This window comes from Dermacentor silvarum, chromosome 7, assembly GCF_013339745.2.
Source record: "Dermacentor silvarum isolate Dsil-2018 chromosome 7, BIME_Dsil_1.4, whole genome shotgun sequence".
Lineage (NCBI taxonomy): Eukaryota > Metazoa > Arthropoda > Arachnida > Ixodida > Ixodidae > Dermacentor > Dermacentor silvarum.
In genome coordinates, this window is record NC_051160.1 from 172,254,873 (window position 1) to 172,399,051 (window position 144,179).

Sequence of the window (144,179 nt, forward strand, 5' to 3'; positions counted from 1 at the left end):
CCCAGAAACATGAACCCTGCCTTTCATGACGGCAGACGTAAAGACAGGGCAGAGGCATTACAAACTAGGTATACTGGTCGACAGGACGTCCTATATACGGACGCTGCAGAATATGACAGCAAAGCGGCATATGCGGCCGTGGCGGTTAGAGAAGATGGAACACCAGTGGCGTGCTGCACAGTCAGTGGCGTCGAGACGGTTGAAGCTGAGGAAGTGGCTATAGCCTTGGCCGTCAGCCAAAGGGGGGCAAAGGTGGTCATCAGCGACTCCAAAAACGCCGTGATAAATTACGAATCGGGGAGGGTGACGGAGACTGCCATCAGTATATTAAACAGGGACGGGGGACCCAGACAGCTTGTTCTGCTCGTTTGGGCACCAGCTCACCAGGGACTTAGAGGGAACGAGGAGGCTCATTCGGTCGCCCGAGGTCTCACTTACCGGTCGACCCCCGGAACCTCCCAAGTCACCGAAACTATAAACAGAAGAGAGGATACCAGGAAATCACAGTATACTACAGACTAAATCGACAAATTTACCCGGCAGCGGACAGAACACTCAGTAAGAAAGATGAGGTTATGTGGAGGAAATTACAGGACGGGGGTTTTTCCAAACCCCGTACTCTACAGCAAGTGGCATCCAAGAGTATTCGATTCAAAGTGCAAATTCTGTGATGAGGCAGCAAATCTGGTTCACATGGTGTGGACATGTACGTCTAAGCATGATAGCTCGCGCACTCTAGAATCCTGGGAGGCTTTGCTCCGCAGCCCAGACCCCAACGTCCAGCAGGACATCATTGGTCAAGCCCTTGCTGCTGCTGTGTCTCAAGGTATTCCGGCCGACGGCTAGGGGCGACAGGTGGAGAAGGATTTCTCTCCCGACGTTGACTGGTGTTTTTTAATAAAGTTGTTCCTCCTCCTCCTATGCTGCTTTGGGCGAATATCAGCAATCGGCAATGCGTAAACGAAGCATCGCCGAACCGTGATCTGATAATGGCATAGTAGCTACCGATCCTTTGCAACATTGCGTGGCGGCAGCGCGCCGACTCCGGCAGCATGAATCTCGAGAGCAAGGACAGGAACACTTAGCACGGCTATTGTTCCCACGGTGGAAGGACATAGATGTTGGTTCCAAATCATTGAAATAGACGTAATGTACGTGGTGCCGCACAGACAATTGCGCAAAAACGAGAGTGCCGCCATCAAGGAATTCGATATCGCACCGGTACATGCGCCAGTGCATGCCACGTGCCATGCTGTTTATGATGTATGCTGCCTCCTCCTCCCTGGAAGCGTGGCTTTTCTTTGTGGCTTTGGAAACCTGCCCACGGCAGTCACTCGCTAATCTCGAATGCGATATCATCGTCGCGCTTTTACTGGAGCAGGCACATGCTGCCGTACGCCCAGTTTGGTCGCGCTTCCGTGCTTCGTGTACGCCCCCCTTTTTTTTTTACTGTGACCGAGTTTGAAGCATTCGTTGCAAAAGTATGGCGATCAAAAAAATTTTTCATATCTGGAAAGCAGTTTCAATAGGCAGGGTCGGGAAATCATAAATGCACTCAAATGTGGTTGCTATAATCGATAGATTGTAGATCTGGGATCGTTACAAGTGTGTTCGACTGTATTCATTCAATGCTAACGCATTACCGTTGACAGTCATTGTGAGATGGGTTCTGCCACAACGGACAGCTGGTTACTCCCGCTGATTTGCATGGGCCAGAGAGGAAGCAGTTTGTGCAAGTGATGTCTCTGGCATCTTTATTATCCTCGAGCACTGTTTCAGTATGCGCGCTGCACTTTCTGCTGTGGCTCAGGGAGAGCCTCCGGCTGTGGATGGTCGATGCTCCACGCGGCCGTATTCTTCCACGCACAGGTGGCAGCTCCACAGGCCTGCAGCCACACACACACAACAGTCAGCTCTGGCACAAGGGGCAACCTTCAGAGATGGGCATGCTGTATGAGCAAAAATGAGAGGCTCTATATTTAGCAACAGCCATATGAAGTGAAACAGAACTTCACTATCTTTTATCCTCGAACTGTAGGATTAATTATAGAGGAAGCATTAAACCTGCAACATACCTCATATTCTTTATACAGGAAAAGCAATGTGGAAGGCATCCTGCTGCCAGGGCCCACAACCTCCGCATAGGACATGCTGGGCTGTAGCCAAGGTGCCAGCTTCATCCACTTACTTCAATATTTGGATACACATACTATTTATAGTTAGTAGTAGATTTTTTGGGGGGAAAGGGCAACTGTAGCCAAAGAGCAACAAACACAGGGTTGGTGGTCGACTCAGGTTAATAAGCAGTACTCAAGGTGAAGGATAAGAAACAACAGTAATGTATAGGGCCTAAAATTAAGAATAATGATTATATGTAATGATTATGGGCAATGTGTGTGGCCTTTGCAATGAAACGCAGCCTCAGCAACAGTCCTTGTGAGGGCAAAGAGTGCGGAGCACCAGCCATGCGGGATAAAAACGCTCAGCCAATTAAATAATTGCTGGTAAAAAAAATTGATGAATCGGATTTACCTAAAAAACTCAGAATTTTGGGGCCTTCAGATGTGATCATGTGACCATGCCGTGATTCAAAGAAAAAATGGCAAGAAACTGAGTGAAGCTTCTGTGACAACACACTTCTTGCACAAGCTTATAGTTGCATTGACATTCCTAAAGAAAAATTTCAACAAACTGCTCCCAATAATTAAACAGCTAGATGCGTAGTCCACCCTTTTCCATGGCGAGTACAGTCTGTTTGCCAGTGCCTGCAGGTGCTACTGAGTCAATGGAATGACGCATTTGCAACGAACTTTGGCGCAAAGGTCAACTGCATGCTTGACACTGTACACGAGGAGAAGCACTGTGAATTGATTACCAGCTTCTGAGAGTACTATACCGTTGTTGCAAAAAAGTAGAGACATTCTGTGCAGGCAAACATTCTTCACAGCTTCGTCCGAGTTTAATTGTGTGCTGGAACGATGTTTCATAATGCTTACAGCTTGGAGTACACCAGCGAGTCATTCTGGTATAGTATACTTGTGTTAATTCAACTCCAGTTAATTCCAAGCTTTCGGCCAGTTAATTCCAAGCTTTCGGCTGCGCGAGGTTTATGGCATACATATTTAGGCCATGAACTTTCATTATTCTGATCTGGTAATTAGCCGTCACCGGATAATTCAAACTTGACCAGTAATCACGTGAGCCAAGCCCAACCCTAATGGTGATCACAGTGGAGACTCCAAAGCAGCATCCTCCGTCATGGCAGTGCTTAGGGAAGAGTGAATGTGTCGAGCACACGTCATCTTCCGTCGAAAACATCTTTGGCCTGCCCCAGGAAGATATTACAAAGGTAGCTCACTATGAATTATTACTGTATTTACACGATCCTAATGTGGCCATATTTTTTTTTTTATTTTCTTATTTTTCAGGAAATTTCATCCAATAATTGCTTGGGGGGTGCAATCCGTTACTTAACCAAAAGCAAAATATGTTTGCAACAGCCTACCATCAGAACCAGCCTAGAGAGCGTCATCACCATTGCCATCCCAAGAGGGTGACCATGGATGGTGACAAAAGCAACAAAACGAGTTCTCGCATAGCATGAAGACGATACAATGACGACATACCGCTTTAAGTCCGAATACAAAACTTCACTCGGCATGTTACCTAGCGGCAGAGTTGCCAACCTCCGAAGCTAATTTCCCTCTAACTCGGATAGAAAAATTCCCTAGATTTCCCTAGATTTAGGAAAAATGCAGTTATTTAATATGTTCTCTGTAAGATCAACTGCGCATGTGCTATGAAAATACATCGCAGATTTTAGTTTTAGGACTTATTTATGTATTAGTTCGAAAGGATTTATTGAAGTCACTGTGCTTAAGCGGAAATGATGTCACAGTACAAGTTGCAATGCTTGCAACAGCATTTATTCGCACACAGCTTCAACAATGTAAAATGTAGGAGCAAAATTGTTCCTATCGAGGCGTTTTGGTTACCATCAGACACGCGGTAATAATAACAATAATAATGAAGTGTTAGTTTTCGAGCATACTTGCAGCAACTAAGGAAAGCAGAAAAAGTGCCAAGTTCTACTGCTATGCAGGAAAATGCACATTAGCCTAAAGTAGAGAAGCTGCACGTGCACGACGACGTGACCGTGGAGCTTCTGTGCTGCGGAAAAAAAACAACACAAGAAGCACGTGTGTTCTGTAGAAGAAAGCAGATATAAGTTGCTGACATTTACCGTCCACAACAGCTCCGCTCATTCACGTCAGCTAACTTGTACTTTGTAATACATTTCTTAAAGGATGACTTTGGTTTTGCGCTCATCATACTGACAGCGCCTTTGGCCAGCTTCAGATATTTCATTAAAGGTATGCAGAAATTGACAGCACAGCTAGGTACGAACGGCAATAGTTCAGTAAGAGTGATCTGGTAACTGCCAGAGGGCATCCATACCTTATCGTTTACTTGACAATATGCGTTCACTGAGGTGCTGTACGATTATAATCAAGTTATACTTAGCATGCCAATGCGAAGGTAATTTGTGGGGACTAAAATCAAAACACGCCTTCACATCTGTAGTCCCATCACAACAGTGGTTTCTGTCGTTCATGAGTAAGCGGAAAATTTCCTTAGATTTTGACAAATTCCCTTGTTCCCCGAAGACGTAAATTCTCTAGATCTAGGGAAATTTCCCGAGAGTTGGCAACACTGCCTAGCGGCAACAAGTCGCAGCTGGTGTTCGTAGTGTTCCGACATGCGCCCCTGAATGAATTAGCAAAGTGGTTATTCTCAGCAAGGGCAAATATCCCGTTTGCGATTATTGCATAATCGTTCGCTAAATGCAGAATATAGTACATGCTATGGACTATACTGAGGATTACATGTTGTGGTTCTTCATAGAGAACGACAAAGTGCTGTCTGAGAGTGATGACAGCAGTCATTGTGAGAATCGCTCCTACGGGTGCCACGGAAGCGAGATCAGACACCTTCTTCCTCTGTTCCCGTGCGGGAAGCAAGACAGCTTTTCTCGCGGTGGTGCAACCCTCCTATAAGCCAGTCACAAACGCATTGCCACGGAGCTCCGCACCCATTAGACTGAGCAAAGAATAAGGCAGGGTTGTTGAAATCAGCGTGGCCGGGGAATGCAGGAGAGGAGAAGACTACGAGCCACAACGAAGGAAGGACTCCAGGTAAACGTTCCTATTGCGCCACACAACTCCAGCGAACGTCTCAGGTCGTAACTAGCCTGCTTCCAAGCAAATGCTCTGGTAGCTGTTGTTGTGCCCATTATTCAACAGTGTGTTGTGTTTCTGCTGTCCTGGTACCACCAAAGCCCGGCCTTCAAGCCTTATGCACGAAAGCAGCTTGAGAAAACCCCTGTCTACAACATTAAGCAAATCTATTTCCCTTCTGTGAAGGCAAACTTCACTGGTTTTAGCTCTCACTGTCAGAATTGAAGGCATACTATACATTTCTTTTGCTAAATAATCAGGTGTGCATTCAATTTCTACTTTGTTCATTAGCTCTAGTGCCATTTCTAGGTTGGTTTTCTACTTTAAACCCATAAAATGTGGGTGTGCATTTGATTCATAGACGTGTTGAAATAGCAGCAAATACTGCCAAATGAATCCGCAGTGTGTTCTGGCATTTTGTCTGCCTCTCGTTTATTTTAATCCGCTGGATAATTTCGACCAATTTCATTGTTCTCTTCATGGTTGGAATAACAGAAGTCGACTGTACCCCTCTCAGATCATGTACACAAATGCGAAAGCTCGGCACATATGGGAAGTTTTTTTTATTTGCCGTTTTACCATGGGGCATGACGCTACGTTGCTGGAAAGGGTTCTCAGCATATCAGGCTATGCTGTTGAACATATCGTTGAGCTCCTAGTTCTCTAGAGAATGCACGTGTGGGACAGGCTCGTCCTGTCACATCGTGCACTGGATATTCTTGTATCCAGTAAGCGCATTTATTTTTCATTCTGTAATTCGGAAAGAGTGCGCTGCGATGACCAATCCCAACATTGGTAAATAATGTATATATTACAGTAGATCATTGCTGTTGAACACTTCTGCTATTGTAAATGTTGTGTAAATAAAGAAAGTGCCTGTGCATAAAATGCCCTTTTTTGGGGGAGCATGAAAGAAACTAAAAGCTAAATCACATTAAAAAGAAAAAAGGAACTCGTCAGTTTTATTGTTTTTAGTAGAATCCTAGCTATGAGGGACGCTGCAGTTGAGAGCTTCAGAGTAATTGTGGCTACCTTATAATGTGCAGCCACAGGCGCATTTTGCGCCCACTGCAGTGGCACTTGCGAGATCTCGTGGTGTCAGGTGAACAACTTCAAGAGTAAATCAAGCACACCATGCATTTATGCACGAGTGACCTCAATCGTGGCATAATTACCCACTTCATCTCACACTGGCGACACGACTACCCATACATTTCCAAGACCAGAGCAATCAGCTCCTCATACGCATTGTGCTACGGATGCCTGCAATGCAATCTTTTTGAGGCCCTGGCATGCTGTGAGGGAAGCACGCGTGTGCCCAACTTTCCTTGAACTGACTTGCTGTACACGCTCAAACTTCTCTTTGGCAACAAGAGAACACCAGGCCTCCATTATTGCAGGGTTCAGAAAAGAAATTTTGAACGCGACAACATTACAGATGATGCCGGTGAATGCCTGTATGTATGAGACTGACCAACGAGGGAACACCCTCAAGAATGAGATGCCTGACATTGTCAAAATACACATGGAGGAGACTCATACACGTTTCCAAGAAAGAAAGTTTGGCAAGAATAAAATTAATTGCTCCACCTTTCCAGAGAACTCCTGGGTGACCCAAGTTTATCTTCTGGGAATGAGCTTTTCTGGAAAAAAACTTCTTCATTTAACTATTCTTTCTTTGTATTTTTTGCAGGAATACAATCTTTTGCAGGTATGTTGCAAGGGCGACATTATCTATTTCACACTCTTTTCAAATTTCTGTGAGAAATAGAAAATGTGCAAAGGCACATCAAAGTTACAAAACTCACCTCACTTGGGCCATTTTCAAAATTTTTAAATATATTTCTATTGTGGACAGCATAAAAAACCCATGGAAATTACTTATATTTAAGCATACTAAAATGAGGAGAAAAGGTTTCCGACACAACTTTTTTATTTTGCATCGAATTCGGTTGTCAAGTCAGAAAATATTGCAGTAAGCAGTAACAGGATGCCCGCAGCAACACCTTCAAATATTTTCTTTTTGCTGTGCTTGGATCACTAGATAAAAAATGTTAAATTCATCTCGTAGTTTTTGAACCTAGTTCAAGAACTATGAGATAGTGAGCATCAAACGTCAATAAGCAACAGTGTACAATTACTCTTCCAACATGCATCACTGGAGATTCAGAATAATTAAGTTGTTTTTGCTTTTTAATTACAACTCTTATGACCAATTCTGCCTACCTAATAGCATAGTTAGCTACTGCACAGTAACCACTGCAAAGTATTAGAACAACAAAAAGTGTTGACAATGCAGTACTATGCTAGATAAAACACACTATAAAAGCTACAAAAATCTAAAGCCTTTGAAATCAAAGAAGTTTTACTCTTAATGAAGGCAGTTCTCCTACAACTAATCAGTCCCTTACAGCAAGTTTTGTGGTGGAGGATTAGCTCCAAGGGAAAGAATATCACCAGAGGGTGACTGACCTTCGGGTGGCTCAGACAAGGGTGGCTGCAGGCAGTACATGTGGTAGCCCCGGTCGCAGTCGTCACAGAACAGCAGCTGATCCTGCAGCACAAGGCACAAAATGGCCACACACACACATCGTTCCAGACATGTGCACTGAGCACAAATTCTTTCCAAGAGTGCAATGAAATGCTGACACACACCTCGTGCGAAAGGCCTGAACCACATGTTCCCTTGCTTTTACACAACCACACAGTGACAATGGGTTGAACCCATGTTCAGCCCAGTCACGGACAACCATGCAATCTGTGCTTAAACTGCACCTGCTGGCGATGAAGCAAGCTCTGATGACAAGGCGTCATTTGGAGCCAGCAAATTGCACATATAGCATATTGACCACACCTGGGCATGACTGCTACTGCAGGTGAGCTGGCCTGCATGAGCCGATTTTGCTTCTCCACTTTTTACAGGCAGTGTTCATCATTCATTCAATATATATGTTCATCAATATATATTGTGAAAGGGGCCAAGGAGAAAAGTTGCTACTTGGCAGCTTGTTCATTACGTTATCTGAACATCTGGCTGCCCCTGTTTGCTGAGGGGCACCAGGGCAGGCACATTATCCTCGACAGATCAGGCGTAATTTGCAAGAAAAGTCTCGAGGAATGTTCCAGACGTACCGCTTGTCAACACTGAGCATATACAGGGGCTGCTGCACAAATACCTGAAAATCTGCATCCCTATGTGAAGTGTACACTCAAAGAGAAAATGTTAGCAATGTGTCCTGCAGAATTGGGTGATGTTACCTCTAGCATCCCCTGCCATACGAGTGAGCACTTGTTTTTTGCATTCTCCATTCTTTCGTGCTTTTCCATTTGCTGATCCTTTCCCTTCATAGCCTAGGACAAGCATGTATTCGATGTTCTGTGCCCAATGCACTCCATGTCTAGTTGCATCACCAGCCAAACCTCATCCAATGAAATCCGTTAAAACAAATTATTCAATATAATGAAGTAACTGTAACTTGGCTTGAAGTTCCCATAGAAGCTCGCGCATTTAAAACTCTATTTTAATGAAGCGAAACTTTGCTTTAAATGTAAGCATAGCCAGCCTTTTTTGGTTGACCATTTTGAACTAATCAGGCCTTAATGCAGTGGCACCAAGGCACAGCTAAAAACTTTCCCGATGCAAGATTCCTGCAAGCTACCTGGCAACCCACCAAAACCGGCTACAAATCAGCGGCTGTGCCCACACTCTATTTCTGCCATCTATTAGTGCACTATTACACCAGAAAGAAATGCAAATCTAGTGTACGTTGCACTGACCAACTGTCACCAAGATAAACAATTTCAAACTCCCAGATATTTCCAGGTTTTCCCCGACTTCGTATGAAAATTCCCTGGCAGTCTATGACAATGCAGGTTCGAGGAACAAAATGGTCGTTTATAGCTAGCCAAGTTACTATGCCACTAAGCTGTAAATCAGGCAGGGTGCACTATCCATCAGATTTCACTGAATCGAGTGTTTCCCGGTATGGCCGAGCTCACACTAACAAAATCAGCATAAGACACCATTATTTTACAGATAGTGTAGGTTAACCAGAAAACGTACCTTCCTGCTGGCCACTGTAGGTACTAACATACTAACATGGTCGCTGGATGTAAAAGAAAAAAAGTGCGGCCTGCCGCATGCATTGAAAACTGTGTCATCTGCCGCGACGCCACCAGTCGGGGACTTGTTGTCTGGGATCGTCATAGAAAATGCGTCAGGAATGCGATTGGAACGCTGTTGCCCGTGGACGTCGACGCATCCCACCCCCGTTAACTAGTGCCGTTCGGCCCCGCCAGGCAGCCGAGAATGCAACTATGGTTGTGGCATTCGCTCCCATTGCAGCCCGCGCGACGTGGCAGGCTGCGCTTTTTTTTTTTATCCAGTGGCCGTGGTACTAATATTCCCGATTCAAAGCAGAGAGTGAAAGCTGCCTGCCTTTTCCCTGAATTTTAAGAACAGACAACTTCAATGAAAATTCCAGGTTTTCCCTGATGGTAAACACCCTGAAACTGCTATGCATGTACAATGAAGGGTTCTTTTACTTGCTGTATTTTATAACGATACACCTCATTATCCATTCACTCTTCACCTTGCTGGATGAGGTGTTGACATGAGGGAAGTAGCAGTACCTTTCGCCCTCTCACTTTATGCACTGCTATCCCTTATGTCATCGGACCAGAGAGGGCGTTATTGAAGGGTCGCTCACTCGGCACGGTGAATGATACAAAAAAGGGAGGCTGAAACCAATCATCATAACATACGACCTCTGCTCTCACGTTCTCAGAGTTTGATCAGCTTATCAGTGTTTTGTGAACATTCCAGCAGAGCGCTGCAAGCCTCCAATTTTGTGAATTAATAAGATATGTTGCAACGGTATTTCTGCACACCCAATCGCAGCAAAGATGGACCTGTGTTGACAGATACATTGCAGAATGCACTCATCTCAACTGATGAAGACGTGGCAGAAAAACAACCTTCTTCAGGCAGGTGCTCGGCAGTGCATTGCAGGCTCTTGCATTGGCTTCAGAATACCCAGTGATAACTGACCCAGCGGGCAATGTTGGCCTTAAGGGTGAACAATGGTTATAACAAAGTAATGAATGTAACATAGGCTCACTCTTGAATTGTCTTCATACAGAGGCTTTACTGCATGTTATTATTATTTCCAATTTATGGTACCTCAAATACCCCAATGAGATGTATTACGCGAGTGGGAAGTGGGCAAACAAAATTTATTGGACGAGATGGGTGTCTTTCAATTTGCGGGGGTCAGTAGTAGTCAGGAGTGTGCCACCAAATTCCAGCATGTAGCCCAAGCACAAGACAGTTGCCGACAGCACCCTTTAAAAGCCAAGCTTTTAAGACGCACAGCTCTTGGCTTGCCGTGTCAGGCCAACTCGAAGACCAGCACGAATGTAGTGGTCACCTAGGGGAAAGGTGGCATGCCATATTTGGGCAACACTGGCCCCCACATACGCATAATCAGTTCATTTGCAGAGTGTCTGACAGCAGCACTGCTGCAACTCGCAAATAGAAGGCAGCTCCAGTTTTTTTTTAAATTCAGCAATCTTCCTTTAAAAAATTAAAAGAAAGACAGCTGCGCTAAAGATAGCACACCGCAAATTGAGACTGGTGCTCTTAAATGTGGTCTAAACATCTCCTAATGACATAGTGCTTGTAAATTAATAAGAAGTTAGTTATCACTACTAATTAAGGGAAACAAAATACTGGAGACCTTCTTCAGGCAGATGCTAACAACACACAGTTGGTTTCGTCCATCTATAAGGCGTTGCTTTTTATTTAGAAACTGGTGTGTGTTAGCTGGGACATATTTTTAGAGTTAAGCTTTCACTAACTTTACAGCTTCACAAACGTGGCATCCACAGATGCCTTATGGTTCTTGGTGTGTACACACTGTGCACTAGAAATCATGTTCAGAAAGTGTATACCGTATTTACTCGTGCAAAGACCACCCTCATATACTAATGCCTACAGTTTGGAAGGTGAAGAATTTGAAAAAGTTTTCACTTATAGCTTCATGCTCGTTAATTTCCACAAGCCAGTGCTAGATGGCACCAGTTCAGCTGACGATGGCACCATCACTTAACCCGGCACTAGCGAATTGGTGCTGGTTAGGCTTAGACAGCCGATGCAGCAAACAGCAAGCATACCAAGTTCATGTGTGTGCTTACTGAACTGAACGGCGTAAGCTCACGTGTGCGCATAGAGCCAATGAAGATCCAAACTGATGTTGCGCAGCACCGCCTAATCTAAAAGTGCTGCAGAGACAATGTCAAGTGTGCATTTTCTACGCTCAATGACTACCCGGAACATAAGGCTACGTGATGTGTGCACACGAAATGCCCTCGTGGACTCAGTCATCACGGACTTTCCCGTGACTCTTACTTTATTATTGCGATAGCAATTATATGGACACTCCAGGTGCATTTTTGCCGTCGGCGTTGCCTGTGAATACGTACTACGTACTAGGCCGCGTACTACGCCGCGCACTCCCGCCCGAGCGGTTGTATCTTGAAAGCCATCTGCAGTGGGGGTAGAGTCCTTCTCTGCGCTGTGTTTTCCAGGCTTAGTTCGCGTAAATGCAAGCGGTGGGACGAGGGTCGATTCGCTCGCTGCTGCTGCTGCGCTTACTCACTACAGCATTTTGACAGCGAGTTTCTGCGGCAATCGAGTGAGACGTGTTGATGTTTGCTTGTGCGCGCGTGACACCATGCTTGTTAATTTAGTTAGTATGCCTACGGTTAGATGTTTATACGGCCGATAAAATTACTATCCTTACTTCGTATAGCTGACCATTAGTTTGGTATCACATGTCGCAATCGATGGATTGCTATTGCCTTTCGGGCAAAACTGTGACTTTTTGGTGCACAGCACAGAGCAAAGGTCTGTAAACAAGTTTTCCACTACTGTGCTGGCACTCAAAAGAACAAAATTCACTTTACTGTAGCAATTAGTTTTTCAAACTGCCCGTTATCGGATATCTTTGCAGCACTGTCCGTGTCCGTAACAACAAGCTGTGGTTTTATAGAAGGCATACAGCAAATCTGACATTTGTTAGCCTAATAATACACATGTTTACAACTTTATTACTCAAAAAAAAAAACTTGAAAAAGAAAAAAAAAAAAGCTTGAGTGAGTGAAGTGATGTCAAAACACTCAGGTAGGTGTGGGCACATTGAAGAGCGGGAGCGAGCAAATGAAAACGCAACGATTCCAACCAGGGAATAGAAGACGTCAAAAGCGAGTTGCGCCAGTCAGAGCACTGTCACTGGTTGTGAGGCCAGTGGGACAAGCATTTACGTAAGGACCATGCTCTGGCACGCGGTGTACAGCACCATCATCGAGAATTGTGGAGGTGATCACGAAACGCTGGCCTTGCTTGAAGAGCACACTCCGGAGTGATAACAAAGTTATAACTCGGTGTTTTTAAACTCCACCTGACTCAGACCCATGCACCGTAACAAGTTGATGTCATCACAAAGTCATAAGTCATCACACAGGCAGTGAGCAGGAATGCTGGCGCGCATGCACGCAATGCAGCCCTCGCTTGGTTGCCAAGCCGTCTGAACAAAAAGGTGCCACGTATGGCATGCATCTGATCACCAATAGAAAATCAATGCATATCTCTGCGATACCCGAGCACACGAAGGAAGTGGATGCTCCCTTCCCTGTCTGCAATGTAGCAGATCTGACAGCTGGACACATACTGTACGTTGCGTAAAATGCACCCGATGTTTCTTTTCATCACCAGGTGGCACTTGTCAAGAGATGTTTTCTTCCTTCTTGTCCGTGTGCTACTTGCGCAACCCACAGTTTGTCTGTCAAGTGTAGACATAGAGGCTTGCCTGCTGCTGCACCAACGTGAACAGGTATATGCGTGCACTCTAATGCAGGCCAGATTCACAAGCACCGAGCCATGCAAATCGGTGTTAGCATTAATTCAGCAGTGACAAACAGCAATGCACGACGTGCGAAACATTACACGCCATGTCCAGTCTGAGACATGCCGCAGCATTAGACTATGTTTGGACAAACACATTGGCCCAATTTCACACCTTCGAAAATTAAACGCTACTGGACTATGCAACAAAATTTTGGATGCCGTATGGCACGTTGCATGATTTAGCGGGAAAGATCGGTACACACAATGTAGTGAGCATCACAGCTGTGAACATAGTCCACCATTCATGTTACGGGTCATGCCAGTGTGAATGCATGAATTTGGATTAACAAGCTTTCTGAAAACAAGCTTGAATACTGTGTTATAGTTTCTTCGAAAGTAGCAGAAAATAGGCAATATTCGTTCAAAGGATGTAATTAGTTCATTGCACTTCACTAAAACATGCACTGAATGCGGTATGATTACACACACTTCTAAACATGCAACTGAAATATCTTAGAATGTTACACTAAAACACTAAATTACAAATTTGCAGCCCTCATTACGATGTTATCTTCCACTAAGCAATTGGGGTGATGACTTTTTGGATATCACTTCATTTATTTTATTCATTTATTCAGTATCTGCATTGCCAATAAGGCATTACAGCTGGGGGGATGACATACAAAAGTTTATAGAAGGTATTTATACACTCAAAGCAAGGCAAAATGCATCAACAGATGTAGTTTGTGCGACATCAGGTGGGAGACGATTACAGGCGTGCGCTGCCGCTTCCAACAAGTGATACAATGAGCACTCCAGTCAAGGCCACAAGGAAATTTGGCCATGCGAATTGTTTATTACTGTAAAATTATGCACTAGGTTCACTACTTTATGGACTAAATTATCTCAAATGCCAACAAGGCATAAAGAAGTGCTAGTCTGGCCTACCATGTCGCTTTACTTGAAAGTAAATGCTTCTGCTAACAGTGAAAAAGAGGTCTCGGCATGAGTGGCTGACTTGCCATGTAAGGTAGTGAAGTTCCTGACAAAACAACTTCGCTAAAATGGAAGAGCAAAAAAACAGACCACTGCACAGCGTAACGTTAACGCTTTACTGATGATGATTTAACTAGGAGGCAACCATTCGGGCTATTTGGGTATGTCAGGCCGGCAGGTATCACTGCTAAGAAAAATGCAATGAAAGCAAGGGATGACTCACAAGTGAGAGTTTATTTGGATGCCATGCATAACTGCAGTGCAAAGAAGTTTGAGCACAAGCGGAAGAATGGGATGTTGACACACATGTTTTAAACTCCACCTGACTCAGACCCATGCACCGTAACAAGTTGATGTCATCACAAAGTCATAAGTCATCACACAGGCAGTGAGCAGGAATGCTGGCGCGCATGCACGCAATGCAGCCCTCGCTTGGTTGCCAAGCCGTCTGAACAAAAAGGTGCCACGTATGGCATGCATCTGATCACCAATAGAAAATCAACGCATATCTCTGCGATACCCGAGCACACGAAGGAAGTGGATGCTCCCTTCCCTGTCTGCAATGTAGCAGATCTGACAGCTGGTCACATACTGTACGTTGCGTAAAATGCACCCGATGTTTCTTTTCATCACCAGGTGGCACTTGTCAAGAGATGTTTTCTTCCTTCTTGTCCGTGTGCTACTTGCGCAACCCACAGTTTGTCTGTCAAGTGTAGACATAGAGGCTTGCCTGCTGCTGCACCAACGTGAACAAGTATATGCGTGCACTCTAATGCAGGCCAGATTCACAAGCACCGAGCCATGCAAATCGGTGTTAGCATTAATTCAGCAGTGACAAACAGCAATGCACGACGTGCGAAACATTACACGCCATGTCCAGTCTGAGACATGCCGCAGCATTAGACTATGTTTGGACAAACACATTGGCCCAATTTCACACCTTCGAAAATTAAACGCTACTGGACTATGCAACAAAATTTTGGATGCCGTATGGCACGTTGCATGATTTAGCGGGAAAGATCGGTACACACAATGTAGTGAGCATCACAGCTGTGAACATAGTCCACCATTCATGTTACGGGTCATGCCAGTGTGAATGCATGAATTTGGATTAACAAGCTTTCTGAACAAGCCTAAAGCTTGAATACTGTGTTATAGTTTCTTCGAAAGTAGCAGAAAATAGGCAATATTCGTTCAAAGGATGTAATTAGTTCATTGCACTTCACTAAAACATGCACTGAATGCGGTATGATTACACACACTTCTAAACATGCAACTGAAATATCTTAGAATGTTACACTAAAACACTAAATTACAAATTTGCAGCCCTCATTACGATGTTATCTTCCACTAAGCAATTGGGGTGATGACTTTTTGGATATCACTTCATTTATTTTATTCATTTATTCAGTATCTGCATTGCCAATAAGGCATTACAGCTGGGGGGATGACATACAAAAGTTTATAGAAGGTATTTATACACTCAAAGCAAGGCAAAATGCATCAACAGATGTAGTTTGTGCGACATCAGGTGGGAGACGATTACAGCTTCCAACAAGTGATACAATGAGCACTCCAGTCAAGGCCACAAGGAAATTTGGCCATGCGAATTGTTTATTACTGTAAAATTATGCACTAGGTTCACTACTTTATGGACTAAATTATCTCAAATGCCAACAAGGCATAAAAGAAGTGCTAGTCTGGCCTACCATGTCGCTTTTACTTGAAAGTAAATGCTTCTGCTAACAGTGAAAAAGAGGTCTCGGCATGAGTGGCTGACTTGCCATGTAAGGTAGTGAAGTTCCTGACAAAACAACTTCGCTAAAATGGAAGAGCAAAAAAACAGAGCACTGCACAGCGTAACGTTAACGCTTTACTGATGATGATTTAACTAGGAGGCAACCATTCGGGCTATTTGGGTATGTCAGGCCGGTAGGTATCACTGCTAAGAAAAATGCAATGAAAGCAAGGGATGACTCACAAGTGAGAGTTTATTTGGATGCCATGCATAACTGCAGTGCAAAGAAGTTTGAGCACAAGCGGAAGAATGGAGACACACATGTTAGACTTAACAACGCATTTTTATTAGGAAAGACACGAACTTAATTTATACACAAATCATGAGACACGTGTGCAAGTTAGCCTTTGACGAACCTAAACACAGCTGAGACTACAAATGTTGACAACAAGTGACACTGTCCTTGCATTTTTCTTACATTTCATTTCTTGTGACTTGTCCTGCCTTTGTTGTGGCTTTTTGCAGTGCTTGATTCAGTCAACTAAGAACATGCGTGCACTTTTCACTTTAGCACCTGTCTTCGTCTCCTGTGTGTGTGTGCATCTTTTCTTGTGCTAGGATAACTCCCCACGACAGCTATTTCTTGGCGTCTTTCCTAATAAAACGTAAGCTGCAAGTCGCTCTTGTGCTCATTCTCCATCTTTTTTGTTTACTGCATTAAGATAGCCTTAACCAGCTTGCTAATTTTCAATGCTGCTTGTTTATAGAAGACTAAACTCTGGTATCACTTTGGTGAAACAACAGATAGATACAAGCTCGCCCTTGATATGTTCGTACACATACATTGGAGCCTGGTTGAATGGGGCATGAGATGGCACGCAAGGGCTGGGTTTGCAGTGTAGTTTGGGTTTGTGGGTGATCAGCTGGTGTAGCTGGTTTGCATAGGTCCGCACAGGACGAAACAATGTAAGCTCGTGTGTGGACAGTGAGGTTCGAAGATGAACTTGTGAAGCAGCCTAAACTGACAGTGTTGCACCTGGCACATGCACTATACACACTTTTTGACGACGCACTTTGGGCTACGTGATGGGCGAAAGAAAAATGCACCCAAAGCCCCAACCATCACAAAACTTGCAGTAGATACTACTACTTCATTGACGCACAACATAAAGCAAAATTATGTAAACAAGCTTGCCGTGGTGCTGTGTTATAAAAATAACAAAAGCAATTTTACCAATGAAATTCATTTTTTTTTTTGACTGCCCGATTATTTTTAAATTTTTTGCAGCAGTCTGTGTCAAAAACGTGGGGTGGCAACTGTACAGTGGCTTTGAGGCTGCTTCAGCTGCTGAACTGCATATTTAGCTAACAGGAACATTTTCAGTGAAATTTAAACAGTCCTCCTTTTAATAAACTTTTGGAGGGCTCACAAACATATGCGATGCATTAAAAAAAATTTGTATGCTGTCTATGGAAATCAAGGCAATGCCTATTTGTACTGCCTCTCTTCAATAATATAGACATTACAATGAAACGCCTGCTCAGACACACAACTAGAACATTTTATTTTTAAAGCACGGCGAGTTTTCAAAATGCAGAGTTTTCGAATGGGGACCCCAACCATTTTGGGCACCAAAGATAGATTGTCTCCAGTGTGCGTGCAAGATGGCAAGTGGCGTTTGCATTGGATGCACACCATTCTTAGAATTTAGCCGGCCACCGCACCAGAAGCTTTGTGTCAGCATACATGGCAGCACCAAATGAAACAACAGCTCTCACCTGACACCAAATGAGAGATTTCTGAGCAACTTACAACACCCGTATGCAAATAAAGATAATGCAGGCTATAGCTATCCCTCATCTTGCGTAAATCACAAAATGTGAAGTATAATTTACGCTCGTTTTCATGATTCGCTGCCAATTGTGAGACTCCTAAAATCTGGAAGCTTTCCTTCTAGCTAGCCGAGTGGAGGGAAAATCTTCGATCAGAATGTAAACATTGCAAAACCAGCCGACACATCTCATTAATTTACATGGGGTACTCGCAACTTACATAAGCGATGATATGCATTTAAGCTCAGCATACAGCTTTTCTTTAATTCCACATTTTGGTGTAACTTCCCTTTCCAGCCACAGTCGAGCTGCAATGGCAAGACAAGAAGCCATGCGTAAAGCCTGGTGAGTTTCACAAACTCTCCGATCACTCTTGCTGCCTGTGTAAAGACACCTGACGTCATGGAAAGTGGCATGCTTCAGGGAGGAGCCCTTCGCGTGCTCGACTCGGGTGGGTTGCCCGGTCCAGAGTTTGGCCTACTGACCCCCCCCCCCTGTGGTTGCACCCTTCCCCATGTGTCGCAGAAACGGACAGGAGGGCAGACCGAAGTGGTGGAATGACTCCCATGTGTCTTCGCTGTGCATATATTATTTCACAAAGCCACGTTACGGTACCTTTAGCAGTAAACCACGGCCCACAAACTTCAGTAGCCGCAGCAGCAGTGACCGACTTTTACTCGTGCCTTACACATCCTTCCCTAGTACCTTAACCACAATTTGCCTTATACTAACCCTGTTACTTTTTAGTAGACTTTCTTTCTTTTTTTAAATTTTTGCGGAGCCTCAAGAATATTTAGCGTATCCCGAAGGATGTTGAATGTTGTTTTAGTCGGAAGGAAAAAAGGCAGCATTTTCGGGAGGAGCAGTTCCAGTCCTGAGTGTTACTTTCCCGAGACTGGACTTGGCATGCATGTTTCATATTATGCTTAATGAAAAATGCTCATTCAGCCACTGTAATAATGATGGATAATGCACATATTCCGCTACAATTTGGCACGGACTAGAATGCGGTCGGGCCTCTTTTCTTGTGGTTCTGCTGCGTTGAGTGCCAGCTGTGCAATGTTTATTTAGTGCAGCGAAGTGTTTTACAACTAACTTCTAGTGCACAAGTCTCAATGCTATTGCAGTGCTTGTGTTTCTGTATCCAGATGGGCAGTAACATTCATAGTGGGTGATTACTTTTCATATTTTAAACTTTTCTGTTAGTAATGTTTTCAACACAGTACAGTGGTGAATAAAATTTAGAGCCTGAGTGAGGCTAATCATTCTCATAAAATTAATTTTTGGTGACAGTGCAAGTTAGAACAGGAACCCAAGGAGTCAAGTTTAGACAAACCCCTGCACTGCCCATCAGTTCACAAGGCTGCATGGAACGCCAGTGATGGCACGCAAAGATGGCAGTGGCCCGATTTTCCTCGGAGGTTTGTAGCGGCACGTATTACGCAAGTCTCTGCCACTGCGCTACTTTTGGGACGAAAATAATATTTCCCTCTAATGAAGATTTCCTGTGAATTCTCCATCCTGCACCCAAAACTTTAATGAAATTATGGGGTTTTATGTGCCAAAACCATGATTTCATTATGAGGCACAGCGTAGTGGTGGACTCCGGAATAATTTTGACCACCTGAGGTTCTTTAACGTGCACCTAAATATAAGTACAAGGGTGTTTTCGCATTTCGCCCCCACCGAAATGCTGTCGCCATGGCCGGGATTTGATCCCCTGACCTTGTCCTTAGTAAGCCCAACACCACAGCCATTAAGCAACCATGGCAGGTAACCCTGCACATCAGTGGTGATGGGCCACCGCTGCACATGTTCAGCAGTGACAGCAAGAATGCACCTTTCTGGAACAAAAAGCGTCAACTCCAAAGGTGAATGCTGCCTCCGAGTTGTGAAAAAAAAAATCGCCGGCCCTTCCACTTCGTGAAGATGGTTAACGAGCGAACCTGAAACGCGTGGCCCCGGTGTTTATCACTGAGTTAATCCCGAGGATTCATTAAAGTAGTGCTCAATTATGAGGTTACACACACATTCGGCTGCGAGGAGAAAACGACGTCACTGACGGTATGCCTGCAGTCTGCCGTTGCCACTTGAGTTCGATGTCACGAGTTTGCTCGGCGGCGCGGTTAGCAGCATTCGCCCGCCATTGCTGCTTGCAATTCTTCGAAATTAAATTGCTTAAAAATTAAATGTGTCCGTCACGTAAGACTATGAATGACTCATACCCCCTTAAGCAATGGCTCATACCCCCATAAACGCGGTCTCTCCTTTATGAAGACAGAAGAGAAGTGAAATTCTACGCTGGAATGATTACCGGCAATACAGCCAGGTGCGGAAGCACACGATGACGACGAACGTGGGAGCAGTGGCATGGGCGCGTGCCGCACAATCACGAGCACGAGCCAACTGCGGAAGACGACGACGATGCTCGAGCCAATGCTGATGATGATAGTTTTCTGTGGACAGGTGATTTCGCCTAGCCATATAAAGCTTCTTTCAAAACTTTTTTTTTTTTTTTACCAAGCCAAGCTTGCCAGTGGGTATCCCATAATGGTTGAAGACTCTCGGCAGAAGAGGTTTCGCACTACCAGTACAAGGCTGTGAAATACTCACAGTATTCCCACTTTGCCTTGTTTACTGCCGTGTGCTCAAGGTCACAGGTTGCACACTTTACATTTGGTATCGTCGTGTGCACTGTTCAGGGCTATGGGCATCGTGAAAGCCAATTTCTATGTCACTCCTAGTCTCTCAAAGCATTAGTACGAGATGCTCCCCCACATGCCTCTTTCTTAGGCACAAAATTACTTTGTTGTTTGAGGCAGGAACAGAGAACACAAATACGTATGCGTTTCTTGCGAGATGCACAAAAACTGAATGCATCTCATTCAGCGATCTGAAAAGCAATTACTATAATTAAGGGTTCGACAAAAGCTCGGCGAGGAAACAACATGGTTAAAGAAAACGTGCACTCGCCAACCAAAAAACAAAAAGAAAGAATGCAGCAGGTTCATCATGTCGGAATCTATATACAGCAGAGCTTTATGTGAGTGCGTAAAGAGTCAACACACGAGTGCACTCACCACGCACGCACATACAAACAAACAAACAAGCGCAGGTGCACACAAATTATACCGAGCCTGTTGTTAAGCGGAGTTGCTGGCTACTAGCGAGTACGACGGGCGCCTTGAATGCATCATGGTTTCAGAGGCAGCATGCGCATACGTACGCAGTGCAATTCGAATCCATTCTATCCACAAGAAGTGTTTACTGCCTCATTACCGTGCAGCCGTGGAAACGCGAAGGCGAGCTTTCTGCCTCTTTTTTTTTTCATTCCCCGCTTTGGCCGGCGGCGGCACTACCGCAGACGCGAGCGATATCTGGTGGTGGTACAAGGAACCCAGCGGCGTGTGTGGCATGCATATTCCACTGTGATTGGTTGGCCTATTCAGCAAGAGAGCGCCAGGGCATTTTTTTTTTTCGTACTCCAGTACTGCATTCATTGTGAACATGGCACCTGTATTGTGTGCCGAAACGTCAAAAACGTTTCTAAAAGCGAAGCTCTTGTTTGCGAATCGCACCGGGTTTCGTGACCATGGACGCGATTCGCAAAGAAGAGCTTCGCTTTTAGAAACAAATCATTCTTTTGACGTTTCGGCACCCAATACAGGTGCCGTGTTCACAATGAATGCAGTACTGGAGTACGAAAAAGAAAAATGCCCTGGTGTCGTCTACAAAATTTTGTGCCAAGCCTGCGAGGCTTGCTATATAGGCGAAACTAAGAACTTAAAAAGAAGGCTACAGCAACACCGAAATGATGTAGTGTCAAACACATTAGGCAGAGCATCACACAAGAACAGGTCACAGTATTTATTAGCAATTGGATTCCGTCCTGGAAAAGGTGAAGAAATTATCAACCCACTATCTCCTTGAATCATTTTGCATACAATCTACGGTACACACGATAAGCCGGACACAGGGGGAGCCTTCCCTGAGCTATATGCAAACACATTACGTCATTTGGCACGTACATAAGAAATACCACCATGCACCTCATTGATTGTGAACAAGGCACCCAGAATGGGTGCGGAAAAGTCAGAGATTTTCTTTTTTCTTTTTAGTTGGCGAGCGCACGTTTTCTTCGACCACAAGTAATTACTGCACTGTGTCTGACTTGCTCAGTTTTTGTGATAGGCACGCAACCATACAGTTCGCTTGCAGCAACTCACATTGCATGCCCCACTTTCACTATTGCCATGTGTAGTGGTTAGTATTTCAAAGCTGTTTCAAAGATAAAGATTAGTAGTGTGAGTTTTACTACACAAGTAAATGAATATTCATTGCCCTATATTGATATGCTGATGAACAAAACATGCATACTTCACACGACTGCAGACACTAGTTTTTCTTGAAGTACGTCATTCTGAATATTTTTAAATCTGCAATAAAATGATCAAACTTTACAGAGGCTGCATTTTGTTAAAGAAATTGACCCTTTAAGGATTAAGTAAGCTAATGTGTGACATTTAGGTCTATCAAAGAGCTTCACCATGATGGTGGTGTTGGTAACACCAATGCAAGCTTTTTCCTTCAATTCTTTTCATTGACTGCCCAATTATTCAGACATTATTGTCCACTGCACTCTCTCTACAAAACTGGTCTGCAATTGTGCGAGATCATTTTAGTTAGGCAAATACTTGCGAAGATCTGCAGCCTCAGCCCAAGTTTCAGTTATGCATAGCACAAATTTTGAATGTTCCAAATATTGTTCCAAATAATTGTGTAGCAATTCAGTTCTGCAGAAGCCTGCAAGGTGCAAGAAAGTACATGAAAGGGAAAAAAAATTGTAAATGAGAGTTGCCTTATGCCGCATTTTACATGGAAAAACAAAAACACAGGCACAAAAGCACAATTTCCCAGCATCATCTATGCTTACCACCATAAATAAACATATTCTTGCCACGAATAGAGCAGTTTTTAGTTTGCACTTCCATACCTGCATTTGTGTCATCCCTTACTTTTCTATTTCTGTGTCAAACACAATAATGCAAGACAACTATGAACTCTGTCACGTTTCTGAATTGTACCCAACCTCATGAGATTAATATCTCCAAGATTCAAGCGCAAATATCTTAACACCATTTGCGCCTCATGAAGGGCACTGGGAAATGTGCTTTCTACAAAACTTTATCAGCCAATCCAAAAAATGTTTCAGTCTGGACAGACTACAGTGCAATCTCGTTGACACGATTTTGCGTAATTCGTTTTTCGAGATAATACATTTTTTGTTCTTTTACCGGCCAATGCCTTATAGGAGCAATGTAATTCGGATAATACGATTTTTGGATGATATGTTTCATTTCCTGGTTCCCATGACGATCGTATCAACAAGATTCCACTGTTGCACCACTTTCTAAACAAAAATCATCCTGCCTGGCTTCCATGATGGTGATGAAAAAAAATTTCCAACCCAGTACAATTGACAGTCCCAAAAGAGGACTGCCATCACAGAGGAACACAAGAGGGGTGCAGCTGATTGCTTTTCAATGAGCAGGAACAACCCGTAACAACTTCACTCGCTTCAATGCGATACCAAGTCAGTGCAGGGGGCCATGCTTCAGACAAAAGGGGGAGGGGGGGGGGGGGCATGCACTATGATGCAGCTCCCCATAAAATGCCATTATAACATAGGGAATATGCAAAATTCTGCAAGTAGGTTTCTCCACACATCTTGTTCGAGCCACACAAGATGGCACACGTCTCCCTAGAGGTAGAAATAAAGCAGGAGCCACTATGCTTGCCATCATCTCTTGCATCCTTGCTCTCTGCCCTCAGAGAGCAGATGGTCGGCCATCTTGTGTATCTCAAATTGGTACGTATAGTGGAAAAGCCTATTGCCTACATATCCCCTATTGACATCAAGGGCAAGAAATGGCGCTTCTTCAGACATCTTAAAGGGGGCTCTGCAACACCTTTACTTCAAAATTGGCAACACAATGCAGTGTGCATAATGCCTTTCAGTAAATATATTCCCGTACAATTTTCTAAAAGCACCCAATAATAATGGAGGTGTTCACTTTCGCCATGCCTCCTGTCTTCTCAGAGCCGACAGCAATTTCCTGCTATCTCCCCATGGTGAGGTGCCACCAGCCTGGAGCAACCACTTTTCCCCTTTGCCAGAACACTGTGAGGGCTGCCGTGCGTGCCTCCCCATGCTAGGGAGTAACTCGTGATGGTGAACCTAATGGCAGGCAGCTGCAGACTGTCGTGCTGGCTCCTTGACAGCGGCCAAACTAGAGGGGGCCTCGAAAACTGCACGTCATACTTGACAAACAGCGCCACTAACACAGACGAGGACAAAGAAATGAGACACCAGCACTCACTCTCAACTCAATGCTTATTCTGTTGTAAGTGTTGCTGTGGGCTACCTGGCGGAGAAGCGTCTTAGCGTGGGTGTTTCAGATAAGCACGGAATGTCTGTGTAGAAGCCGGAAGGAAGTTGCACAGAAAAATAAAGAATTTTCAACCAGATTGAAGTAAAGCACATCAAAAGTTAAACAGCAGGCCCTTGCAATACTACAAGACAAGAATCTTGTGCATCTGATGTCTGAAGTTAAGTTGGGAGGTTTAAACTTACAAGCATTTTTTTCAGTTACCGTATTTATTGAAATCTAGGCCGATAGTTTTTTTTTTCTTTTAAATAATCACATACCAAACTCTAGGGTCAGCTTAGGTCCGAGGACTTTAAAAAGCGCACCAGTTTTTAACTGAAATCGATAAATATGATGCAGCTAGCGCCATCTAGAACAGTCAGTATCGCAGTCACTACTAGCTGCACCAGTAGCCAACTGAAGCACACGAGCAATGTCGCCATTTTGACCTGTGTTGTATCAGTAGTATCGGTATGGTGTAGTATCGGCGTGCAGCGTGGCGTTCATCGTAATGGCACCAAACAGGCGATGTCACTATAACTTTCAAATGGACAGTTGTGCTAGCCGCAGAGCCATTGTGGAACGTTCAAGCAGGGCGGGACCTCGGCATCGATGAGAAAAACGTGGGGGTGGGGGCGACGGGAGATGATTTTTGTGTATGCCGCAACGAGGACGGCATTTACCCAGGCACTTTGATCGTGCGCTCATTAAAAAAGTGCAGCATCTCTAATGTGCTTGATGATGGTACTCGATATAGTGCACTGCTTGAAGATGGCAGCGATAAGGAAGATAGCGACGAGGCTAGCAGCGATGACAAGGTAGAACGAGCTCGGCATGTTCATATTCAATAAATGCTGTTTTCATTTGGTGAACGCTGTCCTCGCTATTTTGTTCGGCTTACATTCGAGATAAGTTTTCTTTTCTTTTTTTGTACTTCGGACTTTCGGAGGTTGGCTTAGGATCATGTTCAGCCTAGATTCGAGTAAATATGGTAAAACTAGATGTGTGTGAATACGAAATAGTAGATTTCGAATCGAATACAGTAAAAGCTGATTAATTCGACCCTCGTTAATTCGAAAAATTGGTTAATTCGGACACGTCCTTTGGTCCCGGCAGGCGTTTGCATTATTTAATGCAATGAAACTCTCGTTAATTCGGACATATTTGGCCGCACATCGGTTAATTCGGACAACTCTCGGTGCTCGACGAGTGCGGAACGCCGCAAATGTGCAACGCAAACAAGCCATAACTAGAGTGTACTCTACCATAAAGTATAAACCGCATTCACGCGATCTTGCGCGCGACAGCGACAAGCGACGCGATGAAGATGGCTGTCGCGGTCGCTCGTCGCCTACAAGTCGCACCGCATGCGAGCGACGACTTTGAGCGACGTCTCCCCGGTGTTGCCGGTATGAGGGCAGCAAATACTCGCCGAAACTGGCGTGACGTTTGCTTTATTAATTTAAGTTGATGTGTTTTAGAGTAAAGAGCAGCATAAATATTTCTAAAGGTCTTGCACTACGTTATTATCTTTGCACGTATCAAAATCTAGTCGTTTGCTCATTCTGTGCGACAATCGGTAGTACTTGACTGATGTATATCCAGTTCCGGCTTCGCGCTATTGACTAGTCGCTTATAGCACTTCCGGGCGACGAGCGACGAATTCTAGATTTCTAGAACCGAGCGATTGAGTGAAAAGACCAAGCGATCTGTTAGCGCGACGGCCCGTTTCGTCGCTTGAAGCCGTCGCTCGTCGCCGTCGCGCACAAAATCGCGTGAATGCGGTTTGGGCTTAACAGCATTAGCGTCCACCGAAACGAAGCGACGGAGTTCGCATCGCCATAGCCATCAGTGGAAATCATACGGGAATGACAGCTACGCCAGAACGCTTCGTGCCTATTTGAGCCTTTAAAGCTTTTATTCTTGCGTTTACCGGCGCGCATAGCACTGCGTTGGCCGTATGCCTTCAAGACTGCGTAGTCGCCATCCGTGATCGCGTTGATAGCGGCCGCGGTTTCATCCGCAGCGGTTGCGGCAAAAAGTAGTTTCGTTTTCACTCAGTGTCCGTGCCGTCAGGGAATCGAATACGAACTCCTTGAAAAGAAAAAAAAAAAAAGAAAATAAATTTGAGCCATTCCACGCCGCCTCGTGTTGTTTTCCATCCTTATCCGCATCGCCAGCCTCGCGCGCCTCTGTCCCGTTGCCCTTCCGCCCCTCCGAACACGAATGGTCCGCGCCCATAGCTCTGTAAGCCACGCCACCCTCCGAAACATGAATGGACCGCGCCAAAACAACGTTAGCATCCTACTGAAACGAAGCGACGGAGTTCGGATCGCTGTAGTCGTACTGGAATGACAACAACGCCGGAAGGCTTCGTGCCTATTTGTGCCTTTAAAGCTTGCGTTTACCGTCACACATAGCACCGCGTTGGCCGCGTGCCTTCATGACTGCGTAGTCACCATCCATGATCGTCTCGACAGCGGCCGCGATTCCGGCCGCCGCGGTTGCGCCAAACAGTAGTTTCGTTTTGACTCGGTATGCACGTCGGCCACGTGCCTTCTTAACTCGGTAGTCGCCATGCATGATCGCGTCGATATCGACAGCGGTTTCGTCCGCAGTTGCAGCAAACGGTAGTTTCGGTTTGACTCTGCGTGCGTCGGCCGCGCGTCTTCAGAACCGCAAGGTCGCCGGGCATCATCGCGTTGAAAGCGGCCGCGGTTGCGGCAAGCAATAGTTTCAGTTTTTATTCAGTGCAAAGCTGTCGAGGATGAAGAGAGAGAGCGATTGCTGTTGCGAAGAGGAAGAGGCGCACCGTCTACATCGCGATGGGCGGCGACCCGGCGACATGGGCGAAAAAATAAACGGGATGTGCGCGTGCTAGTGAAAAGCGCGTCTCAGATGAAGACGCGCGCCGCGGCCTGCGATGTGAAGGAAGTCGCGAGACCTTCGCCGCTGCGAGCTCTAATCATTCACGAGATGACGAGAATTGCAGCTTCCGCATTGTGTTTATGCAAAATCGACACAGAATTTGCGGATAAATACTGCAAATAAGAGCGTGTTGACGTAGTAAGCATTTGTTTATTGTTTTCTTGATAGCCCTCGATAATTCGACATCCGGTTAATTCGGACATTTTTTTCGGTCCCGTGAAATCCGAATTAATGAGCTTTTACTGTATCAGAAAGTTTTTCACAAAATTTAATGCTTACAAAATTTGGGCAAGAAATCACGATGCGGCACATGCTCAGGAGTCTCCTAGCATTTCATAACAACAATGTAGCATGCTATCATTACCTTGATTTCAATGCATATACAATCAAAATCAAGATACACAGTAGAGTCGACTCTTATTAAACGGAACACCAAATTAGTATGCCAGCCCTGATTACTGCTGCAATTTTTTTTCATCAATAAATTTATGTTGAATAGAATCAATTGCTTTTTCCCTCTGAAAATAATGAATTAGTGACGTTGTTGTACTGAATACCAATGAGGTTCTCTGTTTGACACCAGTGTTTTGCAGTAACCTTTTATTTATGGCACAGAAAGTATTGCTTTCCAGTGTTCTTTCTCCAAATGACAGAAGGGCTATCCCAACTTTACGACAGGTGGGTTATCATTAGATCTACCTGCGTGCAATAGATGAAGCGACTGCGCATCACGTGACTCGATTATCGTTGTGAGTGTAGCCGGCACTGACGGTAAAGAACAGGCACCGTCGGCTCTGTTTCATTGCTACGTTCGCCGTGATTTGCCACCTGCCAAAGATTAAAAATCTGGAGGGTCACAGCAAGTTTGCCAAATGCGCCCCCCCCCCCCCCCCCTCGGTTTATCCACCGTCCACACAAATGCACGCAAACGGGTCGTGACACTTTCGCGCTCGCCGTGTAAATCCAAAGCCAGCCTCGTGACAGGTTGCTTGAAGCTACAAAAAGAGACCGATGTGCATCTACGAATAGCATCAGTAATGAGAGGCTGCCATAGGGTGTGTCACAAAGATTGCGGCAGTGAATAACTTCGTTGCCATCCCGTGCACTCGTTTTGCTTGTGATGCGGTTTGTCAGCTTTCCGAGTGTCGCGCGGCTGCTGCGAACAGATCTACATCGATTCGGCACCGAACCGCCCACCCCTGATGAAGCAATGCTTTAGGCCGATGTGGCAACGGGCCGCAAGCCGTCGTGCAGTGCTTGCCGCTAATAGAGAGTTCTAGCGCGTCCGACATTCTGGAAAACGCAGGCGGACTGGGCGTTTTACCTGATGAGCGGAGGCACAAACGTGAACCGCCTGCATGGTGCAGCCACCTGGCAGCGCGGAGCTCAACGAGACAAACCCAGCTAAAATTGCAGTAACGAACTGTATTTTACTTTGCTGCTGGCATAACTTTTCGGCAGCAACACGATTACACCACCGCCTAAAATTTGCACCAGCAACCAAGTAAAATGCACTTGGTTACTGCAATATTAGCTGTGTTTGTCTAGTTGAGCTCTGCGCCACCAGTATTTACAGAGGTGTGCGACTACAGAATAGTAGATTTCAAATCAAATATCAAATAAAGAAAAAAGAAAGCCGAATATCGAATTGAATATCGAATTTCAGAAAAATTTTCAGATTTTACCAAATTAGTATGCCAGCTCCGATTATAGGTCAGTTCTAATATATGAAGGTCTGGAGAATATCTTTAAATCACTAAAATGTCGCTTGAATAGAATCAAGCACTCTTCTTTCTCTGAATCTAATGAGTTAGTGATATTCTGTTGTACTGAACACTGATGAGGTTCTCAGTTTAGTAATGGACCTGTGTTTTTCTGCACTTTTATTTATTGCAGTTAAACCTCGTTACTACAAACACCAGATTAACAAACTTTTCCGAGATCCCCCGCTGATTTCTTATAGTTTCAATGTAAAAATGTTTCAGAACTACGGACTGAACTTTTCAGAATAGCTATTGTTATTCAATTTCCCTGTTATGTTAACAACGCCACACTACTACGAGCTAATATTACAAAATGTGGGGATTCTTAGCTTTTCCGTGTATACACGGCAGCCGAAACAGTAGGCTAGCAGACGAGGTGCAGAAAGCGGACCCCACGGCGAAACGGTGCGGAAAAACTGAGACAGCGGCTGAAAAAAGAAATATGGTGAACTCTATAGAAAATACAACAGCGCAGGCCGAGAGCCAACAGCGACGTTTTAATGGATAGCTCATACGGTGACAACTTACGAACTGATGAGTTGATGGGCGGAATGGCTAATTTTGGGGCTTTCTTTGTAACGACCTTTCAGAATAACGAACAATTTACCGCAGCCGCCTGAAGTTCGTTATATCGAGATTTCACTGTGCACATAAAGTTGTTCTTTCCAGTTTTTAAAATACAGAAAGGCTAACCCAACTTTACGGCAGTTGGGTTATCCTATGGCCAATCTGCGCGACAGACAAAAGGATCGCGCATGACGTGACTCAATCACCGCTCCGCACGTAACCGGTGCTGACGGTAAGGAGCAGGTGCCGTCCATCAGGCTGGTGATCTGAATAAACGTTTAGTTAAGAATCAGCGCTCGTGTTGTGAAGATCCTTGTATGGGTTGGAGCTGCTATTTGTCAAATATGACTTCCACCAACAGGCCCCAACTTCCTGCAGGACGCAGTGCGCAATGTTTCAAGACTGCCAGAGAGAGCGTGGGCTCCCTTCTACGCACGGCAGAACAATATTTGGCTTGCATGTTAATGCCAGCACTGTCTACAGGTCGCAAACGTTTTCTTACCATGTTCAAAAAAGTGTTGCAGTTTCCCTTCAAGATGTGCAACTTGCACAGACTTTTCACTGCGTGGACAGAACATGCCATGCATTTGTGTCCCGACTGTGTGCATTCAGAGGACAAACAATGACCCGCAGTGCATGCCTTCTCCCAGAAATGTCATCAATAAAAAAATGACCAATTGTTTGGCATTGGGAAAGACACAGGACGTACATCATTGTCCGAGGTTCCGCACAGGCCGCAGGACTTGCATTCGATGCACTGCCAGCGGTACTTCTTCACCGACACAGTCATGTTGGGCGTGAACTGGAGGCACGACGGGTGCGCTGCACACAACAACACGGGGCCTTTTATTTCCCACTCCACAACTATGAGCCACCACACCTCTGGAAACGGGAGAAGTGCGCATGCAGCACAAACAAGGTCAGTGAGCAAGTCACTTCCGAAAGCAAGTGTACGGCGCACGTAAGCATACAAGTAAGGCTAAATAAATCAGTTGCCAAGACAGAAGTCGTGCAGAGCAGAAGCTTAAGCTTGCACAGTGGGTGCATTCAGTCCGACTGAGCCACACTTCTCACGCAACACTTCCCTATGTGCTCATCTGAATGATTAATTTTATATTTATGCAAATCTCCTTCCCAACTGATATCGAGTATCGCGGTCAATCTTTATGAAGCGCACAATACAGCTCTTGATGAACTAGCATTTTTAAACACATAAAGCTTTATTTCAGTTGCTATTCGGAATCAAAGTTCTATTTCATCTTTTTTTTCCTTTATTCAGTATTTTGTGAATGTGGCATTCCAATATTTGTGAGTCCAGCCATCAGACAGACATGCTTTGAGGGAAATCAAACATCTTTATGTCCTGTGGAATGAGCAGATGTTCTGTGGCATAACCACCGTTAGCAATGTGTGGCCCGAGCGTGTTGGTGCAATTTGACACACAGCTGGTGCCGTGATGATGACCACCGCTACTGTCGCACTAGGAGTCACTGCTCTGCATCAAAATAACTAGATTCTTTAACAATTTTCCTCAGATGTCAAAGCTCCCATGCGACATTATATTCATGCACAACTATATGCATCAAAGGATACATTAGGTATTCCTATGTTTCTTGGAACAATGGCATTTTGCTTATGAATTAACGATCCAGGAAACAAGCTTTTTATTGCATACTATTTCACCTTTTATTTCCCACACACATAAGGCAACATTGTGCCTTACGCCTCTTTATGCATTATTATTATCATTATTTATTATTCAAAGCATACCAAAAGGCCCTCTTCTGATAGTATTACATTGGGCCAATCATACTTAAATACAAACATGTCCATAGGCAAAGCAATATATCAGAAATACAAACAAAATATGAATAAGAGAGGACAAGTTAAGCGAAATTATGATGAAAGCATATTACGAGCGGCAGACAAAAATACAAATTTATGCAAAGATCTTGCTGAATATACTCAAAGGGCACGTCAGTTGGCCTCAGAACAGCGTCATGACAAACCCATTGCTAGTTTTCATACAGGTATTCCTACATGTATTGACTACAACAGCCAGGGACAATTCCTTCTGTATCAAAAGTGGAGCCCTGGCCACTGCCTGCATGCACTTCATTTTATGCACAGCATCTTGTTGTGTCTTTGTTGATGATGTGGGGGACATCAAGTCCAATCCAGAGCAAGTACCAAAGAACTATTTAGAAGAGCAATGAGCTAGTTGGTGGGTGTTCATTTTTCTTGCTCTAAGTACTGTAGGACGCAACAGTACTGTATTTTCCGGGATACAAGACGCACCCCCCTCAAAACAAGTTTTTACAGAAAAAAACAAACATATATAAGTCACACCGGTGTATAAGACGCACCTGTTTGTTCGACATAATAGTTCCGCAGAAACCCGCTAGGTGGAGAGAAGTAATTAAAGGGAAAAATGAGACATCCACCCAATTGTAGCAATTGCTACAAAGGAAACCCATACAGGTTCCTCGAAAGAAAAGCCTCGCAGTTGAAGAAAAATTTGCCCTGGTTTGCAATTGCTACAATTGGGCAAATGTCTCATTTCTCCCTTTAACCTGTTTGTTCCGTAAGCGATTAATGGTATCGTTAATTCCGTGAACACAAGCATATGGGTGCGATTCCTATATAATTGCGATAGCATTTCCGCCGTCATGGTTGCTGCGATATTCCGTATAAAGTCCAACGGCGATAACATCGTCCCCGCGCACCGTGTGCTGTATGTGAAAGCGTGCGACGGTGAGCCAAGTCACGCACAAGGGAGGAAAGCGGGAAGGAGCGGGGTCTGCACAGCGCCGTATCTTGAGAGCGAATGCGACGACTTTGGGGTCGGTCGACTCTCGGTCGGCCTGTCGCCGCTTGCAATGCTATTCAGTCCTTCTTGCACACTGCTTGGGAACTCGATCACGAGAAGAACCCAGTACCTCAATAGCGCTATCGAGAGGTATCGAGAGCACAGAGCCCGTAGCAATAAAGTCAACCAGCGCGCTTCGCGTGGCCATAACAGCGAATACGATTTTGATGGCAGTTTTTCCGGAAAAAAAAAAAAAAAACGTACATACGTCGCATCGTTCTATAAGACGCACCGACGAAAAATTCAGAAAGAAACGCCACACCGGAAAATACAGCACTTGTTTGTTTCGTCCAGTGTTTTTTTTGTCCCTGTTGTGTCCTACATTACTTAGCGAAAAAAAAAATTAACCAGAGAACTACTCAAGCAGTTCCTTGATGGTCAAAATGGCATACAAGAAAGGCTAGACGCTATCACTCTAAACTGAAAAATGTTGACAGCATAGAAAAAAGCGTACAGTGCCTCGAAAGAAAGCTTGCACATTAAGAAGATAGAAACAGATGCAACAACCTCATTGTTTTCAGCATTCCAGAAAGCGAAAAACGATTCAATGGATGGTCTCAATGATAAAGTTATCACTGACCTTTTCCAAACTATGTTGGGTGTAGATGTGTGGTTGGTAGAAAGACTGAACAGAATGGGGTGTCGTCAATGAAGCTAATTTTGCCCCGTGATACTGAGATTGTTTGACCATCACGAAAAAATAAGCATACTCAAAAAACTGTTTCAACCGAAACAGAATGCGTATGTTGTGCCTGAACACTTTTCCGCTACCACTAGACAAATGAGAAAGCACCTTTGGGATAGTACAGCTAAGCTACGCAAATAAGGAAGGAAAGTCAAGCTTGTGTACAATAAAATCAGGGTTGATAAATTCTTTATATGGGATGATGAACAAGAGTACCAGTTGCAAGAAACCATGGTAGGGCAAAGCGGATGGAATGACCATACACACAAAAAGTTTCACTTGCCTAAATGTAAATGCTCGCAGCATTGTTAATAAGAGCACTGATTTAGAGAGTCATCGCACATAGCCCAGAAATTAGAGTACTAACTGAAACATGGTTAAACAGCGACATTTGTAATTTTGAAATTGTAGCCCCGGATTACTGCATCCACAGAAATGACAGAGATCCACGTGGCAGTGGAGTTGCGATATGTTCATTGAGTCGTTACTGGTATTGAGACTGCCTGACATTGAAGGAATTCAATATGTCGTCAAAGTCATCATGGACGAATGTGTTTTGATAATTGGAGGTTTCTATCGGCTCCCGAGTTCCAATCAACCCCTTTATGAAGGTTTTAATAACTTTATACTGACTTATAGAAATCACCCCTGTAATTTTATGCTCATCGGTGACTTTAACGTTCCAATGTGGACTGGGACAATTATTTTTCCTATGTGCTCTCAAGTGTTGCCGAACCTCTTTTTGATATTTTATTGTTTCACAATTTAACGGAACTGGTGAAGGTACCCCCATGCGTTCAAAGTGCCAAACAATCTGTCCTAGATCTCTTCTTAGTCAATCACAAGATGCTACAGTGAAATCCTAGTATCCATGTCTTCGAGGGCATATCGGACCATAAGACTGCATATCTTAGAACAGGGGTGGAACTGATACAGTGTGGCTTGGAGCACTCCTGGGAGCAGGTAAATTGCAGTTTTGGAGCAGGCTGGGAGCAACTGAAATACCGTTTCAGAAGAGATAGAAGGGGCATATCAGACTTTATTTTGCAATAGAGGTGCATGTATCATATCTTAAAATGTTGAACCTGATAACATTGTTACAAAAAGAGGCTTGATCGCCTAGGATCATTTTATTACATAAGGAACACTGGTGTGCTAGGCACTGGACCGATTTTAATGAAATTTGTTGCATTTGTGAAACAAAGTTAAATTCTAGTCACTGTTTGAAGCAGAATCTTCATTTTAAGCCAATTGGCAAGTTAAAAAAAAACTAGATGCACGACGTTTACAAACTTGAAGCTCTGCACCAAAAACAGATATCGCACTTCTGTAAACTGCATCCGTTAGAGCATCCAAAGCAGACAAATTTTATACATCAATTTATACCTTAAGTGAATTTGTTACATTGTTTAAGAGGGTTACACAAAAGTCACACTCACATACTATAACGGTATATTGCAGAGCAGTGTATTATACATCATTTTTGTCCGCTTTAGATGTACAATTAGATGCAATTTACAGAATTCAAGGTTTTGTTTTCTGAAAAGTTGCTATGTTCAACAACCTTTATAAAGAAAATCTATTCCTAAATCAGAAATATGCTTCCACCAGTCTCTAGATTTTAACTTTATCTTTTAAATGCAGCATATCACATCAAATTTGGTGCAGTGGTTGACGAGAAAAACTATTTCTCCTTTCTCATGTATTTAGATAGAATTCCCGGAGCTAAAGCTTCCTCTTAAACCCTAGAATGCCGAAACTCTTACGCGCACACTCTACAAGCAGAGCCACTACACCTGCTCATCCTACTAATCGATCGCGACAAAGGCAAGTAACCTAAATGTGCGAGCGCGGAGAAAAGGCCTACCGGCCTACCGCTCACTTCCGACGCTGCATAGCTGGCTACACGCTGGCTGGTGCGCTTTACACTTTTGCAACTTCACGCTTAGTCACGGTTACACAATATCTTGTGTAACTGGGACTAAGCGTGCATGAATAGTATGAGAATATTATTTACTTTTGGCTATTTTTCAGTCCTGGAACTTCCCGACTACCGGCACACAATGATAGCCGCCGCTAACTTCATCAGCCACCGCGTGTGAAGACGAAAGAAGGAGAGAGAGAGAAAAAAAAAACCCAGCTACAGCCACATCGTAGCAAGACTAAATTGAGCTAGCCAGACAGAAGGTGCGCTTGCCTGTAACTGAAACCGACACTACGCCAAGTGCGCTTATTAACAGCGGAGCTGTTAGTCGACCCTTCGCCGTCCGCGTAGTCCGTCACATGACAGTAGAGGATGAGAGCCACGCCGGAGGGAAGGCACGCCCCCCTCCCCACTCTCCCTACGGAGCTTTCTGGTCCGCCGGGAGCGTGCGGCCGCAGTAAAGCGCGGCCCCTCCGCCTCCCTACCCTCCCTCCGTAGCGTTGTCCCCGACTGGTAGACTGCACACTTCCTGCCCGCTCCCTGCCCTTGCATGCACGTGCCGCGATTGCCGGCTTGCCCCTCGCACGCTTTCACTCGCACATACAGTGCAGCCCACTTATAACGATATCAAGAAGAACGAAAAATCCGATCACTATAACCGATCATCGCTATATCTGGACTGCCGAAAAAAAATCCTAATATATCGTTGCAGTCCCAAAACAAATTTGCCAGTTGTGACAAAAATATTGACGTTGTAGAAAGTAGGCTGTGAAAAATAAAGCCTTTATTTATATCTCTAAATAGCGTATCAATCGTTAGGCACACTGAAATAGTCAGAAATCTGCATTTGCTTTCGCAGAAGTTTCGGATTCACAACCGCCGTGTGCATAATCGCATCCATCTGCTGTGCGAACAATGGCGGCTATAATTTAGTCTGCATGAAATCAATGAGCGAGCCGATCGACGACATTGCACTTTGGTTGAACACCTGGGTCGGTGTCAAAGACGGGCCATTGTCAAACTCGTCGTCACTGCCGCTGCTGTCGTCACCTCCGTCACACAACGCCGCCATCTGTCGCGACAACGATCGCCCCGTCTGAGTTCTCTTCGCAGAACGAGGCAGCACTATCTGCACTCAGAAACTCCTGCATCGAAGCACCCTCTATTTCATCATCAGTAGCGATGTGCTCCTAGAGTTCGGTAATGTCAGCGGCTTCCACCGTTTTAGTTTTACCTATGAGGGTTTCGTCCTGGCGCACAAAGCCCGCTTTTTCCATTGATTGCCATGGCCACTACTTCTAGCCTTCACGATCGTGGTGCTCCCAGTTTTCATAATCGACGATATTATCGACTGCTCGAGCTCATGCTTCTTCGAGTCTTGCAAAATTTGCAGCTTCGTCTCGAGTGGCACAGCTTTGCGCTTCGTCAGTGCACCTCCTGCTGCTTCCCTGGTGCATGTCCGCGCTCGCTTATTGCTTTCTTCCCCCTCCTCTCTGGACATTCGCATGACCGCTGGCGAATCGGACGCGAAGCAGCTGGCGCCATCTTGTGCGCGCTGCGCCAACTTGCGATGCTCTCTGTGGCTTTCGTTCGCAATCGGCGCACGGGCGGGATGCGCTGCACGGTAATGGCGGCAGATACGAACTCGCGTAGGCAAACTTTTGTACCATCTCGATTAAAGGCAATTTAGGAACGCAAAGTTCACGATTATTCTACATGAAAAAGCTGTCCAGAAGCAAAATTTCGATCGTTGAATAACGTATCGTTATATATGTTTTTTTTTCTCATAGCCCTATGCATAAGTTCATACTCTTAAGTCGACTCATCGTTATAACCGTTATATCGTTATATGTGGTACCGTTATAAGTGGACTGGACTGTACCATACGGCGCGCGGCGATTTTATCGCCCGTGGACTTCATACGGAACCTCGTGGCAAAACACCAAAAAACAGTCTCCCAAAATGAAGACAACCACAGCTCCGCTGTTTCGACAGATTTCACTTCGTGGAACTGGCTTTAGTTGTTTTTTTAAAGTAAAATTTCCTGCATGGCGCAGTGCGGCACATGGTTTTATTTTCGGCTCAATTGGCGGGCGATGAAGCAGGACGGCGCAGGAAAACTCAAATGGAGCAGGCATTCCACCCCTGTAGAATACAATTAAACTATGCCTGTAAAGTCAAGAAACACGACTCAAATGTGCCTGTATTTTTTTGTGACGCAATGCTGATATTCTGGATGTGCTAGACAGCTCATTTTCATACTTTGCCTCTCTCTCTGAATTAGATGAGCATTCAGTCTAATACCTGTGGAATTTTTTCAAGAACCTTGTCATTAAATGTACATGTGTCTTTGTACCACCCAAGCGGAAAATAACTCTGAGCACAGATCCCTGGATAACCAAAGAGATATTACGCTTGGGACAAAACTGCAAATAAGCAAAACAAAAATGTAAACGATGAAACGTAGCATCGGCCACGTAGCGCCAGATTTCTGTGCCGACATCACAGCTGAAAGACAGCATCACCGGCGCTAAAAATTGCTACCAGAATGTGCACTTCAAAAAGATTTTCTTTGTCTCCGACCAAACATTGGAGGTGTCTTTCGACTTAGAAAAAGCCAGTGCCTAAACTTGTTGTCAACAATACAGTCACCGACGGATTTTTCGGTCTCCAAAAATTCGGCCTTGATGAATATTTCGGACTTCATGCAAAAATGTTTCAAAATCTGGGTGAATTCATGATTGAAAAAAGTTTTACTCCAACTTAACATAACAAATTAACAACAAAAGGGTATACTAGACGTTTCGCCACCTATGCAAGTGGCATATGCACTGACACAAATGAGGGGAGGTCCCAATCTACTTATCACAGACGTCCTTGTAAACGCCCGGCAGGGGGCCACGGTTGGCATTGCACGCCCAGGGATGGGACTGCCCAAAGTCATTTTGGAGCAATTTTTGAAGCAGTTTGGAGCACACAAAATTGCATTTTGCAGCAGCTTGAACCAGAATAAATTTCATTTTGGAGCAGTTTGGACCAATCTGAAGTTTGGTGGAATAATGGAATATGGCAGCGCACTTCGAAACCACGATGAAACAGAGAATAAACCAACACAAAGCGCGTGGTAGAAGCACTCTTTTCAGCTATAGTGCCGCGAACCATGCCTTCTGGTTGGTTTTCTTATGTGTTTTCTTGCCAGCATCTGGCCGTGCCTGGTTGTCTTATCTATGTTCGAAGCGAAGTACGTGTTTCCCTCTCTTTTATTTTTTTTGGATGCCGCACAGGCTATCCGATTTCTTAGCAAGAATGTTTCACCCTGTCCTCACTAGCATACTGCGAGGCGAGACGCTGGCTTGTTCCTCGGCGAAGACTAATGGCGTCTCAGACGCCTGAACACAACGGAGAGTAAGAGAAGGACACGTCCGCTGGTGACGGCGGTGTGGTGAAAGACGACGACGATGGCAGCTACATATGCGACACGACGCGGCAAATAAGAGAGCACGAGGGTTGTTGGCAGAGAAAAAGGAAGAAGAAGACACGAGCGAACGGGCAGCTGCGGCCACAAGGGCCGATCGAACGAGGGCCGAGGAAGCTTCGTGGAAGCAGTCCCGAGAGGGCTACCCGGGTGTATCGCTGGGCCACCTCGTGACGGGTCGCAAGCCACCCAACCGAGGTCCTGCCCGTGTCCCGTGCCTGGCCGGTTCCTGAGATCTGGCAGTTCCAGTGCTCTCAGGAGTCTGCTGCGTTCACAGTTCCGGCGTCAGAATCCTGAGCCACCAACCAAGCGGCTGTCGCCGCGTCACCGCCACTGCCTACCCAAGCTACCTCCGACGCATTCGGCATGTCAAGGCCATCACGACCACACGTGAGCGACCACTGGGGGGCCGTATACCGCGACGCTCGGACTTTGCGCATTAGTGGGCTAGGGACTGGAACTTTGTAGTCTGCCGCGTAGGGCTTCATACGCTAGCAAATAATAGGTGTTAGAGAATCGTACTTGTGTCTGTGTAAAAGAATAGTGTGAATTATATGTGTGTCTGTGCAACCCGTCCCAATATCGCCTCGAGTCTTTCCTCACCGCACCACACGTCAACAAACGTGACGGTCCACGTTATTCCTTTACATTATCTGGCGTCCGCGAACAGGACTAAACTCTCGTAACACCTTTGAGAGTCTCACTTTGTTCGCGTGCGGTGGTTGAGGATGGATGCCGAAAAACTGATAGGTCTCGGTAAAGAGTTGAGACTCACAGGCAAGGCACTGCAGCAGTGGATGGATGAGGAGCGTAGCAGAGAAAGAGAACGCCGTTCACAGGAGCGTGAGGCTGCCAAAGAGGACCATGCACGAGAGTTGGAGCGGCAAGCTGGAGAACGCCAGTTGTTGGAACTACGGCTGCGCGTGCAAGAATCGCAACAGCCAAGTCAAGCGGTCACAGCCGACTCAAGGGATCGGGAAGCGAGTAATCAAGGTTTCCGAAGCCCGCACAAGTTGCTTCCAGCGCTCAATGAAGCTCGGGATGAGCTTGACGCATACATTCAGAGGTTTGAGCGAGTGGCCAGAGACCGAGGGTGGCCTAGCGACAAGTGGGCCCTATCTTTGAGTTTGTGTTTAACGGGGGAGGCACTCACTGTCGTCGGGCGCATGTCCGCTGAAAACGTGACTGACTTTGCTAAGCTTAAGGCAACATTGCTCCAGAGGTTTCGATTCACGGAAGAGGGCTATCGAATCAAGTTTCGAGAGGCCAAGCCGAACAATGGCGAAACAGGTCGCCAATTTGCAGGCAGGTTGCTTGGGTATTTTGATCACTGGCAAGAGTTGGCCAAAACTGAAAAGACGTATGACGCCTTGAGAAACAAGGTTGTCTCCGAACAATTCTTGCAACGATGTGATCAGAAGCTTGCCATCTTTTTGAAGGAGCGAGGTTGCAAAGGTCTGGATAGTTTAGCAGAAACAGCGGATCACTATCTCGAAGCGGCAAGGCCTGACAAATCTGGCTAAAGGACGAGAAGAAAAGGTGTATGTGAAGAGTGGAACGCAAGCTAATGAGCCATCAAGCGGTCAAGCGAAGCCCCATTGCTTCATATGCAACAAGCGAGGACACAAGCCGTCGGACTGCTGGTCTAGGACTAGCGGATCTAAAGCTGCGACGGGTTGGAAAGGGAAGAAGCCTGGCCTTGGTTCGGAAGGTAAAAACCCCAAGGACCGCAGCGAGGCTTCGTGTTCTCTTTCTGAACGCCACCAACCAACCGAAGAAGATGGGCGGCAAGAACAGAGCACACATGCTGCAAACACTGAAGACCGCAGTTCTGAAAAGATTGGTTCAGGTGCGCAAAGCACAGTTGGGCCGAAACTACGAACAGAAGGAATGCCGACAGCAAAAGGGCGTCTAGAAGGCCAACTCGTAACTGTTTTGAGAGATACCGGTTGCGACACTGTCGTAGTAAAGCGCTCTCTTGTGCCAGCAAACAAGTTTACTGGGGAAACGCGCACTGTCTATTTATTAGATAGTTCGGCACGATACCTTCCCGAAGCTGAAGTCCAAGTTGACTGTCCGTTCTTTAGAGGCACTGTGCGTGCCATATGCATGGAGCGTCCATTGTATGATGTTGTTCTGGGCAATGTTAACGGTGCTTGCCCCTCTCTCGAGTTACCTGGAGGCACAGATGCGAAGATGGAGCCTACCGCACTGCATTGCCAAGAAAGTACTGAGGGTGGGCCGCACGGAGAAAACCTACCCAGTTCAAGATACTACTATGGTTGCTGCGTCAAGGCTGCCAGTAGCCCTTGTAAACCCGCTAAACGTCACTCCCGATGCTTTGGCAAAGTTACAGAAGGAAGATCGAAGTCTCAGTGGTTGCTTCGCGGACGTAGGCAAGACCAAAACCCCGCGATCGGCCACTGTTACATTTACACTACTGAATGACATTCTCTTCCGTCGTTATAAACCTGCGACAAAAAGAGAAATCGAACAGCTTGTTGTTCCGAGAGATCTTCGGGGTTCCGTCCTGAAGATAGCGCATGAAGGGATCCTCTCTGGTCATCAAGGGACAAAGAGAACGGCCGACAGGGTCTCAGAAGAATTCTACTGGCCTGGCGTCCAAGCAGATGTCACCCGGTTCGTGAAATCATGCGACATTTGTCAGAGGACCGTCCCAAAACACCTGGTAGGACGTGTACCTCTTGGGAACATGCCGATAATCAATATTCCTTTCCAGCGAGTCGCTATTGATATTATCGGACCCCTTTCCCCTACTTCCGCTAATGGTAACCGATTTGTTCTTACCATGGTGGACTTCGCAACGCGTTACCCAGACGCAGTTGCTTTACTGAGCATTGACACGGAAAGAATTGCCGAGGCATTGCTTGCGATGTTTTCCCGCGTTGGAATCCCACGGGAAATAGTTACCGACCGAGGTGCACAATTCACCTCACAACTCATGAAAGAGCTAAGCTGCCTGCTTTCCTTTAAACGGCTACCCACTACTCCATATCATCCAATAGCAAACGGCTTAGTGGAACGTTTTAACGGTACGTTGAAGCAGATGATTCGGCGAATGTGTCAAGAAAGCCCCAAAAATTGGGATCGATACTTGGCACCACTGCTTCGCGTACAGACAAGTCCCACATACAAGCTTATGTTTCTCACCGTTTGATCTCCTTTATGGCCGTTACGTACGAGGACCGATGACTATCCTGAAGGAGCTTTGGTCAAGGAAACATTTGGACGAAGAGACCAAGACGACTTACGGCTACGTAGTAGAACTGCAGGAACGACTGCAGCAGACATGTCAACTAGCCCACGAGGAGCTTCGAAAAGCGAAAATTACACAAAAACAATATTATGATCGCAAGGCAAAGGCGCGACACATTGCCGTGGGAGACAAAGTATTATTGTTGCTACCATCTGAGAACAACAAATTGATCCTAACGTGGAAGGGACCATTCACCGTCATTGAAAAGAGGAGCGACCTTGATTACGTCATTGACTTGGGCACGCGAAGAAGTGCATTTCATATAAACTTACTTAAAAAGTATGAGGAAAGATGTTCCTTACCATCGGCTGAACACCAAGCTGCTGTAGCGATCAACACCCGAGAAGATGAAGGGAACGACCCGCCATTTATTGTATTGAAGAAGAAAGAAACTTACCGAGACGTCAAGATTGCCACTGAATTACTTGATGAGCAAGCCGGTGAAGCAAAGGAAACGTTGTCTACGTTCCAGGACATATTCTCGGACGTACCTGGAAAAACCCATCTCGTAGAGTGCCAGTTAAAAACGACAACGGACACGCCGGTGCACGTCCGGCAATACCCGGTACCTTTTGCAATTGGAAAAGCTGTAGAAGATGAAGTCCAGGAAATGCTAAAGCAAGGAATTATAGAACCGTCGAACTCGGCATACCAATCCCCGGTGGTGGTCGTGAAGAAGAAAGACGGCAGCATGCGCTTGTGCATTGATTTTAGACAGCTAAATCGTGTGGTCATCATGGATAACGAACCAATACCACGAGTAGACATGATGTTCGCCAAGCTGGGCAAGAGTCGGTACTTTTCCAAGTTCGACTTTACGAAAGGATATTGGCAAGTCCCCATGCATCCCGAGTGCAAGCACATGACAGCCTTCCAATCTTCGTCGGGTCTCTATCAGTTCCGTTTTATGCCTTTTGGTATTAAGACAGCTCCAGCTGTTTTCACAAGGCTTATGAGAAAAGTAGTGGACGGTATCCCCAACATCTACCACTACTTCGACGACGTCTTAATTGCCACCGAAACATGGGAACAACATGTTCACACCCTTCGGCGTTTCTTCCAGCACGTCCAAAACGCCTGTCTAACTATCAAGCCTTCCAAAAGTGAAGTTGGCTTCACCTCCGTGAAATTTTTAGGGCATATTGTAGGTCACGGTGCCCTACGCCCGCAGATCGAGACCCTTGAGAAAATTGAAACGGCTAAGAAGCCAACCACTAAAAAAGAAGTCCGGTCATTTTTGGGCCTTACCGGATACTATCGCGACTTCGTGCCAAATTATTCCAAGGTATCAGCACCCCTCACAGAACTGACCCGCAAGCGTGCGCCCAATAAACTTGTCTGGGAGCAGCGTCACCAGGAAGCTTTCGACGAACTACGACGATTACTTTCTGAGCAGCCCATTCTACGATCTCCAGATTTAGAACAGCCGTTTGTCCTACGTACAGATGCATCATCGACAAGCCTCGGAGCTGTCCTCCTGCAACGCCACGGTGGCGTTCTGCACCCAGTTGCATACGCAAGTAGGAAACTGCTGCCTAGAGAAGCACACTACTCTACCATAGAAAGGGAACGCCTCGCCCTTGTCTGGGCAATCCAAAAGTTTCATGTTTATCTTTATGGCAAGCACTTCTTGCTACAAATGGACCATGAACCACTTTCATACATTAACTCCTCCAAGCATGTGAACAACCGAGTATTGCGCTGGAGTTTCCTGATTATGGAATATGACTTCACTGTCGAATACATCAAAGGCAGTGACAATATTGGAGCAGACTACCTAAGCAGAGTGTCTTAGTTATCCCAGTTTATATGTGTGTACATAGCCTCTGTTACTGTTTACAGTAAAAGCTCGATGATACGAATCTCACGGGGTCACGAAAAATATTCGCATTAGCCGAAATTCGTATCATCGAAACACAATTAAAACTACTGTCGAATCTCGATAATTCGAACTCGAAGGGGCCCGGAAATTTTTTCGAATTAAAAGGACGTATTTTTGAAGTATTCGTGCACCATAGCACGATGCATGAACGGTGCGAGTCGTGAAATATCGCGGCGCGCAAGCGCATAGCAAGCGCAGGCCCCAAAACTGCCCACGCCGGCTAAGGTCGCTTCCCGATAACGACAGAAAACGAAGCTTCAGGGAGCGAGCGGGCGGCGCCGGCACACGGGTGCGCGCGGAGACCGTCGAAGGTGAGGGAGGAGGGCGGCAGGGAAGCGGATTTGGCCGCGTCAACTCCGCCGCTTCGGTGGCTCCCCTCGCCCTCCCTCTCAACTCCCTCGTAGCTCTCTCACCTTTGACTCTGCGCGCACATCTCCGTGCACGCCCGCCGCCGTGCTGGCGCCAGCTTATTTTAGCCGCCCCCTGAAGTTTCGTTTTCTGCCGTTATCGGGAAGCGAGCGTTTGCGGGCGTGGCAGTTTGGTTGGCCCGACTGTGCCTCCGCCGCTGCTTCCCTCTGCGCTGCTGCCGCAGCGTGCAAGGTCAACATGTGACTAGAAAATAGAGGAGAAGGGTTCACTGCCATTTTATCCGCGTGGCTGAGACGTGTGTGCTAGAATACGGTTGTCTAGAACACTCTAGTCGGCACGTACACGCTTGTTCCGGCGCGATGCAGAAACGGCGACCTTGCAATTTGAGAGAGGGGGGAAATTTCCGCCACGGATTCTTTTTTTCCCCCCCCGTTCCTTCGCGCATGGCATTGAGGGGTCTCTCCTGAGCTTTTGCTCTATGGCGGTGTCGGAGCAATGCCGGTCGGAGGCGCCGCCGCGTTATTTGGCGCGCTGCTAAGAGCATTGTCGGTACGCGGTATGTTCGAAATAAGCGTGTTCGAATTAATGAGATTCGACTGTAGCTAAATTAAAGAGTCAGAGGTGAACTCACTCAGGCACATGTACGTAACAAGCATTTATTTCTTGAAGCGCCACCGCTTCAAACTCTTCGCGCCCAGTCGCGGAGTCTGCGCTGTCGGGCGCCGCGCTCCGCACCAAAAGAGAAGGAGAGAAAGCGCGTGACTGCGCGCTGTTCTCTGTCGCGGCCGTCGGTGGGGCGGCGTTTATTCGTATCAACCGACGCAGGCTGAAAATCAATTCGTAACAACCGTTCTCTAGCACGTTGCAAAGTATTGGGGCTCGGCCGGGACCACAGAAAAATTCGTATCATCCGGAAATTCGTATTAGCCGTGATCGTATCATCGAGCTTTTACTGTATATACAAGTGCGTGTTTTCCTTTTTTAATACTGTGTGAACTGTGTGCACCCTGTGAACTGTACTGTGTGCGCTATGTGTCAGTGCACCAAGTCCTCCTGCTGCAAGCCCACTCTGCATGGCAAAGTTGTTTAAAGTGAAACAACTTTCTTGTGTGGGGGGTAGTGTGGTGAAAGACGACGACGATGGCAGCTACATATGCGACACGACGCGGCAAATAAGAGAGCACGAGGGTTGGTGGCAGAGAAAAAGGAAGAAGAAGACACAAGCGAACGGGCAGCTGCGGCCACAAGGGCCGATCGAACGAGGGCCGAGGAAGCTTCGTGGAAGCAGTCCCGAGAGGGCTACCCGGGTGTATCGCTGGGCCACCTCGTGACGGGTCGCAAGCCACCCAACCGAGGTCCTGCCCGTGTCCCGTGCCTGGCCGGTTCCTGAGATCTGGCAGTTCCAGTGCTCTCAGGAGTCTGCTGCGTTCACAGTTCCGGCGTCAGAATCCTGAGCCACCAACCAAGCGGCTGTCGCCGCGTCACCGCCACTGCCTACCCAAGCCACCTCCGACGCATTCGGCATGTCAAGGCCATCACGACCACACGTGAGCGACCACTGGGGGGCCGTATACCGCGACGCTCGGACTTTGCGCATTAGTGGGCTAGGGACTGGAACTTTGTAGTCTGCCGCGTAGGGCTTCATACGCTAGCAAATAATAGGTGTTAGAGAATCGTACTTGTGTCTGTGTAAAAGAATAGTGTGAATTATATGTGTGTCTGTGCAACCCGTCCCAATATCGCCTCGAGTCTTTCCTCACCGCACCGCACGTCAACAAACATGACGGTCCACGTTATTCCTTTACAGGCGGTCAGAAGAAGGAACCCACCGATTGCCTGTGCACGTCCCTCTGTTGGCTGCTTCTTCGCCACTTACATTTTCTATTAGTTTATTTTGAGTTTAAGTTTCCTGTAACGCCGAAAACATCTGTGGAACTACATTCGAACTATACATTCCCGCGCCGACGCTCATGATGATAGCTGAAAATGTCCTGAAATTATGCGGTCCAATTGACGTGCTAGCATAATTTCTGGGTCACCATATGTCACCGCAGACCCAGAGAGCCGCAATCAACCATGGGCTGGTATAACATAAAACTATTCCTAACTGTCTTTAGTTCGATAGTAATTATATGGACATTCCAGGCGCATTTCTGTCGTCGTTGTCGTCGTGATGTTCTGTATAAAGTCCAGGGGCGATAACATCGTCGCCGAGCGCCATATGCCGTACGTGCGAGTGAAAGCGTGCAAGGGTGAGCCGACGATAGCGGCTGAATCTCACGCACGCAAGGGAAGAAAGCTGGGAGGAAGCGCGCAGTCTTCTGTCTTCGGTCGCGCGCAAGGTACCGTGGAGGGAGCGGGGTGTTCGCCGGCGGCTTCTGCGTATGTTGCGGCAGCGCGGGCCCTACTTTGAAAGCCAGCTGCAATGGGGACAAAGTGCTAGTGCTCATAGCTTCGTATGCGCTGTGTTTTCGCCGCTTAGTTCGGGTTGAAGCAAGAGGCAGCAGGAAGGTCGATTCGCTCGCTGCTGTTCTACTTCACTTCAGCATTTTAACAGCGAGTTTCCGCGGTTGTCGAGTGCGTGTTCATGCTCCGTCTCTCATTCTTCCCCCGCGTAACCATAGTGATTGGCTCAGAAAATGTGCAGGAACGAAGGCGCTGATGGCCTCCTCCTTTTGGCTTTTTTTTTCTTCGATTGTATCACTGATGGCGCAGTAAATAACATTTGGCACACTTTGGCGCAGGAGTGGAATCACTGGGTTTGTGTTTGAGTTTCCGCGTAAACAGAATGATGTTTTCTCGCATATTCAAATTACAATCCGACGCTACCATACCTGAAAGTTGTGGTTAAGTCGTCCTTTAGGATTTTTCTGACACATTTTACTATGAGAAATTCAATTAGTTCACCAGCATCACGCAGAGGGCCAGCGTGGTCGGTGTGGTTTAGGATGATTGTCTTGGCCCCGGATGCCGACGCCAGATTTTCTGCGACACGGAGCCTTTAACGCTGTCACGTTAATATTAGGGTCAATATCTAGTCGTGCAAGTTTGTGCAGAAGCCTGCTGGGAGGACCAGGGCCTTCGGACTGTCAAGGTAGAGTGCCTCGACTTGCCTACCAACGCCTGGTGATGATCTTGTAACTATGGGTGTGCGAATACCGAATAGTAAGTCTCGAATCGAATATCGAATCGAATCAACAAAAAAAGTCGAATATCGAATCGAATATCGAATAGCAAAATTATTTAATAGAAGCTCGAATATTTACAAATTCTCATGCAAGAAAAGCAGCTGTTGTACGTGATCTGGGGTCAACTTCTCTCTCCGGGCCGTAACAATGTTGCCAGCCGTCGAAAACAACTTTTCACTTGGTACACTCGTTACTGGAATGCCCATGTACTTCATGGCTATCTTGCACAGTCCTGGGAAGTGTTGCTTGCCTGTCGCTTTCCAGAATGCTAGAGGGTCTTGGTCCTCACTGCAAGTAGGCTCTCGAAGGTACCGCTGAAACTCCTCGATGTTGGCTGTTTTGGAGGAGTGTCTTCTTTCTGATGATGCTGCCAGCTTCTCAATGCTGTCCCAGATACTGCTGACGCGCTCCTTGTGAGCTGTAGATGTTGACGCTTCAGTATATTCACTCGATGCTTCTCCTGGAGAGCTCTGCAACTCAGTTCTTGCAAGCTCCACGAGCCTTGTTTCCTGGAATGTTTGAGCACGAAAGAGGTTCTTAAACCTTGGGTCACAGGCGGTTGCCAACACATGCTCCTTTTGCTCGTCCTGCCCTGGAAACCTTGTCCTCAAGCTTTTCAGCAAGTTTCTTGCAAACTCTGAGGTGTCATCATCGGCTGCAATGCAGTTTTTCAGGACCATTTGTGTTCCATAGAGAAATGGTACTACTGACGACAAAGTTGCATATTTCTGGCCACTAAGATCTTTGGTTGCCGATGCGATTGGTTCAAGAGCTTTGACGAGCCCAGCCACTGCTTTCCACTCCTGTGGTGTCAGGTTGGGCACAGTTGTCTCAGAGATGGCAAGCTCTAAATAGACGGCTTCTTTCAGCTGCACAAGACGTGAGAGCATGTCATGCTCACTGTTCCATCTTGTTTCCACGTCTTGAATAAGTTAAAAAAGTGAGAGCTCCATCCGTCGCTGGCAATCCTGCAGTCTTGCCGCAGTTTGGGCACTGTGTTTGTAATGACAACAATTGCGCGACACTTCTTGAGAATGGCAGGAAATCCTGCTGTTTCTTCCTTGGATGTGCTTCTTTTAAAGCTAGTTGCAGTGTATGGCCCATACACTGCATTGGGACGCAAGAAATGCCCCTGAGGGCCGCACGGAAGTTTCGTACATTGTCCGTCACCACATAGACTCCCACTTTCTGCAGTGGCAGCTCCCAGTTATCCATCATTGCTTGCAGTTGCTCCAGGATGTTGCAAGCAGTGAGACTCTCGGTCACACTCCTGTTGTCCAATGCAAAGCTTCTGTTGGAGGTTAAGTATTGGCAGGCAAGACTGATGTAACTTTGGTTAGACCTCGACGCCCACGTCACATGTAAACAAGATCGACTCAATGCCTTCCTGCAAGTCCGCATGCATTCTCTCCTTGACAGCCGTGACTGTGTCTCTGTACAACGCCGGGATGATTTCCCTCGAAAACGTCGTGCGGCTGGGTATTTTGTACAACGGCTCCATGTGGTTCATCAGCTCTTTGAAACCTCGATTTTCGACAAAGATGTAAGGCTGAAGGTCGAGCGCCAGCATTCGGGCAATCCTGGTGGTTATCGCCGTTCTCTCCCGCTGCGATAGGTCCTTGCCCAACTTCAGCGCACTTTTGATGAGCGGCTGTGCGCCTTCTGGTCTTCCTTGCTTCCCGCTGTCTCTCAAAAACACACTGTGCAAAGAAAAATGCTTGTTTTTGAGACGGTTCGCAAGTGGCGTCGTCGTACTCGATGGCGTTCGAAGTTTCGTATCACAGATTTTGCACGTAGCCTCTTGGGCCGAGTTCTTTACGAATTGTTTCCAAATGGCACTTTTCATTCGTTCAGTCATGTCGCCCCTGACGTCGGACTACATTTTCTGACAGATAACGCAGATGAAATTCAGGAGCAGAACACGTCAGCTTGGTTTCCGATAGTGAGGGACTTGGTGGTTTCGGATTGCCCGGCGAAACGACGCCAACAAAGCGGAGCGCGTGCAGTGATGGGGGAAGAGACACTGGCGCCACCTCTATTCGGCTTGCAAAAGTAGGAGAGAAATTGGTTGGCTCTGCGGCCGAGAGGTGGCACGAGTGCCGCCCGGGTTGGCCACGCAGCGACGGGATGCAGCCAACGCAACACAGATTGCATCTCTGCGTTCGCTGTGTGCTGACGTGCGTCCCGCCGCTCGTATACAAGCGGCGTTCTATAGGCGTCGTATATCGCGACCACTATAAGGTCGAAGAAACGAGTCCCATAATTTCGCACATGGCCGATCAGCTCCGGCCGTCCCATTCGGCGCGTAGCCCAGCGGAGAAGTGTACCCTTGCCAACTCCCCAACGAATCATCAATGGCGCGCTATCGTAGCTGATCGCAGAGGCTGCGCGCATTTGCTGAGCCCTTAGGAAGTTAGCAAGATGACACTTCTCCTCTGTGCTACGCACCGGAAGGGACGGCAGGAGCTGATCACGGAGACCATGCTTTGCACCACTTGGCTCTCACGAAGGCACAGAATGTGGCTCCGATCACGCAAATGCCAAACCCCACACGTCTCCGAGGCGCACACACCCCGTGCAAAATATCAAACAAACTTTGAAAAAAAAAAAAAGCAATAAAAACAGATTTCGCAAAGTGATTATGACTACAGTGGTGACCGAAAAAAAGAAAAAAAAGTGTCGTCCCCTAGAGCGTTAGATCAGCTAAGGAAGAATGGACATGGTCTCCGAGACGAGAAAATGGTGTACGCGTGCGTGTCCCTATTTTGTAGGCCATAGAGGGGGCCACTGGAAGAAAGCCTGGTCAAGTCGGCGAAATTCCAACATGGCGTCCTCCAAGAACGGGTAGCGTGGCTCAGAACGAGCGATTTAGTTCGGAAAATCGAACTTTGGTGCCTAAATTCGTCCGAAAAATCCGTCGCGAAACTGCATTAGCTCTACAGGAACCCGGACGGTGCATTTATGAAGTCCGGAATATCCAACAAGTCCGAATTTTTGGAGTCCGAAAAATCCGTCGGCGACTGTATACAACTTATGCTTGTGAAGGTGTAGGAAGAACATGACGGCGGCGAACGAGCCGTGCCGTCGTTCCTACTGAGAAGGCGGCCAGCCGAGCGGAGGCGGCCACGACCAGCGTCTCAAGCTCCTGGAACAACATTGCGCGTGCCGAGCTTGCGCTTCGAGCACGCGCTGCATTTCTTTTTATTGTTTACTTCCTTGACAGTCGGCGCGAAGGCACCGGTTGGGAGCGCCGACCAAAGCGCCCCGCGTTGCAGCGTCGGTGGGCGCTACAAAGGAAATGAAATATGGTGCAGCCTGTGTGAGCGGCGCAACCAAAAGGCTGTTTTAGTTCAGTTTCACGGTTTGGCTGTGTCACGACCCCAATTAAATCTGCATGCTATCAGGTTCGTGGCATTCAAACTTTGTGTATTTAGAGTGTGTTTCGCATATTACCCACCAACTAGTCTCGCCGAATATCACGAATATTTGAGTAACCGAATACTTAAGATTCGATTCGCGAGTCGAACTATTCGAGAAGTTACAATTTGATTCGTATATTCGAGTATTCGCACACCCCTACTCGTAACTCCAGACTAGATCCAACAGGGCAGGTGGTGGCCGGACTCACTCACCAGAGCGGCCGCAGTCAGAGCAGGAGACCAGCTCCTCCGGCTGCCGTGTCTTTTTGTTCTCGCCATTGTCACCCAGGCAGAAGTCACAGTAGGGGCTCGGGTTGGCCAGGGGCTTGCCGCTGGCACTGCGGCCCTGCGGCTGCGGCTGGGGTGGCGGGGGCTGCTGGGAAGGGGCAGGCGGGACCCCGCCCGCGTCCTCTGCAGGGGGGGCAGCACCCCCCTGGGGCGTCTTCAGGAAAGAGAGGAACGAGTCCTGGAACTTGCGCAGCCCAGCCAGGGGGCTGTCGCCCGAGGCGGGGCCGCCGCGGCCACTGCCAAACTCCCCACCAGAAGGAGCACTGCTCGAGCCACCACTGTCCTCCTGCAAGGCACGGCACTTCAGAGGTCTACAAATTGCACAGGTTAAGGGTTTCAATTCACTGCAGCAGGCAAAGCTGCTCAAAGGGACACCAAAGGCAAATATTAAGTCAAGCTAAAGTGATAAATTAATGCTCGAGAACGTCTAAGACTTCAATATTATTGAGAACAGTGCTTTAGTAATCGAGAAATTGAGGTAAATGCAGGCCACGATTTGAGAATCCACCAGGACATTCAATGTCTGATGACGTATCAGACGTAGCGACTCCTAATTATAATTCTGCGACTAGTACTCAACTAGTCATAGGCTAGTAATAAAAAGATCATTGCATTGCATTATAAGACGGAATAAAATGGTACTTGTCCACTTCTATTCCATTCTTAGAAAAAAGAACTTTTTGACGTTGCTCTTGACAATGACGTGGGCGGTCGAAAGGTTTCATTTTCGCTTTTCTCTGTGCTGCCTGCACTTTTGTGTTTCAGTAGTTTCCTTATCGTGTAGTGCTGCACTGATTTTGCTGGCTCATGAAATTCACACAAACTGCACGTAGCGCAAAATGAGGCCCACTGCGACGAGCATCGAAGATCGTGTTTATGATCCCTTTTTCCCTTCCTCTTTCGCACTGTCGACTCTGTCCTGGCTCGATTTTTCGCCACGCTTTTGCATTTTGCTCAATAATCCATAAGGCTAGTTTGGTCTTGTCATAGTTGAGAGAGTCCTCCAGAGACAACCGACCAAACACTCTCAATGCTTCACCGTTGCAACATAGGCTGACAGCTGTAGCCCCTTTCTCTTTTGGCCAACCCTGTCCCGTGGCTATTCGTTTAAACCGCTTCAGATAGTCATCACAGGTTTTGTTTAACAGAGGGATCATGTTGTGCAGGTTTACAGAAACAGGGGATTCTGCCTGGTTGCTTGCGAGCGACATACTGATGTACGTGTCTGCTCCAGCCATCTCCGCTAGCCTTATGTGCAACTGTAGAATGTTTTCCTCGCGCTCTAGACGATCCTTTGTAGCCTCACGTTGCGCTACACATTCTTCGCGTGCCCTTCTCTATTCCTCATTGATCCACTCTTTCAGTTCATGACCGAGAAGACCATGTAGGAAGGAAAAACTAAGGAAAGGCCCTGACATCACTCTTTGTGAAGCTCAGTGACGCCAAAAGTTGTCGTTTATTCACCATCTTGTCATGGCAGATTCTCCTCTCCTTTAGATTTCTCACCTTCAGTGCACAGCCACGCTAGGCTGCGCAAACGATAGCTTAGCTGCCTTCTGTTCGGAAATGAATGTGCGGAAATGAATTTAGTTTGTTATATCCATTGGTAAAACAATTTCACTTCATTAAAACGAGGTTTTAAATACATAGATCTCTATGGGAATTTCAAGGGTAATTTAATTTACTTCATTATATCCCGTTTCATTGTAACGAGGTTCGAGTGTACTTAATTAATGTGAACAGGTAAAAATTAGGCTTGTGCAAATAATCGAGCGCTTTGAATATTCTAACAAATATTACAGTATTCAAATTCGCTATGACCAGAATTTAAAATTTCCAATATTTCGAAGTACTCGGGGTGAACGAATATCAAAACTGTGTGCAAGTACTACCAGGGGTTTTGCTTTCAGTAGGTAAGCCGCAGTGCCATTGACATCACGCCTGCATCTTGACAATATGTGGAGCCAAGACAAGCTAAGCCGCATTCAGAGCATTGTGGTAGCCATCTTACACACGCACGTTCGTCGAGGTAGTCAAGGCTCCCGTTTCATTGTTTGGTTACCGCGAGGCACGCGTGCAGTCAGCAGGTGTTGGTGCAATACGCTGATCGCACTGCGCGCTTGAACTTCAGTGTGCATCAGTTGCTTCAATCAATCAAGTGACATAATCCACGGGTGCAAACCCGATCCGTGCTCGCGCTCGGCACACGCTCGTGCCACTGCTCCCGCATGCGTTGCCGCTCATCATTCCAGCGTAGAATTTCACTTCTGTCGTTGCAATGGGGAGGCCATGTTTACGGGATTATGAGCCATTGCTAAAGGCAGTATGAGCCCATTACCGGAGCATCACTGCATGCTTCGCACCGCCCCAGGTTTCACGTTAGTGGAGCTGCATTTTTAAATGCCACAGGTCGTATATGTGTAGCTCACGTCTGATTTTTCTTGTACATTGCTATGGGTCCTGTTATGCAGATATGTGTATACAGTGCAGTCCACATATAACAATACATCGGTTTTAAGGATGAGTCAACTAAAGAGTATCAACTTATGCATTAAGGCTATGAGAAAAAAAAAACATTTATAACGTTATGTTATTCACTGCATATCGGTTATAATAATTGAAATTTTGCTTCTGGGCAGCGTTTTTCATGCAGAATAATCGTGAAATTTGCGTTCCTACGTTGCCCTTAACCGAGACGGGGCGAATGTTTGCCTACGCGATTTCGTATCTTTCACCATTACCGCGCAGCGCATCTCGCCCGCGCGCCGCTTGCGAAAGCCACGGAGAGCATCGTAAGTTGGTGCAGCGTGCACAAGATGGCGCCAGCTGCTTCGCGCCCGCGTTGCCGGCGGCCGTGCGAGCGTCCATAGAAGAGGAGGGGGTGAGGTGGGGGAGGCGCAAAAAAAGCGATAAGCGAAGGGCGCCTGCGCTCCCTCCCGCTCTCTCTCTCAACGAGCGCGCCGCTTGAGACGAAACTGCAAATTTTGCAAGACTCGAAGAAGTACGAGCTCGCGCAGTCGTTGATATCGACGATTATGAAAACCGGGAGCGCCAGAATCATGAAGGCCAGAAGCCGTGACCATGCCAATCAAAGGAAACGCCGGGCTTTGTGCGCCAGGACAAAACCCCCATGGGTGAAACTAACATGGTGGAAGCCGCTGACAGAGTTTTAGATTAGGGGGCCCAAACGCTTGCGTCCCCCTAATCTAAACCCATTTATTATCGAACTCTGGGAGTACGTCGCTACTGACGATGTAATAGGTGGTGCTTCGATGGAGGAGTTTCTGAGTGCAGATAGCGCTGCCTCGTTCTGTGAAGAGATCTCCGACGGGGCGATCGTTGTCGCGACAGACGGCGGCGTTGTGCGACAGAGGCGACGACAGCAGCAGCAGTGACGACGAGATTGACAATGGCCCGTCTTTGACACCGACCTCGATGTTCAACCAAAGTGCAACGCCGTCGATCGAGTCGCTCATTGAATTCATGCACACTTAATTATAGCCACCAGTGTTCGCGCAACAGATGGGACGCGACGCACACAGCGGTTGTGAATCCGAAACTTCCGCGAAAGCAAGTGCAGATTTTAATTTCAGCGCGCCTAACGATTGAGACGCTATTCAGAGTTATAAATAAATGTTTTATTTTGCACAACCTACTTTCTACAATGCCGATTTCTTTATCGCAAGTGGCAGTTTTGGTTTTGGGACTGCAAAGGTATATTCGTCACTTTTTTGGGGGGGGGGCAGTCCAGATATGGCGGTGATCGGTTATAACGATCGGATTTCTCGTTCTCGATATCGTTATAAGTGGACTGCACTGTAGATGCACCAGTCATATTTTCTGCAAAACTTTTTTGTAAAGATCCCCCCGCCAGGCCAAGAAGCTCAGTGTCTCAAATGCTACGCTATTCTGAAGATGCCAACAACTCTGGTGACACATTTAAAGAGGCACCCAGATGTCTTCGTGGCATACCGTATGAAAAGGGACGTGCGCGGAAAAGCGTGAAGTGTACTGCTGTCGCTAAGCCTGACGTGCAACAGCCTTCAGTAGCTGACCGTTTCAAGCCGAAACTAAAACATACGGCGCCAAAAGCACAGCAAATAACAATGGCTATTGTCGGATTCATAGTGCGCGGGATGCATTCTTACAGTGTTGTTGAGGAGCCGGGCTTTGTGGTCGTTATGAACGCTGTTATGCCCGAGTACGTCATGCCGTCGCGGACAACATTTTCCAGAGCAATAATTCCGGAGCTCTACGCTTTGAAGAAGCAAAGCTTGATAAACAGCCTTCAGACGGTGATTGACAATGGAATAAAGGCAATTTCAATAACGACGGACAGTTGGACATCACGTGCTAATGAAAGCTACTTGTCTATAACACGTCACGAACAGCTCATTTCAACAGCACGTGCACGCACTGGCACGTACAGAAATGGCAGACGCTCACACAGCCAGAAACTTGGTGTTCTTTCTGAAAAGCGTGATGGAGGAGTGGGCACTTCCCAATCCAGGTGCTGGGCCAGTGTACGTTGTTACAGATAATGGGAGAAATTTCACTGCAGCAAATACTCAGTCGCCTTGGATAGGCATAAAATGTTTTGGGCACATGCTGCAGTTGTGCGTGAGTGATGTCAAGCGGGATGTACCGGATAGACCACTTAATGTAACCGCTTATAGTGCAGGACCGAATATAGTACGGTCTTTTCAGACTCCCGTTAATTTTCCCATAGCACTCCATGTATACGCATACCACTTATAGTGCAGCCGCGTGAGCCGAAACACCGGTTAAATGCTGCTTCCGCGGGAAAATCTCGCCGACAAGGGCAGTAGCGAGCACGCTTCTCAACGAGGTGTGCCCACCAATGAGGAGACCAACGAGGGCGATGCGGAGGAGGAGCATGAGACCTGGAGCATGAGTCCAAGGGCGATAAAATCGTCGCCGCACGCCGTATGTGCGGGTGAAACCCCGCACGCCTTCACGAAGAGCGAACACACAGCGGAGAGCAAACGCGACTTCCATCGCGCGAAAGGTCGTGGGGGTACGGGAGGCAGGGAGGGGGGGGGGGGGGCAACGCTGTGCTGCGGCACCAAATGCGTATCTTGCAACCAGGGCAAGGGGAACTGGCCATGCAATCTCCCACGTGAAAGGAGCAAAGGGGGAAGGCAGCATGGGAGGGAGGAGGGGGGGCGGCTTCTACTCTGCCAACAAATGCGTTCGCGCCTGTGCCGGCTGTCGGTGTTGTCGTCGCGCGCACCATATCTTGAAAGCGATCTCCACATGGCTCTGACCTTTGTATGCGCTGTGCTTAGGCCGCTCAGTTTCCGTTGAAGCGAAAGACCGCATGAAACTTCGCTCACTGCGGCGGCTGCGCGTCCCCACGCCCGCGTTTTGACAGTGGTTATCTGTGGTCATCGAGTCTATTCATGTTTGCTTGTGCGCGTTGACACCACGCTTGTTAATTCAGTTAGAAAGCGAATGTGTCAAGTTTATGCAGCCGATAAAACTACTATCCCTACTCCTTATAGCTGTCTACTAATTTCCTATCGCAATTGATGCTTCGTCTTTTGGGCGAAACTAAGACATTTTTTAAATTATTACTTTGCATCATGCGAAGATCTTGGGCACTTAGACATTAACCTTTCAACGTTCGATACAAAACTCCCAGTTGCACGCTTCGATTCTCGGATACGCGCGACTGCTTGGTCTACATGTTTTGCATACGTGCAGGGCTTGAAAATCATTGTTTTGGTTATAGTGCGCTACCGCTTATAGTGCAAATATTCACGACTCCGGCGACTTACGCTATAAACGGTCTACACAGTATATGAATTTTTCCAACTGTGCACGAAGGCCAGGGGTATCGTTGGCCGCTATAAAAAAAGCTCAAAGGCTCGGGCGGGACTGCCCGAGCCTTTGAGCTTTTCAGGGGACTGCCAGAAAAGCTCAAAGCTTTTTTTCTGGGGACTGCCATTACACCCGGTAACAACTGTCATTGCTCGGCACAAGACAAGCCTGCATGATTTAGAACTTACTTAAATATTATCGCTGATCTATTTGTTGCACACGTTCTTGCAGAACCTTGCGTTACCAGACTGCATGCACGACGCGAATAGTGCTGTACTTTGTGAGAGTTTTGCAAGCACTAGCGATTACGCTGGAACGAGTCATGTATAAAAGCCAATGCACTTGATCACATATTTAATGACCACTTGCTTTTAGGGGCACAAGCTTGCCCATAAAGATACACAGTTTTTGCTACCGTCACTACAACATGACGTGTGGTCTCTGCCCACCTCCTGCTACAGAACACAATGTATACACATACTGCTTGTAGTGCAGCTATAATGCTCCCACCGGCAAATCCCGCAGACAAGCAAGGCAACAAGCGTGCTTCTCACAAAACTGAAACTAGCGAAAACTAGTCGATCTAGTCATCACCAATGAGAATTCAATGCATGAATTGACTGTACTTTCGGCTACCTGGAACAACAACATGACAATTGTTGAGATACAGGCCGTGATTTTGTGGCAATGCTTTCCACTCAATCTTATACCACTCTCATTGTCCAGTAGTGGTTCATGGCCGGCTGATCCCATCGACAACCCGTGCAGAGCATTGCTCTGACCACTGATGGAAGCGCGAAAAGTGAGCAAAGGAATAGCATCAAAGACATTGCTAGAAAATCGCAGCCACGGAATGTCTAGGCCAAGGGCAAGCGCATGTGCGCGCAGCATCAAGCGTTGACAACTTGGGCCGCATTCTTCGATGATCACTTCCGAAAGATGCATTCATTTGCACGATATAGCACCGGACACGTCAATGGGCAGCAGCACTTCCGCACTGTGATAAGATAGCGTGCTTGGCACTGCGCCAAGAATGCTGTTCCTTTTCTGTCACGCGAAGTTCGCCAATAACGCTTCTCAATGGTGCGCACATCGCAATGTTCTGTCTGTATCTCGTTATAGTACTATCACACATGCCAAGAGCAACTATCTTAACAATACACCCTCACTGCTTTCTACTAAGCCATCTATGTTTTGGAAAATTGCCAAACCTACAACAGAGAACTTCATATCACTTACAGATTTCGATGGCCGTGTACTGCACAATGAAGAATGTTGTTCTGTCTTAAACGATGTTCTTTCAGAATGTTATTCCGATTCATGTACTGCATCAGTGCCGCAGCTGCGTGCGCGACAGTAACTTTCTTCTGATGGATGTCCTAGTAATTGATTCCGAAGGAATTATGTACAGTGTAGACCGCTTATAACGTAAGTCGCCGGAGTTGCGAATATCCGCACTATAAGCGGTACCGCACCATAACCAAAGCAACAATTTTCTAGGCCCGCGCTGACATATGCAAAACATGTACACCGAGCCGCCACGTGTATGCGACAGTCGTGGAATGTGGCTAGAACGTTTGCATTCAATTTACAATCGCATCTCGTTAATTCGAACCAAATCACGCGGCGGCGCCTCCTACCGGCATTGCTCTGGCACCGCCATAGAGTAAAAGCTTAGGAGAGACCCCTCAATGTCGCGCGCGAAAAAAAAAAAAAAAATGCGGCGGAAATTTTACTCTCTCTCAAATGGCAAGGTCGCCGATTCTGCGTTGCGCCGGAACATGCGTGTACGTGCCAACGTCTCAGCCACACTACCGTAGCCACGCGTAGAAAATGGCAGTGAACCCTTCTTTCTCCTTTATGCTTCCTCTACTTTCTAGCCACGCGTTGACCTTGCACGCTGCGGCTACAGTGCAAAGGGAAGCAGCGGCGCTGTCCCAAGCCGGCCAACGAAACTGCCCACGCCGGCAAACGCCCGCTTCCCGATAACGGCTGAAAACGAAACTTCGGGGAGCTGGCGCCGGGCCGGCTGGAGCGGCGGGGCCTGCACGACGGCGTGCGTGCACGGTGACAGTCGAAAGTGAAAGAGCTACGAGGGAGGGCGAGGGGAGCCACCGAAGCGGCGGAGTTGCCGAGGCGAAATCCGCTTCCCTGCCGCCCTCTTCCTTCACATTCCACGGTCTCCGTGTGCGCCCTTCGCCGTGCTGTGCCTGCGCCGCCCGCTCGCTGAAGTTTCGTTTACTGCCGATATCGGGAAGCCGGCGTTGGCAGTTTCGTGGCCCTCGCTCGCTATGCGCGCCGTGATATTTCACGACTCGCACTCAAGATTCTGGTTTCAGCCTCACTGGCAGTTTGTTGGCATCACGTGCCCTTCTCCTCCACTTCATCTCTCTTTCTTCCTCGAGCACTCCTTGGGGCGCCCGTTTGAGGGGAGCGTTCGCCGTCTCCGCTGACTTCCGTACTCCCAGGCAGCTGCACTGTAACCGGTATTTCGTTTCCCGCAACTGCACTATAATCGATACGTGTATACATGGAGTGCTATGGGAAAATTTACGGGAGTCTGAAAAGACCGCACTATATCCGGTCCTGTACTATAAGCAGTTGCGTTATAAGTGGTCTATACTGTACCTAATTCGAAAGCTTAAGCTGTCCTTTTAGCTGCGGCACTTATGAGATAAGTAAGAAATTTGTTCAGAAAACTGACGCGTACTCCATATTCGTGTCGTACCTTTGATGCAGTCTTCTGAGAGCTCCACATTGCCACTTCATTGAAAGGTGAGGAAGGTGATTCCCGTCTTTAAATCCCATTACCAAGATTCCCCCTTAAACTACAGACCAATCTAGATAACCAGTATCCTCTGCAAAATCATTGGGCATGTAATATATACTAACCACATGACATTTCTGGAATCCAACTCGTTTTTTAGCAATCTTCAACATGGTTTTCATAGGCAGTATTCTTGCAACACTCAGCTTCTATCATTTACTCCTAATGTTACTATAGCTTTTGATAATGGAATACCAGTTGATTGTATATCCTTGGACTTTGCGAAAGCCTTTGACAAGGTGTCCCACCAACTGCTACTTTTTAAACTTATTACATTAAGCATTGACCCGATTATCCTGCAGTGGATAGAATGCTGTCTGACTAACTACACTCAGTATGCAATAGCTAATGAATGTTTCCCACACCCCAGTGCAGTTAAATCTAGCGTTCTTCAAGTTTCAGTACTAGGTCTATTACTCTTTTTAATCCACCATATTAATGACCTTCCAGAAAACCTTAACTCTTCTCTAAAGCCACTGCTGATGACTGTGTCTTATACCGTAGAATAGCCAATAAAAATGATAACCTTCTTGAAACCGATCTTGACTCTATATCTACGGATGTAGTACATGGCTAATGACCCTTAACTCCTCCAAGTGTAAAAGCATGACAATCCCGCGTTCTTCAAACCCTTCTGAACTTTTTGACTGCAATGTGAATGGAATCAAACTCGAATGTGTTAGTAGTTATAAATAACTTGGTATCCATATAACCAACGATCTGTCTTGGCACTCTCACATAACTTGCATCACTAGCAATGCTAGTCGTACTTTGGGTTACATATGCCAAAATGTTCGTCAAGTACCCGCACGCCTTAATGCTTTAATCAAACACTAATCAGTCCAAAGCTTGAATATGCTTCAACCATAAGGACCCAAGTCAAACTACACTAATTAATATTCTAGAATCCTTTTTGAACCGTTCAGTTAATTTTATTCTTAATAGCTATGATCGCACTGCTAGCGTCGCACTGATGAAGTCGACTCTTGGCCTCCCACACTTAGCAATAAGAAGAAAAAATTCCTGTCTTTCACTTTTTCATAAGATTTTCTTTCATATTGAAGTACAGCATCAGGAGTTTATCACGCAACCTACCTACTTTTCATCTAGTATTGACCACCCAAATAAAGTAGCCATTCCCTATTTTTTTTTTTTTGCCGAAAACAAGCCGAGAGTGAATCCCCTTCCTCCCTCCATTCTTGCTACAGAAGCTTGCAAGAAAAAAGAAGTGACAAAGCCAATCTACAATCACTGACCACTTTTTGAAGTAGCTTTGCATTTTTTTTTCCTTTTGCTTCATATCATGTTTCTTTTTACAAATGTTTCGCACCCACCCTCTCTGTAATGCCCCAGCGGCCTTGAGGGTTTACTACAGTGAAATCTCGATATAACGAACTTCAGGGGACTGCGGTAAATCGTTCATTATTCTGAAAGGACGATATAGTGAAAGCCCCAAATTTAACCATTCCACCCATCAACCCATCTGTTCATAAGTTGTCACTATTAGAGCTATCCACGAAAATGTCACTGTTGGCTCCTGGCCTGCGCTGTTGCTATTTTCCATAGATTCTGCAGCCACACACCACCGAAGCACGGTATAAGAGTGACGCATGCAAAACAGACGCTGAGAAAACTACTGGCAAAAAGGAAGGTCCGTGTTGCCCCCAAAGCGCAGTCTCTCTTGTTTGTTTGTTTTTCACATTCCTTGCCATGGACACCGCAACGGTCTCATTTGAGACAGACACCTGTTGAATTTCCCGCGTTCATCCTACAAGAAAGAAGAGAACGAGCATCATGCCAGGGAGCGCGTTCGAAGGGACGAGCTGCCATCTTTAACATTCCGGGCTGAGGTGGACGCTAATAAACGCCTATCTAAGTCTCGAGGTTTTGTCGGCTGTTCCGTGTGCCACGTACTCTAACATTTGGTGCCGAAACCCGGGAGGCGACAACCGAGAGCTACGTCAAGGGACTTTCGCTGGTGGCTACCGATTGGAACCACTGCCACGAACCACGGAGGTATACGGATCAGCTGACCGCCATGGATCAGCTCAAGTTGAAGCGAGCCACAAGAAGGGCCCAAAACACCAGGATCATTCAAGAGGCAAGTGCGGTGCTAGAAAGCAATGCCGCGACATTGCGACAGATCGACTGCATTTACGAGCGGCTCAAGAACAATAACGATGAATTGAAGAAGATTAATGATGAATTAGAAAGCCACATAAGTGACAAGGCATTCGAGGCGGATTACGCAACTGTAATTGAGTATGAGGACAACGCGACCCGCATCTTAGCCGAGCTCCAGAGCAAACGCCTGCCAGCAGTCCGAAACCACTTCATTGTCATCGCCAGTCAATGTTCGCGACATGCCGGTGGCCGTGGGGCATTCTGAAAGGCCAGGAGTCAAGTTGCCGAAGCTGGTAATTAATACTTTCGACGGTGATCTGTGCAAGTGGAATGCGTTCTGGGAGCAATTCGACCAGATCATCAACCAGAACGCAACTCTTACAGCTACCGACAAATTCAAGTACCTGAGGTTATTTTTGAAAGGAGACGCAGCGACAGCTATAGCGGGGCTGCCTACCACCGAAGCGTGTTACGCTGACGCCTTGGTCATGCTAAAAAGACGTTTCGGGGACAAGAAGCGATTAGAGCAGGAGTATTTCTCGAGACTTCGAAGGCTCACTCCTGTGGGTTCTTCTAATGAAGTAACAAAACTTCGCAAGTTGTACGACCAGGTGCTCATTAACATGAGGGGACTGGAGGCGCTTGGCATGAGCAAGTCGTCTTTCTCGTCGATGCTATGCGACGTTCTGCTCAGGGCACTGCACATGACATTGTCGTAGCGTATCACAGATCTTGCGCTACACAAGCTGCAAGTTCCGCCAATGACAACGTCCAGCAAGCCACGGAGCTAGAGCGTCTGCTGCAGTTCGTCTCTACTGAACTGGAAAGCCTTGAAAAGAGTGACTTTGGGGAGCAAAAAGTATACGACGAGGCGACTCATCCTAGAGACAATAAGAACCGCTGGTTTGACAGTGCGATCCCAACGTCATCAGTGCTTCATAACCAAGCTTCAAAAACACCTCCGGACACGGGCTGCATTTTCTGCAAGTCAACGCAGCATTTGACGGAGTCTTGCCGTACAGACCTATCGCTGTCAGCGAAGAAGCTTCTCGCCGCCGACATGCGGTGCTTTCGATGCACCATTAAAGGCCACCGTGCAAGGAATTGCAGACTTCAAATCCAGGATTATGTGATTAAAGTGGCCAAAATAGAAAAAAATTAAATTAAATTATGGGGTTTTACGTGGTAAAACCAGTTATGATTATGAGGCACGCCGTAGTGGGGGACTCCGGAAATTTGGACCACCTGGGGTTCTTTAACGTGCACCTAAATCTAAGTACACAGGTGTTTTCGCATTTCGCCCCCATCGAAATGCGGCCGCCGTGGCCGGGACTCGATCCCGCGACCTCGGTGGCCAAAACAGAAGAGCTCAGACATGCGCGCAAGGCTCGTCGAGCAAGTGAAATCGCTTCAGGACCAGCTCGCCAAAGAACAAACTGTCAACAATCAGATTTCTGGGCACTTGAGGCGCCTAGAGAAGGATCTTTCTCTGGCAAGTACCGAAGCAGCTACGGCTCGCTCCAACGCAACCAGTCTGGAGTGCTTGCTTGCCACATCTCGGGAGCAGCGCTGCCAGACAGACATTGCCCTCGAAAGGCTCTCTACCGAATGGAAAACATGAAGCAGGAGGTGCAAGCAGGAGCCACGAGCAGGACAGCCCAAAATGAAGAGAACAGTTTTCTGAGAAGCAAGCTGTCAGAGTTTGAGCACGCAGTGAAGCAACTAAAGCAACAAGTCATCAGTGAGCAACATGCAAGGGTGATTGAAGTCTACGCAGGAGAAGATGGACACGTTCGCTCTTGCAAGATAAAGCGACAAGACGGCCTCGTGACGACAAGGACCATCCAAAGACTGTTTCCGCTTGAACTACAGGCATGACCACATTTCACGGCTGGGAATGTGTTGAATTTCCCGCGTTCATCCTACAAGAAAGAACAGAACGAGCATCGGGCCAGGGAGCACGTGAGCGCGTTCGAAGGGACGAGCTGCCATCTTTAACGTTCTGGGCTGAGGTGGACGCTAATAAACGCCTCTCTGAGTCTCGAGTTTTTGTCGGCTGTTCCGTGCGCCACGTACTCTAACACACCTGAACTATTCCAAAGCACAAGCGTGTGTAAACGATAACGTTCAGAAAGTGCAAAAGTGTGACCGTGCGGCATCCCCGCAAGTACGAAGGTTACATTCCTCTGCGTGTGTAGCTAGTACGACTGCCAAAAATAGTGCAAAAGAAAGAGGCATGCACAGAAAGAAGGGTGAAAGAAGGAAGAGAAGCGCCCCCATTGCTAGGCGACACTTGTCTAGGCGGAGCATGCGTTAACAAAGCCTGATGCGTCATTGCCTCCACAAGAGACCAAATAAAAAAAAATCTCCCATGTTTTTGTGCTTTTTTTTTATTACGCGCCGTTTCAGGTTTTCCGAGCCCATGTGCCGTGGCATCCGCTTTCTGCGCCTTGTCTGCTACCCTACTGTTTCGGCTGCTGTGTAGAATAGACAGAAAAGCTAAGAATCCCCACATTTTGTAATATTCGTAGAACTGGCGTTGTTAACATGACACGGAAACTGAATAAAGATCATTATTCTGAAAAGTTTGGTATTCTGAAGTTCATAGCACTGAAATATTTTTACATTGAAACTATAGGAAGTCAGCAGGGGATTTTCGAAAAGTTTGTTAATCTAAAAAGTTAATTAATGCGGTGTTCATAGTAACGAGGTTTTACTGTAATAAATAAAAGTAAATAAATGCCGATGCGTCTTGCACTAGTCACAAGAAGGATAGCGTACTTGGCATTGTGCCAAGAATGCCGCCCCTCCTAGATGTCAGTGCATCTAGCCTACAGTCAGGCGAAACTGAAGGTAGTGCTGTAAGCAACAATCCAAGAATATGGCCCACCTTTTTTGGCCACTTGTTGAATAAAGTTGCTTATTTTGAGGCAAATCCGGTATTTCAGTCTCCCGATAATTCTGATGCTTTGGTGGTTCCTGTCGACTTGGAATTCTGGGTCGACGACTGTATCACGCATGCGACTTGAACTCCGTGACGCTGTCAGTTTAGACCGTGTTGTACAAATTCAGTCTGGAGCTTGATAAGCACACAAAAAAGTCTATGCTCATTACGTAAAGTAACTGTGCATACAAACTAAGCAATTGCAGTACTTGACTGGTTGCCTAAAAACCCAAACTCTGCTATTGCAAGTACACAGTCCAGCCCATGCATATGGTCCCATTCCCAATCTATGGCATAGTCTGCCGGTGCAAACATATCAAGGACAGGCTTCCTGTGACAGCTTGCCACTTGCCATGTCCACATGCAAAGCCTTACCAGCACCGCTTCATTGGGAGTTGCGGTTTGCTTCCGAGTTGAAAAATACTTCACAGCGGCCATACGGTACATTGAAGCTCGAGGAAGCACCTCGACCACGAGTCTGAACAGCGACAACTTTGGTGACAACCACCGTACTTGTGACACTTGTGCATGTGGATTGAGTGACCCACCGTGCAATATTTGAAACCATTATACATTGCTTCTATGAAGCAGCTGGCAACGCGGCAGCAAAGTTCAAATAATCGAGCAGGTCCACGAAATCTGGATTTCGTAAAATCAGTCGGTAACTGTATCGCCAATACATAACGGCAAGCCCAATTTGGAGAGACCCTGCTCGATTTTCCAGACCAAATCCTTACCTACACTCCGTTTCATACATCCGGTGCAACACTGTGGAAGCTACGCAAGAAGGGTGGTCACCAATCACTCCGCGCGTTCCGCCTATGCTTCGCTGTGTGCCAGCAGCGTTTGCTCGTGCGAGCTTGCACATGAGGCTGCCGCAACGAGCTGCAAATAAAGAACAACGAAAAGAAAGTTGATCTAAAACAATGCGTTAGCAGCCATATAAGTACGTGGTTTGTTTTTTCTAAGGGTAAAGCTATTTTTCCGTTCAAAGAGAGCTTATATAAAGAGCACTTTCACAAAAATCAGTCAGTAAACACCGAACTATTTCTAAGGGCGAACGCAGCTGCTGCAAAAAGTATCTCTGGCCTCCACAGCGTTGTAGCTGATGCATGAAACGGAGTATAGTATGTCACAAACATTATTGCTATGATTCACTGCATGCTTTCCAGATTACTGGGGGGGAACGTAGACCCACCTGTTGGGTTGCAGCTGACGGTGGGTGATGGTCGGCTGGGGTTGCTGTGGCCGTACTCCCGCTGCCGCTGCTGGTTCCGCTGTTGCTGCTGGCAATGTGACTGTGCGCATAGTGGTACGACAGGCCAGGGCGCGTCTTGTACCGCACACCGCATACTGCACGGGTAGCACATTTATTTGTTCATTTATTTGTTTACGCACTCGCCTCACAGGCTTCCAGTTGGAGTATTGCATCAGGGGGGGTAGGAGAAAAACCATGATCCAAAAAAGTCGCAGTTTCGCCCACAAAGCGAAGCATCGATTGTGATAGCAAATTAGTAGAGAGCTATACGAAGCAAGAATAGTAGTTTAATGGGCCGTATAAACTTGTAAACATTCACCTACTAACTAAAAAGACAAGCACGGTGTCACGCACGCACAGGTAAGCATGAACACATCTCGCGCGATGACCACGAACACTCGCTGTAAAAACGCCGGAGGAAGAAAGCGCACCAGCAGCAGCGGGCAAATTGACCTTCGCGCTGCCTCTCATCTCGCTTCAACGCAAACTAAACGTTGAAAGCACAGCGCATACGAAGCTACTGGCACTCCGTGCATCTCCTTTGTCCCAATTGCATATCGCTTTGAAGATGAGGCCCGTGTGGGCGTGCACTTCGCCCGAATCGCAGATCGCTTTCAAGATACAGCGGCCGCACTGTGAGCAGCAGCTGACGGAGCAAAACGCACACCCCCTCCCTCCTCGTCGCCTCGCACCCGTACCTCGCGTGCTAAAGAGGTACCGCGCACTTCCGGCCTGCCTTCCTCCCTCGTGTGCGCTACATTGAGCCGCGCTTGCCGGCTCACCCTCGCACGCTTCCACTCGCACTCACACATATGGTGCACAGCGAGGATTTTGTCGCCATTGGACTTTATACGGAACCACACGGCGACGGACAGAAATGCGCTTGGAGTGTCCCTATAATTGCTATCGCAATAAAACAGAACAAGTCAAACAAGAGATTAGAAAAATACATTCAAACAGTCAAGCTTGGAAGAAAAAAAGAAGTGGCAGAGCCATGACTTTCATAAGAAAATGGACAAGTAGAAATGTGCACAACTCAATAAACTCGGGAAAACAATTACAGTCGCCGACCGATCATTCAAACTCGGCGGGGACCACGAAAACATCCGAATAATCGTGAGCCCAAAATACCTGAGACCATATGGGCGTTTAGTGCAAATAATGAAGGAGGGACTAGGTCAAGGGGAGCACCAAGCTTTCGACTGTTTATTCATTTCTTTTTTCACCAAATATATATGCACAGACATGCTCAGCATACAGAAAAAAACATCATACGCGCATCGCGCAAATCACAACCATTTATCAAGCATTTACCAATGATGTGTTCGTTTACAATGACCACATCATGCCATATATGAAATGTGCCACAGGAGTCGTTTATGAGATTCCTATTTCTTGTGGCTTGACTTATGTCGGCCAGACGGGAAGGTGCATTAGCAAGCGTGCGAGGGAACACGAACCATCTTTATAAAAGGTAAAGATGGAGAATATTTGCCGTCCCACTGCAGTTCACATGATTGCGAGGCTGGATAAGGTGTGGATTTTAGGTAAAAGCAAGGACGCCACGGCACTGTGAGTTGTTAGAGGCCTTTCATATTAAGGCACGTAGGCCATCATGTATCAGTGACACGTCAGTTTCTCTCTTGCAAGCAGAAAAAAGATTTTTAGATAAATGGTTGTGATTTGCGCGATGCGCGTTTGACGTTTTTTCTTTATGCTGAGCATGTCTGTGCATATATATTTGGTGAAAAAAGAAATCAATAAACAGTCAAAAGCTTGGTGCTCCCCTTGACCTCGTCCCTCCTTCATTATTTGCGCTAAGTGACCATATGGTCTAAGGTATTTAGCAAATTCATTCTGCAAGTGGCCAAGAAAAGTGTACACAAACATCTACGCACTGATGGCTAGCAGGTGACAGCAGGAGCAACCTATACTGAGCGTGATAAAGGCTATGCTTGATTTTGCAGGGAATAGTATTCTGGACCATTCTGTACGTACTGCTCTAAAAACCTGCCGACTCACATTTCAAGAACTCGAGCACGGCAGGTCGGCCAACTGCGTCAAGTTGCACTCACTTGGCAAGCACATGCACGGCATGCAGCAAAGTCCTCCCTGCTGACGAAGTTAATATACAATGTAGAATGCCGCATGTATCGTGCGCCACGGAGCGCCCCACTCATTGCTGTCGAGTGTGCGCCTCACTTCTTTGTTTTCGACACAAAGGGAGCTCCGAGCGCACCACGGACGGGCCCCGCCCCAGCTGCGGTCACGGACAGAAGTGCTCGAGCGCTTCTGGCCTATTGCATAACCTCCCCGACGTCGGCCGAATGCGGGGATCACGACGCATCGGCCAGGGCCATGTCTGTCGGTAGGGTGCTCGTCCAGGCCAACACGATCAATCGAAACTATAACGCAACGTGGAGAATGACAACAAAAGTGGCATGTGTGTGCAAAGATCGGGCCGATTATCCGCTGGAAGGCATGCAGACCATGTTGGATAAGCAGCAACAAACCTCACTGCCGCTTTAACAGCCGTCAATGTAACCCGTACACATTATCTCGGGACTGATCAGTGATGAGCTATATGTAGGAACGTATTAGCACCAAGCATTCCATGACAGCTTGCGGCCCGTTACCCCATAGGCCACACTGCCAACGCCATCGGTCCTAATCGGCATCGCTTTGTCGGGTGTTCGCCACTAAAGTTACGGTTTGGTGTCAAATCGAGGCAGATCCATTCGTAGCAGCCACATGACACTCGGAAAGTTGACAAATTGCCTCGCAAACGACAGGGAGTTTACGGGATGGCAACAAATCTTTTCATGGCCACTATCTTTGCGATACACCGTATGGTGGCCTCTTGTTCCTGACACCATTCGTAGACACACATCGGTATCTTCTTGTAGCTTCAAGCAACCCATCACGAGACTAACTTTAGATTTACACTGTGGGCACAAAAGTTTCCTATGTGACTAGTACATTTCCGCATACGTAGAGAGAGCATCACACAAAATTTGCTGTTGCTGTTGCCATTAAACCTCCCATCTTTGGCAGTGGCAAATCACGCTGAACCCGACAATGAAAAGGTGCCTGCTATTTACTGTCGATGGCGGCCGCGTTCCACCTGCATAGCCCCAATGATGGCTACGTGCAGAGCAGTGATCGAGTCAATGCACCGTCCGCACTTTTGCCTGTCCTGCAGATTGGCCTAACCCCCCTGACATAAAGGTGGGAAAGCCCTTCTGTATTCTGAAGGAAAGCAAAACTTTATATGCAATAAAACATTGCCATATAACATAGGCCCACTATTAAGCTGAGAACCTCATTTGTAATTCAGTACAACAGAACGTCACCAATTCTTTAGTTTAAGGAAAAAACACTTTATTCTAATCAACGACCCATTGATCCATTGATGAAAAATATTCCTCAAACTTTTGATGCCATAGAGCTTATGGGGTCTCACACGCGCTCTTGGAACAAAGGAACAACAACACAGTAGTGCAAACATACAAAAGGGCCTTTATTGCACCTTTCATACACTAATACACGCTAGCCGAATTACTACCCAAAGAACATTCACATGGGCGCGCGACAAATCAAGGAAGTCCGACTCACCACGACCGGATAGCGAGCGAATATGTTCGCCCCATGCTGTAACACCATCGCCTAGTCGTTCACGTGTACGGTCACGCAAACGGTGGTGCGTTCGAATGATCCGTGTTCGTCCATACCGGTGTCCTGCTCCTAGCCTCGCGAGACGAGCCGGAGCACGTTCGAAGCATTCGAGCGTGTTGGTCGCCGATCCCAAGCCGAAGAGGAAGCGCCTTCGACCTTTTTCTCCCAAGTACCCCGCCGTTCGGTGGTGTTAGCATCGCGACACTCGCGCCATCTCTCGCAATGCGCCGCAACCACTACGATTGCCGCCGGCGCTTAACCACGCGGAGAAGCCGGATTACAGAAGGCGCGCATCCCCACAAACTGAGCTGTAATCAGTGCTGGCAAACTAATTTGGAACTCTCTTTTTTAATAAGCGCAGACGGTACTTGCGTGTCTTGTACTTTATGCGCGCATATCCAAGTCACTGGGGACTCCCGAGCATGTGCAGCACCCTGTTTTCTTGCCCAAAATTTGTATTAACGCAATAGCGTTAAGGGCCTCGTGTGGCAGAAAATCCGTTGTCGGCAACCGTAGTCAGCGTGTGATGTCAGGGGGTGGCGGAGAAAATCATCCCCAACCACTCCGACCGCGCAGGCCCTCCACGTGGTGCAAGGTTTTGGCGAACAAAAATTGAATTTCTCACAGTGAAATCCGTCAGAAAAATGGTAAAGTACGGCTTTAAGATTCGGCGTCAGATTGTAATTTGAATGTACGAGAAAATATAATTCTGCTATGAGGAAACTCACACACAAACCCCTTTTCCAGCATTTCTACCAGACCTGCGCGCGTCGGGGCAATAGCAAACAATTAATAAAGTAATAAAAAAAGGTGCTAGGGCCTTCACGTTTTAAAATAAGACCACTTATATTGCTCTTGGAAAAACATCTTTCCAGCAATGCATTTCTGCTTAAAAGTGAAGCCGACTTTAAAGGGATCGGCGTAAGCTTGGTCTTTGTAAGCTGGCTTTCCCAAGTTCAGTGTTGCAGTGAATGAAGCCTACTTGCCGTATGCGAACGATGCGATGCGAGCGGGTCCCGATAACCCTATCGCGTTCTACTTTACAGGCGAAGCTCAAGCGTCCTCCAATTTTTAAACTTCGCAATAAATTCTCTGATATTCAATATTCAGCTGTTATTATACAGGGTGTCCCAGCTATCACGCAGTACGATTTAAAAAAAGAGGAACGGCGTTACGCGAAGCAAACCTAGTGCGTGTTGTTTCCAGTACAGTGGAGTAGCCGCCAGTATTTTTTTCGTTACCGAGATTTAATTATTTACTGTAATTAATTATCTAACTCGGGAAGTACTGTCCTAATTATCAAAAAGTCGATGAGAAAGTTGTAGAGCAACATGAAAAACTCCCGATACAGCTTTCTGTTGCTCAATACGTGCTACATAAATGTGTTTTTCCGGGGGTGAAAGGAGCCCGCGAATACATGCAAAGTGCCTTGAGCGGCCAGTCACGCGGCAATTCTGCATGTATTCGCGGGCTCCTTTCACCCTCGGAAAACACATTTATGTAGCACGTATTGAGCAACAGAAAGCTATATCGGGAGTTTTTCATGTTGTTTTACAACTTTCTCATTGACACTTCGATACTTAGGACAGTACTTCTCGAGTTAGATAATTAATTAAATTAATTAAATCTCAGTAACGAAAAAATTACTGGCGGCTACTCCACTGTACTGGAAACAATACGCACTAGGTTGGCTTCGCGTAACGCCATTCCTCTTTTTTTAAATCGTGCTGCGTGATAGCTGGGACACCCTGTATATTCGATCTACTATTCTGTGTTTGCACAGCCCTACTTGTTTTGGCTCCAACGAGTAGTCAAGATTTCACCGACACTCGCTTGCTTAACAAAAAAGAAACCATTGGTAGTATGCACACTTAGTTTTGATATTCGTTTACATTGAATACTTTGTCATTACTGAAAATTTAACGCAGTGTTGTCTACAAGGTGGACTGCTCGGACTGCCACATTGGCAAGACTGGGCAGCAACATAATTACATTTTTTAACGAACACTCGAAGGATGTCACGAAGGCAACACATGACACAAGCCAGTGCAATAAGATTCACAAGTATGAAAATTAAAATTCAGATCAAAGCAAGTATCAAATAGCGTAATAGTCACTTGAATGTGTAAAAATTTGAATATTTGCAGGAGTCCACCCTTTTTCTCATTATTTCTACATTTCAATTAAAAATGACACTTAATCCGCTCTATGCTTTTCCTGCCTTCACTACCCGTCTGCTCCACAAGTTGTTGAATGCGGAGTTTGTGCAGCACAAATTGAAAGGGCATGACGGAACACAAACAGCGTGGGTAGGCGCTGCAGATGTTCCTTCCTGTCCTGTCTATCTGTGCTGCACAAACTCCGTTTTCAAGAATAATGTACCACTAGCCCATGAAGGAATTCTTCATGTGGTTGCAACTAACAAAGCATCCAGCGCCCTCATTAAATCAAAGCTCTTCCTGTCATTGGTAAAGGGCAGACTGAGGTTCCCATGATGACCAGAGACACTCACTTTCGCAGCTGTAGGGTTTCTCGGCGTCCGTGTACTCAATGCGGGTCCGCTTCTTCTGGCCAGGATTCTGCAAAGACATCAGTGAGTGGCTCACACAGTAATGTTGCTGGCCCATGCCACTTTAGAGCAGCCAAAAATGCATTTCGGAGCAGTACTTTCGAAGCAGGTTTACAAAAACACTGCAAAATATGTTATATGGAGCTTTTACAGTGGGCAAGCCATGTCAAAGCTGTTGGTTTTCGCTGCTTGACAACCTCAATAGAAACACAAAATTGAATGCGAAATTAGCATACTGAGTGTCATGTCAGCCTTGATGATAAAAAGTTGTTCACCAATTTTTCCGATTTCTCACAAAAATCATCCAAATAATAAGGCAGTTAAAAAACATGAACGTTAGCACCAGCAGTATGAAAAATTTACTTCCTTTTGCCCTGTGCTGTGCTTCACAAATATACCATTGTACTTAATATACAGTGATAGTTGAAATTGCGTGGACGTTTCACTTTCACTTGTCACGTGCTATCGCGAAGAGGAGTTATGTACTCTCCACCTTTAACTGTACAACGCTGTCAGATTAGGCTGTGCTGCACAAATTCACTTTGGAGTTCTTTGCCTACATGAAAGGTTTCGCCGTTCCGTTCAGTAAGCGCAAGAAACCAACTTCATAAAAGCGTTCACGGTAGTTGCCGCCATATTGCCCACAGACGCAATCTCCAGCCCGTGATCACACGCTCAGTCGCCGAGGCGGTTTACTGGTCCACACATATATTGACAGCCATTTTGCCATGACCGCCTGCTGCCCGCCACTACATTGGCTGACAGCGAATTTTCGTTACGGCCGTATACCATGCAGCTAGGCCTAAGTAGTGCCGCTTCGACAGTATCCAGCGGCCAAGGTTGCGGTTTGGTGCAGAGTCGACCAAAATCTTACTAGCGGCCATACGGCATTATTAAAGCCGTGAAATCGTATCGCCAACGAAAGCAGGGGATAGGCGAGAAATTGAATGGCGGCAACTTCCATCACGACTGCCATGTCTGCGACTTCGAGCGCGTTATCTTCGAAAAAAGATCGAGCGAGACAATGTACAGCATCCAAAACTTCAGTCACCATTTTACATTATTCACACGGCAAAAGAGCGCAGGGTCTGATTTGGCGCCAACACTCGTCGTCGCCTGAAAAGTAATGCTGCTCCCTTGCTTAAGTACTTGCACGCGTCGGGTGGGAAGGTATTGAATATAGGCAAGAGCCAATGGGAGAAAGAACGGTACAATCTAGGCTTAATTTGAGTGGCTTGGCTCGATCTACCGCAGCGCTAATGCAACCGCAGGTCCAAGCCATGCCGCTTTCGATGGTGCAGAGAAACGGTGCTTGAGGACTTGGTTCTGTTTTGACAGCACGAGCAACCGTTTCGGTGCACGGTGGCCGCAGATTTGTCATGTTTTGCTGAAATGTAGCAAGGCTCGCCTCTTGGAGCAGTTCGGTGCAATTTGCGCAGAGGTACTTTCTAAAAGCCCTTATCTGGAATTGTGTACCTGCTAACCTGACACTAAACATAATTTTGACTGAGGTACCGAACAAACAGCACAGACAACAGGACTACGAGAAGACAACACAGGCTCTGACTATCAACTGGTGGTTTTATTTGAGGAAGAGAAACATATAAAAGAAAGAGGTGGGAAGAAAGAAAGATGGCCAACACCAACATCAGAAAAAACACAACTAAAGCAGAACATTATCAGGCGTCGAATAAGACAAGAGCTATGGCCGACCAGTCAGTGGAGCATTGACTAAGCCAAACCAGTGCACCGCGCAATTATATTTTGAGAGATGACCTTTCTCTGCTTCTTCCGAAAGACCTTAAATTTTTTAAGAGAAATTGTAGACAGTCCCAAATTTGAAGCAGCTGGAGCCTACTGTATAATTTCTAGGATTTGCCACAACTGATCCATCATATTAAGGGGGGACACTTGTCTCGAGTAATCCTTTGTAGTTTTTCTGAATTAATACAAGAAAACTTGGTAATCTGGTTCAGTTTTTCATGATTTCAAAAATGCAGTTACTTTTTTGTAGTTAATTATTTATGGAGAAAATGAAAATTATTCACTATTGTTTGTAGGCCCAGTAACAGAAAAACTACTTTTCAAAGGGTTACTATTGACATGAGCCTAGAAACTACAAAGTACACGGCACACAGGGGTAGGAGTACTTTTTCGATATGATAATCTTTAGTTACCCTATAGCAGTTTGAATGTCCTATTGCAAACATGACCACTTGATGCTCCAGTTTCACTCTTTCCCTACCACGGGGAAAATAGGTGTTTTTTGTAGGTTACGCCAGATTTTTTTTTTCTGAAGTATACTACTGCACTCAATATTTTATGTATTAAATCAACAAAAAGCAGAATGAATGCACTTTTCACGCATAAAAGACTTATTAACGAGATATATGTCATAAAAGAAGATATCAATTGCCAAAATCAAGATTGTGGGATAAAATTAAACAAAGCTTATAAAGACACGCTTGTATCTACTAAGAAAAAAATGTGACGAAAATTATGAGATATACAACATGTATTGCCATCTAATAGACACTATCTCTGAAAAAATCAAAATTTTTCATTGGACAGGCATTCTACCACACAATTTTAACTGCAAGCACTACAGTTAGGCGTGCCAGGCTGCGACCGCCGATGTTCCGGGCTGGTTTGCATCGTCGTCGCCCTCAGAGTCAAAGCCGATCATCGATAAAATCAGCTGCAGATGCAGCGGAAACACAAGATTTGCAATCTATCAAAGCACTCGCGCCGCTCTCGGAGGCGGCCATTTTTGCTTTCTACTTCGACGATCGCGAAACTTCGGAGCGCGTTCAAAAATTACCATCTGGCGGGAAAAACGCAAAGTGGTTATAAAACTAAAATATAGTTCTCCTCCTTCACATCCAATGGCACAGTGTGTCCCTGAGCAGCACGGAAGGCCTTGAAAGCAGCGTTTCAAACCATCGATAGCAGGCTAACGATGCCCAATGGGCACTAAAATTAAATTATGGGGTTTTACGTGCCAAAACCAGTTCTGATTATGAGGCACGCCGTAGTGGGGGACTCCGCAAATTTAGACCACCTGGGGTTCTTTAACGTGCACCTAAATCTAAGTACACGGGTGTGTTCGCATTTCGCCCCCATCGGCCCAATGGGCACTGTACGGAAAGAGATAGGCAAAATTAGGACTTTTCAGAGGCCTAATGAAAACTCCCTCCTACCCCTGTGTGCTCTACAGCTACAAGCCACAACAAAAACTCTGAAGGCAGTGCTTAGAAGTTTGCAAGTGAACCAAAATTTCAATTCTCAGAAAATGAGAAACACTCATTTTAGTAAACTTTTACTCAGTAAACACTCATTTTAGTAAACAGCTCACTTTTAGTAAACAGGAACACAAAATGTTGAAATATTTGCAATTCCACTGTGATCAGTCAGCACCAGGAACATAGCCTTTCTGGTTGCAGTCGCTGCGTTCGAAAATGTAGTACGGCAGATACACATTGCATAAAAAACTTCTTTTGCGCATCCATTGACAAGAATTAAGCTTGCAGGTATGATATCAAATGATATTATGACTAAAATATCGATTCAGGACACATGCAAATTTGCGAGAATATGCATCAGTTGCTGTAGAATCTAAAAATAGCATTAAAAAAAATATTTTTCCACGAAGTTGTGGTAAGACCCATGTCCCCCCTTAACCCAATTCTAATGCATGCTTATTTTTGGAGAAAATGAGTTGGAAAGTTTCCAGCATGTTACAACTGGATACAATATTGCAGTCACAAGTGTTGTCAACAACGTTCTGCCAGCATCACGACTGTCCTCACATGATAGCGACAAAAGTTTTGCGATCACACAAGCTTCTGTGTAGGTTGGCGACATGCTTACCAACAATGACGTGCCACTCTTATTACCTGCTGCTATGCTCACATACTATGGCACAGGTGTGGTTCAGAGGGTGTTCCCCGTCCACCGCCTTGGGCACGAGACTCACTGTCCCGGGCTAATTTTGTACACAAATGCCCCAGAAAGTGGCTGGACGGATGGTAGCTTACCTAGTAAAGCACCACACGCATAATGTGCAGATGTGGGTTCAGTCCCCACCTGCATCAAGTTGTCTTATTGTCAACTTTCATTTCCCTTCACCCTTTTATTTTGACATTTCAATGAAACATAACAATTACCTTCACCTATGCTTTCTCTGGCTTCATTGTCTGTTACTTTGTACGGTTGAGGCTAACCAAAGTATCTTGCCTATTCTTCATGCTCATTTGTAAGAGGAGTTCGTTTTTACGCCATAGTCGCAACAGAGCTGCATTGTTTTGGCATTACGTAGACTTATGTGCATCATGGGACACACGGGCAATGCAATTGGTCTAAGCCACCATCTCATTCGTGACTGTTGCAATGCTGTTCGAGAAATGAGGATGATCACCACTGTTTAAAGCAATCAGTGCAGCATTAAGTGCATACACGGAAGAGCATTCAATTCACCAGCACTTCCATGTGCCACTGTTCTTTGGAATGATCATCCCGATATTATTGCGTCCCGATACGTCTGCAGCCTGGTGTCAGCACTACCTTGAGGGTCCTTGTAAACAAAGATCATGATGAGGCTCTTTATGAAGAGATAGTATGAGATATTGTGACGAGATATTGTGACAAAATGATAAAAATTTGGAGGATACTTAAGCTTCACCTTCAAGAGTGGAACGCAATAGCATTCAAAGATCCATGAATGCTTGTCATGTTTCCCGGAAATTGCAGCTTTTTTTTTTCTACACCTTCGCCTCTACACGCCGTTGCCGTTTTGGCGCTGCCAAAGAGGCGAGCGCCATCTGGATGGTGTTTCTGCAAGTAACCCACCCGGGCACGCCAGCTGTATGAATTGTAGAAATGCTGGAAAAGGGGTTTGTGTTCGAGTTTCCACCATAACAGAATTATGTTTTCTCGTATATTCAAATTACAATCCGACGCTATCATATCTGTAGGTTGTGGTTAAGTCGTACTTTACGATTTTCCCCGACGGATTTTACTTAGAGAAGTTTAATCAGTGCACTAAGGCCTCTGCGCCACGCGAAGGGCCTGCGTGGTCAGGGTGGTTCAGGATGATTTTCTTGGCCGCGGATGCCGAATTTTATGCCACACGGGCCTTTAATGCTATCGCGTTAAACGAGTCTATGCCCGATGATGTGCTTGGTCGTGGGTCCGAAGTGCCGATGCACGAAATGCCTAGCTGCGGCTCTGAGAAGACGCTCATTGTGCTTATTCAGAAGTGTCCCCCCTTTCGTTGAGGCTGGCCCCTAGGTATGCTCGAGGTTCGAGACTCGAAGTGCGTGATTAGGGGAGGAGGATGTGAGGAGCACATGCACCCATTTCCTTCCACGAACTCCCGTCGGTGCGATCGCACATTGCGGACGCGTCGACAGCCGGTGAGCAGGCATTGGAAAGGCGTGCTCCCTGGGCTCTAACAATGTGCGCACACTTTCCTCACAGACATGTGGGAAAGGGAATGGTATTCAACGTGTGAGGAGGACATTAAAGAAAATTAAATTATGGGGTTTTACATGCCAAAACGACAATTTGATTATGAGGCACGCCGTAGTGGGGGACTCCGGAAATTTGGATTCCTCCTTCAAAGGTATGGAAGAGAGTTGCTCTGGCGCCCTGACCTCGAAGCTGACCAACAACCTCACAGATACCTGCCACAACTCGTGAGTGACCTTATTGCCTGCCTATCATGCGTTATAAGGCAAGCCTATTTATTACCTATTACAGGGTGGATTTTCCCTCTGCCAGTGTTGCTTACTGCTCCCAGCAATAAATATTGTTAGACTTGACGCCGCTGGTTGCCTTATTCGTCCGAACCCAACATGGTTGCAATTACATGCACTATGGGTAGGGGATTACTACTACTGTGTGTGGCTAGATCTGGAGCTTGCTTTCAGCTATAGCCTGTAAAGCTGACATTGCCTCAAGTGGGTATGACTGTACTTCTGTTATAACAGTGTACACCTTGCCTGTGTTTTTTGTCTTCTAGTTTTTGCCCTGTATAATCTGTCCTTTTCTTGTCCTGTATTTCACATTGCACAGAAAAAGCTCTGTACACAACTGCAGTGCACATAACAATTCTATCAGATTGGACAACATTGAAGTTAATTTTTTTTTTGCTGCCAACTCAACATCAGCTCTAAACCAACAGACCAGGGCATAATTCGGTAAGTAAAGACTAAGTACCACAGGCTGGAACGTATGCTCCTGTGCCATGAAGTCGGCAAACAGTACAGTGCAGTCCACTTAAAACAATATCAAGAACACAAAATCTGATCGTTATAACCGATCATCGCTATAGGCACCCTGCAATGCAGTTTGGCTGTACATGTCGCGCCACCTAGCAGCGGCGGTGAGCACCCGCGAGTAGGCCCTCACCGCCACTTCACCTTGGTCCGTACTGCGTTCAGGCACGCCTGAAAGCTTCCTTTTCAGATTTTTCAATGGATTCACCGCGACCACTCGGCAGCTCCTCCGTGAGAAGTGTGAACAAAAATAACATGCGCATATACTGCTGCTTTAGGTATTTTCACAACCGCGAAGGGGATGTCGGCATCAAATTGTGCCGCTTCCCTTCAAGGCTGTGGGGAGAAACTCGGTGGCTGAAGGTGGATCGTCGTGGTTCGGCCCGTGAAGTAAGAGTCGCTCTTGCGAATTTCTGCTGAACTATGACGCAAACGCAAAATTAAAAAAAGAAAAAAAAACACAAGGCAGCATCCATGAAAAACGCACAATAAAGCGACAACTGCATAAACACGCGTGATCTGATTCCCGCTGTTGTAAATTGGTTTGGATAATTGTTGAGCTAGTCTCGCTCCAAAACAAATGCGCAGTGGTTGTTATGTGTCAAATCTAGCTTCGTAAGCGCTCCGCGTTGGACCTTTGTACGCACTGTAGTTCCTGTTGTGCATTAATAAGCCAACGTGCAGCTCCTTTCTGCGCCTGGATCAAGACGCGACTGCTGAAACCGGGCTCATTCATGCCGACGTTTTCTCGCGTTTAGAACAACAGAACTAAGGCTGGAGTGCACCGCAGCACACATCGAGTATTCGCAAAATAGCACTTCTCTCGCGCACGCTAGCACACATTTGTTCAGTCTTGGTGTTGCTTAGTGTCAGCTGATTGCTCTCTGTTATGTTTTAGCGGTGATGACCTCTCACACTGGAGCCCGAATGACAACACCAGAATATGCTCGAGGCACTTTGTCAACGGAGAAAAAAGCGCCATAAAGAATCATTCAAGTTACCTTCCAACTCGCCAAAACCTCGACAAATGTGATAAGCAAGGCACGCTCGAAGTATACTGAAGCTGCAAATGAAAGTTGAAAAACGTCTACGGCCGTATTTGCCCACTTAAGCGGAATAAATAATTTATTTGTTAACTTACTTTGAGTTCGACGTCGTAAACGTGCTTTATTTGTCGTGGCAAGAACTTTGCTGCGATGTCCGTCCTGTTTACTTTCTTTTACACGAAATACATGGTTGTTGTCGTAAAGTTGACGTCCTTTCTCCAGTGTCGGTGGTCGAAAATGGGCCTAAATGTTTTCAATTGCCTTAAAAATCACCGTTTAGAACGCCCGACTTGTTTCAAATGAGCGCCGCAGAAGCATGCCATCGTAGAAGTGGCCGCCTCGGTGTTTTGCGGAACTGACACGGCGGCGCTGACGGCTGAGCCGATCGCTGCGCCGCCTGACCATTGAAGGGAGCCTATACAGTAGCCGACGGATTTTTCGGACTCCAAAAATTCGGACTTGTTGGATATTCCGGACTTCATAGATGTACCGGCAGGATTCCCATAGAGCTAATGCATTTTCGCGACCGATTTTTCGGACGAATCTAGGTGCCGATGTTCGATTTTCCGGACTAAATCGCTCGCTCCGAGCCACGCTACCCGATCTTGGAGGCCGCCATGTTGGATTTTCCGCTGGCTTGGCCGGGCTTAGCTTCCAGTGGCCCCCTGTATAGCCTTCAAGATCAGTACACACACACGCTATCCTCTCGTTTCCGAGGCCATGCCCGCTCTTCCTTGGCCGACAAAACATTCCAAAAAGCGGCACTTGCTTTCTTTTTTCTTTTTTTTTTTTCCGGTCAGCTCGGCACTATCGTCATATCACTTAAGCGGAATCCGTTTTTTTTTTTTTTTAAGTTTCGGTTGTGCCGTACGCCGTGAGCGGGTGAAAGCTTGTGAGGGTCAGCCGGCAACCGCAATTTAATCTCACGCACGCGAGAAAGGAAGGCGGCCGGAGGCGCGCGCGGACTTCGTTCGCTCGTGGGGCACGGGGAGAAGGCGGCGGAGACGGTGGGGAGTTGCATTCAGCTCTTGCGGCTGCTGCCGACGGAGCTGCCGCGCAGGCACCGTATCTTGAAAGCGATATGCTATGTGGCCGAAGTTTGCGCCCGCGATCTGCGATGGGTACAAAGGGCGTGCGCCGAGTGCCAGCAGCTTCGTATGCGCCGTTTTTTTTTTTTTCGTTTTTATTTCTACGTTCGCGTTGAAGCGAGAGAATAGACAGCGCGAAGGTCAATTTGCCCGCGATCATCGAGCGAGATGTGTTCATGTAACCTGTGCGCGCGTGACACCGTGCTTATTTAATTAGTAAGCGCATATTTACAACTTTATACGGCCGATAAAACTAGCATCCTTACTTCGTATCGGTGTCTATTAATTTGCTATCGCAATCGATGCTCCGCCTTTTGGGCGAAACTAAGACATTTTTCTTAAGCCGGCCTCATACTTTTTTTCTCTTGGGGATGGGGGTGGGGGCGAGTTTCGTGGACTGTTCGGTTTTTCGGACTGCTCGATTTTTCGGACTATTTTTCAGTCCCCGCGAAGTCCGGAAAATCGGTCGGCTACTGTATCTGGACTGCTGTAAAAAACGCCGAATATCTATTTACCGCCCCAAAACCAAATTTGCCACTTGCTATAAAAAATTGACGTTGTAGAAAGTAGGCTGTCAAAAATAAAATGTTTATTTATACCTCTAAATAGCGTGTCAATCGTTAGGCGCGCTGAAATGGAAAGCTGCACTTGATCTCGCAGAAGTTTCGGATTCGCAACCGCCGTCTGCATCACGTCCATATGGTGTAGCGTCCAGCTGCTGCACGAACACTGGCGGCTGTAATTTAGCGTGCGTGAAATCAATGAGCGACTCGATCGACGACAGTGCACTTAGGTACACATCGCACATCGGGGTGCACATCGGTGCACATCGGGGTCTGTGTCGAAGACGGGCCCTTGTCAATCTCGTCGTCTCCATTGCACAACGCCGCCGTCTGTCGCGACAACGATCGCCCCGTCGGAGATCTCTTTGCAGAAAGAGGCAGCACTATCTGCACTTGAAAACTCCTCCATCGAAGCACCACCTATTTCATCATCAGCAGCAACGTGCTCCCAGAGTTCGGTAATGTCAGCAGCTTCCACCGTGTTGGTTTAGCCCATGGGGGTTTGGTCCGGGCACACGAGGCCCGCTTTTTCCGTTGATCGCCATGGACACTACTTCTAGCCTTCACGATCGTGGTGCTCCCAGTTTTCATAATCGTCGATACCACTGACTTGCGAGCTCGTACTTTTTCGATTCTAGCAAAATTTGCAGCTTCGTCTCGAGAGACACAGCTTTGCGCTTTGTTGCTGCACCTCCCGCTGCTTCCCCAGTGCATTTCCGCGCTCACCGATAAGCAGGTGCCGCTCGCTTATCGCTTTCTTCCCCCTCCTCTCTGGACGCGGACGCAATGCAGCTGGCGCAATCTCGTGCACGCTGCGCCAACTTGTGATGCTCTCCGTGGCTTTCGTTCGCAATCGGCACGCGGGCGGGATGCGGGCGGGATGCGCTGCGTGGTAATGGTGGCAGGTACGAACTCGCGTAGGCAAACTTTCGCCCCGTCTCGATTAAGGGGGGACGTGGGTTCTAAAACTTTTTCTTTAGTTTTGGTTCTATCTGAACTAAACTTCACTGTTTAGATCAATTTTTCACGCTGATTTCAAACCTATAATTAGTTTTTTGATAGCTACTTCTAGTTCAGAAAGTATTAAAATCTGAAAATAAATTTCATGAGTACTTCTTACGGGGCTTTTTAGAAATTTATCCTTGTCGAAGACAAAAAGTAGGAGCATGACTTTAATGCCAAAGACTTGCTCTCGGGGGTGAGGCTATTTTTATTTGTTTGAAAACGTTAGAAAGGTAAGAAAGGAGACCAACATTGACTGTGATGATATTTTTCTTATCTCACTCATTGTTACCTTTGATTGCAATTTATAAAATGATGCTAGAGTAACAGAAATAGCATCACCCCCTAGATCATTTCATTACGAAAACACTGATACCAAACTTGTTATTGTCACTCCACAACATCATCAGTGATGCTACTGCGGACTTATGATTTGGAGCAATTTTTGGAGCATCAGAAATTTCATTTTGGAGCACTTTGGAGCAGGCAATTTGGCATTTTGGAGCAGCTTGGAGCAGCTGATTTTTCACATCCTGAAGTATTTCGAAAAAGCGAGTTGCAATTTACATTCAATTACCTGAATAATTCTTATGTTCTCACGAGAAGCTTCGTAAACATTTCCATCTATTGCAGATCTCGTGGAGAAAACAATGCACTTGTGTGCATGCGATACACACAGACACATATTGATATCATTTCGTATATTGCTAGTTTTCCCAGATGTCATCGGTAATATCCAGGAACAGAAATGATGGACACATTGGCGGCACGCAGTTATTATAACCCCGTCATGCTGTGCTTCAAACAAGCTACTAGCTGCGTTTCCGGAGTAGATAACGTCCGCCGATGAATCGTCCATTAACCTTGAAGCCGCGAGCCTCGGCAGAAACCGCACTTTGCCGTCGAGCCGCCTTGCAAGGCAGACAGACGCCGCGTCGGCGCCGTGCGTGGCACTGCTAAAGTCACTGGAACCTGGAACTTTGAAAGTACCGCTACCGCCGGAGCGAGTGCAGGCAACACTGCACAGGCAACACTGCGCGGCAAAGACGAGCAGCTCTTCCTCGGGTTTTCTAAGCTTGCTACAGTGAAGAACAGCACGATGGCTGCCGCAGTGGGCCCTGTGAAATCCACAAACAAAACCGCATTTCGTTTAGCTAGATACGATCTAAATTACAAGTACAGCAGCCGACGGATTTTTCGGACTCCAAAAATTCGGACTTGTTGGATATCCCGGACTTCATAGATGTACTGGCAGGATTCCCATAGAGCTAATGCATTTTCGCGAGCGATTTTTCGGACGAATCTAGGAGCCAATGTTCGATTTTCCGGACTAAATCGCTCACTCCGAGCCACGCTACCCGATCTTGGAGGCCGCCATGTTGGATTTTCCGCTGGCTTGGCTTCCAGTCCCCCCCTGTATAGCCTTCAAGATCAGTAAACGCACGCTATCCCCTCGTCTCCGAGGCCATGCCCGCTCTTCCTTGGCCGACAAAACGTTCTAAAAAGACGCACTTGCTTTTCTTTTTTGTTCGGTCCGTATGCAGTGTGCGGGTGAAAGCTTGCGAGGGTCAGCCAGCAACCGCAATTTATTCTCACGCACGCGAGAGAGCAAGGCGGCCGAAGGCGATCGCGGACTTCGTTTGGTAGCAGGGCACGGGGAGAAGGCGGCGGAGACGGTGGGGAGTTGCATTCTGCTCTTGCGGCTGCCGACGGAGCTGCCGCGCAGGCACCATATCTTGAAAGCGATCTGCTATGTGGCCGAAGTGTGCGTCCGCCATCTGCGACGGGTACAAAGGGCTTGCGCCGAGTGCCACTAGCTTCGTATGCGCCGTTTTTTTGTTTCATTTTTTTTTTCGACGTTCGCGTTGAAGCGAGAGAATAGACAGCGCGAAGGTCAATATGCCCGCGGTCATCGAGCGAGATGTGTTCATGTAACGTGTGCGCGCGTGACACCGTGCTTATTTAGTTAGTAAGCGCATATTTACAACTTTATACGGCCGATAAAACTAACATCCTTACTTCGTATCGCTGTCTATTAATTGGCTATCGCAATCGATGCTCCGCCTTTTGGGCGAAAGTGCGACATTTTTCTTAAGCCGCTCTAAGCCTCATAATTTTTTTCTCTTGGGGGGGGGGCAAGGTTTTGGGGTCTGTTCGGTTTTTCGGACTGCTCGATTTTTCAGTCCCCGCGAAGTCCGGAAAATCGGTCGGCTACTGCACTCGGAAAGTGAAGCATTCAGCTGTGCGCCACGCCACCCGTTCTAAGTGCAAAGCGATCCCGATGCTCGTGTGTCACACAATATTTTTTTTTCCGGATGACTAGGTATCAAGCGCTGCCACAAAATCGTTTATACGCGTGGATATTATCGCTTTCTAACGTGGCTACTGATTTAACCGCGCACGATATGTTTCATACAGATCTAATTCTATGAAAATAAACGGTCCCTGACTGCACTACAAGAAAAGGGATGCTAAAACAGAATTAACCAGGTCATGTTCGTGTTGTTTTAAACAACACATGAGAAAATATATATTTTAATTTTCAACATTGACAGGTCGATCGATCCTTTATTGCAGTGGTTTGCTCACTACACTTTGTTATTTTTGACACAGCCGCACGTATTCCGTCGCTCTTCGAGCCACATTTTGCTCAGTTCTGCATATTTCTGAGCATCTCCTCGCTTTGTTTACTCAAGGCAAACTGCAGTCTTCAAAGCAAATGCGCGAAGAAGCTTTTCCATCACATTATGGCATTTAGGGAGTTCGATGAAATACCGCAAGGAGCTTCTCAGCTTTGCGATATCAACAAGTTCACCAAGTGGGAGTGAACTTGTCGCTCTTTATCCGGTGCAGCCAGAGATAGCACGGCGCTTGCTGTCGCTCTTTCCGCTTAACTGGTATCGCGAAAAGCGTTTTCCCGGACTCCCGGCGGTTGCTGCACCCGAACGTGCAGCACCCGGGCATTTCCTCTCGTTTTGTTTTAAGTCTACGAAAGTTACATATACACTAAATTATACAAAATGCAAAATCTGACCTCGTTGATGACTCGTACGCGGGGCGTGTGCGAGCGATGTCTGTCTGCTTATCTCCTCCGGCGCGGCTTAGATCCGCCATCTATAGTGGAAAGTGATCACCTGACGGCAACTGACCAATCGGCGGCACGGCGGCTAAGAGAAAAGGGCTGCGGTACTTTCCAGGTTCCAGTGACTTTAATTGGGACGTACGTGCTAGAGCTTTCTTGTCTCCTGTTTGCAGCTAAGGTTGCAACTAAGGCTCGCCCTATCGTCACTTTGAACGTTTTAATTCGCCGGTGGTGCCATTGGCGATAGACGCCGTCAAATCCGAGACTGTTTGGCGCAGTTAGGCGCAATTTTCGTCGATTGTATCAGGATGGCGCAGTAAATCCCAATTACTACAGCAATATTAATGACATCATTTTGTAGCTCTATTCTTCAGGAGAATGACTATACTATTAAATATATAACTGTACCCTGCCAGAAAACTGGGAAAAGCTTGTCATAAAGCCATATACTGTCCCTAAACCAGCATGAGAAACTACATTTACCACTTCATGTGCCCGTTCTTGTGGCCTGCAAGCTAAATGAATACAAAAATTGCATAATAAAGTAGCCTTTCCATAGACAAATAAAGTTACACAATGTTCAAGTCAAGATCATGCATTTATGGAATATTTATTGAATGATCAAAATTGATTATTTTCATTCAACAACACTTCGCTCTACAGCATGCCAGGGCTGTATATGCAGGGTTCGTTGGTGGCTTGTGCAGTTTTGAAAGCCTAACCTTGGTAGCACTACTGTCTAGATGATCATTTTGCGACTTCCGAAGCTTTTGCGACTAGCAGCTTGAATTTCCGCTCCGTTGCGCACTATGATGCCAGACACTCCTTCAAGATCGCCGCACTTATCGCGCGCTCAGCCGACTCGCCCACTGAATAGTAAGCCGTATCAACGCGGTCTTGGATGCCACTGGACGCACTGGCTGACGATCCGATGAATTCAGATCCGCAGCTATGCCCAGTAGAATCAACAGCGACGTTAATGTGCGGCTTCGGACGCAACAGGTGGTTCCGGCCATTCGGGTAGCGCGCCTTTGTCCGCGATCTTCAGCCGTGCGTTCCATGGACGCTTTCGTTTCTTTCCGTAAGATTAACGTGTTATCTTCACACGAGCGCAAGACGAAAAGACGGTGCGTGAGCCGCGTGAACACAAGCGTAGCAGACAACCGCGAGAAACCGGGAGCAACGGAGATACGGTGGCGCAGGCAAAGCAAAAAAGAAAAAGCAAAATGGCCGCCTCGGTGTGCGTGCCAGCCAATAGGAGGCGCGAGACAGGGGGCTCGCCTTGCGTGCGCGCGCTCCCCCCAATCAGAGGCCCGGAACCACCCTTTGGAAAAGAGGCGAGAGCGATCGTTCAGCTTGAGCGGCGCCATATTGAGCTGGCGCAAAATGCTCACAAAGAAAACAGCTACAAAATAAGCCCAAGATGGCGGCGGTTGGTTGGCGGCTGCACCCGTGGCACGCGCAAAAAGTTTGAACAAATTTTGCCTGCCGCAGGTCATTTCGCGTCTCCCGTAGCGTTTTGCTGATTTTTTCCTATTTACCGATCGAAATCAGGGTTAATTATTTGAGGGCAGCTGCTTGAAGGACCAAACATTCCTAAAATGCGTTTTTCCAGAAATCAATTTTTCAGCGGTTTTTTACCATTCTAGAACCCGCGTCCCCTCTTAAGGGCAACTTAGGAACGCAAATTTCACGATTATTCTGCATGAAAAACGCTGCCCAGAAGCAAAATTTCTATCGATATATCTGATACGCAGTGAATAACGTATCGTTATATATGGTTTTTTTCTCATAGCCCTAATGCATAAGTTGACACTGTTATGTCGACTCATCGTTATAACCGATATATCGTTATACAGTGTAGACCGCTTATAGCGTAAGTCGCCGGAGTCGCGAATATCCGCACTATAAGCGGTACCGCACTATAACCAAAGCAACAATTTTCAAGGCCCGCACATATGCAAAACATGTGCACCGAGCCGCCACGCGTATGCGACAGTCGAGGAATGCAGCGAGAATGTTTGCATTCTATTTACAGTCGAATCTCGTTAATTCGAAATAATTCACGCGGCGGCACCTCCGACCGGCATTACTCCGGCACCGCCATAGGGTAAAAGCTTAGGAGAGACCCCTCAATGATTGCGAGCGAACGAAAAAATAAAGGAAGAAAACAAGAACGCGGTGGAAATTTCACCTTCTCTCAAATGGCAAGGTCGCAGATTCTGCGTTACGCCGGAATATGCGTGTACTGTGGGGATTGAGGGTTGCGCCGGCATGATTGCGCGCGCTTCGCCTGCTCTGCCATCCCTCGCCATCGTTCCCCGCTGGCCTCCTTCTCCGCCCGCGCCGCCTAACCGGTTCCCGCGGTGGCGCTGCGCACGCGGCAGTTGGCGGTGAGGGCGGGGCGCTGACGTCACTACGCGGCCGGTTGTCGGCCGCTAGCGGGGAAGCGTGGACTTCTCTCCGGGGACCAGCACACGGTACGCTCATGCTTTCCTCTCGTCCGCCGACACCTTTGTGACTAGGACTGGAGCTCGCGCACGGTGCCTTTGCCCGTGCGGGGAGCGCGTACTTTGTGCTGATCCTTTCCCGACGCTAAGCCGGCGAGCGGTGCCATTAGTGCTCGCGCGAGGTCGTACCTCGCCGAGCCGCACTTGCCGAAAGCCTAAGCCGAAGGATATTGCCCGTGCTCTCGCGAGTTGACCCATTGGTTATCGCCAGAGCAAGTAGCATAGCCGCCGGGACTTTTTCTAGCGGCGTGTCCCAGCTTGAGCCTGTGCTCTCGTCGCGACGTGCTATAGGCGCCTGTTATTGTATTTTCGCCCTGGTGGGGGACCCCTTTGGCTCCCCTCCGTGCGGGCGTGTGTGCAGTGCTGGTGCCGTCGGTTTCAGTAAACGGTTTCTGTCAACTCAGGGCTTTACTGTGTTTTTGCGTGCGTCGCTCGGTAGCCCCTTGCGGCCTCTGAGCTCGCGCGCGAGCGGTGCTGGAGGCGACGGCTGACGCGGCCCTGTGGCTCGCTAAGCTCGAACCCGCGGTGGTTGGTCTCCTGTGAGACACCAAGAACCCACACTGGCGCCCAACGCGGATTCAAAGGCTCATTAAGCCTTTGTCTGTGCTTAGCCGAGTCAATACGCCTTAGCGAATTGGACTCGCCGCGTTATGTCTGCTAGGCGTAGTGACCTTTGTCCTTTGTTAGTGCTAGCAGACGCCGCGTTGCTCGAGAACGGGGCCAGGCCCCCCCTAGAGCAGCGCACTCCAGCACCCTCGCTTGTAACGACCCCCTGTGGGGACGGCAACGCGAGGCGCTACGTACCAGCTCCCTTTGGAGCAGTAGCGTTGTTTGAAAATGGGGCCAGAGCCCTCTCCGAACAGTGCACACAGGCACATTCGTCTGCCACGGCTCCCTTTGGAATGCCAAGCAGTGCGATGTCGCAGCGCTCCCGATCATTGACTCCTTCGGGAGTAAACGGAGCGCAGCGCGGAAACGGGGCCTTAGCCCTCTCCGACTTTTGCCCGTTGGCTGCTTCTCAATTGAACAGCCAAAACCAGTGGTATGCCGCGGCCCCCTGTGGGGAACCTTCAATCACGGCGACCACGAATTCTGCTCATACGTCTCCCTTTGGAGTACACTCGGTGGCGCCCAGTGGCACACCGATCGAGCACACACCTGTTGTATCGACACTGGCTGCTTCTCAATTGAACAGCCAAAACCAGTGGTATGCCGCGGGCCCCTGTGGGGAACCTTCAATCACGGCGACCACGAATTCTGCTCATACATCTCCCTTTGGAGTACACTCGGTGGCGCCCAGTGGCACACCGATCGAGCACACACCTGTTGTATCGACACTGGCTGCTTCTCAATTGAACAGCCAAAACCAGTGGTATGCCGCGGCCCCCTGTGGGGAACCTTCAATCACGGCGACCACGAATTCCGCTCATACGTCTCCCTTTGGAGTACATTCGGTGGCGCCCACTGGCACAACGATCGAGCACGCGCCTGTTTTGTCAACGCTGGCTGCAAGCGGCCTAAGCAATTCACGTATAGCTGCCTCAAGTGGCAGCTGTGAACGACAGCAGGCGCACCCCGCTAGGAGCCCTTTTTGCTCTGGGGACGGCGGCGCGCCGGCCGGTATCCCTGTGGAAACCGCGCAGCTGATCGAGCTGGACGTCAGTTCATCCTTGCTCGATCGCGCCGCTAACGCGCCAACGGCTCCCTTTGGAGCAGGCGCACAGATGCTGTTGCATAACGCCGCCGAAATGATCCAGGCGCTCTCTGGGCCAGTTAAAACGCTGTCGGCTGTTCCGAAATGCGCTCACCCCGCTGTGCGGTTGGCAGTCCCGACCTACAGCGGATACGGTGACCTGCTTAGTGCCAGGGACTACTGTTACTCCCTCGCACGCTACCAGAGAGCTCTGGGTTTGAACGATCAGGATGTACTCGGACGCGTCGTCCCTGTTGCACTCACTGACTCGGCGGCTACGTGATACAGGCTTTCCTGACACCGTGCAACAACCCTCGAGGAGTTCCGCGCGACATTCCTGCGTGAATTCCTACCCGCTGACTACGAGAGTAGGATGCGGCGAGAGCTTGGGCTACGTACACAGGCTCCTGATGAGTCGCTTCAGGAGTACGTACGGGCGATGCAAGACCTTTTCTTCGTCGCCGAGCCCAATGCCTCGAACGAGGAACGCATCGAACGGGTGATCAGGCAGGCACATCCGACCTTTTCGGCGTACCTGCGCGGCGGCCGCTTCCGAAATCTGGAGAAATTAGCCGCCGAGGCAAAGCGCATTCAAGGTGACATTATCGCCGCCCGCCAGCGAGGCCCTTGAGCCGAGCTGCGCGTGGAGAGGGCCTGAGCCCTTTCCCCAACAGCAACAACCCGGCCAAGCTGCCTTTGCGGCTGCAAACGGGTGTGTTTGGGAACTGAGCGCGCGCGCTCTCGACCCTTGCACGCACGGGAAGCGGGCAGCCTGTGCTGCGCCACCGACCGAAACGCATGCGCAGGGACGCTTTTCAACCCAGCGCATCGCGGAGGGAAACGCTCGTTATCAAGCGGCGAGCCGACCCCGGCAGGGAGCTGAGGCTGCTCCGCCTCGGGAAAGATACCGCGGCGGAGTACGCTGTTTTCACTGCCAACAACGAGGGCACATTGCAAGGGATTGCACCGCGCCCCGGTCTCCTGTGAGGCCGGGAAACGGGATAGCAGGTCGCTCGCGAAGGCACGAGTGACCGAACCTTTGCTTGTTCCCTCGGCGTACCGAGCAGGTTGTGTTGCTGGTACGCACGCGCCGTTTATTCCGGTGACCATTGCCGGCCGCGAATTTTCGGCGCTGCTGGACACGGGCGCAAGCGCTTCGTTGTTCGGCGAACAGTTTTTGTCCCACTTGCAAAAGCACGCAGTGCGCTTGCGGGACTGCCGAACGACATTCAATCTTGCGAAAGGCGTAGCCCATTGGGCTGGCGCCGCAAGGCTGACTGTCAGGTGGGGGGAGAGAATGAGACGCACGCGTTTCGTTCATCTCCCAGGGCTCAGTGTTCCTGTGATTCTCGGCAGGGACTTTCTCCTTAAAACTGGGATCGTTGTGGACATTGCGAATGGCGGCTATCGCGACGGTCAGTTCACGTTGCTAAAGCCGTTCATCAGTCCGCCGGCGTCCGATTCTGCCTGTGCAGATGAGGCGTCGGAGTCGTGTCGCGTGCCGAGTTCGGGGGCAAGCCCCCGAGCTTCGCGCTCGCCCGCTCATGGTCCCCTGTGGGATCGAGAGGCACGGCACGAACCGTGTCGCGCGCAGAATTCAGGGGCAAGCCCCTGCGCTATGCGCTTGTCGACTCACAATCCCCGGTGGGATAGAGCGACACGGCATGAAGAGGCACTACATCTAAGTGCCAACGTGGTAGCTGACGCGCTATCTCGTGCCCCATTGTCCACCCAGAGCTTTTCTCCAGGTGCAGCAGCCGCTGCCGGTGCCTTAGCGCCAGCTAGCGTCGGGGGCGAAACGAGCGGAGAGAGAGGCGAGTCCACAAGCGGGCAAACCTGTTTCTCCGCGCTCCAGGCAAGCAGCGCGCCGGAAAGCGTGCGTGCGGGGGAGCTTCTCGAAAGCGAACCCATGATGCCGATGGCTGCAGTCCTGAGTGGGGACGAGACCAACCTCCCCTTTGGGAGAATTGGAATCGCTTTCAGCAGGCAAGAGCTACTGAAGGCCCAGCAAATTGATCTGTTTTGTCGCGGAGTGAGCGACGGTCTCAGGGAGACGGAGCGCCGAGACGCTGCTGGTAGTGCGGCGGGCGCAGGGGGGCCGGAAACAGCGTGTGTCGCCGAGTCCCCCGCGGATTTATATTTGCTGGATCATGATGGGCTCCTGCTGAAATACATAGCCACCGATGATGACGCTGTGGACCCGTTTAAGGTGGTTATCCCCAAAAGTCTGAGAAGCGCACTGTTGCGATGTTCTCATGACGAACCCTTGGCCGGTCATTTGAGTGGCTCTAAAGTTTTTGCGAAACTAAGCCAAACTGTGACCTGGCCTGGCATAAAGCGTGACATTTTTCGCTATTGCCGTTCCTGCCATGTCTGTCAAATGGTGAAATCAAGGGGTGTCAAGCTGCCCGGGCTGATGAAACCAATCGACAGTGAGCGTCCGTGGCAAGTGGCCACTTGCGATCTTATGGGGCCGTTCCCCAGGAGTAAGCAGGGGTTCACACACCTGATGGTAGTCGTTGATCATTTTTCTAAATGGGTGGAACTGTTTCCGCTTCGTAAAGTGACAGCGCGAGCGGTGCTGGAAAGGCTACAGGAAGTGTTTTGTCGGTTCGGCTTTCCGAAACGACTGATTACGGACAATGCGTCCTATTTCACCGCTCGGGTGTTTGGTGCTACGTGCCGTTCCCTGGGAATTAATCACTGCACCACTTCGCCCTACCATCCCCAGTCCAATTTGACGGAGAGACTCAATAGAACTCTTAAACCAATGTTAGCGGCCTTTGCCGAACGTCAAAAGGATTCGGCAGACCACTTGAGTGAACTCGCGTTTGCAGTCCGAACCTCCGAGAATCGCTCAACTGGTTTCTCTCCCGCCTTTCTCAATTTTGGAAGGGAGTTGGCTAATCCGGTGACCAGTGTCATGCAATGCCAGCTCGGGGACGAGGAAGCGCCGGCAGACTGTTCTGCTTACGCTTCAGCACTTCGGGACAGGCTTTGTCGGGCTCTCTGTAGAGCAAGGCAGAGTTTGGCGTCGGCCAGGGCCCAGCAGAAGGCTCAATACGACCGGAAGCATCGCCATCTTTCATTTAAGGTAGGTGATCTTGTCCTGAAGCGCAACCACGCTCTTAGCGATGCGACCAAGGGGTTCTCAGCCTCGCTCGCTCCTAAGTGGCTTGGTCCGTACCGAGTAGAGAAAGTTTGGTCTCCACTCGCGTACTTGCTGAAGGATCCCTTTTCGGGAAAACTCAGCCGTGCCCATATCGCCGACCTGAAGGCCTTTGCGTCACAGTCCGACGAGCTTGCGCCAGTGCCCAGTGGCATTGCGCGCAAGCAACGGGGCACACCCGGAGCAACGGACCGCATTCGGACCACGCACCGGTACAATCTGAGGAAGCGGTCACCTGTGTGATTTCGCGCCGGACGACGGACTTTTCTGCAATCGAAGGCCCTCAGTAAAACGCGTAGCCTCAGTGGGCTAGCTTCTTTGCGGCCAGTGCACGAAAAGAAGCTAGTCCCAGCCCAGCGTATTGCAAGTGTGTTTATGTAGTGTTTTAACAGTGTGCATCTTTTTTTTTCATTTTTTTTAAGTGCGCACGCTGAGTATATTTATGTTTTTTTTATGTGTTTAATTTTCGCGTGTAAAGCCTTATAGTTTAATTCATTACGTGTTTTTTTTTTCTTGTACGTAGACGGTGAAGATTTTTGTTTTTCTTGTTCTTTTTTTTTCCTTTTTTTTTTTCTCTCTTTGCCGAGAGGGGGGGTTGTTGATTTGCGCGGTCGTCAGGCGCGGGAGTGGACAATGGTCCCATTGACTCGTCGGTGTGAGGGGGACGAAGGACGCTTTGCGCCTTCTATGGCGCGGCGCGTTGTGTACGGCGATGAGCATGGCGGTGTTTGGGAGTGTTGCGCAGCTTGGAGAAAACCGCAAGGAGTGTGTGCGCGTGCGTGCGTGGTGCCTGTTGCTCTTCGAAGCAACCAGAAGTCGCACCAACTGCAGCATCAGATCGTCGTGGACACTGAAGGTGGACGGGGTCACTGACCCTCTGACGACAGACAGAGAGCCCGGCTCTCTGCGGTCGCCGCCGCTGTGCAAACGCCTTGCAGCCACGGTTGTGGCTGCCCCTTTCATCTTGGCTCCGGCGGCGTGGCCAGCTGATCCGGCAGTGTCCTGCCCCATCCGGCTGGAGTTAGGGATCGCCACCACCACGAAAGCAACAACTCCGATCTACCAACGGTGAGCCCGTTCCTGCTATCAAGACTGCCCTCGAGACTCCTACGTCTTCGGCCACCGACCCTAGCCACAGAACTTTACGCGCCGTTTCCCCTTCGCACCTTGGACACTGTCCCACGCCAGCGGCCGACTATTTTGTTAATATTTCTCCCCCCTCTCGCGGCAATTTTTTTTTTTGTATTATAGAGCGTATCAGTTTAATTTTTTATTTTTCCACGATCCTTGTATATAATAATAATTATAATTATTATAGTGCATGAAATATGGAACGCGGTGTTTTAAGAGTACTAGCTGGGCTGAGGTTAGCATTTAGCTTGTGCATGAAAGACTCAATTGTCTTTGATGCATAAGCCCCTACTAGCTGTTTCGCCAGGCAGGTAGGGGGGCATTTAAGGAGAGGAGGATGTGGGGATTGAGGGTTGCGCCGGCATGATTGCGCGCGCTTCGCCTGCTCTGCCATCCCTCGCCATCGTTCCCCGCTGGCCTCCTTCTCCGCCCGCGCCGCCTAACCGGTTCCCGCGGTGGCGCTGCGCACGCGGCAGTTGGCGGTGAGGGCGGGGCGCCGACGTCACTACGCGGCCGGTTGTCGGCCGCTAGCGGGGAAGCGTGGACTTCTCTCCGGGGACCAGCACACGGTACGCTCATGCTTTCCTCTCGTCCGCCGACACCTTTGTGACTAGGACTGGAGCTCGCGCACGGTGCCTTTGCCCGTGCGGGGAGCGCGTACTTTGTGCTGATCCTTTCCCGACGCTAAGCCGGCGAGCGGTGCCATTAGTGCTCGCGCGAGGTCGTACCTCGCCGAGCCGCACTTGCCGAAAGCCTAAGCCGAAGGATATTGCCCGTGCTCTCGCGAGTTGACCCATTGGTTATCGCCAGAGCAAGTAGCATAGCCGCCGGGACTTTTCCTAGCGGCGTGTCCCAGCTTGAGCCTGTGCTCTCGCCGCGACGTGCTATAGGCGCCTGTTATTGTATTTTCGCCCTGGTGGGGGACCCCTTTGGCTCCCCTCCGTGCGGGCGTTTGTGCAGTGCTGGTGCCGACGGTTTCAGTAAACGGTTTCTGTCAACTCAGGGCTTTACTGTGTTTTTGCGTGCGTTGCTCGGTAGCCCCTTGCGGCCTCTGAGCTCGCGCGCGAGCGGTGCTGGAGGCGACGGCTGACGCGGCCCTGTGGCTCGCTAAGCTCGAACCCGCGGTGGTTGGTCTCCTGTGAGACACCAAGAACCCACAGTACGTACCGACGTCTCAGCCACACTACCATAGCCACGCGTAGAAAATGGCAGTGAACCCTTCTTTCTCCTTTATGCTTCCTCTAGTTTCTAGTCACGTGTTGACCTTGCACGCTGCGGCTACGATGCAGAGGGAAGCAGCGGCGGTGTCCCAGGCCGGCCAACGACCGCTTCCCGATAATGGCAGAAAACGAAACTTTGGGGAGCTGGCGTCGGGCCGGCTGGAGCAGCGGCGCCTGGCAGCGGGTGCGCCCGGTGACAGTCGAAAGTGAGAGAGCTACGAGGGAGGGCGAGGGTAGCCACCGAAGTGGCGGAGTTGACGTGGCGATATCCGCTTCCCTGCCGCCCTCCTCCCTCACATTAGACGGTCTCGGCATGTGCCCTTCGCTGTGATGTGCCGGCGCCGCCCGCTCCCTGAAGTTTCGTTTACTGCCATTATCGTGAAGCGAGCGTTGGCAGTTTCGTGGCGCTCGCTCGTTATACGCGCCGTGATATTTCCCGACTCGCACTCAAGATTCTGGTTTCAGCCTCACTGGCTGTTCGTTCGCACCACGTGCCCTTCTCCTCCCCTTCGTCTCTCTTTCTTCCTCGAACACTCCTTGGGTGTTTGAGGGGAGCGTTCGCCGTCTCCGCTGACTTCCGTACTCCCAGGCAGCCGCACTATAACCGGTATTTCGGTTCCCGCAACTGCACTATAAGCGATACGTGTATACATGGAGTGCTATGGGAAAATTAACGGGAGTCTGAAAAGACCGCACTATATCCGGTCCTGCACTATAAGCGGTTACGTTATAAGTGGTCTATACTGTATGTGGTATCGTTATAAGTTGACTGCACTGTACTACGTTGAGTCGTTTGAACTGCATACGTTTGAGAAATTGCTCGGGCACATCATCGCTAACTGTTTCAGACACAGTGACTTCGTTGAGCCTGAGCCCTGCGATGCTACTGTGGCCAAACTGTCACGAGACAACAAAATGACTCCCAGAATTTCGGAGGTGTATTGCCTGACGTGTTGACACTCACCTATTACTTTGGTACTGATGCTGGCTGTTGCTACAAGCAGCTTCCTATTAAGAAAAAATCTGAGGGCACCTAAGCACTTCTCATGAGTTGTGAATACGAAAGCATTATGTCTAATTAAATGCCGCTGAGCTGTCCTTTGAGTTTTGCTCTGCGAGTGTTACCGAGTTTTGCAATTTAATTGGCGCGGGTGAATTTTTTTGGGGTACACTTTCTACAATAGCATGTTGGCTGTAGACCGGAATCATTTGGACGATATTGGTGACAAATCAAGGACACTGCATGCCACTGACGTCCTGCACAACGAGAGACCTGAGGAAGCAGCAGCGGCCACCAAAGCCAGCAGGTACGCACAGCTGCCAAGCCCAGTGGGTGTGTGAGAGAGATACGGACCGCACACCCGCTTCCGAGAGCATGACGGTGGCACCCACACGCACCGACAAGCCGTCTCGTCCCTTGGTGGTACATCGCCGTATCTGCGCCGTCGAGGTGTGCTGGTGCCGTGGCATGGCGGTGATGCCCTCTCCCCTCACGTAACCACTAGCACATTATCACGGCAGCAGATGTTTCGATTCACCCGCTCTGCTCCGTTGAAGCACGCTCGCGACAAGGCGTCGCGCAGCCAATGGGAATTTAGGTGCCCGTTTCGTGGATAGAGAGGCCAGCTATTTCACTCAATGGGCCATTTGATGCTTTCGCATCAAAAATTGTCAGTGGCTTGCTGCACGGCGACGGAAACAATGACTTTGAGGAGGAGCCACAAGAAGAACAGCCCTCGCACTGTGAAGGAAGCTGCCCTCAATGTGCTAGAAGAATTTTGTTGGGACATTGCAGACAGCATGTGAGCACCTGGAAGGACTTAGAAGAACAGTACCTGCATGGATTTGTGTGAGAAAGCAGACGAGCATCCTAGAAAAACTTTGTGAAGTACCATAAAAACCCGCGTATAATACGAGGTTTTTTTCTAAATTTTACCATGTAAAATTTCTGCCTCGTATTATATGCGGATCCCAAAGTTTTCAGCGTAAAATTTGCAGTTTTGGGTTTGTTTTTGCTCACTGCTATCATCATCAAGACTCGTAGCGGAGTATGCGTCATCTTGCGGTGGCGTCGGTAGGCTGCTGCTGCTTTCAACGGGCGCCATTTTGACCACGCTAAGAATCGGCACGTTCGCTAGTCTATCTCGCATGATGTCGGGACTGCGAAAGGAGTACCCAGCTTCCTTTAAAAGGAAAGTTATTTTAGCTGCCGAGGCCATTGGAAATTGCGCCACAGGGCGTCACTTCGGCGTTGCAGGGGGCAGCGTTCACGGCTGGGATGACATCCCAGTTGCAAAGTTACAACAGCGGCAGATAAGCGCATTTGGCCTTGGCAATGCCGTCGCTTTGGTGGCAGTGGCTCCCCTTGCCATCCCTCTCAACTCCCTTGTGGACCCCACCTTCGACTGGCTCCGCGCGCGCCTGCCGCCGCTCCTGTCGGCGCGGTGCCAACTTAGGTCTTTCTACACTGTACCCTTTCCCTGAAGTTTTGCTTTATGCCGTTGTCGGGAAGTTGGCCAAGACGTCGGCTCGTACAAGCGTGTTCCGGCGCGACGGTGGAACGACGACCTTGCTATACGAGAGTGAAATTGCCGCCGCGCGTTTTTTTTTTTTCGCTTTCTTTTTCTCCGCGTAGCGTTGAGGGGTCTATCCTAAGCTTTTGCTCTATGGCGGTGTTGGAGCAATGCCGGTCGGAGGCGCCGCCGCTTGATTTGGAGCGCTGCTGAGGGCATTGCCGGTGCGCCATATGTTCGAATTAACCGTCGCAAATGCTTTCGCGTTCGAATTACCGGGCGTTTTCGCCCATAGCAATACACATAACTTTGACTGGACCACAGCGTCAGTTCGAATTAAGCGTGTTCCGAGTTAACGAGATTAGATTCTCAATGCTTTCAGTGGGTTTTTCTCGCTCGCATTATATGCGGGTAAAAACTTTTTTTTTTTCGTTATTGCTAACCCCAAATAACACCTCGTATTATATGTGGGTCCATATTATACGCGGGTTTTTACGGTAAAAGTATGGTAATGGGAGTCATGTTTTGCTTTCCATTCGATAATTTAGACATTTGTTTTCGGCCACTAGAAACTCAAATTACTGAGCTTTTAATGTATTATTCTTCCCTACACTAATGTCGTTCTTCGTCCCCCTTGCCCTAAAGGGCCCTGTAAGGCATAAAAAAAGCATGGTGACCTGTGTAGTGGACAGGACAGTATACCTTGGGCTTCTTCTTCTTTTTGCGTGTGTATGTTTCATCGTAGTCCTCCGTGTCTGTCTCAGGGTCGTCGGGGAAGTCGGCCACTGCTGTGGCCTCCAGCAGGGCGGCTGCTGACTCCTGGGCCTCGTCCAGGTACCACGACTGGTTCGAGTCCTCACCGCCCACCGTGGCTCCGGCCCCTTTGTCGCCAGCCTCCTCCAGGCCCTCAGTTGGCCGTGCTGCCACATTCTCCACCACGCTGATCTGGTGCATGTCTGGGCACATACATGCTTGCTCTGACGAGACTGGTACATGTCGACTACTATTATTGCTCTCATTCTTACAGCTAATTGATATTTTAGACAATCATCGTCATCAGCAGCAGCCTATCTTTATGTCCGCTGCAGGACGAACGTCAATATCCCTGCAATCTCCAATTACCCCTGTCTTGCACTAGCTGATTCCAACATTGCGTCTGCGGATTTCCTAACTTCATGACCCCACCTAGTTTTCTGCTGTCCTCGACTGCGCTTCCCTTCCCTTGGTATTCTGTAACTCTTATGGTCCACCGGTTATTTATCCTTCGCATTACATGGCCTGCCCAGCTCCTTTTTTTTGGGTAATGTCAGCTAGAATATCAGCTATCCCTGTTTGCTCTTTGATCCACACTGCTCTCTCCCCGTCTCTTAATGTTAGGCCTAACATTTTTCGTTCCATTGCTATTTATGCGGTCCTGAACTTGCTCTCGAGCTTCTTTGTTAACCTCAAAGTTTCTGCCCCATATGTTAGCCCCCCATATGCTAGCACAGTCGATTTATTCAAAGATGGAGGAAATATCATACTTGAAAAGCTTGCGGCTCTTTATACGCAGTGACTCACGACTTCAAGTGTACCAGAAAGCTGGAAGAACGCCAACATTATGCTAATCCATAAGAAGGGAGACGTTAAAGAATTGAAGAATTGAAGACTCATCAGCTTGCTTTCAGTGTTGTATAAAATATTCACCAAGATAATTTCCAATAGAATCAGGGCAACACTTTACTTCAGCCAACCAAAAGAACAGGCTGGCTTCAGGAAGGGATATTCTACGATGGATCATATCCATGTCATCAATCAGATAATTGAGAAATCTGCGGAGTACAATCAATCTCTCTGTATGGCTTTCATAGATTATGAAAAAGCATTTGATTCAGTAGAGATACCAGCAGTCATAGAGGCACTGCGAAATCAAGGAGTACAGGAGGCATACATGAATATCTTGGCAAATATCTACAAGGATTCCACAGCTACCTTGGTTCTCCACAAGAGAAGTAGAAAGTTACCTATCAAGGGTCCGGCAAGGAGACAGAATCTCTCCAATGATATTCCCTGCATGCTTAGAAGTATTCAAGCTCTTCGACTGGGAAGGAGTGAGTTGTATAAAATATTCACCAAGATAATTTCCAATAGAATACACTTCAGCCAACCAAGAGAACAGGCTGGCTAAGGGATATTCTACGGGAACAAAAGGGAGTGAGGTTAAAACAGGCGAATATCTCAGCAACCCTCGGTTTGCAGATGGCATTGTCCTATTCTGCAACAATGGGGATGAATTACAACAAATAATTAAAGACCTTAACCGAGAAAGTGGGCTTGAAGACTAATATGCAGAAGACAAAGATAATGTTCATAGCCTGGCAGGGGAACCAGAATTCAGGATCGCCAGTCTCAACAGTTATTTGAAGAAAGCGAAATCTGAGTACTACACGTGTTGATTTGAAACTTCTATGACTGATGGATGCAGAGTGTGGAACATATACCGCGAAATAATAGGTTCCTCTCCACAGAATGTGCAGTCAGGAATTGTTGTAAATGATGTTCAATTCTGTGGAGACAATGCAGCTAATTGATTTAATAATCATTTTATCAATGCCGGTGCTTCAACCTCTACATCTGATTTTTCCCCAATTCGAAATAGTCAGAGTTAAATTCATAATCGTCTCAGCGAGACAATTTTTCTTACACCTACATCTGAAAGCGAGATTTTTTTCATTCTTAATTCCATTCTTATTTCCGGAAGCACCTTCCAGCAACTGGAAGGTGCTTCCGGTTGCTGCTCGCGCAAATGTGACAAAATTTGCGGCGAAATCTCTTGGTTGTCGGCGGGGAAAATTCGTTATTTCGAGGGGGTCTCTTGCTGCCACTTCGTTATGTAGAGGTCTCAAATACATGTGCTTCTATGGAGTAACGGCGGGGAATAGAAAAACTTAATTTTATCCAGGAATTCATTATATAGAGGTTCGTTATAAGCAGGTTTAACTGTAGTAAACGTTCCATTAACAGATCAAATAATAATGTACGCGGATGACACTACCGTTTTCTTTTCTGGTATTGACCTTCAGGAACTAGAAGTTACCTCAAAATCTTGGTTAGAACTTCACAAATGGCTACATTTAAATCAGCTCAGCTTAAATGCGAAAAAAAACTAAATTTACGGACTTTTATGCTAGGAATAAAGAAATAAGTTACGATGTAAAACTTTACTATTGTGGATCGCAACCTAGAACATGTGTCAAGTGATTCTTTTCTAGGAGTCACATTTCATAAAAACTTAAGCTGGACAGAGCACATAAATAAGGTACGTACTAAAGTTGCATGGTCAGTTGGTTTGCTACAACGAATCCGGTACTAGTATGTGCGCGTCAGGCTTATCAGACAACTGTACTTATCGCTGGTACATTCCCATCTTAGCTATGGCTTATTAGTATGGGGAAACGGCAATAAAACCGATACAGAAAAACTGGCGGTATTACAACAGCGAGCTGTTCGTTTGCTTAATTCTTCAAATCAATACATAGGATCTTCAACACTAATGATGCACTACAATATTCTTAATATTAAAACTCTTACCAAGCAAAGATCTGCATTCGGTTGTTAAAAGAGATCTCGAGCAACTTTGAGACATTTTCAAACCAGTACCTCAGTAGACATACAGGATACAGCTTACGCCACACCTCTATAGTAACGAAGAAACACAGGGCAAACTATGGCATGCAAACTATCGAATATGAAACCATGCGTTGTGGGGGGTCTTCCCCAACCCGTAGCGCGTGTAATCGCAGCTACGCAGGGTTCGGGCGAATAAGGCAACAAGCGAGTCAACTCAACAATGTTTATTGCTGTCAGCAATAAAACACACTTGCAGAGGGAAGTCCGCTCTGTATAACAACTAATAAAATAGGCTTGCCTCGTCGCGTGTGGTAGTCACGCAAACGAGGTCACTCACGGCTTTCAGCAGGTAAAATCCGTCCGGGCAGTTAGGTCAAGCGAGGTCAGAGAGCCCCGGGGGTCTCTCGGTCGCGCTCTTTTATATCTTTTTACCTTCCCGCGCGGGCGCGCGCGTCGCGAGAGGCGAGCGAGAACCGGGAGAGGGCAAAGTGCATTTCTCCCGTGTCCGCCCGGCTCCCGCGGCGCGCGTTGTGCGCGCACGAGATGTCCGCCCGGCTACCGCCGCGTGCGCAAGCGACGGGCGAGCGCCCGCGGGAGAAGGTGGCAGCGTGTGCTCCCCACATCCTCCCCCCCTTAAGAAGGCCCCCGTACGTTGAGGCTGGCACCTAGGGACGTCCGTTTGCCTGAGTGCCCGCCGAGGTTGGCGACCGAGGAAGCGTTGTGGTGATGTGGCCCTCAGCTGGCGGACACTTGATGCCGACTCGGAGGCGGCTGGTCAGCTGCACTGCTCGGGCTTGCGAGGCGGGCTTGCGAGGCGGGATCGTTGTCGGGGCTCGAAGGTGGCTCTCAGTGCTGCACCCTAGGTGTCGGCTGCACTGGAGGGGTGGTCGTCTGCCGGCCGCCGGCTTGCGGTTCGTGCGGCTCCAAGGCCGGCGTAGCGCCGTCAGTACTGCAAGGGCGTCAGTTGTTCCAGCGCGTACTGCAGGCAATTCGCACGGCCGTATCTCGTCTTGCTCGGCTCCTGGAAATTATTAGCAAACTGCACGAAGCGGCACTGTGATCAGCAGCAAAGTTGGCCGTATCCGGGAACCCCGTCGACATCTGTTACGAAGGGAATGTTCGCAAGAATCATTGCCAATTCGAGTCGCAGCACAAGATAATCACCGCACTGTCTCTCACAGCTGTCTTTGGTGAAACCGCACCCCGCACACCCACGCGTCGAACGTTCACGCCACATTCCCGTCGTGGCCTCGACGACTCGTCGTCCATACTCGGCGCTCCGTGGTCTTTAGACGTTCGCTTCCCCGGCAGGAACTACCAAGGTGCCAGTCCGGCGCGGCTGTATGCTCACGCGGTATGCAACGCCACCCGGACTTACGAATGTTCCTCGCAGTCGTCGGTTTACGCAACTAGCAGTCAGATTACTTTCGCCTGCTACGCAAATTGTAGCGCGGCTGCGGGCTCGCCGTTCAGTTCTGACTGCTCTCTCTCACCGATCGCGGTTGAGGGAGGGCCTGATCGTCATCCCACTGCTCATCACGCGGCACGTAGCGTTTCAGGTCGCATACGTGTACCAGTCCGCCGATCGGCTTTCCTTTCTTGTTCTCGAGCCGGTAAACAAGCGAGGAAACCTTCTCTCTCACTGGATACGGCCCAGTCCACTTCGGCGCCAGCGAGGCAGCGAACTGTTTGGTAGCGTCACTGAGAACGTGCTGGCGTCGAAGCACCAGATCGCCCACTCCGTAGTGGACGTTCCGATGCGAGCGGTCGTACTGCGCCTTCTGCTGTGCCCTTGCAGTGCGAAGATTACAGCGTGCTTTATGTAAAGCTTCCGTCATCTTGGCCGAACCCACGACCCTGAGATTAAGAGTCTCATGCTCTACCGACTGAGCTAGCCGGGCCCCATCGTTGGGCGCCAAATGTGGGGGGTCTTCCCCAACCCGTAGCGCGTGTAATCGCAGCTACGCAGGGTTCGGGCGAATAAGGCAACAAGCGAGTCAACTCAACAACGTTTATTGCTGTCAGCAATAAAACACACTTGCAGAGGGAAGTCCGCTCTGTATAACAACTAATAAAATAGGCTTGCCTCGTCGCGTGTGGTAGTCACGCAAACGAGGTCACTCACGGCTTTCAGCAGGTAAAATCCGTCCGGGCAGTTAGGTCAAGCGAGGTCAGAGAGCCCCGGGGGTCTCTCGGTCGCGCTCTTTTATATCTTTTTACCTTTCCGCGAGGGGAGTGTCCTCCTCGCCCGCCGGATACTTTCCCTCTTCCCGCGCGGGCGCGCGTGTCGCGAGAGGCGAGCGAGAACCGGGAGAGGGCAAAGTGCATTTCTTCCGTGTCCGCCCGGCTCCCGCGGCGCGCGTTGTGCGCGCACGAGATGTCCGCCCGGCTACCGCCGCGTGCGCAAGCGACGGGCGAGCGCCCGCGGGAGAAGGTGGCAGCGTGTGCTCCCCACAGCGTTTATGTAATACATACCCTGACATTGCTGATGTCGCTATAGATTGTAGAACTACAGTAAAGACCACTTATAACGTAACCGCTTATAGTGCAGGACCGGATATAATACGGTCTTTTCTAACTCCCGTTAATTTTCCCATAGCACTCTATGTATACACGTATCGCTTATAGTGCAGTTGCGGGACACGAAATACCGGTTGCAGTGGCGCTGCCTGGAAGTTAGGCAGTCAACCTAGATGGCAAACGCTCCCCTCAAGCCACAAATACCGTATTTACTCGAATCTAACGTGCACTTTTTTCCGATAAAACAGGTCCAAAAATTGTGTGGCGTTAGAATCGAGTACGACCCTAAAACTGCGTTACCATATAGCCGTCGGCATTTCAAACTGGCCGCCTCGCACGCGCGTCGAGCCTAGCTACCGTAGCTTCCTCCATGTGCTGCAGTACACGTGCTTTGGCAATAGTCTACCGTCTGTCTTCACGCTCTCTGCGTCTGCCCTATCAGAATGAAGTACCGAGTTCATCATGATGCTGCATTTAAAAGGAAAGTGATCATGTGTGCGTAGACGGACGGAAATCGGGCCGCATCACAGGCGTTGAGAGAATCCGAAACTTGCATTCGGGACTGGCGCAAACAGAAGGAGAGGATTTTTGCCCGCAAAGCAATGGAACGGTTTCAGTGGACCGAAGCAGGACGTAATCTGCGACGATCCACTTCGGCGATACGATCGCCTTAGCCCTATCTTGAAAGCAATCTGCGACGGGAAAAGTCCACCGCGCGCTGTGTTTTCGCCGCTTATAGGTCGCGCTGAAGTGAGAAGCATGATAGCACGAAGGTCAATTCGCTCGCTGCGCTTCGTCACTCGAGCATTTTGACATTTCGTTTCCGCGCTCAACGAGCGAGATGTGTTCATGTTTGCTGGTGTGCGCGTGACACCGTGCTTGTTAATTTATTTAGTAAGCGAATACGGAACTTAGAGCATGGTGACAGCGGCGGCAGAAATGCGCAGGAGCGTCCATTATCACAACAAAATAGTTGTTTTGGTTATAGTGCAGTATCGGTTATAGTGCAGTATCGCTTATAGTGCGGATATTCGCGACTCCGGCGACTTACGTTATAAGCGGTCTACACTGTATTTTCCAATTTAAACACTTCATAGTGAACATGTTTCTTCTGACCTAGATGTGTTGTATAAATGTTAATGCAACAGTTAATTCTTCAGTGTTAAGGATGCTTGGTTGTTGCATTGGTGATGTAATAATTAAATTCTTTATATGTTACTTTTATGTTAGTGATGTATTAACTCGTTTGTATACTATCTTACAAGCAACTTGTGTTCTGCAGTGTGCATAAAAGATTTTGTATGTAGTTATGAAATCTCTGTTTTACCCACAATGCTTTTGTAACTTGCAAATTCCGCTATCTCTGCTGCCCCAGTGAGGTAAGGCCTAGTCAGGAGGTTTAAGCCCTCCTTTTGCCTTACCTCGCGGGCAAACCTTGTACCTGTTATGCCCGAATAAAACAAACAAACAAACCTCTAGAGTCTGTAAAGGAGTATGTTTATCTAGGTCAATTACTCACTGGGGACCCTGATCATGAGAAAGAAATTTACAGAAGAATAAAATTGGGTTGGAGTGCATACAGCAGGCGTTACCAAATCCTGACTGTCGTTGAAAAGAAAAGTGTACAATCATTGCATTCTACCGGTGCTAACATATGGGGCAGAAACTTGGAGGTTAACAAAGAAGTTAAGGACCGCATAAAGAACGATGGAACGAAAAATGTTAGGCCTAACGTTAAGAGACAGGAAGAGAGTGATTGTGGATCAGAGAGCAAACAGGGATAGCCGATATTCTAATTGACATTCTTCTTCTTCTTCTTTCTGGGGTTTTACGTGCCAAAACCAGTTCTGATTATGAGGCATGCCGTAGTGGAGGGCTCCGGATTAATTTCGACCACCTGGGGTTCTTTAACGTGCACTACAACGCAAGCACACGGGCGTTTTTGCATTTCGCCTCCATCGAAATGCGGCCGTCACGGCCGGGATTCGATCCCGCGATCTCGTGCTCAGCAGCGCAACGCCTTAGCTGACTGAGCTACTACGGCGGGTTATTCTAATTGACATTAAGAGGAAGAAATGGAGCTGGGCAGGCCATGTAATGCGTAGGATGGATAACCGATGGACCATTAGAGTTACAGAATGGATACCAAGAAAAGGTAAGCGCAGTCAAGGACGGCAGAAAACTAGGTGGGATGATGAAGTTAGGAAATTTGCTGGCGCAAGTTGGAATCAGCTAGCGCAAGACAGGGGTAATTAGAGATTGCAGGGAGATCGACCTTCGTCCTGCAGCGGACATTAAAATAGGCTGATGATGATGATGATGAACCAGACACAAGCGCAGCGAAAACAGCGTCGATTCCAACTAAAAGCAAGTTCTGACTTTGGTCGACTAGTCTATGGATTAGATGGAGACGTAAAGTTACAATGTCAGTTACAAACATTTTTTTTTTTTGTGTGTAAGCATTTCTATGCATACCCAACGAGAAAACTGCCTGTCTGTGCCCCGGGTAAGACGATTGCTTTCAAGATAGAGCTGGCACCAACGAGTGGCTTTACCTTCGTGCTGCCTGGCGCTTGAACGCTAACGAAGAACCGCATCTCAAGCATTTTATTCGGAGGACAACCAAGTTCCCGATGAATAAGCACCACACTGACAGACAATCCATGGACACTTCAGCATCGAGACGGGAGTGCGGTGCTGTCCCGTATATTCGAGGTGTGAGCGAAGCCCTAGCTCGTGTTCGTAACGCGGTGTACAAATTGCGCATGTGTCAGCAAGCAGGCCTAAAGGTGAATTGATGAATGTGAAGGATCCTCTATCTCGGGCACGTTTTCCTGGCGTGGTATACAAGGTTCCATGCGCTGATTGCCAATCGGTGTATATTGGCAAAAGTGGAAATTTCTGCAGGCGTCCAAAGGAGCACAAGAATGACGTCACCAAAGGTCACAAAGTGACAAATGCCCTCGCAGAGCATGCTGAGGAGACGGGTCACAAGATAAACTGGGACAACAAGGCAATATCTTGAATAACTAATACCATATTTATTAGCATAATGAACCCACTCCCCACTTTTGTCCTTGAGGAAATACTTTGTGTGTTTGGGGGGGGGGGGGGAGAACACACCACTTAAGAAGTTCGTGTGTAATATCTGTTCACTTTATGTTGGTGTGATTGCCGGTGCCGTAGACGATCGAAATAACGTAAAATCACGCCGTTATATCTCATGCAACGATGCAAAAAAGGTCTACAAACAGTCTAACAACCATGCTAAACAGTCGCCCGCAACGCGAGCACGAATGACGCTGGTCACTTTAAAAATCCCGCCTTTTTGTGGCGAAGCGCCATCTGTCAAATACAAAGGAAACCTCCTTCCTTATAGCGCCATGCAAACAAAGCAACAAACGTCGTAAAATTGCCTCCATTTCATCGCTGCTTCTGTTTGTGTGTGGTTTGTGTTTTGTGGCGAACTTGAACACCTGCTGCGTGTCCAAGTTTACGTCGCTCATACAATCAGATTACATAAGCGTCGGTGACAATAGACAACGGATAGATGCATCGATAACGTTCGAGAAACTTCCGATACATGCAGGCACGTCTTGCGCCAAGCAATAACGTTTAACATTTCTTAGCCAGTGAAAAGCCTTCATCGGTGAAAGATAAACAAGTACACGTGCCAATATTGCCGGCTGTGTGGGAGCAAACACGGTTCTTAGCATTAGTTTCGATCTAATCCAAGAACATTGGGGCGATATTGCACTGAATCTTGAGTGATTGCGTGCTGCTAGGGAAATTTCGCCTGTGAAGCACACTTATCCACTAAACGTCTAAACTTGGCAGGAAAGCCAGCCTGTCAGTAGCAAGGGGCACAGGTTTGCGAACAGCGAGAGTGCACTTTTGTTATATTATTACACTTTTTTTTTGTAGCGCAACCCCTAATTCTGAGCTTATTGCACGACAGCAAGTGCGATCAGTGGTGACTGGCACAGGCTGAAAGGCCTTCGAGTTTACAGGCCTTTGATGCAGTATAATAACGCACAGGCTGGCGAGGTCAGCTAGTGGGAATTACTAAATTTTCCAAGTTAACATGAGCTAAATACACAATGCTTTAGTACAATGGCTTTCTAGTCTAGTTTTTTAACATTGAAAATGTAATTGCAATATTCCAACATAACAAATTAACCCAACGTGCATATCATTTTTCGATATTCGAAGCTAAGTATTTGTATTCAATCATTTTTATATTTGCACACCCCAACTGTAGCTGATCTCGAAGGCTGTGCTTTGACTGGCTCCTTGTGGCAGAAGCGATAGCAGGAGCCAGAAACATGTCATGTTTTGGACACATTGTTTGCGTATCGCTGCCTGACCAACTTTACTGCCACAAGCAAGCAATGGTGCGAATGCAGAGATGATGTACATTTGTTTTTTCCTTTCGATGCTATGTTCCACACCAGCTGCAAATGACTGTCACTCAATGTGCCAGTTCTGAGGAGGCTCACCTGCGTCCCCGTAGTCTGGTGGCTGCTCGCGCAGTCGTGTGGCTCCCAGGTACCGGTCGTTCATAAGGTACTGGCGACGGCGTTTGCGCCATCGGCGTGCCGGGTACGAGTAGAGCTGGCCCTCGGCATGGCCCGGCATTCGCTGCCAGCGGGCCATCCACAGGGCACAGTCACTCTGCGCCACACCCGTCTGGGCATCCAGGAAAGGCAGCCGCAGGCGCCGCTCCACCACCAGGCGCGTGTTGCACACCGATGAGCTCTCCGTCGCATCCTTGTACGCCGGCTCACTCAGGAAGCTGTGGCCCAAAAGATGATAACGACAGATTGGAGCGCTGTTCTTGCCGAGTGGTGCCTGCCGACTTTGCCTCACTGCACGCCCGTGCAACGGGATCGGTAATCGCAGCGCAGAGTCGGCAGGGCACCACTGTGTCACCTGCTAAAACCTCGGCATCTCAACACTGCAGCAACCGTATACAACATGCTACATGCATAAACAAAATGAAACAAATAAATGTGTGCTTTTATTTCAGTGCAAGCATGCAAAGCGCATTCGCACTACACACGTGAATGAAAGCAGACAACAAATAAACCTGCATGAAATGGCACAACTGCTCTTATGTTTAGAACAAAGTGCTAACCAACACAAACAAAAAACATGTTTCACTTTGCCTAAGCTATTAATGGTTCTCTAATCTGAGAAGCCAGCAAATACAAATATTTGGGAGTAACCTTAAGCAAAACCCTGTCTGTGACAATGACAATGACATTTGCACATCTGCTACATGCAAGCTTGGTCTTCTTTATGATACAAGTTAAAGGGACACTAAAGGCAAGTACTAAGTCTACGTGGACTGTTTAAATACCGTTCCAGAAACCTGGCAACACTTGTTTCGTGCCAAAAAAAAGGCTTAGTTTATGAGAAAATTGCATCTGAAGGGTCCGAATACCTTTATCCCAATTCAAATCTGCCACCCAACCGGAAGGAAAAAAAAGAGCCGGGGCCCGTGACGTATGCGTCCCGTGATTCTCCGGCTCTGGTATGGGAGAACGCAGGGAAGGAATTTTGCTTGCGGAGGCTAGACGGGGCAAGTGGTGAGAGTGTCTCTCTTGACGATGGCACTCGCCTCCAGAAATCATGGGTTTGCAGCACTGAAATATTTCCATCTTGGCTATCAATGAACCAATTTGAAAAATTATTGTGGTAGAACGCTCCCTAGAAGGCACGTAACAACTTCCAGCGTATAACCAAAATTTGCTATTTGGCCTGGTGAGGGGCCCCTTTGGGTTACTTCCAGTGATGCCCTCGACTGCAAGCCGTCGCGTTTGTCTTGTTTCACGCAGCACACGATTTTGCACGCTGTGCACGAGAACACTCAACTAGCAGTATAAGTCAGTTGTAAAAGTAATGAAAGTTTCTTGTGTGTGCGCTGCAGTTTCAAGATGTATAAGTCAGTGCTGCACGAACACGGAGGCAGACGCAAGCAGATCACAACGCATGATCGCATGCTGGAACACGGTAGAAAATTACATTGTTTCGTTGTCAGCGTACAGGACTGCACGACGTAGAAACAAGCAGACAAAACGGAAGTGGTCTTGCTCTTGCTGCGGTCCGAAGTAAAACAACAACAACACGCAGACATTCAGTTTGTGTGTTTTATTATTCCTTTAAACTTGAATTCGTCCACTGAAGCAACAGATTACACCACAGATGTTGCCTTGAATAATTCCTGAAGTGTCACGTGTCACTATGAGAGACGTCACAGCATATACATGTACATAGGCGCACTTGCTGATATATGCCCTCCCCGCCGTATTGCAGCGCGGCACACGCGAGGAAAGGTTGCAAACGGCGTTTAGTTTGAAATTTCAGCTCTTTCCACGGCATGTAGGGATGTAACACTTAGCAGACACGATCGTTAGTGCACGTTGTATGCACTGTGCTTGTCAGCTCAATATGGCTAGAGCTGGTGAGCATATAACGTCAGAAAACAAGTTCGATTGTACACAGGCAATCACTTTAATCCTTTCATAGGCAGCTGGCCACAAGGGTCCAACTTTTAATGTCAACCTCACTGCACTGTAGCGGGGAAATTTGACAACTACTATTACCATGCTCTCTGTGACTATGTTTCTAGACATTGTCATGACATCTATTTTTTGATTCCATATTCATCGCACTAGAGTAAAGACACAGTGAAAGCCTAAGCCCCGCAACCGCATACACACACACACACACATTTGATCATTAAAAATAATTTAGGCCATGTTATCACGGCAGATATTTGCTTTTATGATTGTGGTGCGGATGGGCATCGAATTGGCCAGGTCCACACTCACAAACAATAGATTATCATTTCACTGGCCTTACCCACATACCACAGCGCTATATATATATATATATATATATTTGAAATGCATAGCGTTTGAGATTTTACAAGTGAAGCATCTGTTATCTGAGAACTGTTGTGAAACTGGCTAGCCCTGAAACGCCCTGATCAGGGGTGTAGCCAGGGGGGGGGGTTTCAAACCCCCCCCCCCTTGAAATGTTTTCCGCAACCCCCCCCCCCACTTACCCTTTGTTCTCGTCGCTTCGCGCTGACATAATTCATGAAACCGGTGATACTATAACAATTTCATTCCTGGGCGCTTCCGTTTGGGTTGGTAATTTACAGCGAATCATGTCTGCATATGGAAAAAACTGTCACGGTGTTTGTCAAGGCTTTGACACTCTGTGAAGTTTTGGGCGAGAATGTGGCGGCCGCATTGTGAAGCAACAAATGCGGCAGCCGCATTTTAGATGATGGCGAAAACGCTCGAGGCCCGTTTACTTAGATTTAGGTGCACGTTAAGGACCCCAGGTGGTCGAAATATCCGGTATAGATTTCCGCCGCTTCCCTTCAGGAGCTGGTTAGGCCGCGCTCGCGCAGGATCTTAGTCTGCGCGAGACTCGTCTCTTGTTTGCAATTGCGCTCCTACGGAAGGCTGGTAGTGGCTGTTTTGTTGTGGAATCCCAAACCAGCAATAGGTACTTCCGGTGCGCATGCGCAGAAGGCGCCCATGAAAAAGGTCCATTCCACCGACTCGCAACAGAATGCACGAAACAGACAGCCGACAAGCATGAATTACTGCTGTGCGCAGTACAGCGTAAGTAAACTCTTGTTGCAGGTGCTGACAGTTCTCGTCAGAGTTCACGCGTCCTGAGAAATTGATTATGCGTACTATGCACTGAACAAGACCGGAGTTCATTCCTGCATCACTAGTACACCGATCAGTCGAGATTCTGTGAGGTACAAGGCCGCTTCCTGTTTGCACCGGCGTAAGTGAAGCAGAAATGAGTTGCACGCACTACTTAAAATGCGTACACATGCCATATCTATGCTGTGCGGTGAAATATTCTGTACAATTCTGAATCTGTTGACGTAAAGGCAAATGACGGCTGCACGCTCGCACACAGCGGAAGACACAGCGGCCTGCACTTGCCGCAGAAAATGCAACCCTCTAGCATGAAGGAGCAGGGCGACGAAAGCTTCGAAAAAAAAAAAAAGCCTTGCACGTTTTTGCGCGTATTTAAGTTTTCTAGCGCAAAGACACAGCGAACAAGCTATTGCTATGGGAGTAGGTATGGCCTGGTCACACGTGAATTTTCACACGTATAGCCGTCCTTGACTTGTGAAACACAGTTCGCCCCGACGAGGACGACGCCATCTACGCTTAACGGAGATTAACAATGGACGCTGTCTTCTCCAATCGGGCGGGTTGTCGCAAAGGATGCGTTTTCGAAGACTGGTACATTCAGTGGCGCGATGAGAGACCGTTGCTCCAAACGCCCACGGTACCTGTCGTACTTTCTGTATTTTACTGAGTTTACTTTACTTTTTACTAAATTTCTTCACAAGCACACGCACACGCGAGGGGGGGGGGGGGGGGGCGGTCCCATGTCCTTGATATACATGTATAGAGTCTGCTTAAACTACCGATATTTATTACCGATCACGTGACGTAGAGGAAAGCAGAAGCTTGCCCCCCCCCCCCCCCCGGAACAAATTTCTGGCTACGCCCCTGGCCCTGATAAAGATGTTAAAAGCCCTGATAAAGGTACCCAGTGGGCAAAGACACCAGCCGTGACTGTACAAATGGTTCACAGGATACCTTTCGATGGACGAAAGAGGCAAGCCCTCTGGTGAACCTAATCCAGTCGTTTAGGAGAACGGCGGCACGACCGCGGTAGATTACGATAGCAGGCAGCACACAAAACCAACCGAATGAAAAATGCATTGCTTCGATCCCCATTTAAGGCAGACTTTTGGGCTAGTTGGTGATAACACAACCTTGGATATTGTAACAGGCGCTAACGAACGCGAACACAAAGAAGGGGCATACACCGACTGGCTCCCTATACGTTCCGCTTTACCTTTTCCATCCCGCGTTCGCTACGAGAATACAAAAACTGGGCGACGGGAAGACCCGGTTTCATGGTGTAAGACATCTGACACGCAGGCATCACAGGAAAGGTATTTACTCTCTGGCTATTTAAATCTATGAGAGATCCTTGCTCAGCTGAGGTAGTACCGTTAACTAGCCGTTCTGCGGAAAGTGCCGCATGCCGAGTTCCAGATGTGTGTATTAACATTCTGTAACTACGCGAGCTACCGAGCCCTTGCGCATTCACGAACAAGAAACTTAACGTGCACTTACGCTTTTAAGCGGTTTAAAGCCACCGGATTAATCTTCAGAGGTCCTAGCGCCATGTTTGCGGCTCCTCGTATTGTTGACAGACGCCACCGTAGCAGCTACGGTCGAGTGGGACGAGCGCCTGGGACGGTGCATGCTTAGCCGTGAGGCCCCCGACGTGGAAAAATACTGTGGCGGCGCTGCGATCGAAGTGGATGGGGCCGCATCACGGTCGCGCCGTTGGAAACTGCTGCCGGTACAGCTCGGCAGGGTCATTCGTACTACTTCGCGCGCTGGTATTTGCGTTCAGACCACTCAAATGGTGTTCATAATTGCATATGACATGTATTTATGCCTTAAGAATAAATTTCTTTCATATTATTTTTTATTTTATTTTATTTTTTAATGTCGGTCGGTGATTGCGCGTGCATTGCGGCCGCAGTGTCGGCTTTCATTCTACTATGTTATCGTACGGTTCCCATTGGAGAACAAATATTTTTCTCGTTCTTCAAGCAGCATGTATCTCTCGTGTGTATTGTTGCGCATATAGTTTTCCATCAGTAGGTCTTGCGAAACGCAGATGGAGAAACATGTGTAACCTTCCTGCTTGCCGCTTCAAACAAGTAAAACATATCTGCCGCATCCGGCGCCTCGTACTCAGATTTACGGGAAGCTTTGTTACAGAAAAAAAGAAGCTGCAGCGCAACATTCTATCCAAGTTTCCACCTTCCTCGCGTAACAAAATGCGGAGTAATTGGTACGGAGTCATTTATTGTGGTCGGACCTCGAGCGCCAAAAACAGTTTTAGTTAGCTATGCTAATCGTTGTCCGTAAGCGGAATTTTTTTTCCAGTCAGTACTTCACAAAAAAAAACGAAAGAAAGAAAGAAAAAAAATTAAAGAAAGAAAGCTGGCGGTCTAATTGCGGTCTATATAGTGGCTATATAGTGGATACGGCGTTGCGCTGCTAAACTGGAGCTCGCAGGTTGAATTCAGGTCGCGGAATTCGATGGGAACGAAATGGAAAAACACTCGTGTACTATTTAGGTGCACGTTAAAGGACCCCAGGTGGTGATAATAACTAAACCGGGTGCCTCATAATCATATCGTGGTTTTTCCACGTAAAATCTAAGAATTTGTTTAAATGAAAAAAAAGGGGAAAAAATAGGTGGCTGCGTTCTTCTGCTTTTTTCTAGTAGTGTAAACAAAATAAATTATTCACGAGTCTGATTTCCGAGAAAAACATGTTACTTTTATCCTATATTTCATACATAAATGTAATGCCATTGCCAAATGTATGGCCGCTCAACTCAGCAGCTTTTATACTATAAACGGCTGCTTTCAGTTATCCGGTGCACTATCATAACGACCATAATGAAACAATTAAAGGAACGACATGCCTCACATACACGTAGAGATATGTGCAGATCTGTTGCGTTCATTGAAGAATATAGGTGTGGTGCCACATGGGGCACCCAGTTTTAATGGGTTGCAAACATGGTGAGACTGTCAAAAAAGCTTTCCTGGTCTTAATCAAGATATCAGAATTACAGGATGCCCCAAAACGGGGCGTTTATATTGAATGACAGCACCTGTTAACCAGGACTTACTGACAACTATGCGTTAATTCTATGCGGAACAGCCACGACTCTCCGGCAGCACAATCATGCGGAATAACAGTCCCGGTCCCTCACCTTTAATTGAGACTTCAACAGTGCTGTTATGGGTTACATTCGAATGGAAACGACTATTCGGCGTCGTGCAGTATATCAACAACACTTGCATACAATGGTCTTGCCTGCTGTGACTATTATTTCTGGAAATTTTGTATGCAGTGTGTTACTGCAAACACGTACGCTTCTTCCGGTCGGGAGTTCTCACTTTTTCAATTAGTGCATTTCGAATATTTGTTATTTTTTCCCGTACATATATATCGTGAATATATGGCTATGTACCTATGATTTAATTATCTAGAGGTAATTTGGTCATTCTTCGCGCCACGCAGTTAATACACCTAGTTTATTTCACTCTAATATTGTTTTCTGTGATCATTTTGTATGTACACACAACTTTGTATGTGTGTTGTGAATAAAACTGAATTGAATTGAATTGTCCCTGATCAATATCTACCAACAAGAAACGCGCGTAAAATGACACGATACCAATAATAACATTTTCTTACGTAGCTTTATGTTGCAGTGATACCAGTTACCTTTAGGAGACAGTGGTAAAAAACAGCTGGTTAAAACTACAGTTGGTACAGGCCGTCAAAAGTCATGAGCGCACCAAAGCAACTAAAATATTTTAAAATGTACATTACTGACGTTCTGCGAGAAAAACTGGGCGTCCGCCAGCGAACGCGCGCTCACTAGCAGACGACGCGCTTGACAACGACAGCAAAATTGAAGACGTCGCGTTGTATAATCCATGCCTCAAGTGTATATGTTTTTCAAAATGCTGTCAACATAAATTTGCAGTTGAAATAAAGCACTATTTTAGGAGAGTAGTATGCGCAATCGGCCTCGGCGCCCGCAGCGAATGTACGTTGAATATGCCGTGGAGCGCGTCTCCGCCCCAATTCAGTTCGCTCGCAGCGCCCTCGCACAATTTTTCCACACGCGGCGCCTCAGCGGGAGAGCGCCGTGCGGCCCACTCAGCCAATGTCTAGTACACTGTCGTAGCCCAACTAGAGTGTACTAGAATACTTGGGTAGTGGAAAGAGCGGCGGGCAGCATGTGAGGCACTTGATGTTAACGCTACCAGGTGGCGCCAGCAGCTCCTAACCGAGCACCAGCAAGCGCTCGAAAGCGGTCAGGCAGCCGCAAGCACGGAAGTTTTCTTTTATCATTACTGCAGTTATGCGTAGTACTCGCGCTGCAAATGTCATTATGATAGCTTATGAGCGAATTAATCAAAGCAATATGACTTCAGCAGGGCTAGACTTTCGTCAGATTACCTCCGCTGAGGAGACGGCGCCAAGGCACGAAGTGCGTTAAGCTTCGCGCTTACAGTAAGAAGTCGTCTTAGGAGATCTTGCGTGGAACGGCGATGCCTGCGTCAATTTACTGGCGTGTTAATACGAACAGCCCCTGTGAGATGCATACATCACGTCCCGAGTGCACGCTCCGGGCACTTTGTACTCCCGCCAGTTCTCTTATCACAGGCACGCGCCTTTGCGGCACTAACAGACAGCAATTCCAGGTGTTCTGCGCGTTTCTTTTTTTTTATATTTTGGAGTAAATTTTAAATTAAATCACGATACCATTATGAGACACGCCGTAGTGGGGACTCCGGGTTAATTTAGACCACCTGGGGTTCCTTAACGTGCACTCAATGAACGGTACAAGGGTGCTTTTGCATTTCGCCCCCATCGAAATGCGGCCGCCGCGGCCGGTATTCGATCGCGCAACCGCGGGCTTAGCAGCGCAGCACCAAAGCCCCTACGCCACCACGGCGGCGTAAAGTTTTGTCCCTGGAGTGGCAAACCTCTCCTCTTTTGTTACGGTTTTCTCTTGTTCCTCAAACACAAGACGAAGCTATCGTTTCATTTAATACTGAAGCATATAAAATGCAAAATTGTTGGAAAAAAAAAACATTTTTTACAGACCAACTGTTTATTTAAATCCGTTGGTTCAAGACATGCGCACCAGGTATAATCACAACACAATTTGTTCAAAGCTGGTGTGCGTAAACTGTTCACACGAAAGTTTAAGGGAACGGAGTAAGGTTCCCTGAAAACCAAGCATGCTCATGTGCAGCGGCTTAGCTTTAGGTAGTTAGCAGTTTCCGGTTTCTGGCACCCAGCGCGGTTAAAAGCCTTTACAATGAAGTGCAGACGGGTAGTCGCAAACCGCCGACGTATCCGAGTGTGGCCTAATTGTCTTTGCGGTGCAAATTCATATTCCACTGATTTCGTTGGGCTTCGTCCTTCGGGGCTTTAAACAACGACAACGTCCGTTCATTTAGCTCACGAAATCCGAGGTTGTTGTTGTTGCAACCTCATCTCATCTCCCAATTGTTGGCTCATACCCACTACGGGGGATTGGCCAAGAATCAGGTGATTTAAACTATGTTTATTAGAATTTAAACAAAAACTAAATTTGTATAGCAGAAATTAGAAACATACCATAAAGAATTTTAAGATAAAATAATTTTGACATAAAAAAGGCAAATAATAGGAATAATTCATAATTCTAGAAATCCAGCAAGGTACTCTTTTTGTGCGTCTTATGAAATTGTAAACTCCAAGAAAAGCATCCTTGTGGCTGTGTCCCAGTGAAGTCACCCCAAAAAAGACAGAATCGTTGGCGAGGTTAGTCTTTCGAAATGGAATTTCTAAGTGTTTTATCAGTCTTAAAATTCGGTGGCACAACAGAATAACTTCTTGTTGGGCGAGTTGGTGTTTACAGTAGCGCTCGTCTTTCCTTTCCTCTTGTCTTTCGCTGTTGTCTTTTATTTCGAGTTTTGCGCTAATAAGTATCATGTTCGGTGGCACAAGAGGGAAAAAATAAGTGATCAAAGAATTCAGGTGCATTGCAAAAAGAACATAGAGGTGACACAGCGAGACCAGACCTGTGTAAGTAAAAATGTAGAGGCGGTATATGGCATCTCAATTTTGTAAAGGAAACTGACACCGATTATTGTTCTACGGTGAACAAAGATAGTGGAAATCAGAAGAAGGCGTTAAAATAGATTTTGCGGAATTTTGCGATAGCGCAAGAAAATCTAACGTGTCGGAAACGCGGTAAAAGAAGCAGAAACTGCGTCCGCAACCTCACTGACAGCCGCTACTGCGGCCGCGATCTCCTCGGTTTTTTGACGCCAGCGCCACGCGCGGTGGTTACAGATGTGGCAACAGCTCTCCAATAGGCCGCGCCGCGCGCTCTTTCCACTACCCAAGGTATTCTAGTACACTGTAGCCCAACTAGAGGGACCTAATTGGAGAGTGTCCAAAGCGCCGGTACGGTGGGTAGATGGGTAGTTGTGCCGACCGGCGCCTCTGGAGTGTAGTTCACCGCTTCTCCGCGTCATGACGCAAAACTGGCGCTGCGGTCAGTAGAACGGTTCCGCAGCGCGCGTCGTCTGCTACAGGGGGCTGGCGGACTGGCGGCGAGCAAAAAAAAAAAAAAAAAAAGCTAGCCCGTATTGGAATAGTTGTATGTCGTCTGTTCGTGTCAGTTTCAAAGGTGAAGAGCTCCGCATCTCTCGTACTGTTTGTAAGTTCCTAAGCGATGTGGAATGTTCCAGGTTGGAAAAATGACCGGCGAGATTAGCGGCGGCGTTGCTCCACCAATCAAGACCACCAAGGACACCTACTGCTTCGCTCCGACCCAGGTGAAAATTTCCAACTGGGATCCAACTGGGATCAGCTGGGATGAACTGGTTCCAGCTGGAAACCAACTGGTCCCAGTTACACACCAACTGGTCCCAGTTGGAAAGCAACTGGGTAGCAACTGGTTCCAGTTGGGATCCACCTGGAACAATTTTCCAGTTATACGGGGAGTGACTGGACCCAGTTGGGATCCAACTGGAACTTTGACCAGTTGTACTGGAATCAACTGGTTCCAGTTGGATTCCAACTGGCACTTTGATCAGTTGTATCAGTAGCAACTGGAACCAACTTAAACATTGGCCAGTTGTACTGGTAGCAACTGGTTCCAGTTTGGATCCAAATGAAATTGTAACCAGAAGTTTAACTGAAAGTAAGTATCATGCAGTGCTTGCTAAGACAGCAGCAGCTAGTCCTACTTATACTGAGCAATTAAGTTTGGCTGTTTGAGCAACCCTAGCAAACATTCTAATAGAAGTTTTTATTAATTAGTCTAATACAGTTTTGTATTAGACCAATAGAAATTTCTATTAGTCGTACTGATTTACCTATAAGACCAATAGGCCGTGTTTATTAGACTTATTAGTCTTATACAAGCAGTGTTGCGTGTTTGCTAGTTTCTCTAATAGACTAATAGGTCCTATATTAATTGGCCTTATGCAGATTGTTGCTGGTCTGATACAACATGTACTGCTCGATTCCGCAGCTCTTGTTTGCTGGTGAAAGTTAATTGACAAAAAATTAGACCAGCGCGGACCGCGAACTGCAAGTCGGGCTCTAAATTTGTGACAAAGACAGCGGAATTGTTCCACTGTCTGACAGCGGAAATGTTCACCCGGAGCTGCTCATGAGTAGCTTGCTCAGTATCGGTACGGTGGCTATATAGAATGTATCGGCGACGTTAATGAGCAAGCGGTACACCGAAAAGCGTACGTCCATGAGCTCCTCGACGTTGGAAATTTTCAAGCCGCACATGAGGTGCTCAGCGCCTGCGACATCGAGCACCGCTGCGCTGCTACAGGGAAAAGAAAAGTGATTCTAGGCTGATATTCTATATAGCCGGCTATGTAGCAAGGAAGTTCCTGCAAAGAACCAATTAAGTGCTCCGATTGCTCAGGGACATTACTAAATTCAACAGAATGAGTAGGTCAGGGCTGTTGCTGCCTTCTGAAGCACTAAAAAAACGGGTAGCATCGCTCGAAGACGCCTTCATGCTGTGCTTCAGTTTAAATGAGTTACGAAGGAACAGTGTATCGCCGACTTTGCATCCTTTCTGCAACTGAATCCCCCGAATTTGATCGGCTGTAAGCGGCACAAGAAAGAGCTCACAAACGATGTTGTGAAGTTCTATTCAACTATGCGCGTTTACTTTCTTGTCAAGGGCAATAACATGGCACGCGAAAGCAACAGGGAGAAGAAGAATCACCTGAAGTGGAGGCGTACATGTGCTGTGAATAATGTTATGATGGGGTGGACCAACGTTGCGGCCTTGCTGGCGCTAGGCTATTTATGTTGGTGCGTTTGCTGACTCAAGTTACGAGAGCGTTTCTTGTATTTTAAATATATTCACGAATTTAGCCCAAGACGTATTACTCTATTTTATTACAATGAAACAGTGAACCATATGCACTTACCAACACAATTCTTCTCGCACCAATTTAGATACCGTAACTGACGCAGCAATAAAACAATAGCTGGATTTCTCGAAATTGAAACATTAGAACTCGCTAAATATCATGTAAACACGGTTCCACATACCGTATAAAACCATTGCAGTATTGTTTTATGCATGGAAAAAATGCATTTACGTCTTTAATGCAATGGGCTGGAGCACCGCGTTTATATCAATAAATGTGACCGATTGCCAAGCTAGAAAATTTACTAATCGTTTTTTTCTGACTAGACGACAAGTTCCTCATTCTGGCTTGGCCTACACTGCTCAGAACGGTATTATAACGCGCACTTTAAAGATACAATCAGAGGCAAGCGATACTATTGACACGTATACATGTTTATCTTTCACCGGTGGCCGCTTTCCACCGGCCGGCTAACAAATGTTAAACGTTATCGCTCGGCGCAGGACGCACCTGTATCGGAAGTTTCTGGAACGTTATCGATGCTTCTTTTCGTTGCCTGTTTTCACCGTCGCTGATGTTATCTGATTGTGTGACCGACGCGAATTGTCTAGAACTTTCTGGAAGACACGCGGGCATCAGGGATTAATCTGGAACCTTCGATGACTCAGGTATAAAAGCCGACGCGTCTCGCCGCTGATTAGATTTTCGACGACCGCCGACTGTGTTCGCCGCTTTCGTTGTGCTTTGAGTGTAGCTTGCTTTTGTGGGCACAGGTTCGCCCAATAAAGAATTAGTTTCGTCATACACAGTTTTACGACTGTTTACTTCTGCGTCACTACTATCAGACACGCAGCTCGTCTACACAGCGCAGCCGCCGTTGCGCGCCGCTGAACCGTTCTACTGTCCGCAGCGCCAATTTTGCGTCATGATGCGGAGAAGTGGTGAACTACGCTCGGTCGGCACACCTACCCATCTAGCCACCGTTAGGGTGGCTAGATGGGTAGGTGTAGCGCCGGCTCCGGCGAGGGCCTTTTTCTGTGAACTGCCGCGCCGCGCCGCTGCTGCTCCGGACCCGGTAAAACCCCTATATTTATAAAAGTAGCGCCATTCTTAGATCTTGCCGCCACCGCGCTCACCCCGGCGCTTCTTCCTCGCCCTCTCTTAGCCGCCTCCTGTCGCCCCAGCCTCCTCCGCTCCCCCATTGGCCAATCCGTGACACGTGGAAGTTCGCGTCGCGCTTTTGTATATTTTTTTCTTTCCAGCGCGCTCCGACTGCCATTCTCGGGCCTGTGCGACGAAAGTGCTGTACGCACAAACGGATCAAACGTGTTAGGGACAAGAACTTCGTTGTGATGGCATGCTGCTGCGCCTTAAGTTGCCGCAACCGACAAGGCGAGGGCAAAAGGCTTTTTTTGTTTACCATCCGGCGTGCGCAAACGCTTGCTGCACACTTGATATTTGCGCCGTTTCGCATCGTCGCGTTGCTACTTCCAAAACGGCATTATTAAGACCAGTTACTGACTGACGAAGCAAAATCGCGCCTCAAAAACGTCTCCGCAGGGCGCGATCGAAGTTTTCCTCGGATTTCCTCTGGTAGCGCGTTAGCTGTCGTCTGCCACGGCAGGCCCGACGCAGGCGGCGCCGCTCTCGATATCGCGCCTCGATCGCGCTGGTCGCGCCGAGCGCGATAGTGGAACGGAGGAGGAGGGAAGTGGATGGCGCTACTTTTATAAATATAGGGGTTTTAGGACCCGGAGCAGCAGCGGCGCGGCAGAGAGGTATACAAAAATGCTAGATAAAGAACATGTATAGTATACCTGATTAAATCAAGCAGGCTAGGTGACTATTTGTCGCCGCCCCGTTTCTAAGGGGATGCCAATAAATCATCATCATCATCATCGTCATCATCATCGTGGGCTCTTCGCGCTCGCGAAGCGCGCGGGAAGCGAAGGTCGTCTGCTACGCGCTGTAGTTTTTTGCATTCATTTTCCACGCAAAGCACTTAAACTCTATTTAACTTCAACAGTGTGGTGCTGCATGGAGCTTACCCATCTTTGAGCATTTCCTTGTGCTTGGGCAGCAAGATAATGCGAAAACTAACGTATCAAACTGATCAGCACGGCCTAGCTCCGGTGCTAGAATTCGGGAACAGTATTACTGTAATTGTGCGTGACTAGAAACGCGCTAATTGAGCCCGCGAAAGGAAAGAACGTAAAAAAAAACGTTATTCGCATGGGTACGCGGGCAATATCACCATGCTTGCAAGAATAAAGTAACGAAAAATGTAAATTACTCGCGCAGTCAAGTGAAATACTTACGTGCGTGCCGTGACCGCTTCGCTCACCACTACGCGCATTTCGCTCATGGTTAGTAGTGGTTTAGAGCCATATGCATATGTATTTATTCATAATTTTTTTAACCTCGACAGTACCTTATTATGAACAGAGCTCCGTGAGAAGGTGTAAGGGATACACGAGAAGGAGCAGAGGCGGCCCTAACGCCGCAATATTGTTGGCCTATTTCACTTCAGAGATAGCGTACACGAACAATTCTTGCTGGATGCTATCTCCTCAATACAAACTTCGCGCATGATGTACCTTAAGGTTCACAGTGAGCGAAGCTGGTTTCAAATTCAGACATTCGAAAGAAAAGCCATTCCAGCCAATAGGTAAACAAACATTAAAAATGTGAACAAATATATATTTTTCTACATTGAAATGAATAGATAGCTACTACTGGCCTAGCTATTCACTCATTTCTTATGCAAAAGTTATTGCAGCAATAGCCTTGTTTCCGTGAATCCTCTCTGAAATTACCAACATATAACTTCTCATGTTATATGCTTAACGTGTGATTTTTTTACATAAAATAACAAGCATTCATGGCGCGTGACGATGTTTGTGCTTGCATTATATTGAGTGGAAAATCGTCTTAAAGATTACAATCTTTTATGCACTTCAAATATTACTATTGATTGTCCATATCCCTAAAATAGTTACCTTAAATTATATCATTAAAACATGAGAAGTTTATGTTCTGGTGATTAGTTGCCTCTTTCATTACGTAACTACAAGTACATAATTATTGATCAGTAATTATATTTGCTGTGTTCGAACCAGCGAGCATAAGCAATAAATATTCCTAAAGTTACTTTTATGTTAAAATTCGCTTAGTGTTTGCACTCTTGCAATAGAAGAAGGCGAAAGACGAGTTGCACATCCGTAATGCCTCACGTTCGTTTTCTGACGTTCGCTCGTAATTATGAAATAAGGCATACGTACACAATGTTGCACTGTTAGTGTTTTATTTATTTTGGTTTGTCTTGTTTTTTTTTTTCCACCGTATATTTCTCGCGTACCCTTTACCTACACGCCGTGGTAGCTTAGTGGCTTTGGTAGGTTGTACTGCTAAGCTCGAGGACGCGGGTTCGATTCCTGGCTACGCCGGCTTACATTTCGATGGAGGCGAAATGCATTAAACACCCGTGTACATAGATATAGGTGCACGTTAAAGAACCCCAGGCGGTCGAAATTACCGGAGCCCTCCAATACGGCGTTTCCCATAGCCATATTGTGATTTTTGGATGTAAAACCCCAGAAATTATCGTTGCTATTATTACCCTTTACCTGTGCTCTCAGTTCTTCATGATATATGAGCAAGTTCGACAGCTGAGATCGAGATTGGCATTCAACACGTTAATTCTTATGGTCACACCCACACCATCAGAGGGATTTCTGGCCGAAAAATGGGGGTTTGCACCACACGTGATATTGTTGTCGTTAATCGCCACGTGAATGCAAGTATGTCAAGTTACTAATGCCATGAGCCATCAGTCATGTATTCCGCGCTATACTTTGGAATATATACCAAGTGAACGAGACGCGAGAGTTACGTGGTTTGTATTTATTTTTGGTACCGCGGCCCCACCGACGGACACATTACGCTTCCCAAGAGCCTGTTATGGATTTCGCCTTAACAAAGCGATAGCAGAGCGCGGGAGGCAGTCTTATAAAACAAATCGAATGCATTAATTAAAAGAAAGGAAACGATACAGTGAGATAGCGTTAGCATGAGCTAGCAATATCTGCCACATTATCCTGGTTATCATCGCGATCTCCAGCTTATTTTCTCCTGCAGCACGTTCGCGTTGCTCATTCCACGCATAACTAAATTAAGTAAGCGCGCGGAATGCGTTACTCAAACAGCCGCGTAAGCGCGGACCAAGCGAGCTAGAAGGAAATATATAAAAAAATACGCGTATTCACAGCCGGCGAACGCGTTCTCTGTGTGGTGAGTCACTGCGGTATTACCTTTCGGTGACGTGGTACTTAATATATCCCAAATTATTGCGATGTTGGCTAATAGCAACCAAAATATCAGGCTCGTAGCAGACGCCCGCCGCATTGGCGCGGCTTCCGCAGCGGAGAAAGCCCACGATGGATGGATGGATGGATGGATGAGGCTGAACCTCATCGGGCGGTGGCATACGCCACCTAGCCATGACTATTAACCTATTTTGTACTTTATGCTGGGTGAAATTTCACCCCTGCCTTGATTTTATCCACCAATCAGATAACCTCTGTTTGGTTATTTCTACCCGCTTAAAGTCTATTTTGCCTTCACTGTCCCTAAACCCCAATGCTTTGAAAAAATCAGCCCCGTTGCCTTGCACTGTAGGGTTAAGCCCTTTACAGAAAAGTATGAGGTGTTCAGCCGTTTCCTCTTCTTCTCCACACGCACAGCACAACGTGTCTATACCTTGGTACTTGACTCGGCACATCTTAGTCCGCAATACTCCCGTCCTGGCTTCAAACAACAAAGAGCTTCCCCTAGAATTATCGTAGATATTTTCTTTGGCAATTTCTTGCTTGAAAGTTGGGTATGTTCCCAGTGCTGATTTCGTCTGCATCCCCGTTTTCCACAGACCCCTCTCTGTTTCCTTAACCTTTTTCTTAACCACTGTTTCCTGGTTTGCACCCCTCTAGCAGTCCAAATATTTGATTGACAGTTTTCTGGTCAGCTTCCTCCATTTTGTATCAACATTCCTCATGTACAAATAACTGAAAACTCTCCTTGCCCACCGCTTTTCTGCCATTTCTCTCAATCGCTCCTCAAATTCTATCTTGCTGCTGGCTTCCCTGCCCTCGAATGACGTCCATCCCATGCCACCTTGTACCCCCTGATTTGGTGTATTTCCGTGTGCTCCCAGAGCCAGTCTACCTACCCCTCGCTGCTTAACTTCCAACCTTGCTCGAACCTCTGATCTCATGCACAGGACCGCATTGCCGAAAGTCAAACTAGGGACCATCACCCCTTTCCAAATCCCTCTCACCACTTCGTACCTATTGTAATTCCACAGTGCCCTATTTTTCATCACAGCTGCATTTCTGCTACCTTTAGCCGTCACATATTTTTCATGTTCCGTTAGGTACTCAGCCCCATTGTTTATCCACACTCCAAGATATTTGTACTTATCCACCACCTCCAGCGTAACCTCCTGTATCCTATGCTCGCTGCCCTGATTATCATTAAAAGTCATGACTGCTGATTTTTCTTTACTAAACTTCAAACCTAAGCTATCTCCCTCTTTACCACAGATGTCCATTAATCTCTGCAAGTCTTCCTTGCTGTCAGCCACAAGTACAATGTCATCCGCATACACCAGTCCTGGTAATGACTGTTTAATCCATTCTCCTTGCTTGAAATAGGAAAGGTTGAAGCCAAGTCCACTCCTCTAATTTTTTCTCTAATCCTTGTAAATACAGCATGAACAACAGAGGTGACAGAGGGCACCCCTGCCTAAGCCCCTGCTGTATCTCTATAGGCCCAGATACCTTGTTTTCCCATTTTATAAGCACCTTGTTACTTTTATAGATATATTTTAAAAGATTTCTTACTCCATCTTCCACCTCTAGAGTGCCCAGTATGTCCCACAAATCCTTTTAGATTACACTGTCATAGGCTCCCTTGATATCCAGAAAGGCAAGCCATAGGGGCCTGTGTTCCTTTTCTGCTATTTCAATACACTGTGTCAATGAGAACAGATTATCTTCTAACCTTCTTTGTTTTCGGAACCCATTTTGTAGTTCCCCCAGCACCTCCTCGCTCTCCACCCATGCCTGCAGTCTGTCCTTTATAATCTGCATCACCACCCTGTAAACCACTGACGTCACTGTTATGGGACGGTAGTTGTTTATGTCGGCTTTGTCCCCCTTTCCCTTATAGATCATGCTCATCCTGCTCAGTCTCCACCCGTCGGGGGCTTTACCGTCCATTATCATTTTGCTCACTGCCTCTCTTAATGCGCTTTCTTAGATTTTGGGCCCAATGTCTTTATCAACATAATTGGGATGCCATCAGGACCTCTTCTTCTCTGCCCTTTCCCACTCGCTTTGTGCCAGTGGAGCCACTGCACTGAGTAGTCCATCCTCACCTGATTGAGAACATGCTATGTTTCGTTCTTTAAATTTTTCTGTCATCATTGTTCTTATATGTTCCATTGCCTCATCTCCCTCTAGTCGAACACCTTGAGCTGTAACTATAAACCTCTGCTCTAGGCTAGTCTTATCTCAAGGAGTTGAGATGTTTCTAAAATTTCTTCGCTGCTTTTATATCCTTTTTGCTTACTTCTGACAACCATTGGCTCCCCTTTCTTCTGATCTTCTCATTGATCAAATTGGATGCTTCCCTTCTACAGTTTTGCCCGGGCTAGCGGTCCAGCTCTCTCACAGGATTGCTCCCCTAAAGACCCTCTTATCACCTTTAACGAGATCACATCCCACTACAGACTGAGCAGAAGGAAATTCCCTCCCCCTCACCCAAAATTAAACAGGGCTCAGTGTGTCACGTTCAGGCTCTTACAGACGAGATCGTACCTCACCCCCAGAGCGCTCAATCGGATAGATTCTAACTTCCCGCAATCGTGCTCCAAATGTGGGCACGACTTCTGCTCTTTCGATCATATGCTCTGGCTGTGCCCGTCCAACGCGGGCTCTGATCTTCACGACAAGTCCAAGTGGGACGCCCTACTGCAAAGCGCGGACTTTACGCATCAACGACAGGCCGTCCAGAGGGCCCGCGACGTCGCCGAGAGTCACCAGCTCCCGGTTCCGTCATGGGCGGAGCCACCAACTTGATTGGGGTGCCTTCGGCTCCCCCAATCTTTTTCCTCAGGACCTTTTAATAAAGTTCTTGTCAACTGTCAAACAAGAGACACATGATGTGTGCTTCCCGTGAAAAAGTAAAATAGGTGGCTTACATGACGATTGTAAGGCTAATGTAAGACTATTTCGCGGCGAATAATTTTCGTCAGTCCTTAAAATAAGGGTACTACTCGCATAGATTGGGCCGATCAAAACGGCAAAAGCCTATGCGACGCGCGCTCGCAAACCATAGGCTACTCAGACAGAATCGGTGCAGTGCTCAGTTCGTGAGCGAACGTAGGTACGTGAGCGAGGATCAGAGAGTACTTTCTTATTTAAATGAAAAACACGGTGCGATAGTCTAAACTTTCTTGACACTTACCTCGCAAATGTAGGAGTTATCCGTTGCCTTCCAGTGATACCGCTTTTCTTGGGCTTCCCATCTCTTCCTTCGCTCTGGGTCCCGGGGGAAGCGTAAACAACGAAGCCCTTTACGCGTCGATCCGGTGCACTTGGGAACACAACCCGTCATGTCGACTCGATGCACGTGACAAGCTTGTCATTCATGCGGCTGAACACTGTCCAGCAAGTAGAAGCGTCCGCGAAGCATCTGCACGCACTGTGTCTCGAACTAAGCACCGGCACCAAGCAATCGCAACCGCTCGCTGTGATTCAAGATGGCGTCGCAGCGAGAAAGCGGCGGCGTCACCACCCTGAACGGCGGCGCTGGCATCGAGGCACCCTACGCGCCATACGTCTCCTCAGCGACCGCGCACGAATACGAAACCATTACCGCTTCTACCTTGCTTCTGCGCGATCAGCTGTCGGAAATGCAACTGAGTTTTCGCTAACACACTGTGCTTCAATCATGCTAGATTGAATCATGTGAATTAAAGGTGTGTGCAGTAGTTGGCTGCAAAAATAGTGACTGGCATGTTAAGGAATGGAATGAATCTGTGTGGCCAAGTTCGCGGACCGCTGCTCCAACTATCCGAACGTGTTACCGGCACTTCGAGATGTACGGCTTTCCTCGAGGACAGAGAAATTGGCTCATCCGCCAGCCTTGTATCGCTAACCTTCAAAGAAAGGGCTTCATCCCCAGAACGTCGGGAAGAGTGAGTACCACTCGTTAAACAATGACAAAGGGAGTAGCGCCGCTTCCTGTCATAGTAAGTTTCGCGCACGTTATCTATACACATCTGTCCAAATGGCAGGAAAACTTACGCCCACTCTATCGCCAACGTATGAAGAATAAGTGAATGGGCGCACACTTCAATATATGCGCACTGTATACGTACAAATATGGCGGACTACAACGATGGCGCACGAATGGTCGAAGCTGAATGTTTCGTGACGGTCCACAAGAGTAAGCGAGTTACTACCTGTAATGTAGATTTGCTACAAGGTATTACAATGTACAAAACAGCTGCGTTTCAAGAACAAATCTATCAGAACTGAGCACACCCGCGAGTGATTAGGCAGAAAATAATCAGATAGTGGCCGCACCGACGAACTTCACTGAGGCACAAACTGACAAGCCACTGCTTCAAAATACTTGCCGAATACAGAACAAAGAGCAAAACACACTATTCCTGACAGAATTCATGAGCGGAATGTTTGGATAGCTTGGAATAGATATTTAGTCCCGCTTTTAGAACAAGCACCATATACGCTGCTTGTGCCGTTTGGACATAGCTTTATCAGCTCCAAAAGCGCTTTTGCATGTTCTCTGAAGCTGTGATCAAAGCTTCGTGTCGTCCACCTAGTCACCGTCTACGATATTTCCGAAAACCGAGGTTTTCTAAGCCGCGCTGGCGTCATACACTTCCATTGTAAACAAGGAGGCAACGGAGGCAGTTGAGGCAAGCAATGGACGCTTCACCTCGTGATCAAACATGGCAGCGCCCACGGGATCGCCACGAAAAGGCCCAATACTTACGGTATTTTTTCTCTATGCTTTCGGTCTCAGTTACGTCATTTTTTTTCTCAAACAAAATTCTTTATTTTTCGCTTATAACTATTAGTACACTGTTGAAAATACTTAACCTTTACCTTGGTGGTGTATTACGACAGTTTATAATAGGGCTCCGTGTTTTCGGTTTTATCCGAAAAACTCCGATAAACATTCGCCGGTAATATTTTTGGCAATTCGGATTTATACGATAAACTCCGATTTCAAGGGACAACATGATCGGGTTCCGTTCTTTATCGAAGGAGCAAGTTCTAAGCGCTCATTTATACAACTTCTGGTTTGACCGATTTAAAGTTTACCGCGCGTCGACGGTATCTCGGAGACCGCACCGATCGCACATTTAATAACGGCACGAAGCGAGAGACCTCTACAGGTCAACGAATGTAGGCGCACCAGAAGCGCGCGACGGCATCTTGATATGCGGTCCCCTGGCGACACTAAGGTGCGCCAGGCAAAAGCGGCGCTAGGGCGCCTAGGCAACATCGAATATACGGGTCCCTGGCTTCGCCGCCCGCTGCCGCCGCTGCCCCCCTCAAGAGATTTCATTGGAGTGTTTTGCAGCCACGCGGCGTATTGGGTGTGTGTGATTGGTCTGCTCTCTCTCGCACGCGCGCGCAAGAGAGAACAGTTTCAGACAGCCACGACAGTGAGGGTCAAGCGTGGAAAGCCTGCTCACGGAAACCTTCGCATGCTCACATGACGCATTTCTGTGGTGCGTCAAGAAAAATTTCGCGCGAGCAAAATGGGAAGAAAGCGAAAGCTTTGCGACGACTACGTAAAAGAGTATAGCGATTTCGAAGAGTCGACGTCCTCTGAAGGAGTCATTGTTTGCAAGCTTTGTCGTGTGACAGTTCGCATTGCCAACGACAAGGGCGCCGTGAGAATTGCGGAGCATTTACGATCACAGCGCCACGTCCATATGAAGAAACGCCACGCAGACACAGGTGAGATCTTGCTGAAGTGTTGGTGCTTTGAATTAACGGCTGCCTGAGAGTGAATGCAGCATGCTTCGTGCAGTGTCACGAGGTTCCGTCGTGTACGCTTACTTCAATGCCAGGGTCTAAACAGACTTGCATGGTTGGAGTCCGATTTGTTCACATCGTCTTGTTATTCCTATCTTACAGGCAACTCGCCACAGCAAAGTTCGCTGGAAGAATGCATCACTCGGGACCGCTCAAAGAGAGAAGATGCGAATGACATCCCGCATCAGTTTTGCCGTGCACTCTGTCATGCTGGAATGCCACTGCACCAAGCTGATGGACCTTGTAAGCCTGCTGCTAGAAGCGATAGCTAATTGCTGCTCGGAGGGCTTAAGATGGGTGTTTTTCTTTAACCTGGTCTCGCGGAACGAAAAAGATAGCACTTTGTCAATGATCGTCGCTTGACCAGCGAAATACAATGGAAGGATTAAGGGCCAGTGGTGGGCGCCCATCGCGGCGACGGTGCCGAGATTAGGCAGAGGCGCAGCTCATGACATGCCAGATTAAAACCGGCACGTGGAGGGGCGATTTGTGGCAGCAAGGCGTGACGCGTCAACGACCCTTGCCGGTTGTGGCGCACGGTTCAGAAATTCATTCGGAGACACGCTTTCAAGTGGTGTCAAACGTGACGGACGCGATTACAGTTGACCAGATGTACTTGCGGACCGACTGGCTCTGAGAAAGGACGGGGCGGCGCATGACGACGGAAGACCGTTGCCAATCGGCCGTAGCGAAAGGCTTCGAGCAAGCATTTACTGAATAGGGGTACGTGAGCCCAAAGTGTCGGTCGCCACGTTTCATTGACAAAGGACCCGTAGCTACTACGGTATCGGTTTTTCGTATAGGTACGAGTGGAGAAGGGGTCACAGCAAAGGTCAATCGCTGCAGCTTCCAGGTGCCGCCTGTTCTTTAGATTTTATTGAGCCCATTGTGCTGGGCGCTGTGGCTCTCCCAGGGAGCACGCATCCTATGCACCTGTCCTCCCCCCCCTTTCTTGGAACGTTGTTGTCATTTGTATGTTGTTTTGGGGGATAGTGAGAATGATACCGTAAAAGGCGGTAGAGGAAAGGGCGCTTGGAAGAAGCGCAATGCTGGAAGCGCCGGCACAGGATTCGTGATTGGTGCGTCGGCGGACCACTCACAGCCACTCCGTGGCAATTGGGTGGTAAATGCTTGGGGCGGGGCACCGGAGGGTAGAAAACTTGGCCCCGCTGCCCCGTCCAAGCGTTCTGGACAAACTTCGGTGCTATGCACCATCGACTATGTCGTTATAGGGTCGCCCTATGTGTACCAGTTCCGTCTATTATGTGTACTTGTAACTTCATGTAAAGTCTTGTAAATAATTGTAAATAGAAAGTTTTTCTTTTCTCTCGTCATCTGTGTCTACTTCGATCAAGCAGAAGCATCCAGCGAACCAGTCGCCGCTATCGCTAGCGGCAGTATACATCCTCTACTTGCGTAAACCGGCTCTGGCGGTGCGTCTCGGACGCCCAAGTAGAAGAGTGGTAAAGAAGAACCTGAACTTTACTGGCGCAGTCGACAGGATTGGTTCGCAGGACAAAGACTAACGAGCCGAACACAAGGAAGACATCGCCTCGGGCGAAGCAGGAAGTTACAACAGCAGAAGAAGTTCGATCTCTGATCGACACCGTCTAGACGGACTGTGCAGCAGGAAGCTGTAGCGGCTGGACGCCGCAGACTCCAGTGCCTTCTATGAAGACAACGAGGCGCGGCTGGTTAAGGCAGCCCTCGACGACTCATCACCAGCGGACCGCAGAACCACCCTTCACCGCAAATGGTGGAGCCACCGACAACGGAGACAGGAGGCAAAACGGAGTGAGTTGTTTTAGTCTCATTTATCTCGCTCCTGTTGTCGTGTTCGAGCCAACGGAAATGACGGTAGGCTGGTCAAGGACGTTGCATAGGTACGTGTGGCCAGAAGGGATGAGCGAATGCAGCGTTGGGACAGGCGACCTCTCGGAGGAAGAAATGCAGCGCGCTTTGAAATTGGCTCAGGGGTACCGCCAGCAGCTCGAACGTAAGCTAGAATTAGCTAAGCTAAATCAAGCGAGAGGTTTGCAGGAGGGCCAGCTGATTGAGGCAGAACGCGGGGCGCTGGTTGGCGCGTGTGAGACAGACCGCGGCGGCGCGGTGATAGTGGAAGCGGAGATTGAGGCCGTAGATGCGCTCGACGCAACACAAGCCGCCGATGCATTGGAGGAAGCGGATGCTGGTTATAGGTTTGAGGACCCCTCTCAGTGTGCGAGTGCGTCTCTGAGAGACGAGCATGCTCCACGGGGCCAACTAATAGGGGAGGCGGAAATCGAGGCACCAGATGCGTTCGACGCAACACAGGTTGCTATGGGTTTTGAGGTGTCGGAGCCTAGTTTTAGGGCCAAGGAGAGCTCTCATTGTGATAGCGCTTCTCTAATAGAGGAGCAGGAGACACAAGCTCAACTGGTAGCTCCGATCGCCGACGGAGCGCATGATCGTCAATGCGCCAAAGAGCTAACGACAACCGTGTCGCCACCAATATCATCGATTGTCGTCGTGACCGACCTTAAGCATGAGTCGCGCGACAGGGATGACGATGGGGGGCTCGCACCCGGAGCAGATTGTGCAGCTTGGTTTTTACAGCCTGCTGAGGTTGATCCCGCAATACAGTGCCAGGGGTCACACGAAGGTCACCTTTCGGGCCCAGCGGGAGAACGGCCGTACGAGGAGAGGCTGTACGTAACTCTTCAGGAGAGTGAGGAAGCGGCGATTCTGACAAGCGATACGAACGACGGCGCAACCATGTCAGGCATGAGCCCGCCTGCGCGCCGTGGTGAGGAAGGGACCAGCTGCGCGTTTTGGTGTCACGGGTGGCCGCAATCACATCCGATTGGTGGGCAGCTGTCGAAAGAAAACGGAGAGTATGTTCCCCGATTTTCGGAGGCAACAATAGCGGTCAGGGTGAGCTGTAGGCAACTAGCGTACTTGGGAGGTCGATGTACCTACGGTGCTCAGGATTCTTGGTTATGTAGAGCAATGCACTACGCACTGGAAGCTCATCCGCAGCGAGGAATAGGTGTGCTACTTTGTGCTGCTCGCGGTCCCACATTATTTCCTGCTTTGTCGGCGCAGGTATTTGACCCCGGGGGCCAATAAACGGGTATTTTAGGTAAGCCGGCAAAGGGGACGGCGAGCTCGCCAGATTGCACCAGTCGAATTTAAGTGGGTCTAGCCCAAATTGGAGTGCCACCTTAGGCATGTGATGGCTCGACCGCGATCAGGGGCGAGTGGTGAGACTGGGGCAACTCCTTTCTGTGTGAAGTGCAGAACACGGACACGGGGACATTGATTTAGCTCACAGTGTGCGCATTCTCTTTTCTTTTTTTTTTCCCTGCGTCCAACTTTAACGTCTCTTTGCAGTGCATTTTTAAGCACGCGTTTTATGTTGTTGCCGTGGTGTAGCGGAGGTAATGCGCAAGCAGGCGCATTGTCGAACGGAACAGCTTTTCATGTCTCTCGCTGTATTTTGTAGTTTTCTCTTGCTAGTTTAGCCTTATTTTATGCTGCATGCTAGTTATAATTTCGCGAGTGCGGTTGCATCCTCAAAATGCTTAATTTGTGGTTAATTTATTTGTTGTAACTGCTATTTTGTTTTATTCTTATAATACCACACAAGGGGCCAGTTACAATTATTGGTGCTTGTAGCGGGTGCTTTCTATGTTCTTGCGAATGCACTATAATGTCAGCTAAGATTTCTTTTCATGTCCTGCATGAAGTGTCGCGTGTTTAAAGTGTTGCGTCAGTGTTATATTTCAGCGTGTATTTCTTTCTTATTTTTTTGTAGGTTAGCTAGTGCAAAAGCTAAGTTTAGGTTTCCTTGCACCACAGGTGTAGAACATGTCACATGATTATCCGGCAGGAAGGGGCTAGTCGTAATATTAGAATGTTTACGGCAGTCTTGCAGTTTTCTTTCCTTTTCTTTTTGTCAAGCTGCTGCATAATGGCTATGTTACATGCAGCCGGCTTTTTCTGGTTTCCGCTTCGGCAACACTGTAAGCAAGTGGTTGCCTAGTCTTGGGTGGAGGGTGTAAGCCTGCTGCTAGAAGCGATAGCTAATTGCTGCTCGGAGGGCTTAAGATGGGTGTTTTTCTTTAACCTGGTCTCGCGGAACGAAAAGATAGCACTTTGTCAATGATCGTCGCTTGACCAGCGAAATACAATGGAAGGATTAAGGGCCAGTGGTGGGCGCCCATCGCGGCGACGGTGCCGAGATTAGGCAGAGGCGCAGCTCATGACATGCCAGATTAAAACCGGCACGTGGAGGGGCGATTTGTGGCAGCAAGGCGTGACGCGTCAACGACCCTTGCCGGTTGTGGCGCACGGTTCAGAAATTCATTCGGAGACACGCTTTCAAGTGGTGTCAAACGTGACGGACGCGATTACAGTTGACCAGATGTACTTGCGGACCGACTGGCTCTGAGAAAGGACGGGGCGGCGCATGACGACGGAAGACCGTTGCCAATCGGCCGTAGCGAAAGGCTTCGAGCAAGCATTTACTGAATAGGGGTACGTGAGCCCAAAGTGTCGGTCGCCACGTTTCATTGACAAAGGACCCGTAGCTACTACGGTATCGGTTTTTCGTATAGGTACGAGTGGAGAAGGGGTCACAGCAAAGGTCAATCGCTGCAGCTTCCAGGTGCCGCCTGTTCTTTAGATTTTATTGAGCCCATTGTGCTGGGCGCTGTGGCTCTCCCAGGGAGCACGCATCCTATGCACCTGTCCCCCCCCCCCTTTCTTGGAACGTTGTTGTCATTTGTATGTTGTTTTGGGGGATAGTGAGAATGATACCGTAAAAGGCGGTAGAGGAAAGGGCGCTTGGAAGAAGCGCAATGCTGGAAGCGCCGGCACAGGATTCGTGATTGGTGCGTCGGCGGACCACTCACAGCCACTCCGTGGCAATTGGGTGGTAAATGCTTGGGGCGGGGCACCGGAGGGTAGAAAACTTGGCCCCGCTGCCCCGTCCAAGCGTTCTGGACAAACTTCGGTGCTATGCACCATCGACTATGTCGTTATAGGGTCGCCCTATGTGTACCAGTTCCGTCTATTATGTGTACTTGTAACTTCATGTAAAGTCTTGTAAATAATTGTAAATAGAAAGTTTTTCTTTTCTCTCGTCATCTGTGTCTACTTCGATCAAGCAGAAGCATCCAGCGAACCAGTCGCCGCTATCGCTAGCGGCAGTATACATCCTCTACTTGCGTAAACCGGCTCTGGCGGTGCGTCTCGGACGCCCAAGTAGAAGAGTGGTAAAGAAGAACCTGAACTTTACTGACCTCTTGGCAGCCTCTTTCGAAGCAAGTGTCCGGCGGCACGCACGATGCCAGGTAGTGACCAACTATATCGGAAATACCTACATGAGGTCAGTGAGAAAGACCTTGCGACGATAAGGTCTTTGATGAAAAACGAGCCCATTTCCGTCACCATCGACGAGTCACCGGAACTTCATGGACGTCCGGCCGTGGCGGTGCTTGCAACATTCTACGATGACGAGCTTCCTGGACGTAGAACCCTCATGATCGACTTGCAAATAGTGCAGCAGTGTAACGCAGTATCAATTGGCATGTTGATACAAACCGCCTTCAGAAGGTTGGAAAGACCTTAGGCAACGTAGCTAGCTGTATTGTGCTCTGACTCAGCTTCCTACATGCAGGAGCTTCACAAGGACTTGCAACTCTCCAACCCCGAATTCAAGGCGCTTCACTTCAGAGATCCGTGCCACCTACTGAACAACGCTCTGGAAGATGGAATCAGGACGAGCTCGTTCAACGTAGTTCACGATTTTGTTGTGCACTTTCCTGCCATGTTGAAATCGTCGCGGGAGCTGCGCCGTAAGTTTGGTCTTGTGTGCTTGGCCATGGGTATCACCATCAAGTCACTGAAAATCGTATGTCCGTCGAGGTGGTTCTCTTTTTATGAAGCCCTAGAAGATATTTTGGACTACTGGCGCGCCATTTGGTGACGAAGCCAAGGGGACGAAGTGTGAGAAGCACAGGAGTCTTGTTTGATCGCCTGAAGCTGTGCACGACTTGCTCGTTAAGATGAGGTTTCTGAAGACCAATGCGTGTGCCGTGGTCTCAATCATTAAGGAACTTGAGGCAGACAGTAAGTACCCTGGTACACCAAGTTTATCCCATACTGGGGTTCGTTTGCACGCACTCATAAGTCAATGGCGGGATCCAACCAAGGTCTTCGCATCAGATGTCACAAGTATGTTGAACCTCCTTGACGAGAATCAACGCTTAACGAGTGTCGCAGACTTTAACGGATGTTGCCGAAAAGTGGAGACAGACATCTCAGAGGAACCTGTGCGATCAACTCCAGTACACCAAAGAATCGTTTTGGTACTGTGTTCAAATTGTGAACCCAAATGTAAAGCATGAGCTTCCCTGCGCGTTCGAAACCTATGCGCCTATTTTTCAATTAGTGCGTCTTGAAACTGATGACTTGAGCAAGCTCCTGAGTGATTTTTCGAACTATCAGTGCTATGAAATACGTAACATTGTTGAACCCCTGTCGTTGTGGAGACTACAATGTCGAGTAGCCAGTGCTTTCTCACTGCGCGCTGCGTGTTCTGGCACTTCCTGTTTCTAGCGCTAACGTTGAAAGGGCGTTTTCAAAGCTGAGAGTCGTCAATAGAAAGGAGCAAAGTATGCTTGCGCGTTTGGGCTAAGGTTGTTATACGCAAAATTAAAGGTGTTCTGTGTTCAAGTATTTCCCTTGTGCGTATACGTTTTTGTCCATTGAAACCTTCTAGGAAAAATAAAATGTGCTTCGTGTGTTTTGATATTTTAGTATTCAGATATGAATTGATCTAAGATTTTCGGGTTTTGAGAATAATGCAAAACTCCAATATTCGAAGAATTGGTGATTTACGGGAAATAAACTCCGATAGACGCCGAAATTCCGCCAGAAATATAAACTCCGATAAACACCCGCCGATTTTCAAGAAAAATAAACACCGAGAACACGGAGCCCTATTTATAAAGAAAAAAAAGAAGCTTGAACTCGCAATAGCTTTGACTTCGCATCGCCACTGATATCAATTCAGCAACACGCGCCTCGATGCAAGTGCGCAGCAATGTACCGCGCGCGAGCAGCGTGTGCTTTATTAGTGTCTTTTCTACTTTTGTGCGTTTGACCATGGGCCAAGAACTGTACAGTTGCGTACTTAAATTTTGAGCTGTGCTTCTGACTGCTATTTGTGGTGCGTTTGTTCGCCTTGTGGAGCGCTTATACAAATGTTCTGAGGGCAACGTTTTGATGGTTCATTTCGCACAGTTTGTATCACTTGGTTTCAGGCGCCAAGTGTCAGAGATTTTTCTTATTGCAATGCCTATCTTTAAGTCTCTGGCAGCATTATGTTATTGGCACTTTCGTTGTGTGAGAAGCTGCCTGAGCAAGGGACGTATTCTGAAACATTCCACTTCGACGATATTTCGCTTTCGCCTCAGATGCGTGCTATTGGCTGGTTGAGCAAAATTGAATGACGTCGGGCTCAACCAGCCAATGAGCTCATCCATTTTGCTAAAACAGCCAATCAGCGCGCGCCGGAAGGCGAAATGCGAAATATCGCCGAAGTGGAACGTTTCAGAATATGTCCGCAAGTTGCCTATCAAGATGAACATTCAATCTCGGGAATATGCTTGCGTGGAATTTCGTTTACTAGGCATTTTCAAATATAGCTAGAAAGTACTGGCTTTCTATTTTGAATTCGGTGGCCCCAGGAGCAGGTGCTGACTTTTGGTCATTAATTAGTATGTGATATACCTCCTACTAATCAGTTTATTCTTTTAAATATAATTGTCGCACTGTGCCTACTAGTCATTTTCTGAGTGTTAACACCCTTTTCTCGTTACTTTTGTTTTAGTGAAGTTTCATTTTCAAGGATCGTTTTTATTTTTTTAGATCCACGTTTAACCTGTTTGTATACAGCTAGAACTTGTGAATACTTTCATACATGTGCCTGGAGGGGGCTGATCATTTTTGTAATAAAGCTTTATGAGTTGTCTAAATAAAAAGTAACATTAGTATGACATTGCGAGTTTCATTGGTGTGCTTTACCTAGTGCTTACTGAACTCACTATTTTTCATTTATCCATTGCAGGATTTGTAATGATGCATAATGATCGAAATGCAGATTTACGATTTTGTTAGCACAGTTTTCGCATTTTGATGAGCGCTAGAACTATATAAAAGTTGACAGTCACTTTAGCGAACACTGAAGAGGATGAAGACAGAAGCCTGCGCACTCACGAAGCAATTATTAAGTTATTTGTCATTCTCATTTGAATGCGTTGTTACTTCCTATTGTTTTCTCCTACCAATGTTGTGGGCTCGAGTGCCTTAATTAACTTCGTCATAATTAACACCAATGGTTGCGGGCTCTACTTCCACCAAAGGTCGAGGGTTTGAGTGCCCTGATTAATTTTATCTTAATTAACTTTGCCTTAATTAAGACCAAAAGTCGTGGGTTTGACTTCCACCAAAGGTCGAGGGTTCGAGTGCCTTAATTAACTTGCCTTAAGTAACTTCGCCCTAATTAACACCCAAAGTAGTGGGTTCGGCTCTACCTTCACTATGTCAATTGGAATCCAACTTGGAGATAACTTGGGGATGTTCGCCCATTTCTCAAGTGGTTTCAACTCCCAACAAAAATCGTGGGTTAGAGTGCCTCAGTTAACTCTATCTTAATGAACTGTGCCTTAATTCGCTTCGACCTAATTACACCAAAGGTCGAGAGTTCAATCCCCAATGTTGGTGCCATTGAAGTTTGGTGCTGTAACGCTGGACATCGGATTTTTCGACCATTGAACCATCTAAGGATTTCACCTTAATTAGTGTTGCAATTTATATTTTCACATTAACACGTTAACAAAACATTTCAAGCAGTCACCAGCTACGTGCCGACAATGGGGGTAAATTTGCCATTAGTGTGCCTCAACATATGTACCATCGAGGACAAATTAAATGCGAACAACGGAGCGTGTGGCCGAAGCATAACTAAAGGCATACGGTGCATGTCGTCGGCCAGTCGTTGTGCACGTGCGTGGGGATGTAGTTCTCGAGGAAGAGTGCAGCGCTGCTCGCCCTATTGCGATAAACGTCACACGTATTTTCTCCGAAAGTTGTTTTCTCATCTCTCCGCGGCAGTGCCATACCCACCTGGCAGTACACTGTTATGGTGGCTAGCATCAGCGCTACATCTGTAGCGTGATATAACTGGCATGCACCCAGCTTGCTAACGTGCGTTGCTTCGCTTTTGTTACCACCATCAAAGCTACCAGTGTCTTATCGTAATTTGAATAGCACGAAAAATGTATTGCATTGGATGCGCAACAACAGTGCTAGCCACCTTCACAGTAATCACAGATAAGGATGGCACTGCAATGGCGGGTGAGAATACAAGCTTCAAACAAAATACAGGTGACGTAATACGCACTAGGACAAGCAGCCCCGCACTCCGCATCGAAACCACATGCATGTGTACAATGATCGCTGGCCGACGCCGCACACTGTGCTTTTAGTTACGCCACACACTCTGCTGTTTGCATTTCATTTGTATTTGATAGTACATCTGCTGTGGCACTTGCAGGTATGCAGCTCATTATAGCGTCAACAGGAAAGATCCACTAGATGTTCTATGGACCTCCTGCATCCCCCAAAAGCACATCTATTAGAGGTTACTTATGTCGAGCTGCGACATCCCTTCAACGTTACAACAACGTGATCTGGATGGGACTTAGATTATCCATGGTGCGTATTTGTAATGTTGTTTGGAGAAATATAGATATCTATAGGATGTGTGCAATGTCTCAAACATGATGCTCTATGTACATCTATGGTACATTAATGGTTCACTGGGGGCCGTGCTACACGTTCAACTCACTTGTGCAATTTACTGCTGCTTGTTTCTTGAGGAACAGACATCACGAATATGTTTGGCGAACTGATACAGGCTGCTCGGCCTAAATGTTTTAGTGAAATATGCCTTTTGGACCGTATGGCTGCAGCTAGAAAGAAGCCGAAGCCTCATTCATTAGCAGTATGAGGCTTATTGAAGATATCATTATTCCCCTGTGGAGGTCAAAAATCAAGGGAGTTCATTTGAGGCTTGTGGTGTCTCTCTATGAGGCGGGTATGTGAGGTTCTCTTTTATGTACTCATGAAGGGAATAGTTCTCAGTCTGTGTAGTTACGCATCGCAGGATCGACACATGGTGAGGAAGAAGTCGTTTGCATTTTCCTCTTCAGCGCAGCCTAAGCTGCACTGTATAGCCTCGAGTATACCTCAGGCAATGCAATTGGCGCTTAAAGAAAAGCTTCATGGTTTCAATTCGAAGTTGTAGTGAACTGATGGGTTTCGCGAAAAATGCGTGCCTCGCCATAACCACAGTCGGTAGATTTAGTTCTCTAAGGGCTGTGCCATGATGTCGATAAAGGCATCATGGATAAATGTCACTATGAAACATTTTCTCGCGTGCAATTGATAGGCTCTCGATGTTAAACACGAAACTGTTCTTTCAGGTGGTTGCTGTTATGGTATTCGTGAAGTATATACATACCATACGTGACGTGCCGTCGTGTTAACAGCCATGAGCAAAGCGTTTTCTGGGTGCCTGTTTCAGAGAACGGTGAAAGTATTAGCAAACGTTTTCATGCAAAATGCGCGCTTAACTCTTCCTTTTACTCATTAATAAAGTAGCCATATTTGACTAGAACAACTCACCATAGTAATAAGAATATCTAAAAGATTCGCTGTGCAGTTTCCTTCTAACACGCATTTATAACATTGACACCAAATACCAATACCAAGATTTTCTTCCTTGTAAAATACAATGTCTCTCATAGCTAAGCACTAAGGGAATGTTAAGTGTTTTGCGGAGCATAAACAACTTCGTGTGTTGAAATTGCAGACATTATTTTTACGCAAAGTTTATGGACAGACACTGCGCATATACGCCTTTCAAAACCAGTAGACCCCTTCAATGCTACATGGCTTGCGATACCCAGGCCACAAATTTTCACGACTCGCGGTTTTGAAGAAGAAACCCGTTCAGGCATGACAGTAAAAAGAAGCCGGCATATCCTTCTATAAGTACGGCTCGAGCCACCAATACCCCAAGCACGGCCGCTCCGTGCCCCCAAGCATGCACGAAGGGAACGAGCGCGCGCAGCAGCCGAGCGAGTGCCGTCCTGGCCGTGACGTCACTCGTAGAGGGCGCCACTCCAACTTCTCGCCGCTAATACAGGAAGAACCATAGCCTCCTCAAAAACTCTGTCTGTAAAGACGCCGAGGCAACAATAGGGAGGCGCCGTCGGCAGAGTGGCAAATTGCCGCCGCTCATTTCGCTGACGGCGCCACCGACGTAGAGTGCCTAAAACCCCTAATGCCCCCCGCACTTCAAAGACACTACCGTGTCGGAATGCCGACATCCTCAAAAACTAAGATGTTTGAGGTTGTAGCATTCTTTGGGGCGATTACGGTAATGTCGAATGAACAACAGTACACCCTCTCACCAAATGTTATGGATTTTAATTTCCAGCATAAAATACGTACAATGTGTGAGTTAGGTAAACTGTGGGTGTATCACATAATATAGATCTAATCTCCCCGATCATGCAGGTTCTGGTGTGCCATCTTGCAGCACACATTTTTCACCATCGCAAGAGACAAATGGTGTTGTTGGTGAGTCAGTAATTACTGTGTGATGCCAATCACCATGTTGCACTTGGTAGGATGCAAAGCCCATTGATGGTGAATGTTCTTTTTTTCATGAACTCTTTGGAAGCTGGCTCTGCTGACAGCTTGCCACCGTGCTCAGAGCAAGGTAATTTTCATCCATAAAGCAAACACATAGGGGCTTTTCGTCTTTGCCTTTTTCTTCTTCTCGTGCTTTCCTGTCTATGGGAATGTTATGCGCAGGCACAGAGGCATCTTTGGCACCGAGTGGCCTTGAGCTCCTGCTCGCAGCTGTGGACTGCATTGATGGTGAGGATCTCTGGTAACTTCAGAAGCGAGAAGGCAGGAATATGAGATTCTTGATAACACGAAAGAAAATTAACAACAATCGATCGGGGCCCCATTTCATTTCGACAAGAGAACTTGTCTTCGTCCGGCCAAGACAAATACAAAGTCGGCTTAACAAAACAGTTGGTGATGCATTATTCTTTCTTTCTTAATACGGCTATTCAGCACTATTTTTATGACGAATGTGTGATATGTCGTCGTCATAAAAAGTAGCGCTGAATAATAAAAAAAAGACCCGTTGTCGAAACCTTGGCTAGTAAACTGAGGCTATCCATCAATCCTTGTTCATCATGTTTTGTGTTCTCCCTGGTGACTTCCATTTTTATTTCCTCTCATGACTGTTTCTCTGTCATGCAGGCACTGTGCCCTATGTTCTGGTTAGTACCAGACGTTTCTGGAATTCTTGTGGTTTCTTTGGTTATCTTGTTCACCTAGTCTGCCAAAGTCATGTGTATGTAAGTTTACTAGTTAGGATTTTATTAATGTCTTGCATTTTTGTTGTACCATATACGCAAAATAAAAATATTAACAATGTGGCTTGTTGTGTACTTGCTGTTCCGTGTCCCTTCTCTCAGGAGAAACGACACAGTTAACTTTCATTGCTCTATTCTTAACCACTGCATCACCAAAAACCTTCCTTAAAACTATTGCGGCAGGAGGAGACGGGTGCAATAGCCATTGTAAACGACTAGTGCAACCATGTTGGCCCCGTACGTATCAACACTTGACATAGCTTAGGTGCACCTTGCAAAAGCTCATGCAACATATGCCACATTTGCTGGTTCTACCTGGTTGCTCGTGATTTTTAATTACTGAAATATTTCCTCCCCTAATTGCTTCATTCGAAACTTGGTCCTCGAACAAATAAACGTTGTGCGAGAACGTGAGTAAAGGGCTTTAGAACAAAACGTACAGCATTACTTGTTGTATGGTATTTTTTTTATCATCGTGGGCGCTAGCAGTCGAGTACACCTAACAGAGGAGTGGCACCTCGGAGGTAACTGGGAGGAAGCCTTCGACCAACTGTCATGCAGTCGCGGGGAATGCAGTTAATTTGTGGTTAAGGCCCCTTGCCGCTATCAGGTCCTCTGCGATGTCGCATTAGCAGGTGCGCGGAGATTAAACGCGACGTCATGACAGTCAACAAAGAAGCCATTGGCCTCCTTTGAGGGGCATTGCTGCGTTTTATTGCGATAGCAATTATATGGACACTCCAAAGCAGATTTCTGCCGTCGGCGTCGCCGTTGCCGTCGCCGTCGCCGTCGCCGTGAGGTTCCGTATGACGTCAATGGAGATGAAAATCAACGCCGCGCGCCGCCGAACGCTGTATGTGCGAGTGAAAGGGCGCGAGGGACGCGCGCTTTCACGGGGAACGAACGCAAGGCGGAGAACAAACGCGCGTTCTGTGCCGTGCTTCCTTAAGGGGCTGCAGAAGTAGGCGTCTCTTTCCTCCTTTTACAATCACCATATATGTAGAGCAAACGCGCCTTCTTCTGACGCACGAAAGGCCGTGGGGGGGGGAGGTGGAGGGGGAGGGAAGGGAGGGGACGTTTAGCTGCGGCACCAAGTGCCTATTTATATCAGAGGCTCCGGCAACAGTCACCAACCCCGCACGCATTTTGTGCGAACGCGGGCAAAACGCCGATTGCGTCGACAACAGTTCTGCGTGTGCCGGTGCTGCTGCATGTCCAAGTTTATACAGCTGATAAAGCTACTATCATTACTCCCTATAGCTCTCTACAAATTTGCTATCGCAATTGATGCTTCGCCTTTCAGGTGAAACTGCGACAACTTTTTGAGTTGTATGCGACTGTAAATGTGGAAACAGCGTAAGTGTGCATGACGCAAGGGCACCTGAATGCTGTCATGTCCTCTACCAAACGCTCATACGCATGATAAAAAAAAATATTCGCTCCACATTTGATAACCGGGGATCATTATTGTGACAGCTTGCTCCTTCGCTTTATATGACAGATTCCGTGTTGCGGGTGCATTATTTCAGTTATTCAATATTGGAAACGAACAATCCCCCGGAAGAACTGCTAGCAGCGCTATCCACATTGCAACGCCCTTGATTATAGAGTTAACTCATTCCTGCGTGGCTTTGTCAGTGTCCAGGACAAACGTGGATGTTAACTCATCGTTTCTGCTCTGCATTTGATAAGATAGTAGATACAATACGCAGGGCAGAATTTCTCGAACCCGCGCGCAGCACATGCAAGCGGCAATATGATCCGCAAAAGCAGCCTCGCATACACCTGTAAGATGACGACTGCTGCGCTACTCAAATCCGCAAAAAAAAAAAAATGTGTGGAGTAGTGTAAGGCTTTCTACAAGCGAGCGAAGCTACTATCCTCATTATCGACGGACCGCTTCCGCGGAATGATCGGTCAGTGAAACCTGTAAGACAACTGCATATTGTCACGAGCCTCTAGAAGTGGACTTGAAGGTTTAATAACCCGTAGAGCAGCTGGCTCTCGGAAGACGCGACC

General features: G+C 47.6%; 1 protein-coding gene across 1 annotated transcript; it reads right to left on the bottom strand.

The window, feature by feature from the left end:
• Nucleotides 1–1,727: 1,727 nt before the first annotated feature.
• LOC119458695 (zinc finger protein ubi-d4 B) lies at nt 1,728–112,754 on the bottom strand. The gene is made up of 9 exons (XM_037720555.2): nt 112,632–112,754; nt 107,937–108,232; nt 98,011–98,264; nt 71,957–72,023; nt 65,710–65,864; nt 50,698–51,058; nt 30,106–30,218; nt 7,710–7,791; nt 1,728–1,886 (listed from the first exon to the last, which is right to left on the bottom strand). Exons 1-9 carry the CDS (start codon nt 112,682–112,684, stop codon nt 1,807–1,809), a joined length of 1,461 nt encoding a protein of 486 aa, XP_037576483.1. The 5' UTR covers nt 112,685–112,754; the 3' UTR covers nt 1,728–1,806.
• Nucleotides 112,755–144,179: the final 31,425 nt, after the last annotated feature.

Excerpts from the sequence above, each read along its gene's own strand:
- LOC119458695 (XM_037720555.2), bottom strand. The coding sequence starts at position 112,684 with ATGGCGCTAGGACCTCTGAAGATTAATCCGGTGGCTTTAAACCGCTTA. Across the intron at positions 72,024-98,010 it reads AAAAGAAGAAGAAGCCCAAG|AATCCTGGCCAGAAGAAGCG; the intron begins GTATACTGTCCT and ends ATGTCTTTGCAG. Across the intron at positions 7,792-30,105 it reads GCGGAACCTCGGACAATGAT|GATCAGCTGCTGTTCTGTGA; the intron begins GTACGTCCTGTG and ends CTTGTGCTGCAG.